General features: G+C 45.2%; 1 protein-coding gene, 1 long non-coding RNA gene and 1 pseudogene across 2 annotated transcripts; 1 reads left to right on the plus strand and 2 right to left on the minus strand.

Moving 5' to 3' along the window:
- Positions 1-12,064: 12,064 nt before the first annotated feature.
- LOC119238305 (uncharacterized) lies at positions 12,065-20,360 on the minus strand. Its single transcript, XR_005123533.2, has 4 exons — positions 20,275-20,360; positions 20,084-20,189; positions 19,497-19,568; positions 12,065-12,201 (listed from the first exon to the last, which is right to left on the minus strand). It is a non-coding gene; the product is annotated as an uncharacterized LOC119238305 (long non-coding RNA).
- A 10,883-nt stretch (positions 20,361-31,243) lies between these two features.
- Positions 31,244-115,139, minus strand: MAP3K9 (mitogen-activated protein kinase kinase kinase 9). Its single transcript, XM_037503610.2, is given in 12 exon segments — positions 31,244-39,040; positions 40,692-41,495; positions 42,653-42,765; positions 47,138-47,291; positions 48,695-48,817; positions 50,481-50,721; positions 54,825-55,000; positions 55,930-56,078; positions 65,330-65,510; positions 107,534-107,947; positions 114,739-115,013; positions 115,015-115,139. Coding segments are annotated over 12 exon segments (3,240 nt in total). The 3' UTR covers positions 31,244-38,555.
- On the plus strand, positions 90,294-90,412 carry LOC119239693 (U2 spliceosomal RNA; annotated as a pseudogene).
- Positions 115,140-144,179: the final 29,040 nt, after the last annotated feature.

Here is a 144,179-nt window from a genome sequence, read left to right on the forward strand (position 1 = left end):
CTCTTTTATAACTTACTTTTCAAAAGGCGTATTTATATTTTAGGATATGTAATAATGCACAGGTACAAAATTCAAAAACTCTGTAGTAAGAAGTAAATCTCCTTTGCCCTGTCTGTCAACATCTAGTTTCCCTCTAATTACTTGTATGTCTTTCCAGAGACATTTATGCATTTTCAAATATTTGTGTATGTATATTCTTTTGTCACACACAAATGGTAGCTTCTTGGACACACTTTTTTGCATCTTGCGCAACTTCACTTATTACATCATGAATGTAACACATTTTTTGCCTGTCTTAAGCTTTTTCAAGGGCTTTCTCATGACACAGAGAGACCTGCTTCTCCCTCATTTGGTAACTAATCGCCTAACAATGATTATTCCATTTGTCCCGAATCTTCACTGTAAATAATATTGCAACAGACATTCCTGTAGCTAAATTTTGCACACATCTAGAATTGTCTCCTTAGAATGAAATTCTAGAAGGAAATTGCCTGACTACCTTTAAGAATTTTGATATATGGCGCCAACTCTCCTCCACAAAGTTTGTACCAAACAGAGCACTCTCCTATGTGTAGCCTTGAAAGCGCCCTCTGCTCTGAATCCTCAGTAGTAATGGGTATAGTCACTTAACAAATATCCACTAATTTGATGGGGAAAATGATAGTATGGCAATGTTGTTTGGATTTGCACTTCTTTGATTACTAGTGAATAACATCTTCATGTGCTTATTGACCATTTATACATCTTTCTTTGTGAATTTTCTATTTATTTGAAACTGGTATGGTTACCTTTATTATCAATATGTAATTTATTAAGAATATTATTTTTGTCAAGAAACATTGCAGATATGCTTTCCAAGCGCTTTGCTTTCAAATTTTGTTACGGTGCTTTTTGACATACATAAATTCTTAATTCTGCAATTAATCTGTTCCTCTGTTGCCAGCTTCTTTTACCCATGATTCATCTTCTCATTTCTATCAGAGTGAGTCTTCTAAAACACAACCATTTTGACTCTCCATGGCTTAAACATCTTTAGTGGTTCTTCACTCGCTTAGATTAAAGGCCAAACCTCTAGCATAAAAACAGAATCTTTTATGTGATTTCTCTCCGTGACTTTCCAGGCTTGTCTCCTGTCCTATCCCTGAAGGTGTCCTGCTTTCCTTATGATCCTCCATAGTTCTGGGTCTCTGAGCCTTTCCAAGCTGTTCACTCAGGCTAGTTGGCCATGCCTCAGTCCTCCAACTCTGTGTTTATCTTGCCAACGCATAAAGGACTTGCTTGAAAGCATTCTTTGACTCATTGGTCTGCATTCCTAGGCACATGAACCTGCCTCTGCCTCGCATTTGCTACAATGAATTAGAATTTCCGCCACTACCTGAATATTTCTAAATGTGAGCATATTGGTCAAGTCATCTTTGTAGCCAGAATGTCTAGCACAATGTCCAGCACACAGTAAGTGCTCGAATAAATGTTGAGCGTTGAGTCTGGAATGAATGAATAATGGACTCAGTGGCTAATGTCATGGGAGGTAAATGCAGGGCTAGACTGGATCTGTGTTTCTGAAACCGTAGAAGCCTTAGGTCAAAAGAGAAGCCATGTGGGCCTCCCTGGTGGCGCAAGAGGTTAAGCATCAGCACTATGAAGCCTCTGCAGCACAAGTTTGATCCCTGGCCAGGGAGGCAACCCACATGGTGTAGCAGACCTCTCCTGACTCGCCCGCTGCTGCCCTCAGCAGTGTATTTCAGTCAGTCCATCTGTTCTGCTCCCCATTCTGTCTCTGGTGAATCCTCTCACGCCCCCCACCCTGCACCTCTGTCCTACACTCCAGTTCTAGTATGAATAAATAAATAAATCTTTACAATAAAAAAAGAGAGAAGCCCCGTGATCTAATGCTATGGTTTTCAAAACATCAGAATCACTGGAAGGGCTTTTTAAAAATAAATATTTTCAGGTTCTGGTTTGACCCGCTCTATCAGACTCATGGGGATAATGCTTACGATACTACAGGGTCGGGTGGGGAGGTTGTTTTTAATTTTTTAATGTCCTGACATGTTTCTGATAACCAACCGGGTTAAGGAGCTACTGCTGAGTGGACCAGCAGACATTTCAGAAGGCCAGTCTCACTATTTAAAATCTTGTTACCTTTTAGAGTGGATAAACAGAGCTTTGTTTGAACACCAGCTTGACCTTCTAGTAAATGTGTGATGTCGGGGGAGTTGCTGCATTTTCCAGAGGCTCAAATATCCATGAGGATAATGTTATGCTCCTTTGAAGCGTGTTGGGAGCAGTAAGAAAAACCTGACTCCTAGCTCTGTGCCTGGTACAGAGTAAGCAAGGCATTTCATTTCATCCCCCAGCCTCAATTTCCTCATTTATACTGTGGCTACTAATACTTTTGCTCATCTTCTATATCCCATACTGCACTCCCAGCAGACAGAGAAAGCCCCAACTCCTCAACGCGTCCTCACATATCAGAGACTCCACCACAATCATTTGGGAAAATGCTGGTGGTTTTCAGAATCAAGCATCTTCCAGTCACATCCAAAGGCCAACGCAGTCTGCTTCCTGTGTGTCTACCCAGAAGCCAGTGGCTTTGAGTTGCAAGGAGAAAAGTGGTGGTTGCCTGTATTCCCCTTCCAATGCCCTGATATCATTCCATGCCTCAGGATATGAAAGACAAGCCTGGCTGAGAGATCAAAATAGCTGGTCTGCAGCCCTTTTGAGATGCCCCTGCATCACCCTCCCAATGCCTACACACTCGCTTTCCACCTACTGGGGGCGGGCAGCACAGAGAAAATGCACTCAGTCCATCAGGCATGACAGAGTTCAAATTACCAAGTCAGCATGAAAAGTCCCACTCTAAATGGACTGAAATTGGATTCTATTAAAAACCACATTCAGGGAGGCTCTTGGCTATTAATATTTGTAAAGACATGGGGAAATGGGAGGAGGCAGAGGACCTTGCAAAAGATTGGGAATCTCAGCTGTTCCACAAAATTGCTTGTCTGGAAACAGGTCTACATTTGAAAGCTGGATTTGCCCCCTTTTCAACATCTCACAGATTATAAGGTGTGGTGACAAGTGACAGTAGACACTTGATGGAAATGGAGAGATTAAAAAGGCAGGCCACTATTCCATGTGGGACATAATTCAGTGTAAGTGGGGGACTGACACCTCATCTCCAATGGCTCAAAATGTAAAACCTTTGAGAATGAGGTAATTGGGGCTCATTGGTACCATCAGAGCTGTTACTGTACTTGCAGAAGGACCAAATTCTTTAGCTTCCTCCATTCCACCTCCACTTCTTGCAAACGCAGCTACCTTTTGAGCCACTAAGCCCCACTGTCCTAAGCTGGGTCTAATCTTATACCTGCCAGCTTTGCATGAGCAGCTAAAAGAAACCAAGGTCTTAGTTGAAGTATGTCTTGAGATCCAGAAAAACATAGGACAAGAAATAAGAGGGAAGAGATCCAAGAGTTGTTAAGTAATCTAGATCTTTCTTTGTCAACCACACAGGTCACTTTGCAGAGCAGAAACTGAGGCCCAGGGCAGTGATATGTTCAAGGAACCATAATGCACACAGCAAGAACACTGCTAACCTGGCCTCAGTCATTTGGGGATTTACTATTTTAAAAGTGCCCTTCAGAACTGTTGGAGGTTGGCTGAATTGATTTTCTGCATCCCCTGACAGGTGGCAATAGGGGAAATCTTGATAAGACTATTAATAGAAGGTATGCATTAAGGAATGTCTAGTGAATTCACTAATAGAGGAATTACATCTGATGATAAAAAAAAAATTCATACTGAATATCGCTGATGTTCAATTGTGCATATATGCCAAGGCCAAGAATGTTCAATATGACAAAGGCATACTGGTGATAAGTTTCCCTCTTGCTGTAAGTCTATATACAAAGACTATATTCAAAGATGAGCCCACTAAATTATAAAGTTAATTTAAATTTAGAATGTAATCTGGTTCCTATCCTGGTATAAAGTTTAAAAATCTCAGCAACTCACACATCTCACTTGTGCAGCCTGAGAGCTTGATGGGTGACTGTGGAGAGAAGGGTTTCTCACACTTTCGTGCACCAAAACGATGTCTTTCAATCATATTGGGTTGATAAAATTCACTTTATGGGTTGTTATTACTGTAACATCCATTTTGCTGATGAGAAATTCAAGACCCAGGAGTTAAATAAATCACCCAAACTTGGGGCCTCCCTGGTGGTGCAAGGGCTTTAGACACAGCGCTATGAAGCTATCCACAGCCACTGCAGCATGAGTTCGATCTCCGGCCAGGGTGGTGACCCACATGGCGCAGCAGACCTCTCCTGCCTCACCCACTGCTCCCCTCAGCAGTGTATTTCAGTAGATCTGCCTGTTCTGCTCCCCACTCTGTCCCTGGTGAATCCTCTCACCCCCTGCACCTCTGGCCTGTACCTCAGTTCTTACATGTATAAATAAATAAATATTTTTTAAAAATCACCCAAACTCATGCAATTAAAAAGTGGAAATACCAAGATGTAGACTCAGGCCACTGGACTCCAAAACCCAAGTTCCTGGCCATGGTGATGTGGGGAGCAACACATTCTTACTGGGATGTGGAGGCCTCCCACATCCTCTTCTCAGTCCAACTGCATCTGGCCCTAACCCACCTGGGCTACTTTCATCTCTCCTTAGTCTAGAATGAAACAGAATTAGACTCTGAATGTCCATTGGATTGTGAAAATCTGGCTTAACCTTTGAGCATCTTCAGGACATGAGAAGTTGGCCAGAGACCCTTAGCCTTCCTGAAGCTCCCTGCTACCCCTTCGAGACCACATTACAGCCCCCCTTCCACCTACTTCAGGAGCCTGTCTTCCCTGTCCTCTGTCCTCCCTTCCTTCCACATCAAAGGTGCCTTTCTTTTAGAGGAAGACCTGAAACACCGATTAGTGCCTCAACAGGCATGAGTTTTTGAGGAGTTTGCATGTTAAGTCTTATCACTTAATAAAGGGATCAAAGCCTCAGGGAGCTTAGGACTGAGGTTAACAAGTCCCTGGCTGGAAAGGGAAGAGGAAGAAGGAGGAGCAGTCCAGGTAGGAAGACCTATTCTTGCATATCACAATTACTCACCAAATGTTTGGTGATGAAACACTGTATTGGAAAGGGGTACATTTAGGTCCACTGGGCCCAGAGCAGTATCTCCCTGAAAGAATCTTGCCTTTTGCCCACTTTGTGCCCTTGCTGATAGGCAGGTAATAGTGTCCCTAGCCCGCTTATCTCTTGAGGGCAAAGAGCAAGGGCAAGAAAGAAAAATTGAATAGTTAGTTAGTTCTGCCATGCCTACTTCTGTAGAAAGCTTAAAGCAAGGGAAAACCTATGCCCTAAAATTGCCCTAAAGAAAACCCAGCTTTCCTAGGCCTCCACTGCTCTTAGTTTGCATTTCACCCATCTCTTGTTGCCTAAAGTCAACATTAATACTCAGAGCCTTATTTAAATGAGGTTGAGAGCCTGGAGAGCACAGCACAGCACATACGTATATCAGAAAACTACAAAACCCATAATACTGTGCATCTTCCCATGGTTACTTTTTCCTGCAGAACTGAGTTGCTGGTCTATCTGAACTCATGTAGATGAGAGACCACGGAGAAGGAGGAGGGGTACCTGGGGGCTTGTGACATGAATGTGTCCCACCCACCCATTTCTTCTGTTTTGTTTCCAAATAATCCTGTTTGTGGATTATAGCCAGTTGCCTTTTTGAGATCAACACTAACTTTGCAGTATTTGCACCCCAAAGCAAGAATCCCAAATGAGCTTTAATTTTGACCACAGTTTGGCCACTGAATCTCAGCTAAGAAAAACCAATTGGAGGATATGTGACTCCTCTGATAATCCCAACAGTACCATACAAAGTAACCAGCAAGCCAGTGTCACTCAGTCAGGAGTCATTTAGGAAATATACTCTTAAGGTGACCCATTCAGGAAGATTAGAGGGAGAATCTGAGCTTCTGCATCTTTGACTTAAAGGAGTAGTTCTGTACTGGTTTCAAGACAGCTGGCAGGATTATGCTGCCATAAAACAGAGATTCTCCCTTTCCAGAATTAGGTGAGCTCACGCCATTGTTCCGCAGCACTCTTAACAAGCTGATGGCCCCAACAGAGCTAGTGAGGAAAGGGTGACCTGGTGACACCCAAGACACAGATGGACCTCTTCACAACTTGTCTTTGCCACCCACATACCCAAGAGCCGAAAGAGAAGTTTCATTCACCTTCTGAGAAACAACTCACAAGAAACATGAGAATAAAGATAACAGGGAATGAAGAAACTGAACACTGCAGGAGGCACCTCCCTGCCCCCCCTTTTTGCTGACTCACACCTTCTTGCCTCAGAAAGGAGCATCTTCAGCTCGGGTTCCTGAGTGAGTCCTGTTGACAGGAGGTTGATGAACTTTCTGTCTCAGCCTAGCAGTCTAGCTCGAAGGCATTCCCTCTGTCATCATGCCATTTGGGAAAAATGTAATTTACCAATCTCTTTTGATTTGTAGGAGGCTAGACCTAAGAGAATGAGGACAATGAAGAAGCCAAAGCCAGAGAAGTAAATATCTCAAATTTAAGGGGACAGCTTAACCTTTGGAGCAGGAACTTGATCCAAGAGGCCTTCAGGCCCAACTCCCTCGTCAAGGGCACTGCATTCAGACTTGCCCCAAAGATGTTATCAGCCTAGGTGAAGCCCAAAGAGAAGTAGGCCAAAGGCTCCTCTTGGCAGATCCATTAGAGGTAGCTGCTCCCTTAGAACCACTTGAAGACTGCAACTCCTGCATCTCTGTTTATTGACTGTGTTTATTTCTCTCATTTATCAAGTACTGCCTGCAAGCTGGAGCTTGCTTCCTAAGTACTGGGCTTCTATCCTGCCTTGCAGGCTTCACCAATTTGATTAGCATATCTGCACTCCATCTTTGGAGTCATTAATGAAAACACTGATGAATATTGGGTCTAGGTCAAGGCGCTGGGAGGCCTCTCCATGGCTGCAGCATCTTCTTGCCTGGCTCACCACCTGGCAAAGATGACCCCTCTTCACACAGCCTTTCTCCATTGTTCAAGAGGTTGTGTCCCCTCTTTTCAAAATTTACCGATTCAGATTCAACCATTCATTCGTTAATTGTACTAGGAGTAGAGACTTACCACTGCAAATTTATGGAAAATGCTGAACAAATACAAGCTCTTACTACTATGGGGCACTGTGGGGGAACCAATATGCACAGGAGGCCCCAGACCTCAACAATAAGAGTGAAAGGTAGGTAACAGCTACCACTTACGAAATGCTTGCCTGTAATGGGCTAGGTACTACACAGATATTACGCAGTCTGTGCTGGACATTATCTACTCCAGGGAGGCAGTTGTTGATGATGACTAAGAGTAAGGATTCAGGGCCTCCCTGGTGGTGCAAGGGCTTAAGCAATCCGCAGTCTCTACAGCACAAGTTGGATCCCCGGTCGGCCAGGGAGCTACCCACATGGCGCAGCAGACCTCTCCTGTCTTGCCCGCTGCTCCTCTCGGCATTGTGTTTCAGTCTGTCTGCCTGTTCTATTCCCCACTCTGTCTCTGGTGTATCCTCTCACCCCCTGCATCTCTGGCCTGTACCCCAGTTCTTGTATGCATAAATAAATAAATCTTTAAAAAGAAAAAGAGTAAGGATTCAAAAGCCAAAGTTTTTGTGCTGGCTCTTCCACTTACTGGCTTAAACATTTTTTGCCTTAGATTCTCCCTCTGTAAACTCATCTCCTAGAGTTGTTATAAAGATTTAAATTAGGGCCTCCCCGGTGGCGCAGCTGTTGAGCGCTGGGTTGCGAAGCTGCCCGCGGCCTCTGCAGCGCCAGTTCGATCCCCGGCTGCTCCCCGGCCACCGGAGGAGGGTCCCACATGGCGCGCAGACCTCTCCTGCCGCCCGCTGCTCCCCTCAGCAGTGTACTTCAGTCCTTCTGCCTGCTCTGCTCCCCGCTCTGGCTCTGGTGAATTCTCTCACCCTCCTGTGCTTCTGACTGTACCCAGTGCATGTATAAACAAAACAAACAAACAAATTAAAAAAAAAAAAAGCCTCTATTAAAAAAAAAAAGATTTAAATTATTAAATAAGATAAGATAGAAGAGGTACTTGGAGCACTGCCTGGCACATAATAAGATCAGCATTCAATCAATGCTAGCTATTATTATTATTTCATGCAATACAACTACCCAATATGAAATACCCAGTATGAAGAAGCTGAGGATAGAGAGGCTGAGTAATTTGCCCAAAGTACTATAGCCAATAATGGAACTAGGATTTAGGCCCCTGGTCTGTTTTGATATCAAATTCCATTTTCTTTATTGTTATAACCTAGAAGGGAAGAAAACATGCACACCTAACCATTTTACTAGATCAAAAAAGCAGATGAGACTGCAGAGCACAGAATATATTCGTGACACATGATAAATTCTCAGTAAATATCATGAAACGGTGCTGCTGATGATAAAATTACCATTCTAAAATTTTATGGTGTCAGAGGAAAGAGAGATCATGTCCTAACACACTGGAGACTTTCTTTTTTTAAAAAAAGATTTATTTATTTATGCATACAAGAACCAGGGTACAGGCCAGAGGTGTGAGGTGGGGGTGTGTGTGAGAGGATTCACCAGACACAGAGTGGGGAACTGAACAGGCAGATCCACTGAAATACAGGGCTGATGGGAGCAGTGGGTGAGACAGGAGAGGTCTGCTGCGCCATGTGTGTAGCTCCCTGGCTAGCCAGGGATCAAACTAGTGCTGCAGAGGCTGAGGATAGCTTCACAGTGCTGTGCTTAACCTCTTGTGCCACCAGGGAGGCCCAGAGTTGGGGACTTTCTTGAAGAAGGTAGCATTCAACCAGGCCATAGCAGATGGGTGAGTTGAACACAATGAGAAAAGAGAAGGTAACCCTTGGAGCAGAAACTGTGTGAATAAATGCAGGAATGTTTGGGTGTGTTTGATAAAAGAAAAACAGCACAAAATTCCATTTAGATAGAATGTGGTGTTTGAAAGGAAATCGTTGGGATGAACTATAAAGGAAGGACATGTGCCAACATCAATAAAGGAGGCCATCACCACAACACTGGCTGACACAGAGAGTTCTCACACTCCAATAAGTCACTTCTGGAACTCACACTGGGGAAAGAACCATAGCAGAGATTCAGAATGAGGAATATTCAGGCAACTACTTCACAACAGGGCTTAAATTTGAGGTGGAGGCTGGGTGGGGCTGATACTCGAACAACACCTGTGTGTGTGTATATAGGTTGTTAAAATATTAGAGCGCTTTGAACCTAGAGGACATTATGGTAAGTGAAGTAAATCAACCTCAGAAGGACACATACTGTGTGATTCCACTCACAGGAAGTACTGACAGTGGTCAGAATCACAGAGACAGAAAGAAGAAAGCTCAAGGGCTGAAGGGGTGAGAGTGGAGAAAGGGTTCAGCGGGTACAGCGTTTCAGTTTGCAAGATGAGAAAGTTCTAGAGATCTTTTGTACAACCCTGTTAACATACTTAACGCTACTGAACTGGACTCTTAAATATGGTTAAGATGGTAAATCTAATGTTACACATGTTTTACAATAAAGCAAACAAAAGCAACTCTTCCTACTCCCTCCCCACCCACCCCAGTATATTAAAGTGCTTCTCCTGCCACTTTAGTAAATGGCACTGCCCTGAGCCACCAAAGGCCCCTCCTCCGGGCCTGAGAACCTCCCTGACATCATGTCATGAAAGGGTTAATGTCTGGTACTAGTTTGAACATCACCCCTGGGGCTAGGGCACTTGGTTTGAGATACTTTGCACAATGTTGTTTTGGGTTTTTTTTAAGATGGAAAACTACAACAATTATATCAATAAATGGAGGAGGCAGGTAGGGTGGTTGCTACAGAAGAGAGGAAAAGCAACAGAGGCAGCCACAACTCTCCCGCCTCAATGTGCCTCCTACAAAATCCTCATAAAAGAGAGTAGGCCTTGCTTGGAACTCTCCTTGCTGAGTCACCAGCTGCAGCCCTGGCAGCCACACCACTGTGCTACTGGGGAGTCTGAGAGGGTGACTTCTGTGCCCAGGGGACCACAGGGTGGTCCATGCCAGCACACTGGCCTCTGCTGATGACTGGGCACACACCTGACTGTGTGCCTCGTGGGCTCCTGGTTTGCCCAGTGCTCCCAGCATCAGATATGTCTCATCCCTCCATTACTGTGACAATGCTGTGGAAGATGCCAGAAAACAAACAAACAAACAAACAAACAAAAAACAACACTGGAGAGTTGCTTCTTGGCAGCATTGGCTCAGTCTTTTCTCTCCCCAATGAACCAAGTTGTGTTGATTGTGTTGGTGCTTAGCTGCTCCTTGGCCTGCTGGAGATCCATCATCTGCATAGCAGTGCAGCTGCCTCTCACTCAGGAGGTGAGCGGAGGAGAGATGGAAGTGGAACCTGGGCCTCCCTCCTCTCTGCTTCAACTATTCTTGTCCTGCCCCAGCCAATGGCCTCTCTCAGCCCTGCATTTCTGTCTGTTTACTCCTACTCCCCACACTCACATTCCCCCAAGTACCTGTTTTTCACAGAAGAGGGAAGAAGGAATTCTGAGGCAGAGTCCTGCACTGGAGGGGGTTGTGTATGTGAAGATATCCCCAGGGAAGCTCCAGAGGTCAGATTGAGTGGGGCTCTGGGATGAGCAGAGTCCCTGAATCCTAGTGCCCAGAGCAGCTCCTCATTCAAGAAGAGGACCCCATCCTTGAGCCAGGAAACAGCAGGAAGGGCCTCCTCCCTCTGCCCTCCTGCTAAGTGAAGAGATCTTTTCTTTAGAAAAGCCAGAGCCTTCCATCCCCCTGTATGGAGAGGAGGTGATTCCCTTGCCCTTAGGTGTGGCTGCTGTCGGAGCCCTTTGCAAGGCCTTTTCTTTAGGGGGGAAGGAGAGCCCATGAATTGCACTGAGGACCTGGGCAAGGGGGTGGAAAGGACACAGGAAATGGGGGGCAGACGCAGTGTCTCTGCTGGCCCATCAGTCCCCCCAATGCAGTGGGGCCTGCCTACCAGTCCCCAGCCCAGGGAGCACAGGTGTTTTCCATTTTGGACCCCCAAGTCCTCCAGCTGCGGCGCGTGTAATCTCTGTTCACCCGCCCGCTGCTGGCCTGATCCCCCCACCACCCTGGGTCCAGTGAACATGGGCCTGATGTCACCTCTGTCTGTGGGAGACCCTCTTTCAATTCTTGACCCCAGTTCCTAATCTCTTTACAGCAGCCACCAGTCTCAAATGGGCTGTACTGATGTCAGGGTGCAAGGGAAAGTCCCCCCACCATATCTGGATTCTTCTAAAGCTTGAGGGGTGAACAAATTAAAACATCAAACAGGTTAGTAGGAGAAAAGGCCCCACGTAACAGCCTGCATATGGAGAAAGTGCATGGTTGCACAGGATAATGGAACAGACAAGGGAACTCATCCTGTATTTAGGGGCTGGGGGCATCAAGGGTGGGGAACTTCCCATGACAGACAAAAGGTGGGTGCCCTCATCTTCACAATCTACATTAAGTGATGGTAATATACTCCCAAGGCTCAAGGCCTCCATGACCTCTAGTTCCACCCCAAGGTGACAAGAGCCCTATGTTTTGGGTGTACTGTGAAAAGCCTGTCTGACTCCTTTTGGGAGGCCAACTCACATTGATTGGGGGACTTGGTTCAGCCTTTTCTGGGCATTACCAGTGTTGATCTGGCTACTCCCACAGCCTGGTCACCCAGTGATGGCTCTTGATTCAGCCGGCAGAACTAGAAAAGGGCCCCTCTTATCCACCAAACTGTTCCCAAGCTGTGGTAGAGCACTTTATATTCCTATAGATAACAATGCCTGATTTTTCCTGAAATTTTTCAAGTGCCAGGCACTGCCCAAAATACTTACATGCATTACTTGCTTAATCCTCACAACCCCACGAGGAATATATTATTATCAGCTCCAGTTCCAGACTGAGGAAACTGGAGCCTAAAAGTGTAAAATATTGAAAGCTGCATGTAAGAGACAGAGCCAGGATTCCAGACCAAACTATTAATAACTCCGGAGTGCAGGCATGCTCTTAAACACCGTGCCAAGAGGTCACGAAGGGACACACAACTGACGCCAATCTTTCTTCAGAATGCGTGGTGGTGGGCTGGGTGGAGAAGCACATGAGGAGGCGGCTACCTGAAAGAGAGGGGAGGGGGAGACTGCAGAAAAAGGACTGAAGCCCAAGGCCAGAGAGGTCAGGCCTCGCTCCCCTGTGCTCCAAGACCTGGCTCCCGAAGCAGGTGGTGCGGGCGCCATGGGCGAGGAGAGAAGAGAGACAGAGAGTGAGCAGAGGGGGGCCTACCGGGAGGAATGCAGGCAGGCTGAATTGAGAAAAATGGTGAGAGGATGCAGCATGTCAGGGAGCAGGAGGGTTGGGGGAGCTGGGGAAGCCACTTAACCCCAGAAGTGATTCATGGTGGACCCAGGCAGTCAGCAGCAGACAGCAGCTGCCGCCTGAAAGCAGTCAGCTCCTCCTTGCAACCTTCTTGCTTGGACCAAGTTTATCCAAAGACAAGATCCCAGAGCCCCTCTCAATAGGGCTACCAGGTCCTGGGGAAATGAGGGGCAGGGAAGCAGAAGGTGAGCAAATAGTAATGCTTCCGGAGGCTGGGCTCAGGGCCCGCCTGGCAACGCTGGTTCCTTGGCCTTGAAGCCAAGACAGGCACAGGCCAGGGCAGGAAGGAAGGGAGGCCACCCCCAAGCCGGGGGGATACCCTGCCCACAGGCTAGTGTCCTTTGCGAAACACTCCAGAGAAAATAGCAAAAGTGAGACAAAGGATTTCCTTCCTCCTCTGACTTGTCAGAAATCCCCTCAGGGTTCTTCCAGGAGCCCTGGTTCTATCTTTATAACAATCCTAGACACTGATCAAAGTTTTAATCCACCCTTCAAACAGGAAATGGAAAGGAAGCAAGATTGAAAAGATGCGTCAGAGGCTGTCGCTGTGCTGGCGGAGCTTGCTGGTTCTTGCCACGGGGATAAAGCTAAGGACACAGATTTCTCCTGCATTGCATTTGATGGGGGTGGGGGTGCAGAGCCACAGCCTATAACTGGGGGCCAGGGGAAAACAGTGCAGGTGGGGGAGGCTGCAGGGGAAAGGGAGGCTTGGGAGAGGAAGAAGAGGTGAGGGGGTGGGAGGTGAAAGGGAAAGGTGAGGACTGGAAGGGGCAGGGCGTGAAGGGGAAGCAAGAGAAGTCATCACTAACAGGTCTGTCTTTGCTCCTCCTGCCTTTCCAGTCCTCTGTAGGCTCTTGATCAGGAAGTTCTCGCCACTGCCCTTACATTCTTTTCATTTTGACTCACCCACCTACCCCTCCAGGAGCTTCCTGTGACTTGCCTGGACCACATCAGGTCTTCTTAGCCTCAGTTCCTCCCAAATCCAACTCATCTTTTCACCATTCTAGCATGACTTCTAATATAGCTTCTGCATGACATTCTCCTGCGTCATCATTTCATGTGCCCCTTCTTCAACGCCCACCTTTCCATTTGGTGTCATAGAAAGAGCACAGGCTTTTGTAGAATAGACCTCAGAGGTTCTCAGCCTGGACTCTACTGGTGTTTGGGGCCAGACAGTCCTCTACAGTGAGGGGGAGGAGGGTCGTGGAAAGGTTAACTCAGCTCTCCATTCTAGTACCACCAAGGAAAACAGACAGAGTCCCTCAGTCAGCCTCTGCGCCCAAGACCCAGTCTTCCCTCCTTTTCCCTTCCAATTCCAACCCTGTACATCCTTCAAGGCTGAGTTTGATCCCACCTCCTCCTTGAGACCTTCCCAGATTGCATCAGCTCAGTGTAAGTGCTTGCTTCTCTAATGCTGAACAGTGTTTAATAACCTAATCACATGAGCCTGAGTACTATACTGGTTAGACTTAATGATCAGTTGTTTAATTTATGTGTTGCTGCTATTTTTAGAAAAGTTCTACCTACCTGGAGGGTCCCAAGTCCTACGTCAAGCTTTGCAGGCACGCTTGCAGCTAGGGCTGCCATAAGGCAGTGCCACAGACTAGGTGGCTTAAACAAAAGAAATCTATTTTATTACAATTCTGGAGCTGAGCAAAAGGTGTCAGCAGAGTGGTTTCTTCTGGAAGGCTCTCTCCTTGGCTTGTAGATGACTGTCTCCTCACTGTGTCTTCACATGGACTCCCCTCAGTGCCTCTTTGAGTCTCAGTCCCCTTTTCTCAAGAGACAACTAGTCAATTGGATTGACTAGTTAATTATTTTTTGACAACTTAATTATATTTTTAAAGGCTCTATTTCCAAATATAGTCATGATCTGAAGAACTAGGGGTGAGGACGCTGACATATCTTTTGGAGGAACACATTCAGCCTATAGCAATCTTATTGTAGATGCTTGGGATATAGCTCCATTTCTCCCTCAAATGTTATGAATTTGTCAGTCATTTACATGTCTATATAAATTGGGGTACATTTTCAGACCCCTTATATCGCTCAACCTCCACCAAATCTCTCTTGCCGGTTGTCTAACCCCTTTCTTCCCTGGCCCCCTCCTCCGTTCCCTCATTCCCTTGAGTAACCAATATATTTTTTCAGAGAGTCTATGAATTATTTTTTGCTGTGCTTTGCCAGTTTGTGTTCTTTGGTTATTTATATTCCACAAATAGGTGAAACCATCTGGTATCTGTCTTTCACTTTCTGACTTAATCTCACTTAGCATAATCACCTCAAGATCCATCCATTTTGTTCATATTTTATAATAGCTGAGCAGTATTCCATTAAGCATATACCCATAATTTCTCTATCCGGTCATATGTCAATGGGCATTTAGGTTGATTCCATGACTTGGCTATTGTGAATAATGCTGCTGTGAACATAGGAGTGCATAAATCTTTCTGTATTAGAGTTTTTATGTTCCTCAGATAAATACTTACTAGCGGATCATATGGTATGTCTGTGTTTATTGTTTTAAGGTTCTCAATGTCATTCAAGAAATATTTCTTATCTATCTGATTAAAAGAGATAGAAAGACAACAAGCATGTTATTAATTAGCTCCTGTGCATAGGCACGCTTAGTAATATTTGACATGATTACTTCTCTTATCATTCCCTCTTAGAACTCAATATTCTGGTTGACTTCTACGAGCCCACTTTCTTAGCTATCCTCCTTCTTCTCAAGCTACTCCTTCTCTTTTGTGAGTTCCTCTACTTCTACCATCCTTTAAAGTGTCAGTGCTCACTTTGTATAAAGGGCATGAAGTTAACCTGGCTAATGGTCACTATGTGTCAATTTTTCCTTTCTTAACCCTCCACTCCTATATCATTTATAATCAGGCCTTAAGTAAAATTTTGCTTAACCTCAACTGTGTGAAGAACTCTCAAGGACCACAATTTTGTAATAACAAGTTACTTATTTAATTGGTCAGGATGAAGAGGAGGCATATACTTAACTATTACAGATACATTGTACTGTAAAAAAGTGAAAATAGAATTTCAGAAATGGTGAGGAAAAGTAAATAAAATAACCACACACACACACACACACACACACACACACACACACACACGAGTCAGCATTCTTTCTTCCTAACTCTAAGTTCTTTTCATGGTTATCTCATGTACTCCATGGTTGCTATCATCATTTGTATTAAGATGGTTCTCCCATCTGTGGCTTCCACCAAGACCTCTTCTAAACAATTCATGCAAAGCACCAACAGCTCTACTTGGACACCTCATTGGTGTCATCATTTCATATGCTTCAACTGGATTATCTACCAATCTCCCCCCTTACACAGACACACACACACAAACACACACAAACACACACACATTTTCTTCTCCAAAGATCTTTTTCTCAGTGAACTGTATCACCATCTCCTAAGAAAAAACTTTCCTATATCCAGGATCCAAATCCTACCAGTTTTTATCCTCTTAACATCTCTTCCCATCCCCTCTTTAGCGAGTTGGCTTGGGATATTGTCTTCTCCCACTTAGATTACAAATAATCTTCTTTGCAATATCCCTGCCTATAATTCACTCTCTTCTCTTCAGCCAAAAGGGCTTTCTAAAACAAATACATTGATATCACTGCTGTGATTAAAATCTTCTAAAGCTTAACCACCTACCTTAGAGCAACAAATTTCTTAGTCTGATCAAAGAATTCTTCTTGCACTGGGCCCTCTCTCTCCAGCTTCAGCTCTTAGCCATCTCCCTGTACACTTAAACCTACATACTCTTTATTCTATCAAATTACTTACAGTTTCCCAAGATTTGTATATTCTCTTTTTGTTCCTAACTTTCACATGTTTTTCACTCTGTCTGAAATCCTTTTGTTCCTCTTCTCCTAGTTGATTCTTTTTCTTCTTTCAGGTCTTAGTTCAGACACTTCTTTCTCCAGGAAGCCTGTTCATCATTTGAGGAACAACTTTTCATTCCCTTCCCAGAAACCAACATCCTCTCCCAATCTTCACACACATTAACACCTTAAATAGCACCTGAGCCTCTCTTGTACTTCGTTCATTTATTTATTAAAGCATTTATCACACTGTAATTTATTTTTGCACCCGTCTCCCCCGAAAGTATGCAAACCCCCTGAAGCAGAGGTTGTATCTGATTCTGTCTAGAAATCTGTTTGTTCTTCCATATCCTTAGTCTGCTGTGATCCCCAAGAGGCTGACCCAGACTAATTACATCAAAGGAGTTCAGCCAGTGAAAAGAAGAGAGGAAGGCCAAGGTTTTCTCTCCCCCTGCTACATGAGTCCCTTCAGCCAAGCTCCCTCTACACATGGCTCTTTCATTCTGGATTCTGCAAAATTTCTCTCTCCTATATTTCTTTCTAAAGATTTATTTATTTATGCATACAAGAACTGGGGTACAGGCCAGAGGTGCCGGGGGTGAGAAGATTCACCAGAGACAGAGTGGGGAGCGGAGAAGGCGGATCTACTGAAATACACCGCTGAGGGGAGCAGCGGACAAGACAGGAGAGGTCTGCGGTGCCATGTGGGTAGCTCCCTGGCCGGCCAGGGAATTGAACTCATGCCTCAGAGGCTGTGGATAGCTTCACAGTGCTGTGCTTAACCCCTTCTGCCACCATACTTTCCTCCTGTACTTTCAATGTAATGTTGATAATAACTTTCTGATATTCCTAGTTCCTACACTATACCTTGTATCTCTATACTCTCCTCTCACCTTTAAGAATAGTTTCATATTAAACCCTCCCAAAGTTACCAATTACTCAGTTTAAGTTTGTCAGGACCTCATTTCCTCTTTGAGTTCCAGGCAGAGTCTATCATATATTCATTTAATGCTTGTTAAATGAATGAGTGAATGAGGAAAATAACTCAAGCAATTTGCTAGCTTGACTTATTCAATCTCCTCTTCACTTCCATTTCACAAAGAGGGAAAAATGTACAGTTTAGAACTTAGAACTGAAGTGTTAGCAAATGATGGACTCCTTGGGCAGAAGGTGTGGCTGGGGGCTTGGAAAGGCACTGTCAGGCAGAGGTCTCTCACACAAGCAGCCCCCAGCCCTCCACAGAGCCTCCAGAGCACTGACTGAATTTCCCCCATGACTCCCCAAGAAAGTCTATTCCCTGGTGTGACTATCCCAGGCTCGGTGGGAAGGGCTGTCCTTTTCTTTCTTCCTCTTGCCTAGAGACCAACTTAGAAAATAACTGGAAATGTTGCCTCTTCCATCTTCCCACTCAAGTCCAGCATATGAAATTCAAGTGCAAGAGGTACAGCTGAGTAGAGTCTAGTCGAGGCCACAGCCTGGGGTAGGATCCTGCAAGATGATTGACCCACCACATAGCCCCGAGGTGTCCTCTCCCCATTCTGAGCACTCTTGGAGCTGGGAGAAACCTCGGTGCTCATCACACCAGTAGAGAGTGGAGCCCAGGGAGGCCAAGGGATTGCTCAAGATCACACAATAAGTTAGTGGTAAAGAAGGTGCCAGAAACTAGGTCTCTCAGCAGACAATGTTACCTCCCACTGCTATATATACCACGCTGCCTCTTGAGGAAAAAGGGTGCTTCCATATGTCCAGATGTCAGGGTTCAGTGGAAGGACACATTCACAAAAGAGGAGGGACCAACAGATCGCAAGTCTTACACTGTGGAGAAGGAAACTAGTAGTGGTTAAGCTCTGACTATGTACCAGGTCTGAGCACTCGCTCTGGGTGAAGATAAACATGGACCTGACCTTTGTGTGACCCTGAATAGGTGACTCAAATTCCCTAATCCTCAGGTTCCTCTTCTGTGACATGAAGATAAAATGAGTATCTCAGAGGATTTGGGAAAGTATTAAATACAATAATCCATGTAAAGCACTTAGCACATTTGTAAACTGGCACTGAATAAGCACTTGATATGTGTAGGCTATTATTTTTATCTATAGCAGTTTTCTTATTTAATTCTCACACCCTCTTTTTAAAAGAGGAAGGATATAGGTTTAGAGAGAGAAGTCACTCGCTCAAATTTGTATGTTCAATCACATTTGTTGAGCTCCTGCCAAGAGTCAGATGCTGTTCTAGATGAGGATACAACACAGAACAAAACCAGCAAAAATCCCTGCCCTTGTGGATCTCATGTTGAGGTGGAGGAAGATAGATAAGAAACAAAAAGTAAGTGAATTGTATGATATGCTAAAGGCTGGTAAGTGCTATGGGTAAACACGGCAAGAAAGGAGGAGACTTGGAGGCTTGCAATTTAGAGAAAGGGGCTGTGGAAGGCCTCCATTGGATGCCACTGGGCAAAGGCTTGAAAATGTGATGCAGACAAATGGATCTCTGGGGGAGGAGTATTCCAGAGACAGGGAAGCACCGTGCAAAGGCCTTGAGGCAGGCACAAGTATTGGAGGGACAACCTGGAGGCTCGTGCTCTGAAACAGTGCACAGAAATGCCCTGGGAGATGAAGTTAAGAAAATTGGTGCTGAGAAATAAGCCAGAAAGAAAAAGAAAAATACCGGATGGTCTCACTCATAGCAGGAATCTAGAAAACTTAAATAAGGGACCAGGAAAAAGAATAACTATAAGAAAGTGAAAATCAAAATCAACAAACAACTGTGAATCAGAAACACTCTATGGGGGGTGGGGAGGGATTGGGGTCAAAATAAGGGGACTGCAATTGTATGGGGAATATAAAAATAAAATTTATTTAAAAAAAAAAACTTGGTGTTGAAAGCAGGGTTTTGGGTTTTGTTTTGTAGGTGTACCATTACTTTCATTTCACAGATGAAAAATGGAGACGCAGAGAGGTTAGGGAAAGTGCCTGTTGTGCAACCACCCCAGGCTGGGCAGGTTCATGGTTGATTCAGGCAAATGGAAAAGGAATCTCGGAGACTTCAGTATATCTAACATGCCTTGAATGCTGCATCAGGGGACTGGACACACAGGCAGGGATGCAGGCAGGCAGCCACTGAGCCTCTCCGCCTCTGAGAAACTCCCCTCTATCCCTCCCTTCTTGCCTGGCTGTCTATACTTACAGGTACACATGTCCCACACTCACGGTCCTAAGTTCTTTCTTACAATAACATGTCAGGTGTGGATGACGAAACCTAGGAGAAAAGCAAAGCTGCAGGTGGTGGCTGCAGAGACCAGCAGTGGGAGGTGGAAAAAGAGCCTGAGTAACTCCATGTTCCTAACAGTGCCCCAAATCACACAGCAGAGAATGATGGAAAATGCACCCAAACTCAATTGGTCCCCAGGGACACTCTGTGCCCACCAAGTGGAAGCTGAGATTCGAATTCAGATCTGACTCCCAACTCTCACACTCCCATCCCCTTTCTCAGTCCATCACAGGCTTCCTAGACAGTTGTATGCTGTGATTGATTGGGTCAGCTCTACTCTTAGCAGAGAGGGTTTTCTGTGGTTCAAAGTCAGATACCAGGCAGGGGTGAAAAATTCCATTGCCAAATAAGTGTAACCTCTTGTTCTCAGAACCAAAAATTAGAATATAAGTTTTAGTGGGTACATGAACTCATAAAGAGAGTAGGACAGAGTATTTGAAATATTTGGTCACCTTAAACAAACACCCATGTTATTTCATCTCAAAGATCCTCAGGTATTTTACCTTTATCCACCTCCAATAAAGAGCACCTGAGAAACTCCTTCACCATCTGGGAAAGGGAAAGCTGGGGACTCTTTCAAATCCTTTACTGCTGCAGTAGCGGCAATGCCTAAATGGGCAGAGTGCAGGAGAGGTAACGAGGGAACTGGAGACCCGGTCCTGACTGCTGGGCACTCCCAGGGCCCTCTGTGTACCTTCCTTTCCCTCCCGCAGAAAGAGAACCTCTGTCCTCCTCTCGCCCCCATCCCTGCCCCACCTCTGAGGACACTGCTAGGAAGGATCAAAGAAAACTTCTTGAAAGGGCTGGCTCCCACTCCAGATAATTGCCAGGTAAACACAGTGTCTTTATGATGTAATGGGCCTGTACTGGCAGAGCCAAAAGCAGGAAATTGCTCACTTTGAGGAGGGGCAGGAACTCTCCCAGGCCATTACGGTCTACTAAGTAAGTTTCCTTTCTTTTCCAAAGTGAAATGGTTCCCTCGTGACTCAAAAAATGAACTATCTTCTACCATTTCACGGAGCATTTCGGCTACCTGGGCAGTGACATTCTTCTCTCTTTGTGAAACCTCTGCGGCAGGATCAAGTGCATCTAGTGAATGAGAAGTGGGAATTCAGGTTGTGGGGCGGGGGCGGGCTAAGGGGCTGCCCTAGAGCTGCATGAAGGAGCCCTCAGGGTTATACCAGAAAAGACTCTGTGCCTGGGTTCATCCCGGTCATTTCCTAACACCTATCCACTGTGTGACCTTGAGCAAGTCAATTCACAACTCTGGACCTCAGATTTCTCACATGCAAGATGAGAAGATAATTGCTAACCTTGCATTCAGATCTCAATTCTGTGCTTTTAAGCAGAAGAGCCTGCATGGGGCATGAAATGACTGGAATGCTTCATGATAGGTTGAGATGATGGATCTTTGTTTCAGGTCCAGAAACCCCTTCAGCTGAATGTCATTGCCACAGGCTGGACCAGGACTAAGACAGGGATTTTCACACAGGCAGCAAAAGCCACACTTATGGGAGGTACCTGGTTATTTTTACTTGGAGCTGGGGGGGTCCAGAGAAAAACATACCAATAAGACTAGGGACACACACATATTCAAACCCTGAATTTTAATATCAGATGATGACTATCGTAAGTTGCATCAACAATTTGGTATCCCAGTTGGTGCTAACTAAGCCCTCATGCTTAATTACATGCCCAGAGCACTACAATTTAAAATTCCTGGCAACCAGCTCTATGCAATTAAAAACAAAGCAACAAACAGGTCTTCCTTGCATCCCTAATATTTTGTTAGAATTTGCCCCTACTGGTCTACTTCGTTGATAAAACTTAATGTTTTTCACCAAACAGCCCCCCTCCTCAACTTGAAAATTACTCCCAACTGTGCTTCTCAGTAATGGGGCCTCCATTCTCCCCAACTGAACAAGACTCCTGGATTGAGTTGGGGGTGCTGACTCGATGCTAAATATGAGTTTTAAAATACATACTTCATGAGAGTTAGTTGTAGGGGCAGGACTGGACACAGAGCAGGTTTTCTGATCCCATGCAGACCGGGTAAAGGAGCAGTCAGAGTCCTCAGTGGTTTTTTGCAGGTCTTTTATTGGGGTTCACCAGGCATATGGCAGGCAGGGGTGCTGGGAGGCTGGCAGGCCTCCCAGACCCCAGCAAGTCTTCACTCTATGTGGGCTCTCCAGCCTTCTCCGCTTCTCTCCCAGCTTCTGTTCATTCTCGGCTTCTTGGCTTCTACTGGCGTCCCCATGACACCGCCCTTATAAACACAGTCTTAGCGCAGGTGTGCCCACTCTAGGTGCCCGCCATCAGGCATGCATTCTGGATCACAGGGTTCCCTCATCTATCCTGATGGCGAGAGGGCAGAAAAGCCTGACATTTTTCCTTACCCTATAGTAGTAGTACCTTCCTATGCAGTCAGGCTTGAAGTTTAACCCCTTGAGCAGATGTTCCCACTTCACCAGGGGTCAAAGGAGGCCCCATGAATAGAACAGAGTCTATTTGTCTCATTTTAAAAACTGGGACCATTTCTCTCTAGTCACCACCAGCGCTCCCCCCTCCCTGGTCCAGGCTGCCATCATCTTCTGGGTGTCTCCAGACACTTGTAACAGCCTCCTTTGATAGCCATGGCTCTCTCTGTTTCTCCTGCCACTTCTCCACTCCACAGCCTGAATGAGCGCTTCACAAGTTCCAAGTAGATTATGTCACCATGGTTGAAAACACTGATTTCTTTCTACTCAGAACAAAATCCAAATTCTTTACTATGGCCTGAAAGACCTACAGCTCCAGTCTCTCTTGGTAGGCGCCTCACTTTTGGGGTCTCAACCTAAATCAGTGTTTCTCAATGGGAAGCAATTTTGACCCCCAAGGGATATTTGGCAATGTCTGGAGAACTTACAGGTGCTGGCGGAGTGTGATGTGCCGCTGTCACCCAACGGCAGGCAGAGACTGGGGCGGTGCTAGAGTCTGCAATGCACAGGCCCACCCTCCAGCAGTGATGTCTGCTCCGGGATGTCAGGAGGGCTGGGGCTGAGAAAGCCTGGCTTCTATTCACCTCTTCAGAGAGACGTCCCTGACCGCCTCTGCCTACAGTTGGTCCCTCCCTGCCCCCTTGTCCTTTACATCACTAACTACAAGCTGTGACTGTTTTGTTGTTAATTACATATATGTATGTGCCACCAGGCCAGAGACTAAGTATGTCTTGTTCAGCTTCTTTGCCTTAGTATCTATGACATAGTAGGTTCTCAATAAATTTCAGTGGCAGGAAGGCAGGGAAGAAGGATGGTTGGTCAGAGTGGCATCCCCTACCTACCGTTCTTTCTGAGCATCTTGCCCATCTTTATTACCATGTGGAAAATTGAGCATTCAGTCTGGCCAATTGTATTGATAGTTTTACTAGAAAATAAACTGAGTGGATGTTGAAATTTAAAAAAAAAAAAAAAAAAATCTGTGGGGACAGGGGCCTCCCTGGTGGTGCAAGGGGTTAGTTGTCAGCACTATGAAGCAATCAGTAGCCACTGCAGCACAAGTTTGATCCTGGCCAGGGAGCGACCCACATGGCGTAGCAGACCTCTCCTGACTCGCCGGCTGCTCCCCTCAGCAGTGTATTTCAGTAGATCTGCTTGTTCTGTTCCCCACTCTGTCTCTGGCGAATATTCTTATCCCCCCCCACCCCCGCACCTCTGGCCTGTACCCCAGCTCTTGTATGCATAAACAAAGAAATCTTTAAAAAAAATCTATGGGGTCGAGGTGGCATAGCGATGTCTATATTTCTTCAGTATTGACTTTGATTTTTTCAAACAAGCTCACCTGAGGGTGGGAACCATGTCCACTCAGTCTCCACTGCAGGCACCCTGTGTTGGGCCTAGTGCTTAAGTAGCAGCTTCCCAGCGTCTGTGAATGAGTGAGTGAATGAGTTGATATCAGAGAAAAACACATGTAACCCCCAGCCTGGGGTGGGGGGAGGGTTGATCCCACATTACACCCACTTCTCTTGCAGCTCAGACCCGTTCTGAGAGCCAGCCCCCAGCTTAGGCTTTTCTTCCTTTCATTGGCGGCCATGGGAAGAGCATTGCCAATAAAAACTTCACCTCTGGGAAACTTCTACCACTTGTCAGCTATTTAAGACTGCCCTCAAGGAAAAAGAAATTTGACTTCAAGTTTTCCTAACACCCGTTTATAGATCCTCACACAAAGCACCAGACATCTACAGTGTCTTGTCATCCAGAGGCTTAGGTAGCTCTCTCAGGGGTAACCTCTCACCCCCACCCCAACAACTCCCACCCCATTTACCTCCTCCTCTACTCAGGGCTTCCAAGGACCTATGGGAACAAGCTCCAGGCTGTGAGGTTTCTATAATGCATTCCTTCCTGGAATGAGTCTGCCTAAATTTCACTTACACCCCAGAGATTAATGTTACCTTATTAGCAACACAAAATGGAAAAGACTAGGCCCTTTCAGTTTAATCTGCTTAGTTTCCGAGGCTGCAGGGAGCTTCTCCAAGGAATGTGCTTGGCTTTTTGTTAGAGGAAGTAAAGAAAAAAAAGTCTAACACATTATTGGCATAAATCTGCCTATCTAATTTAAATTGTGAAAACCTACTGATTAAGTCCTGGCTCTTATTTTTTTTCTATAGAGACTACAGATATCATTGTTATTAGGAAGTGGCATTACTGCAAATCCTGCTCTCTACCACCAGCCCCCGCCACCCCCAATCTGCTCTTTGTTCTCATTAGTGCCATCTGCTGGTGACTCACATCCTCCGGTACTGCAGTGCTTAAAAGTGTTGAACACCCTTAAGAATGGTTATATGCATTATATATATTATATTTATCTTTTTAAAAAAATAAAACCAAGAAGTTTAAAAAATTATTGATTCGTTTTAAAATAAAAATAATAGATCATTTACATGTTTAACATAAACAACATTTAATGAAAAAGTCATATTTTTAAGTCAGAAAACTATAAAAAGTAGTATTATTTTACATTTTGATACATCTCTTTCATACCTGGCTTAATGAAAGACAGCCAAATTCTCATCTGCTTCAACATTCAGTCTGTTTCAATGCCGTGGTTTCATTGAAACATATGAAGAAAATCTGGTCTAACACAGATATGTATTTGGAAAAGGGAGAAGTATCTTAATGATCTTTTCCGATAATTGTGGGTATTCTTTGATGCTATACCAAAGCTCAACAAGTTATAGTTTCCTGAAGGTTGGTTGAAATGTGGAATCCGAAACCATATCCATGAACTTTTTGTACCACGTTATAGTAAAATTCATTGGCCTGTCTTGGAGTTTGAGTAGCAGATTTTTGAAAACATGATTTTGTGACTCCATTTCCTGTCATGTGGAAAACACTGGCTCACTGAGTTATTTAGAACTTCCAACATTGAGACATTTCACTAAATGACATCAAAAATAGTTTTTGTTAATATCATTACCAATCTCATCAGAAAAGTCTTTTAAGTATTGGGAAGCTGACAAACTCATAACAGACATGAGTTTTCCCAAATTCAAGTTTTTACTTGAAAACTGGAATAGCTATCACTGGCAACAAAAACTGTCAGTTGTTTTCCATGAAGTAACAGCCTTACTTCATTCATTCTCAAGAAGATATCTGCCATACTACTCAAGCCTGAACAACCAGCTTGCTTGACAATCATCCTTTCAGTTAAAAATTTTCCCTGAAAAAAACCCAAAAAGCAAAAACAGCTAGTTCAGCTAGCAACTCAGTCACGGGCGTGCTTTTCCTGGAGACAACCGGTGGTCGTCCCCTGCTGCAGGAGCCTTCGTGCGAGCCTCACATTTCATCCCACAGAATGTTCAAAAGATGTGCTCCAGTCAAGATGTCACGAAATGAGTGATATTCCTGGTGTCTCAGGCATGTCCTGACGTGCTGACAGCCGTTGCTGTGAATGCCTGGTGAAGGACACTGCACACACTGTTCAAATTTGTGTCCTGCCATGACGCGGCTGGAAGTGCCAGGTGTTTTGCACAGTTACTTTTGAGTCCCCGGTGCAAGCAGCAACACAAGGTAAAAGCAAACAGCAGTTCCATACCATTGGAACATAGTTTTGAATTTCCAGACACCAGGGGTCTTGGAACACACATTGAAAACCATGGCTCTCGCCCTGGGACCAACCACCCAGTTTGGGTCACAGAAGCGGGGGCTGGGAGGGGCGGTTATATTCTGACATTAATATCATTTGCTCAGAGAGGGGATCTAGAATAAGATACCTAATGCTTGGAATTCATCTCTTAAGCCGCTCACCCTGTAAGTTATTTTCCACTGCCTTCATCCTTTTCTGATTCCCCATAGAGAGTCTCCTTAGAAAGAAATGTGTTTCTCACCCCAGGGCAGACTAACAAGATGGAATCCAGCTGGAAGCCCCAGGGCACCTCCCACATTTGCTAAAATCCTTTCCTTTTTCTCTCCTAGGTAGCACTTAATTCTAACTCATACCATAAGACTTCAGGAACAAGGTGGGGGATGCAAGAAAAGCAATCTGGCAGAGGCTAAAAATTCCCTTTACCTGGGTGGGTTACTTGCAATATTGGGAATACCCAGGACCATTACACCCCGGATGCCATGTATAAGTCTTACTTGTCCTTCAGGTCTCGACGAAAACCTCTCTCTCTCTCTCTTTTATGAATATTTTTTCACTGTATTTATTTATTTATGTATGTATTTATTATATTCTCTGTCTGTCTGTCTGTCTCTCTCAGAATGTAAGGTAGCAGACAATAAATAAAACACTATGGTGTCTTCACCTTTGTCTTACCTAATTTCCCGCACTAGATGGTAAACTCCAAAAAGGTGAGGGTGATCTGGCTGCGACATCTGTCACCCCCTTGATCGCCAGGGTTGATTCGGCTGATCTGGCTGGCTAGGCACCTCCCTCACAGCTAAATGTACTGTCCTCCCGAAGCTGGCGCCCCTGCTAGAACCTCCAAACAAGCTCTCAAAAAGGCAGCAATCCTTTTCACCATCACTCTCAGGGTTTTTAAGAGGGCAGGTGTTTATGCATTTTTTTTTTTTTTATGTGCATGCCTTTAGGCGGGACATGCCTCTCCATTCACCACAAGCCCCACTGATTCTATTGTCATAAGAAAACACACCCACTGACCTCCAGGACTCCATCAGAATTGGGTTTTGCCAACTGCATGCTGCCTAGAGCAGGCCCTCATTCAATCTTCATCAGAGGGATTGTCACCAGGTTGGGTAAAGCACAGAACAAAAGGGACACTGTGTTTCCTTAGATGGCCTCAGGCCTGCCTTTACCAGGAGCAGGAGCTTCCTGGTGCTTGGTGAGTTCTTTCAATGCACCCAGCATATTTGGTCTCACCTGGGAGACTGTGACCTCTGGAGGGCAGCATCCAGTCTCTCTGCCTGTCTTCTCTCTCCCACTTTTTTTTTTTTTTTAAAAAGATTTATTTATTTATGCATGCAATAACTGGGATGTAAGCCCGAGATGCAGTGGGTGAGAGGTTTCAACAGAGAGTGTTATAGGGCAGCCCCGATATGGAGCGGGTTGCTTGGCTGTGGGTCCTCACCCACGCGCTTAAAAAGGACTTATTAATACTCCACTACAAGCACACACAAAAGGTTAATAAAAGGTTTATTTACAAGGGAAAAGGAAATAAGGAAAATGTACAACTCAGGGAGAAAATAGGGAAATAAAGTCTTTAATGCGTCCTACCCGATCCGACGACCTGGAAACCCAAAGGCACTCTCAGCGCTGGCCAGACGCTGCGAGCTGGTGGAGAGTCAAAATGGGGGACCCCTCCAAAGCCCACGTGTCTGGCTTTATACCAACCTGGCTGCTTAACCCCACCCTCAGGTCCCAGCCACCTTCCCTTTGGTGGATGGGATTTCGAGTTCCCAGTGTCTTTGGCTTTGGCCTGGGGTGGGGGTGGAGTCCACAAAGCTTGTATGGAATTAGCTTTAGGACATCCTTTTCCTCCTAACAAGAGTAGGGAACAGAACAGGCAGATCTGAAATATGAGGGGAGCAGTGGGTGAGGCAGGAGGGGTCTGCTGCACCATGTGTGTTGCTCCTGGCCAGTGGGGATGGATTTTGTGCTGCATTGGCTGCAGATAGCTTGATAGCTCTGTCTTTAACCCCTGCGTTACCAGGGAGGCCTCCTTTCCCGCTTTCTAATCTCCAACTCTCCCTTGGAACTCCCCATTCCCACCCAACCCAACAGCTCATCAAATTCAACCACTTAATTAGGTTTTAGTCAGCCAGTCAGCTTAGAAACCTGGGTAGAAAGTCTCATAAAGAAGACAATGCTCTCTCAAGGAAGAGGCCTCTGTTCCTGGAAAACCAAGTCTCACAGGAAACAGGAAGTGTACTGTGTTAGGAGTGGGAAGGGCTGGGGGCAGGAACATTGTGGTAGGGGTTTGGGGAAGTAATCTTAGACCAGAAGATAGGTCCTGACACCATGGTAAAGAATTTCCTACAGAACCTCCCTGGTGTTGCAGGGGTTAAAGTCTCAGCGCTATCAAGCTGTAGACAGCCACTGCGGCATGAGTTCAATCCCTGGCCAGGGAGCTAACTCACATGGCGCAGCAGACCTCTCCTGTCCTGCCCACTGTTCCCCTCAGTAGTGTATTTCAGTCAATCTGCCTGTTCTGTTCCTCACTCTGTCTCTAGTGAGACCTCCCCCACCCCCACCTTTGATCCACACCCCAGTTCTTGTATGCATAAATAAATAAAAATAAATCTTTTTTAAAAAGAATGTCCTCCAGACATAGGGGTATAACATGATCACACCTATATCATATGAGCAGATTTCCTGGGGCTGCTCTGTCTCCAAACTCTTCCCCTCACTCCTCCACCCCTGCCCCTACCCTCCTCCCTCTGGACCCATTGCTCCTGTCATAAAGAAGTTCCCAGTACCTGCCCTTGAGATTGCACATGGCACCTTCCTTATTGGGTGACTGCAGTGTGACCAAAGGATCTGAGAGGCGGGGCAGGGCCGAGCAGCAGACACCCACCATTTACCACCATCCCATCTGCTTGTGCCCAAACAACACGTTCTCCAACCTGAGCTGGTTGGACTAGCTTGGGTGGGACTGGAGGGCTCAGAGGATTAGCACATCAGTCCCAGCCTTGAATGAAGCACATTCCATAGTCAAGTCAGTAGGGTGTGGTGCACCCCGGCCTCTTCCGACTCCTTTCACAGAGGAGTGTGTGCGTGTGTTACAAAGGGAAAAGCACGCTGCGTGCCCAACCAGGACCTGTCACTCCTAACCAGCTAAGCCCTACGTTAGACCTCCATGGTGCCTCCTTCATAGAACTTTCTGTACTCATACTTCCTCACTAGGTTCTGTTTACCTTCTGCACACGACACCCGTTCCGGCACCATCTCATAATGGGGAAGACAAGATGAGGAAGGGGAAAAGGGGAAATCCCATTAGGACTGGGAAGCTGGTGCTGGCGCCAACTCTGCTTTCTAAGGGCAGGACATCTGGAGTCACCCTGATGTATTGCTCAGAGCCGCAAAGCAAGTGGCCTGGGCCTCCGAAACATTTACAGAGGAAAGTGCCCCAAGCTAACATAATCACCACTGCTAAGCTGAATGTAAAATATATAGTCATTGTAAAAATGTTTTAAAATTCCAAAGCAAACAACAGTCTCAGATCACGCATTATACCTCTCCATAAAGGTAATAAAAACTGACTTTCCATTTTTTTCTTATGCCTACCAAGGTTTTAATTTTTTTAAAGATTTATTTATTTATGCATACAAGAACTGGGGTATAGCCAGAGGTACGGGGTGGGCATGAGAGGATTCATCAGAGACAGAGTGGGGAACAGACCAGGCAGACTGACTGAAATGCACTGTTGAGGGGAGCAGCGGGCGAGATAGAAGAGGTCTGCTGCACCATGTGGGTTAGCTCCCTGGCTGGGGATCAAACTCATGCTACAGGGGCTGCAGAGTGCTTAATGGTGCTGCAACATAACCCCTTGCTCCCCTAGCACTGTCACAGTACTTTCTAGTAAGTGTGTTTATTTCTATTTCAAGCTCTCTCACCTGGTAATAAGGTCTTTGAGAACTAGGTTCTGTTTAATTGAGCTGTGTCTCCAGTGTCCACTTTCATCTGGCACATAGAAGATACTCAATAAACGCCTTGCAGAGAAGCAAAGTTTAATCAACTCTTATTGTCAGGCATTTAGGTTGATCCTAATTGATGCAAAGAGCCATGTTCTCATACTCTATGTTGACTGAGTGAGTCAACAAAAGTCTTGTTAGGGTCATCTGTTGGGATGACCTATAAATAAATCTTTGTCTGAATCCAACTCTTTCTTATGATACAAGTACAGATGCTAGAGTCAGCTGTGTGGCCTTGGGCATGTTACTTGACCCTCTGATCCTCATTTTCTTTGACAGAAAATGAAGATGACAATGGGACCTACTCTTAAGGATGTTGAGATGTTGTAAATGACATCAGGAAAGTCAAGTCATATAGCACAATGCTTGGCACATTGTGATTAGTTTCTGATTACTGACTCGAATTTCTGGACCCATGTTATAGAATTAATGCCACATGGCCAAACTGCTTTTCCAATAATATATGCATACAGCACATGGCATCTTTTCCAGTAAGGCGTTTGGTCAATTTTTCATCATTGCCCAGTCTGCTTTACAAACTTTAAGTGGACCCTGGCCAAACCTACCTTGAAGTTCAACACAAAGTCGTCTTTGTCTTCAAGGTCTAAACATCCAGCACAGAACACACCTCACAGTCACCCTTCCCCAGATTGCAGAGGAAGGGGTTAGGAGGTAGGGACTGATCAGAAAGATCATGACATTAAAGTATGAAGGTGCCAGAAGTCATTTTTCCACATGCAGCTGAATGATGAAATGGGGGACTAACATGGCATGGAAGTACCCCAGACAAGACTCTTCCTGTCCTCATCCTCAACCAACATATAATCTTGAAAAGTGAGAGCACAAAGACTGCTTTGTAATCATCTTTTTCCAAAAGAGGCCCAGAAAGGTTAAGTGGCTTGCCCAAGGTCACAGCTGACAATTGCCATTGAGAGTATCAGGACCACAAGGAATCTATGACTCACAGAGAGAAAATCCTGTCCACAACTCCATCTGTGCTTGTCCTCTTGGCCCCACTCATAACTTCATTATGAATGTCAGGGTAAATGACAGGGAGCAGGAAACAGCACACACTCATTTAGGGCTCTGGGGGCCAAAATCTGCGACCTTTGCAACAGCAGCTTTGAGAAGAGACGGAATCTTGGGGAAGGGCCATTCTGCACCATGCTTCGGAAAGGTCCCTGGGTCCAGCTGGGGTTCTGGGAACTTCAGAGGCTCGTCACACACCTCCTCTTTCCTGCTGCAAATCCATCTCAGTCTCCAGTTATTTTTTTCCCTACATATGGAAATTTCCCTAGAAAGACCAGTTTACTTGAACATCTTGTTTAATTAAAAGGAAAAGAAGGAAAAACACACGTTTATAAAGCACCAAAGCAAACCAGAAGTCATTGTTATTACAGTTTTATTCAAGTCTGTGTGCTCTGGTGGTGAGACCAGGCTGAGATCAGCATTACACTGTAATACGATAAGAGGTTTAGCCATTGAACCAAGCCTGCTTGGCATCCCTAGTTAACAACTTACAGTACCTTGAAAAAAAAAAAAAAAAAAAAAGCCAAAGAAAAGAGCCTGATAAATTTCCTCCAGGACTTTTCTATTTTTAAATATTGTTGACAAATTATAATAACTTAATCCCAAAGCAAAATGGGAATTCAAGGACTAGGGTCAGGACACATGGACAAGACAATGGAGCAAGGAAGGTGAAAATTAGCGGCTTGTTACAGAGGAACAAAGAACACAAATGTGAACTTCCACTTCACGGAGACTCAAAAGTTCTAACAGGGAAGAAAATTCCAAAGAAAGCTCTTCTGCAAACTAAGTAAAACCCTTCTCCAACTCCTCTCCTTAATCCTTTAGAAGACAGATGCAATCTTAGACTCAGTCTCTCTCTTTGTGTGAGCATATGTGTAAGCATGTAGGTGAGCATGTGAGTGTGTGCAAGTATGCAGGATGGGCAGTGAGGAAAAAGTTAACAAGTTCATCATCTCCCTTCTTTGCTACCCTGGGTACCAAGGGTACGTGGCTTGATGTGTGAAAAAGGCAAAAGCCTGATCTCGAGTTCCCAAAGAGGATCTACAATAAGGCTTCCAAGCTCGAGAGGCCAGGTATGTTGAAGCTGTGACAAAGGGTAATTATGGGGAAGGAGAAACTGTGGGTTGGAATCAGGAGAGAGACCCACAGGCTTCCATGGTACTGAGAGAAAAGCTACAGAATCGACACATTCCCTGAAAACTCATGGAGGGGAAATGGTGGAGGAAAAAGCAGCCAGGAGCAGAGAGAAATAAGCTGAGCTTGTGGGATGCTGCAAGTCCTGCTGGGGGTTTCCAGTCACAAGATGGCTTAGACGCAGGATGACTCCTTCTTGGACAAAGAGCCATCTCAAAGCCTAGATGCATCTAAGCTACACCGATTTTATCCCGGGGATTCTAAAGAGAGACCTAAAATGTGCTCTGAGAAAAGTAAGGGGCAACTATGGAGCCAAGCAGACTGCAAATGTTGCTTCCTAGCTGCGTGACCTTGGGCATGTTAAATAAACATCTGCACCTCATTTCCCACATCTGTAAACAGTGGTAATACCCTCCTCCCAAAATTATTATGAGTAAAAAAAAAAAAAAAAGTAGGAATATAAATGTTGACAGCACCTCCCACATGGAAGAAATATAATGGCTTCGGGTCATTTAGTGTTAGTCTCCATACCTAGGTCAAGATAAACCCATATCTCACTCTGGCAGTGATGAAGAAAAGAGCCACAGTCAGCATGGCTTCTTGAAGTGGAGGCAGAAATAAATGATGCATGTGAAATAAAGACAGTAGAGAATATGGTCTTGGAAATGACACTGGTGAGAGCGACGCGATGGCCAAAGTGAAGGCTCTCTGTGGGCCAGGCACAGAGCTAGGATTGCACTCTTGGCAAGCAAGGGAGGGAAAACACCTCCACCCACTGCAGTCCTTTCTGGAAACTGGGAGAGAGAATGGGCAACACTTCCTCACATCTCAGAAATTCAAAGGTGTCCCAAAGATCCTAATCTGAAAGATCTTTTTTTTACTGTAATCACTTCCCTTTTTCCTAAAACACACACAGACACACAGACATACCTCTAAGTGTCTCAGCGTTCACAGAGGCTGAGGAACTAAGAGTATCAACAAAAACCACCCTCAGTTATAGGTCCCAAGTTGAAAACTACCCAAGCTGTCTCACTGCTGAAGCCAACACAGTCCTATTAAAAAGCAGACACACCCAGAGAGTAGCACCCCACTCTTCTGAGGGGGTGCCAGAAAAATCCTGGAACCAACTCACAATTCTGCCCAAATGTTCACAGATGTAGGTGAAGATCGGGCAAGGCTGAGACTGAAGTGAGGTGAGTGAGGCCCTCACCTTGGATGCAAACTTTTAGAGTGCGTGGATGAAACTCAGTAAAATAAAGATAAATCATGTATCAATGCGAATTAAAAAACCAAATGAATGAAAACAACTCATGATGAATACAATATGAAAATTTTAAATAAAGTGAGGTTCTATGAGGGCAAGTGTCTAGATGGGAAGGATTTCCGGAGTGTGGAGGCCTTGTCCTTCTGAAACCTGGTCTTGGACATCAGTAAGTGCAGAGCAAGTGACACTAACACACAGTACCTGTGCTCAGAAGGCCCCTCTGGAGTCATCACTGGGACCACAGGTCCCAGTAGGAAAGGCTGTCTCTGAGCTTCTGGAACTGGATTCTGGCATCACATCCTGAGGCACCTATCTCACGGCAGGTTCAGTCTGTCAATCAGTTTAGCAAAACTAGGTTGTGGGTGTGTTCTGAGAGAAAGGGTCAGGCCATTTGGGGGTGAGATAGGTCCAGGGAAAGGTAGATTCATTTCCAAGAGAAACAAAGAGAGGTGTGAACAGTTCCTGGCTCTGGTAGCCAACTGGGCCCCAAGTTGGCTGCAGCCTGAGGCAAGGAACCAAAACAAGGCTCTAGGCAGGGGAGTTAGGGAAACACAGGCAGTGAAAATCAGGAAGGACCAGTCCTACTGGCTCCAGACTGAGTCCAAATTCTGAAGAACGAGTGCCAGGGCTCCCTCAGCAGCCCAGGGAGGTCAGGGTGCTCCCAGGACCCAAATGGACAAAGGGGGGTGGGACCTGGCAATCTCTCCTCAGGATGGATGGAAAATGCTGTCAATATTCAGAGAGGAAGTCGATGAGAGGAGCCTTTGGTGGGCACAGCCAACCAGAAGTCCAGGTCTGGGTCAGGCTCATTTGGCACCTCAACCCTTTAATTAGCCTTCATCAGCCACGGCTCTAGTTCCTGCCTCTGGCCTTGTAACTCTAGTGCCTGGTTGCAAGGCCAGGAAAAGGCCAGGGACTGAGGTACTCAGAAGCAGTGGTGCGTTTTCTTTTCTGAGGTGGATATTTATTCACTTGAATTCCTGATCTAGGGGACCACTCATTTGTCTGAGAGAGAGGCATTTGGGGATGTGTCCCTAACAACAACCACGGTGTGATAAAAAGCCATTCTCAGGCTTGAAGTGAGAGAGAGGAAACTGGTCTGGGGGGTTGAACCATATGAAACTGCTGATATTTGACTGTTTTGGCCTACAACCTCTGTCCCCTAACACTCTCTCTCTCTCTCTCTCTCTCTCTCTCTCTCAGTCTCTATCTCTTTTCTTTACAAAGGGAAACAACCTAGCAAGTGAGACTTACCAGAGCTGGACCTAGGATTCTAAGTCCACACATTTTAAACTTAGAAGGGCTTCAAGCTTGGGGGTGGGGAGCCAGGCAGCAGCATCCTCCCTCACGGGTGGGTTCTGAGATCCAGAGAGGGTTAGAGGCATTTGCAACTGCACACAAATAGTAAGGGAGCAGTTCAGACAACCAGATTCGGCTGCTCCTGCCACCACACTCAATGTGTTGCGGGCTGGTCTCAACTCTGACCCGGGTCTATGATCCCTGGCAGAGCCTCAGGCAAAGCAGGGCACTCCAGAAACAGCAGCACCTGCTTCTCCCCTTCCAGTCCTATACAGGCGATGAGTGTTTCTGACTACCTGGCTGGGCCCTCACACACCTGAGTCAAAGGTGCATTAAACACAAGAGGAAAAAGTCCAGGTTCCACATTCACAGACATGGTGGCTCCTGGATGGACATTTCAACCATTCCTGGCAATCTAGCCCCCCCTCCCCACTGCTCTGTGCTTGTCAACAGTGAGCCTGAAGAATCAGGAGTCCTCAGGAGGTGTCTCCCTCCTCACAGCAAAGAGAGGTGTTCAACATGGGGACTGTGCAGCAAGAATGTCAACAAGGCAGGCCTTGTGTCCCTGAGCACCCTTGGTCTGAGGGAAATGGGCCTTGTGAGGAATCCTGTGTCCTAAGGGCCATCAGGCCCTTTCCCAAAGATTCTCCCCCACATTGGCCTTAGTCTAGTCTCTGAACAAATCAGACCCTGGAATGGGCCCAAGAAGTCAGCGATGCCAGGGTGTGATTCTGCAACTCCCTCCAGCCTCCTCATCCCTACTCTGTAAGACACTGATGGTGGGGGTGGTGGGTCTGGCGAGTGGGAGAATGAAGAAGGATGTACATACACAGCAGGTGCTACATCATAAGTGCAGTGAAACCACGTGTGCCTGGCCATGGCCTCCATTAGTCACACTAAGCCAGTTCAAAATCACTCTTCCAGAAGCTATAGGAAGAAAGGAAGGCGAGTTCTCTGGAGGAAGCTGGTAAGAACCAGCTTCAGCAAGTGGCCAGAGTCGCCAGAAAGGAGGCACCTGCCTCACTGACCCGCCTACTCCCACTACCTCTCTGAGGGAAGCAGGTGAGGTTCGCTTTTACAGGAAGCAAACGTGAGGGGTTAAGAGACCAGCCAAAGGTCAGAAAGCAAAAGCAGATGGAAATAGAGCCAACTTGTTCAGGTCTGAGCCACGTGCCAGATTCAGCCACTGTTTTTTTAAATATTTCTACACCTGAAGCTTCACCTTTAAGTATTTCCTCTTTTCTACCAGGAAGTATATAGCAAATGGGGCAGGGCAAGGATGTAATTTTGCAAAGGTCAGGAGGAAAGAAGCAATGTTCTAAGTTGTCCAAATATATTGAGATGGTATAATCCATCATCGTCATCATCATCACACCATCATCATCACTATTATTACCAGACCTTTGGGATACTAAAGTATGAGGTTAAGCGCATCCATGAAAGCCTTTTGAAAATAGCATATAAAGATATCTGGGACATCTAATCAGCCCTGGGAGTGGCCAGGACTCCAACGGGGTAAACGGAGGATGATCTTGTTTACAACCAGTGGAGGAAACTGAAGGATGCAAGAAGGGGCCGAGTGTGGTATCTGTCTCCTATCACTATTTCCCATGATGATACACTTGCCAAGAGCAGAAGGAAATTGTCTCTGAGGAAAAAGATGGCAAGGGAAGAGGTGACCAGCTGTGACCACTGAAGAGGCTTGGCCCTCGGCTTCCAGGGAGCTCTTGACCATGGCCATAGGGCTATAAGAGAGCCAGAGAAAGCCACTCCCACCCATTACTATAGAGACCCTATTCCATCCCAGTCCTTCCCCACAGAGAGTGGCAGTTGGGGCTCATCAGAGACCAAGTGTGGAGGAGCTGAGAGATGGCAACACCTCCATTTTTTGGATGCTTATACACAGAAGTATCTTCAGAATAACTCCATTTCTGCTTCTCCTGGATACAATCCTTCCCTTGTAGACACCCAGCTTTCCCTTGTTTTTGCCCTGGATGGATGAGTAAGAATTGGGTTCAACTTCAATGGCCAGAGGCTGTTGTTTGGTTTATACTCCATCGGTTGCACCACCACTTTTGAGAAAGATCGTTGCAACCCAGAAAAATGACAAAGAGTAGAAAATGAACAAAGGAAAAATCCCTGCCTCACACCAGACAGCATGTCCAGGCCGGAATGGCTTGGGTCACACTAAGCTGCACCTTACCAGAGGTCCACTGAGTGGAACCAAGGGTCTACAGAGGTGCTATCTGATTCTGCCATCAAGAATGAAAGGGGGTCACAAGGCTGACTAGAACACTAATGGGATTCACATATACCCCCTCGCAGTCAAGAAGTAAGGGCTCAGGGGCAAAAATAATCCCTTATGTATTGTCTTCTCTGAACAAAGAGGAGACAGATGAGATGCAAAAAGCAAAACCCTGGCAACAAAACCAACAGTGCCTTGACCCAAAGTTCCAGCGGGCTTATAAAGAGGAAAAATTTGAAAACCAAGGTCACCCCTTTTGTCATCCCCAGGGCACAGACACAGCAGTGACCAAATTCACCACCTGTGTCAGCTTCACCACTCTCCTGGTCCTCGCACCCAGGCAGAAAATGCGAGGAACCTGCAGATTGGCCTCCAACAGAGAATATTCCATGACGGAAGACAGTGGGGTCTTCAGAGAATTCTGAGGGAAGAGGACTCTGCTCACAATCAAGTTGTCATCTCAAAGACCACAGTCCACGCTTGACACAGGAGGCCTCAAGTGGGACCATGAAGATACACAAAAAAGCTCCAGAAGAAGCTCAACAGTCAAGTTAAGGAAATAAATTTCAGGAAAGTTGGACTTGACCTCTGTTGTTGAGAGCCCTGCATGGGGCCATCTGTATTCCTATGCAAGAGGCCTCGCTCAGTCTCCAGGGCTTGGGATTTGAAGGTTATTGTACCAGTGGCTCACTAAGCACCTTACAAACGACATCACCTGAACACACCCATTTACGGAAGGTACTACTAATGGCTCCATTTTACGTTAATGGCATCACAGAGCGATGGCCTGGCTGAGAAGGAGCCCCCACGGTTCCAATTCCCAGGGTCCAGGACACACCTCCTTATGCTAGCCTGGTGCAATACAGAGTTATCTACTAACCGAACACATAACCCCAAGTCTCTCATCCCAGGGATTGGAGAAGAGATCAAGGGAGGGAAACAACATAAAGATCAGACAAGGGACAAACACAGAAACTTTGTCTGACTTCAGAACTGGCACCAGTGAGTGAGTCTCCCAAGAAACTATTCCTGAGATGAGCACATGTTGTATTAGAACCTGGTCTGTGCCTACCCAGATCCCAGCTAGGAGAGGGGTGCCTTCAACAGGGGCTGGTTTCTGCCCTGTTTTGTGGTTCCAAAAACAAGGACAGACTCTTACTCTTTTTACTGCGACTAGGCTGTATTTTTCCTAACTCTACCCCCCTCCCCAGCTCACAGAGGCAGGTCCCCTTACCACTGCTTGGCTAAGTAATGGGGCACTTGGGAGAGGAGGCAGGTCATGCCAGGTCCAGCAATTCTTACGCGCCTTCCCCTCCCAGGCACCTGGTCTTCAGCACTCCAGCTGGCATGAAAGGGCTTAAGATACAGAAAAGCTCATTCATATCTTACACCAAACGAGATTCTGATTTATGGGTGTTGGGGAAGAATGTGAAAGAGGAGCAAAATCAATCACAGAATATCCAATACTGGTAATTGGGAAGGCTGACCCCCGGGCTGACACAGGAAGCCCAGGACAGACTCAGGGCATACCCAGGGCAGAGGAGAGGAAGCAGCAGACATATTTGGCTGAGTGACGCCGCAGGGTCACCCTAAAGGCGAGGAAGACTGTGGAGGGTAGGGGACATGCACGCACCCCTCCCTCCCCTACACAGCCAGAGCTGATGGCCACAGTCCCTTCAGTGGACATGGGTAGAAAGGCCTTGCAGAACAGGAGACCCTCTGAAGTGGCCCTGTTTCCATCCCTTCCATCTTCAAAGTGCATTATCAGTGCAAGAAGTAGGGCTGGATCTTGGGGGTCCAACTCTAAGAAAGGGCTGTGCCAGCCAGCTCCCCCATCTCTTCCTGCTTCCCCCTGCCCACCCCCAACCCTTTTCGTGCTAAGACCAGAACTCTTGCTGGATCTCATAAGGGGCAGGCCTGTGGGTGTTCAGTTCAGCTCTGCACAGCGGCACTGTGCTGTCCTGACTCTGGCCCTCTGCGTCCAGGTCCAGAAGCGTCCGCTCGGCGGGGGGCAGTGACCCCGCCTGGAACGGGAGCAGGGCTGGCAGTCCAGGCCGTTCCTCCACAGTGCTGCTGCTGCTGGCAAAGCAGGAGTCCAGGTTGCTGGGCGTCTCGGTGCTGGAGCTGTTGGCCGGGGAGGCGCTACGGGCATGGCTGGGGGACACAAACCACCAGGGGTCCAACCGCTGCCGGTTGGCGGAAGGACGTGGCCGAGGCAGAAACTCCAGGGTCTTGGGTCTCTCCAAGGTAGAGTCCTGCTGTGTGTTCCAGCGCCTTGGGGTTGGGGGAAAGACCACATTGGGGTCGGGGAGACGAGGGAATTCACCTGGATCTCGGCTGGGGCTGGGGGTTTTCAACATTCCTGGTCAAAGAGACAGAGGGAGAGGCAGCAGGTCATGGTACTGTATTTCTGAGCAGGTACACAATGCTCCCTCCCCACCTTGCCATAGCCCTCATTTGTCTGGGATACCATGAATAACAGATACTTAATAAGCACCTGCTGTATGCCATGCAGTGTGTTGGGAGGCACTGGGGATACAACTGTGAACGAGAAGGCCACATCCCTTTATCTGATGATAATAATGGGACACTTTGGGGTGACAGCTATAATGAAATAACTTAAGGAATTATTCACTTATACTTCATCCATCTAATAAACATGTGAGAGGAACAAAGCTAGGGATCAGCAATCTAATGATGAGTCTACTCCCAAGCACCACACTCAGATCGTATACCCAGGTGTAACAAAACTGGAAAGCAAGGAGGGACAAGCCGAAAAGTAAAATTCAATTGTCACTGACATTCAAATCTCACTGAAAGGGTATTGCCATCCCCTCTTCTGTTGGATGAGGTGAGATCTAGGTCTTTCAGGGAGCAACGAATAGTGGCAGGGAAGTCCTAGGCTGGCGTGTACCTGCCTAGGTAGCTCGTGTCAGACAGAAGGTGTAGGCGCCGGCACAGCCATTTATCTGGACAGCACTAGAGTACGGACTCAGGCATGAGTCCGGGGTGAGCGTGAGGGTGTGATGACGGGAGGAAGGCCGCCGCATCAGTGTGTCAGTGCAAATGCTGTGATGACAGGCCAGCGCCCAGCCACGCGATGCAGGCGCTGGGTCGGATTCCTTCCAGTAACTTCAAGCTCCTCTTCAAGGAACCAGAGCTAGACTCCTGGCCCTCCTGGACCCTGAAAGTGTAGCCTGATCTTTACCACCACCACCTGTGGCTTAAACTTTTTATTAGAAAAGTTAAACTAGGTAGAATTAAATACTTTGGAATGAAATACACCCTGTGTTTTTCTCTTCTCCCCCTCTCCCATGGCATTAGTTCTCTAACCGCATTCCCAGGAACCTTGAGAACTGACTTACATCTCTAACAAAATTCTCTGTGCCACCTCGAGGGGGATGACAACATTAAGGGCAAGCACCTGCTGGCTGTGAGTGGGCTGTTAACCCCAAAGGTACAGCTCTGCAGAAGACAAACATATGATTTATGACACCTTCACTGCTGGGCACCTCCGGGGATCTCAGCCAGGTCCCTCACTCCCGTCACACTAACTCACCTTCCTTTGCCAGTGTATAATCACAGCACCCCGCCATCTGGGGAGCTGATGTTTAGGGACTTAGTCCTGCCAGCTCCCTTGGTGGCCACCTGGAAAAACCCCTCTGAAAAGACATTCTCCTGGGTCAGCCTGGCTTTCTGGGTGGTGAGCGAGAGACCTGTCTGGTCGTTTTCAAAGTGCACCCTGAAAGTACTACACACTCTCAGATCCAGGGCATGTGCCCCACAGAAGCCCCCAGTCTCTTGCTCCCAGATGCTGCCTGTCTCCTTTCACTCTTCAAGGGAGACCCCCTGAGGCACGGGGCAGAGGTGAGCCGGCCTGACCACCTTCCCCACCCGCATCAGCACATCTCCACGGACCGAGTCAGAGGCGGAACGGCCTTCACTCCAAGACCTCCACTCCTGGGAGAGGCACAAAGGTGGGAAAGACAACACAGCAGGAGGCCAGGTCTCACCTGCTCCAGGGCTGGGGCTCAACCCATTGCTGGAGGGGCTCCTGCTGGCTAGGACGGCCCCTGGCTTCAGGGCCCCATCGGAAGGAGTCCGCCGGTGACCGCTTGGCTGTGTGGGGGCCGTGAGGGTGACATGGGTGGGAGTCAAGGATTGGTTAGGGTCTCGCTTGAAGCGTTCCACTCGGATGTTGACCAGGGGGTTGTGGGTGCAGGGGGCCAGGGGCGGGGCCTCGACCGGGCTGACAGGCATCTCATACACCACGATCTCATCACTGTCGGAACGCAGCAAGGAGCGGGTGGAGTTGCACTCAGAGATGGAGGAGAGAGAGAGCAGCGTCAGCGAGGCAGAGGGGTCTCCTAGCAACAGCATGGGCTCTTCCTTCTTGAAGAGCTTTCGGGATGGGGGGCTGGTGCTCCGACGAGGACGGCTGGCCCTCTGAAAAAGACCCTCACGTCTCTTCTTCTCCTCCCGGGCTGGTGGCTCAGGATCCTCTGGGGGAAGCAGCTGGCACTTTCCAGCTTCCAAGAGGTCAAACCCTAGGCCCGTGGCTGCAAGAACAGCCCCACAGCCAAGCAGGGCCACCTCACAGCGGCGGTGGTGGGCGCCGCCCCGCTTGAGGCTGTTGGTTGGCGTCAGCTGAGGGGTACTGGTGGCTGAGTTGACTGGGGTGGGTTCCTCATGGATTCCATCGCTGGCGGGGCCATCCCCATCCTCTCCCCGAGGGAATGGGATACAGAGGTAGGACTGGTTGGGTGAATGCTGTAGACGACTCTCCCCGCTCCTTGGACCCTCACTGTCCTCATCCTCTGTGAAGACGAGAGCAGAGGAGGGGAAGTTGGAGTGAAGAAGCAAGAATAAAAATCAGCCCTTCTTCCCCAATCCAGGTCTCCTTAGTGTCAGGGATGCAGAGGTCAGAGTCCGATGGGCAGGACACCCACTGGGCATTAAAACAATAGAGTTTTATTCTGCTGGGAGCAACACAGGGGAATCACTCTCCAGTCCAGACACTGTTCTACACACAAGCAGTGCTCCTAGAACACTGGCTAGAGCAGAACTATCCCTTGATTCTTTCAACCTTAAGTTTGGGAGAAATCCAGAATTTTTAGAAGGATGGCCTAGAGATGTGTCTTCAGTCTGATCTCCTGCAAAGGATTAGAATTCCCTACATCGGTAAAGGCCAAGCTACTCTACAGGCTGACCTGCTGTGACCCTGGAAATCTAAAAAGATAGGAGCATTGTCTGAGAGAGAGCCTGGAAAAGACCTTGTCTACTCAGTAATCACAGGATAACAATGAAAAGCTTCTTTGGAGAAAGACTTCAGTATCTTCTTCTTTTTTTTTTTTAAAGATTTATTTTTTATTTATACAATAGGTAGGATACAGGCCAGAGACACGGGAGGGGGAGGGGATTCACCAGAGACAGAGTGGGGAACAGAACAGGCAGACTGACTGAAATACACTGCTGAGGGGAGCAGCGGGCGAGACAGGAGAGGTCTGCCACGCCATGTGGGAATCTCCCTGGCCGGCAGGAATCGAACCCGTGCTTCAGAGGCTGTGGACAGCTGCACAATACGGCGCTCAACCAGCTGCGCCACCAGGGAGGCCCAACTTCAGTGTCTTCTACCACCATTTCCCATTTTGCAGACTCCTCATATTACAATATGAAGAAACAGAAGAGATATGCCTGATTCAGGGCCTCACCCTTTTGCACTGCTCTGAGGAGCTGGTAACTGGTCCCTGGGACTGGACGGCCAAGGACAGGCTCCATGGCAGCAACAATGCTTTAGGAAGACTCCGTGAAATGGCAGTAGGGCAAACTAAGAGGGGGTAGGGTGGGGGCCAGAAGTTGAATAAGAAGGAACAGTCCCCATGAAGTAATACTAGGGGCCCTCGAATACTCCTAGAAGGTTGGCCAAGAATTCCCTGAGGATAAAGACGACAGTTCTAAGAAAGGCAAGGCTTACCCATCTCCATGAGGCTGGTGAAGCCTGGCAGAGCTGGGCTGTTCCTCGGGCCTTTCCCCAGGTTGGGGGCACTGGACGACCACTGTTTATATCCGTCTACCAGGGACTTGAGGCTGAACGAGAGAACATAAAGAAGCTGTTATAACTGTCACTTCCCTTACTCTACCCTCTGCTTCATGGGCTGATGCAAATCTCTCTCCTTCACTTCATAATTACACCAAAGTCCAAGAGCCTTGGGATATAGGCAACAAACCTCACCGAGCCCGCCTATTTCATTATAAAAATGCACATGCTCTAGAGAAAGAAAAGCACTGCATTGGCCATCCCCTTCACATGCTGCTAGGGAGCGGTGGCAAGAGCTGGTGGGTAGGCTGGCAAGAGAACACAAAGAATAAGGACTGCCTAGTGCCAGCCTGGTCTTACCTGAGGCGATCTTTAGGGAGAGGCTGATAATCCACAGACACAGAGTATAACACATTGGTGACATCAGAAATACTACAATGCAACAACTTTGAATGCAAGGCAAGCATTGGATGGATGAGTTAGCAGAGATGGACCAGACTCTTCCACTCACAACGTTTCTCCCTTCCAAGCTTATAGCATGCTTAGGCAACAATCAAAGCCAACCACTTTCAAAAACAAAAATCAACCAACAAAGCTGCACCAACCCAGTGCACTTTGGGATAGACCTATGTGGTAGTACATAATGCTGTATTCAAGCCATTACTTTTCTGGGAATAAAGAAGAAAAGGACAGGAGCTCACTTTTAAATTTCTATAATCAGTTCACAGTGGCAAGCTGGGAACTCAGAGGCCACAGACTGGGTGGCCCACCAACCTCTTACAGGATGGGAGAGCCAGAGGCCCAGCAGCACTGGCCTTTTCTCCACAGGACAGTAAGAGAGAGCTTAGACTAAGGATCTGAAGGCTATGGCTACCCTGGAGCTACCAGGATTATAACTAGCAGTGCTCTCATTTTGGGGCTAGAAAGAGCCCTTCGATTAAAGTCCACTCTTCCCAGAATCCTAGCGCAGCTGAGAGAGAGGACTGACTTTTTCCCTGACCTCAGATCTGTGTTTCAAGCAGTATCAGAAATATCAGTGAAATAAAATACATTCCAGTCATAACTGGTTTCAGCCAAAATACAGAGGCAGAGATAACCGTGCTGCTAATCCCCTAGACTGGAGCTTCTAACTAGTAATCAATCTTATGACATTCCCTTCAGCTCCTGGATCCAAGGAAATCCAGACTAGCAAGTGCTAAAGACTAAAGGATAGTTATGTCTTGTCTCCCTAAAACTGTGGGAGACTTGGTGGGAGTACCCCAACAACAGGAGTGTTCAGGGAGGTGGGGAAAGGGAAAGTCAGACCAACACAGGAATTTTCCCAAGGTGCACGATGGTATTGCTTGGAAAATGGAGTCAGCACAGTCCTGGCAATAATGAGGTTGATTCTATGGGGGTACACTGTGAGAACGAGGAAATGGGAGGGGGATTATCACCTATACATTTGATGACAGGGTGAAGATTAGACTCACCCCAAGTGGAAATGTGGAGATTCTGATGGGACACTTAGACCATTAGCTTTCTCGCGTCTCTGAGGGGATCTTCAATGAATAAAGAGAATCAGTAGCAAGCACAGCAGTCCATTCAGCTCAGTCTCTCCCACTAAAGAGCTCTAGGGCTGGGCTCCAGTTACATCACAGCCACCTTCCTCTCCCTCCCCCAGTGCTGTCAGCCATGCCCACACCATGGAAGAATCCTAGTCAGGGGACCCTGTGTAAGCTGCTACAGGTCCAGGACCCATAGGATAAAGTCCCTGGGCAGCCACAGTACAAGTGCAGGGGCCTGTGAACCCACAGATGTTGGGGCTGTCTCTAGTCAAATGCACACATCTCCTAGAGATATGTGCTCGTCTTTAAAAGGATGAAGATGCAAATTCACTTAACATTACAGGATTCACTTTTGTCATTACATGTTTTCTTTAGTCACCAGGAACTAAAATTGTAAATGTTGTATAGAGGCTTTTTAAAATTTCTGATGTCAAAGAGGACCTCACTGGAGATTGGATGGTGTATACTTTTATTTCTTCAACAGGAATGGAGAATCATGGAAAATTAACTCACATATTTTGAACTGCTTCAAAAGTTTTTGAGTATACCCTATGTTTATTGCAGCACTATTTATAATAAGTAAAATATGGAAACAACCCAAATGTCCCAAAATAGGTGACTGGATCAAGAAGATGTGGTCTATACACACAATGGAATACTATTCAGCAATCAAAAAAAATAAACTCATGCCATTTGTAACAACTTGGATGGAGCTGGAAGGGATTATGCTCAGAGAATTGTCAGAAGGAAAAAGAAAAATATTGGATGGTTTCACTTACAGGAGGAATATAGGGGAACAAAATAAGGGATGAGTAAAAACAACAATAAATAAAAACCCAAAACTATAAATCAGAGACATTCTGCAGGGGAGGGGGAGGAAGAAGGACCAAAACAGGCAGGGAAGAGCACAAGGGACTGTGGTGATGGTGCATGGGTCAATTGGTGGTGGGAATTTTATGGGGACTACAGCTGAGAGGAGAAAGCAAATATTGTACAAAAATGAACAATGATGTAAAATATATATAAATAAATAAAAAGCTTGAGTACAAATTTATGAGGAGAATAATCCCAAAGTTAATATTTTATAATGTGAAATAAAGTTAATTTTCTCACCAAATAAAAATATATCTTTGAAGGAAGAAGCATCATAAAAACTATGGCGACCCACAGTGACCCTGGTAAATCCTATCTAGAATCACACCGATATCAGAAATACCAGGGAAGTCAGGGTAACTGGGTTTCTCAGACGCAGCTCAATCCTACTCCAGACCAGGGTTCAGAGAACAAAGTAAGCAGCACTTCCTGCTCCTGCAGAACTTAGTACATGGAACGAGTTCCCATCCCTCCCTAGGGGATTCATTTACTGAATTCCCGCACAGCTTAGGGGTCTGCCCTACATATCTACATGTTTCAAAGCCTGACCTAAAGAGTCCATCCTTTATAAATCAAACTGTTATTTTCACCTTTTTAACTTATTTTTTGTATAGAAGAATGGGTTTATAGGCCAGAGATACAGGGGGTGAGAGGATTCATCAGAGACAGAGTGGGGAGCAGAATAGGCAGATTTACTGAAATACACTGCTGAGGGGAGCAGCTGGCAAAACAGAAGAGGTCTGCTGCACCATGTGGGTTAGCTCCCTGGCCAGGGATTGAACTCAGGCCTTTAGCAGTGAGATAGATTTTAGATATGGACACTTGGCATTCAAAGAATACCAAGGCCAACTACAGATTCAGGGCACCTCAACACATATTCAACCACAGCAGCTCTTTGGAAAGTCACTAAAAAGGGTGAAGGAGGTTGCTGCTTATGCTTTGAAAAGTCAAGAAGCACAACCATAGACTCTACTACTAAGAATAGAAAATATAAACCATGATGTTCATTCTTCAGGTATGAAACAGCACTTGCATGAGAAGCATGGAAGAATCATCATAGCAATATTTACACAGGCTTACTATGAGCCAACTGATCTCCTACACACTTCACAAACACGAACTTATTTAATGCTCACATCACCCTGAGAAGGGTACTGATATAATTCCCATTTTAGAGGTGAGGAGACATGTCATGGGGCTAGGTGCAGTGGAGTCAGGGTTCACACCAGGCAGTCTGGAGTCAGCGTCCAAGCTCCTACCACTTCAAGAGAAGTGACTGGCGTATAAAGAACATGACCCTGGAGCACCTGGCTCCCAGGTCTGTGGTGAGAGCACAGGCACATCCAAGGCACCCACATGTGCCTCACACATCTCAGCGTGGCCACAGGGTGGGACCTAAAAGAAGCGCTGCTGGCCATGGGGTTGTGGCTGACTACATTTCTAGGGCTGGATTATTCTGCCCACCCCTGCTTCAGGACAAACCCTTTAATCCCCTAAATCCCTGGAATTTTTTTTTATTTTTTTCTGAACAGATGTGTTAAGGGAAAAAGGAGAACTCTACGTGCGTGGGCTACTTGCTACTTGCTAATCTGAGCAGGGCATTGTCAAGGGTCAGCAAGCTGTAGCTGGTGGGCCAGAGCTTGCCCACCACCTGTTGTCACTAAGATTTACTGGAACACAGCCATGCTCATTGGCCTCCAGATGGTCCCAGGTCTGTGGCGGCTTCTGCGCTCCAACAGCAGAGCTGAGGAGACACAATGGAAGCCACATAGCCTACAAAGCCTAAAAAAATAGTTATCTCTGGCCCTTTAAGCAAAGTATACCAGCACCTTGCCTAGGAGGTTCCAGGGAACAGATTATAAAATTCTATGATAAAGATAAAAAAATTTGTAATTTCTTAGAAAGCAGTAAAACACAACAGAGAAAAGACATTTCATATCATATATTGCAAAGTGTGTACCCACCCACCTTTATGTGAGAACGTGCCACCCCAGGCTCTTACCCTTCGTCTCCTGAGGCAAGCTCCTTCTGACCGAGTGTACTTGGCCCCCATGTCCGCCCCTTCTTCTTGGGGGCTCTCTTTTCTTCCTCCTCCCCTTCTTCCTTTGGGATGATGGAGCTCCGGCCCCAAGTTTTGCTGCTTTCTCCAGGTGTCACTGTGAATAACAAAGGTTGGGTGGGACCTGGGAAGCAGAGGACCCCCCAAACTAGCCTCGACCCCATCCAACACACTCACACATGTGCACCCACATGCAGGCACACACACAAGTGGAGCTGTGGGGAAGAAGTCAGACCTCTTCAAAAACTATCTGAGTGCAACTTCTGGGGAAGCAATGGGGTTCTCAGTCACCAGTCATTTAGCACTCCCCAAGTAGCAAGTGTGGAGAGACTTCCCAGATTCTTGGAAGTGCAATGTAAATTAGGAACTCAGGCCAGCCAGGCATCAGAGTTCCAAACAGATCTGTCCTAATGGACTTGTTCTGTTGGCGCGAACTGGACTGGGTTAACAGGTAGAGAAGGTGGGAAAGAGAAAAGAGTAAGGGTAAGGAAGAAGTGGTGTAGACATTTTGGTAAGAAAGTTCAAGAAAGAAAAAGAATGAGGAATTCAAGACTGTGGAGAAGGAAGTCGGGAGTGGAGGGGGCAAAGGAACAGGCCTAGAGAAATACAGTAGGTAATAGAGGAAGAATATTCATTTGACACTGACACCATAGAGCAAGGATTAAAAACCAAATGCTTCAGAGGCTGGTCCTACATCATCCATGAATGAAGTGAGCCAGTGACCAAAAAATAGGAAATTGCAGGGCTAAGGCAAAATACAGAGCACATGGACATTGTCCTTAGTCTGGTCAACCACAGCCATATAAAAAGGGGAATCCACTGATTTTATGATTTTTCAAGGAAAGTTATGAATCCACATTGAGTTTTCTTAAAAAAAAAATCTATCTTTAAATAAGGGAAACTCATTCATATCACAAATATGTGTGTATATACACACACATATACACACAGGTATATATATATATGTATATTGTATATGTGTGTGTGCTGGTATATGCATAAAATCTTTTTAATAAACATTACAGTAAAAATGACATTGGTCCAGATTCAGCCTACTATAAAATATTTGGCAGGTTTCCTTAGGACTGACGCTAGGAAATGGCCCTTCCCTGAGAGGCAGGGACAAAAGTATGAACAATGATGCCCCAAATATAGCAGAGAGAACACAGGGGCCCGAGACCAGAGTGTCAACCTGTATCTACATCCCACACCAGTTTCCAAACTGCTTTGTAACTCATTAAAGACCCTGTCAATACCCATAAACCCCTTTGCTGCTACATGACTAAGGGTAAAAGGCAGAGGCAAGAGTAGTAAAGTTAATGGAGAGAGACGGGGGAGGGCTAAGGGTCTGCGTACATATGTGCATATATAGACACACTGTCGAGGAGAAGTGGCAGAGTTATGGATGAAGCAAGCCTGGGCCAGTCGGTAGCTGGACAGAGCAGGGGACAGGTGCCCCTGGTGTGTTCTGGCCCCAGCTAATTTGGGAAACAGTCTCACACTGGATGGCTCGTAGGCGAGGAATGATGGTAGGGCTTGCAGGAGGACTGGAGCGGCTGTTGATGAGACTCTTCCTTTTATCCATGGTGGGGGAGGCCTGCACCGTGAACTTGTGCTGGAAATCTGCTTGGGAAAGACAGAGGGGGGTATTTGCATTAGAATTTTTCTGTAACAAAATTCATGAGAAAACTGAGATTCCCTGGCAGTTTTGAGGGACAGGCCCTAGGATCCCAAGAAGTTTCTCTTTTAGAATCTTCTTTTACTCAAAGAGACATGGTGAGATGAGCGGATGACAAGAAGGCAAATTCATTATCTGAGTGGATGTCATTAAGACAGTTTTCATAGAGCTGTCTATATAATATGCATAGGTGTAGTAAAGATATAGTCACAAAAGTTAAAAAAGGTCATGTTAAGAACAAGATCATGAAACCTCTTGATTACTATAGGAAACTTAACATTAAACTTAAAATTCTGCTTCATGTAATCTATTAGTGCATACCATGCCCTTTCTCAGAGGCCAATATATTGAGACTGACGTTTCAGGGCAGGCAGATCAGGGTAATAAGAACTAAGCCTTGGTGGGAACCAAGGAAGTGAGGGAGATGGGCTAATGGTCCAGGAACTGATGTATTCAGAGACAGGTGTGCACCAGGAATGTGAAACGTACAGGTCTGAATTTCTGCATTTCAGTCTCCTCATCTGTCAGAGTGCAATAAATTGCTGCTTAGCATATAGCTCTCCCCACCAGACTATCATCCCCCTGATAGTCCCTTTTCTATTTGCCTGCCCAGCAGGCAGCAATATGCTGGCACAGGCTAGATACTCAAAAGACGTTGGATGACTCCATGTTGCCTGAAATGAAAATATGCAACAAGGAAAGTGGTAAACATGTCCCACGAACTCACTCAGTGACTTTCTCTAAATGAGTTCCCATGTCTGTACTTAAGTCAGCATCCCAATGCTAAGCATCATCCATGACTCCTCTTATACTTCTGATGAGCTTACTTCTGGGTGCAATGAACCCTTTAATCTACATAAACACACACCAGAGCACTCACCACCCTCCATGGGCACGTTACACACCACAAAGAGTCTAGTTCATAGTTATATACTTCTTTGCATTTTCCCAAGGCTGGTAACTTTATTCAGTTGATGAGCTTCTGAAATGTATATACATTAATCCTAATCTTTACGCTCAGAGAACCAATGATCAAAAGAAACCCTGAAATACTTTGCAGAGCTCAGTTCTTTCATCTCATGTATACACTTTAGAATCCCCCCTAATATAGCAGAGAGCACACAAGGTCCCCAGACCAGAGTGCCAACCTTTATCTACATCACACACCAGTTTTCAAACTGCTTTGTAATTCACTAAAGATCCTGTCAATACCCATATTGCAGTATCATTTGCTATTATGTGACTAAGAGTGAAACAGCAGTGAAGTAAATGGAGATTAACACAATCACATTTTTCTCCAGGTTGGCTTTCAGCGAGATGTGCCTATATGAGTGACCAGGCTTCTAGCAGCAGGGACCTGGTCCATCAAAGTCACTGACATGACTTCACCTCATCTTCTGTGTTTGTCACTCTGAAAACTCCCCTTGGGGTGGGTCGGCTTCTCAGCAGGTCCATCTTATCACTGAAGAGAACAGCCCATTTCTAACTAGCTCCATGTTGAGAGCCACAGTCTCAAGTTTGCAAGCTCAGTCCCTGGCTCCCCTGGGTCCTCTGCCATACCAGCCCCTTTGCTTGCTCCCACTTCCCAGGAGGTCCCTGGCCACTGACCAGAAGGAAGGCTGATGCGGTTTCCATCCTTGAGCTTCAGCCGGCTCTTTCTGAACTTGCCCTTACGTTTCTTCACCCGGGGCTTCTCCTGGCATAGCTGGTGGATGATGATGTTGAGTTCACGCTCCAGGATGTCAATTTCCCGCTCCGCCAGCTCCTGCTCCCGGCGCCGCAGCAGCTCCTCCTGGTTTTTCTGCTGAAGTGCAGCCCGCGTGAGCTCCTCTTCCCAGGTGCGGAGCTCCTGCAGGAGTCACCAGAGGAGAGGGGTGCTCAGTGCATGGGGTGAAGCCTGAGAGTGCTGCAGGGCTAGCATTCACAGACGGCATTGATAGACAGCTCCCCTTAATGTCCCAAGGTTCAAGTTCCCAGTGGAGATGGGGTACTCAATGGCTAGCTTGGTTAAGGGACACCTGAAGACCCTGAGTAATGAAAAGAAGGTTCAGGACAGCCATTGGACTTTGACTAGAGCTGCTAAAGCCATAGGCCAAGCCTTGGAGACAGGAGCTGGGAGTTCCCAGGAGCTTGTTGATTACTGATTAAAATTGCCCATGATTGGGGGAAAAATTGGGGATATCGGAATAAAATATAATCATGTATTTGAACTTTACAGACTTGGTTCTATCTTAGTTTTAATTTTTCCATTATATAGAGGTTTTTTTTTCTTCAACCAGAACCAATTTTATATGATCTCTTGAAGTGTGCCTGCAGTAAATGAATCACCCTGCAGGCATTATCTCACACTCAAACAAAAATAAATAAATGTCCAGGGCGGCTATTCGAAAGGTATGTGAGGCATGTCCTCTAAATCTCTATTTGCTTGGTAAGTGAGTCCACTGAGAGCTGTGGTTTGAACTGTCATTCCATCTGAAAGGACAATTGTTTGCTCCGGAAGGATCATGGCAACATGGCAAAGAGAAAAGAGAATGTTTCCTCAAGTCTTTGCCAGGACTTTGTTTGCTCCAGAACCGACCTTGCCTGCTGCTCCATTACACACTCTTGAAGCCATTCAATGAACGTAGGAGAAGTTGTCCCAAAGCAGGGCAAGGCTCTGGAGGCACAGCAGTCACTCTGCCAAGCAGACAGCCCAAGCCAGAAGGCTGGTGGTGGAACTAGGACAATTTCCCAACTAGAATCCAGTTTTGAGAGCCCAGAATAGGCCCTCTGTCTTGCCCTGAGGATGGAGGTGGGAGCCACAATAGGTGGTCAGATCTCACCCCTGCGTCCCTTTTTCTTTCTTGCATGAATGTATAAGTGAACCCCACACATAGTTCTTGGGACGAGGTGTGTGTATGTGGTGGGGAACATGGACTCAGAAAATAGGAGAGAAAACAGGAAAAAGAACAAAGCACATGTAATAAAATTTTCAAATCTGGAATCTAAATTATTAACACTGGTTACCCCAGGTCTAGGATTGAAGTGGGGTGGGGGTGGGGTGGGGTAGAGACTGAAATATAAGTAGCTTTTTGACTAGCCTGAGAGGATCATGTCTAAGAAGTGGGAAGATTCTTTAATAAAGCAGCCAGAGCTACACTTTTGTGATCAAAACTAAAAATTTCCCCATGAAATGAGAAGATGTCATTCTGGACTAAAACAAAATAGAAGGGGAACCAACATCTAAAAAAAAAAGTATGTGTTCACATATTGGGAAATTTGAGCTGCAGGAAGAGAGCAGAAGAGAGCAGAGAGACAAATGGGCATAATATATATATATATATATTTTAATTTTCTGGTCTTTTTTTTTTTTTAGATTTATTTATTTATTCATACATGCACTGGGTACAGTCAGAAGCGCGGGAGGGTGAGAGAATTCACCAGAGCCAGAGCGGGGAGCAGAGCGGGCAGAAGGACTGAAGTACACTGCTGAGGGGAGCAGCGAGCGGCAGGAGAGGTCTGCGCGCCATGTGGGACCCTCGCCCAGCAGTCAGGGATCGAACCAGCTGCAGAGGCTGCGGGCAGCTTCGCAACCCAGCGCTCAACTGCTGCGCCACTGGGGAGGCCCGGGCATAAAATATTTGACGCTGGGAATTTTTCATTCAACTGATGTCCTCCATTCCTGAGAGAATGTCAAAATAGCCATAAACATGACAGAAGAAATGAGAAGAGGGAGGACTAACACCTTGAAAATTGTTTGGTACAGGTAAGTGTTTAGTAGTTGTTGAAGAACTGTTGAGTCCAAGAATGAATGAATGATAGATAAGAAGGAGGTAGATGAGAACTTTATGAATGAACCAGATGTATCGTAAGTGCCTGAGAGATTAGCCTGAACTCTTGCATTTTACCTTCTTTGGTGACATAGGCCCCAAACAGATTAAATTGTTGTGTATCCCCCAAATCCCGGCTCCCTGTCCCACTACTTTGTTTTCTCCAAGAAGAGGAAAATATAAACATGAAAGAGTAAGAAAAATGACTCCAGATTGGATAGCTCTGCTGGGAAATGAAAAGTTTGAAAGTTCAAGCTAACTTCAGCTTTCCTAAATCCTTCTCTGCCACAGGCTCTTGTCTATGGTTTTCCTTTGAGTTCCCTCATATTTCCCTCATAGGGAACTCAAACTCCAGTCCTGAAACCAACCCATCCTCATAATGCCTAAAAGCAGTAGGTGGAACCAATACAAAGAATGAGCTGAATTAGATGGAAACCAGAACATCTGTGGAATACTTGCTTATGATGCCATATACATGGAAGCCCCTCAAACATGTAAATACTCTTCTTGAGAAACGCCTATTTGGGGATCAACTTCACATCTTCCACATGCAAAGATTTAAGAGGACTATCTCCAGAGAAAGCTCATTATCCATCTTATCCCCACTTGCCCCATGACAAGCCTTACAATGGCGAGGCATCAGACCCTAGTGAGATAAAACAAGGACTTGGGAACAAACTACTCATGCTTTGGTCTTGGGCAAGTTTATATGGGCATCAGACGTAATATGGAGTGAAGAGCACTGACCTCACAGAGTTATATGCCCTAAGACAATTATTTTATTATGAAACATTGCATAAAAATGCCCATAAGTTACTTATAACAACATGGCACATTGTACATGCTCAACAAACATTAGCCATTATTGAGAATGGCTTAACTTTCCCACTAGCTGCAGGATCCAACTTTTTTCCTTATCCTTGTAAGGTACTGAGAAAAAAGTGAACCAAGAGTCAATGCTTAAGCAAAATTAAGGCCAGCAACTCTGAAGTTTCTTCTAGTAGTAATAGCATTAGTAATAGGAACAGTCTCTGGTAATCATTCTGTTCAGCAGTCAGTACAGATTCACCCCCACCCCAGTACCCTCAGGTCCCTAAAGATTTGTGGTAAGCTCACTCCATCTTCTGCAGAGTGCTCACTGACTTGCCACACAGAACCGTGTTTAGGATTGAGATGCTGCATTTTAAAAGTTTAAATTCTTTAAATCAGCTCCAGAATGATTTTATGTCATTTATTCAGGGGAATAACAATGATACGACAAAGAGGATTTTGGAATCAAAAGACCTGGGTGCAAGGTTCTGCTTCCCGACACCGGCCTTACATGCTGCTGGTGGGGTCGTTTAAGACTCCAGGATGAAAGGTCTCATCAGACCTTTCAAGTGAAAGAACTGGGAAATCAAAAAGATGAAACAAATTTTTTGTTACTCTTATCATCATGATGCTCCCCAAATTCCCACAGAGGGGAATGAGAGGGAGGAAAAGGAACTGACCCTGTTGATGGAGGCCGGATTAGCTCACCAGTGTGGACTGGCTGCTAGCTAGCACCAGGGGTGTGGAGAGGGGCTGGCTCGTAATGGGCCACCAGAACACAAAGGCAGACTTCCAGTAGGATTAGAGTGTCTGAACTGCTGAGTTGGTTTGGGATTAGAGCCCTTTCACAAAAACATGAAAAATGCCAAACAACCTCAGACCCTTGGTATTTCTAACCCAGATACTGTCTCTGATTCTGATACTAAAAGACATTGGCAGGATGTTCTGATAACTGATCTCAAAGTTGAAGTATCCCTCTATCAAGTGAACCTCCCTTGAGAAAAATCCACTGCAGAACCAAGAAACCTTTCTAGAATCTTCCCATCCTTTCAGGGGGCAGGGTGAGGCCCCTGGTGGTATCTGCTCAGTGGTGTTCGTCCTGATTTGCACAACAAAGCTGACACTCAGTAAGGAGAACTCCAGACTCATTACTACTTACTCCTACCACATCCCAAAAACACTCACCCCAGGCCTGGAGAGCCCCTCCATGTACAGCAGGCGGGCAGGATCTGCCGTTACCACAAACTAAGCAGGAGGGGGTCATGTTGGCATCAGTCCAGAGGCCTTGGTGGGTTGTCCACTGACACATGCCTCCCTTTCTCTCGTTTCTTACCTTTTCTTTGGCTCTGAGTTGGTCAAACATCTCCTGAATCTCATGTTTCCAGTCGTCCTGCAGGCAGTGGAAGGAATCCTTGGGCATTTCAAAGAAACCGGATTCCTCTATGGTGGTGAGCTGGTCCAGGATACTCGTGAAGGATGGTCGTGAATGTGGGTCGGGGTTCCAACAGTCTGTGTGGAACACATGAGTAGACAGAAAGCGTAAGTGGACGTAGGCTCACGTAAGACTTAGGATGCCATGTGACCCCATCTACCACCAACCTATCACTTCTCATTCTCCTTCCAGAATCAGAGACTGGGATCAGGTAGCTTCTCACAGGGCTGAGGAGATCAAGCAAGCTACCCAACATCACAGCGATGAAGTGACACTGGAAATGAAGAGCGGCATTTCTGAAACCGCCCAGTTCTGACTACTGACCTAACATGAAACTCTTGGCAAGTCCCAAGCGTTCTCGTGTGTAAAGTACAATTACTACAATTTACTGTATTCCTTCATCAACGTGATTCCAGTCTTGCCAGTGGGTAACTCTAGCTGGGGGCTTCAATTCCCTATAAATAAAGAGCTACTTTTTACCACCTCAGTGGGTGAATGAGCAGGCAAGGGTAAAAAGCCTTAGCGAGAGTCAGGAAAAGTGAACTCTCTCCTTCTCAGCTCAGCCTCTAGGAGTGTGGCCACCTGTCTATCCATGTCACCTCTGTTGCGCTTGGATTTCTCACAAAATCACAGATAGAGTTCCTTTCTTCTCATATGTTCTTCACTTCTACATGTAAGACACTGAGAGGCCCTAAATAAAAGCACTACACATTATTTTATATTAATAATAGGTGGAAGTTCCGGGTAGCAGGTTTTCGCTCGTTAGTTTGGTTCTACAGCCACTGGAGACAGACAGCGGGTCCCCGGTGACATCAGAGTAGCAGGGTGCTGACATCTTCTTGAAGTAGCTCTGCCAAGTGCCCACCCAGCATCTATTTCCGAGTGACTGGTACTTCCTCTCCTCTTTTTATTGTCGTAACTGACTCTGTGGAGTTGGCCAAAACCTACCAAGTGTGGGTGGGAAGATAAACGGTCTCCGGTTCTGTTCAGGGTGGGGGTAACTTACCTTCCATGAGTTTCGCAAAAGGCTCTGGGCATGTAGAGGGAATGGGAAGGGCGAGTTTGTTCATGGCTACACCATAAGCTACCGCTAAGCCGTCGATTCCTCGGAAGGGCACCTCACCGGTCAGTAGCTCCCAAAGCAGCACCCCATAGCTAAGGAGACACAGAAGACAGAGGCCACTTGATAAAGCACAGCTGCAACTTCAATGAAACAGGTCATGCAGCTCTGCGAGTGGTCTGTGGTCCCCCCTACATGTAAGGACACTAATAGAACAGACGTGCTCCCGGGACGTAAAAGGGTGGATGTCAGGCTTACTAGCTAAAAGCAAAACCTCCAGACTCAAACCTCCAGGCACACTTGGATTCAAAGTCTTGTTCCTCAAATTCCTCATCCATAAAGGGCAAATAACACTACCAGTCTGATGAGGCTGCCATGAAATTAAATCAGCATTAAATCAGGGCTCAGCAGCCACGGCTATTCTGTTGTAATAAATTAGGAGCAAAGGTAGATAGCTTCATGAGAATGTGGGGGATTTTTCCATCTTACGAAAAACTTCAGCTTTAGTTATTTATTTTTTTTAGCTTTTAAAAAAGCAGAGAGTTGACCGCACCAGACAACAGCGTCAGTGAGGCCTGACAGAGACCTCTCACTCAAAGAGGTGGCCCAGGCCTGGGGGAGCAGAGCAGCATGTCAGTGCCTGTGTTTCACGGTCCCTGCCCTGCCTTTCCACTGTGCCCGAAGAAATTCATTTCACACACCAGGTGAGTCAGAAGATTGGGAGTACAAAGCTTAGCAGGATAACTATTCCATGACTTCACAAACAGAGCCCAACAAAATCAAGTAGCATTCCATCCTTTTAGGAAGAAGTCAGGGCAAGAAACCACAGGCTATGAAGAGGTGGAAGGTCCTGCTATTTTCAACACAAACCTCCAATTTTTTGTGATACTCATCAGTAGTTTGCAGACAACAAAAGTTCATAAAAAAGGAAAACATCCTTATAAACCCAGCATCTATTTTACCATGGTACCTTGTATGTACAGGTAAATGTAAATGCTTAGTATGTAAATGCTAAGGCATTTACAAACATCATCTTGTATCCTTATAAGAAACATGCAAGATAAGAATTAACATCATTTTGCAAGTAAGGAAAGCAGGTTTTAGAAAAGCGTATTGGCATTTATTTAGGGTACACATGGAGCAAGCCTGAGTGGGACCCTGGACCAACTCTTAATTCGTTATCACTAGAATGCCCTTCTGCCATTTCTTGGTTTGTTTTTCAGGATCTGATTCAAGTGCACTACCAATTATTCATTCATTTTAAACACCTACTTAGTATTTACTAAACACCAAGCTCAGAGCCTGGCACTGGGATACAGGAAAAAAGGTAGATTTTAGCCACAAAGAGATTAATGAGAGGAAAAGAAAAGATGCCAACTAGAATACAGAGGAATGAGTCACAACAGAAAGACCATGAGGGCACAGGGGGGTCAACTAACCAGACCAGGATGGGGGCAGGAAACAGATAAACCTTGATTGCTAAGTCAGTGTTCCAGAGACAGAAATCAGCTCGGACAAAGGCATGGCCTTGACCTCAAAGAAGCATAAGTGGCCTGAAATGGCACCAAAGAAAAGCAGCATGCCAACTAATAAGCCAGGGCATCCCAGGGGACCCCTAAAGATGAACCTCAGAGAGGCTGGGTCAGTCCCGTTGGGTAGAAAAACCTCTTCTGTATTTTGACAGGAAAAAGAAAGCCTAGTAGACAGTGGCAGGCCCGGTCTTGACAAGGTGTTGGATTTTGGCCTGAAGCTGATGAGAACAATTGGACACAGGTGTTACTCAGCTCCCATCTGAGCAGCTTCATATTGTGGTTGTTTGTTTACCAGCCTCAGGGCCCAGAAAGAGCAAGGATGGGAGTTTGTGCTCTGATTCTCATTGCCCAGACTCATATGAAGAGAAGAGATTGTCCTTATGTACACACAAAATAGTTCCTTACACAGCGAGTTGGTGTGTGGGTGGGTGTGGGAACTGGGAATGAGGGCAAGGTCAGAGGGTCCTGCAGGCTGCACTGGGTGCTTGAGAGCAAGTCCCCAATTCCACTAAGAATTGCACTCATGCTTCCTGCCAACCCTTTAATATGACTTAACCCAGATGGTCACCGGGCAGGGTGTCACAGCTTTTACCATGTGACCTCTAAGAACTGAGCACTGCTGACTAGGTTCTCAGCTTAGAGCAGCTCTCATCTTGGATTGCCTGCTCTTGGCATTAACATCCACCTTCACCCTGAGGAACAAACACTTAGGGTCCCAAAGAGCCCCCTTCCTTCATCTGGGCAGAAAAGATTGGGGCCCAAACCTAACTACCTGGAAAGCCAGCAGAGCACGTCACAGACCCAAGGGCATCCTGCACGGCCTGCACGGCCTGCACACCAAGGCCACTGAGAGGCAGGAGCCAGAGAATCTGCCCCTGCAGCTGCAATTAGGGCTGCTCTGCTCTGACCTGGCTGCTTCTGTGTTCACCTGCATTCCATTCCCGGTGGAGGGCTCGCCAACGAAGAGAAGTGGGAGAACTGCTAGAGTGAAACGCCTGCATCTCACTTACAGCGGTGTGACCTTGGGAACAGACTCTCTGAATCTCAGTTTTCTCACCTTTGCCACAAAGCTAGCAATACCCACACCTTGCAAAGTGGCAAGGGATAAATAACAATAACTACTCCTCATCTAGAAGTTACCCCCAGAGGCTAGTAAACTCATGTGTCTCCCCTTGGAAAGGGCCTGAAAGGAGAAAGTGTGTGTGTGGGGGGTGGGGGTGTGGGGAGGGTGTTTAGGAAGAGGCCACAGAGCTGGTGAGTGCTGCTGAGGGACACCAACACTCAGGAAAGAAGCGGAAGATGGCTTGCTGGGGGTGACTATAGCCAAACTGTCCACTGTTCCCACCAAGAAATGAATCTTGTTGTGCCCTTGGCAGGAGTTGATTCTAAGAAGGGAATGCAGGGTACACATGCCGGTCGGGGCTGAGCCCCAGGATACGTGAGCAGTCAGCTTGATTTACCTTGTACTGACCCTACTCCGTTGCCCACCCAGGATTGAGAGACGGTCAGGAGGCCCATTCAAGACAGCCTAGAAGGACCAGCTCAGCTAGAACACTGCCTCAGAGTGCCTCCACCATCAGAGAACCGGCTCCTACTGATTTCCCAAGAGCTCTCACTGCCTAACCCAAACCCAGGGAATTCCCCTTGTGTCGATAATTAACCACATCCAGAGGTGCGACATCCTCTCAACAGTCTGGCAGGGTTGGGGGGGCAGGTACTTTATATGTTCCAAGTGAGGAAAAGCCTCAGAGGGGATAGTAAAAACCCTTCCCCACTGCAATTCCACACCTGAGCTGGGCCAGACTCTTTCCCCTTCACCTCAGTCATCTCCAAATGCACCTTCTGAAAGACGTGTTCACAAGAACGGGCTCCTGTACTTGGTCACTGGCTGTGGCCCCACATTCCAGGAACTACACTGACTTGTTTAATAATCTTTGGCAATGTAGTTGAACTACCGTGTATGAAAACACTTTGCGAGTTGTAAGGAAATATACAATCTTTCTTCCTGTTGTTGGTAACCAGACCCTCATTTAAAATGATGTTGCATTTATTGACATATATGTAACATATACATTAATGTATGCATTTACATAATAAACATTTACTAGTCTGGAATTATGTTCATGCTATACTATATCAAAAAAGCAGCTCACAAAACAGAACGATGCCATTTGAAGGGCTGGGTAAATGAGCCTGTGAACAGGAATAAATGCCCCAAAATACCAATATAGCTTATCTTTAGAAGTAAGTTTTGGATGATTTTATTTTTCCTTTTTCTTTTCTTTTTCCTTTTTCTGTTTATCCATCAGGTGTAACCTTTTTCTATGGTGCACATATTAACTACTGTCAATTCAAAAACTTAAACTGATTAACAAAATGCCTCCACTTCACCCCACACACATCAAGCAGTCACAACACGATGGCGGTGTCTCCTGCACCCACTGCTGTCCCTGCACAGCACAGCAAGAGGGGCGAGTTCATCAATGACTCTTCCCGAGGCAGTAGGAAATCAAGCAGAGCGGGAGACTCATGCGGTTGGTTCTTGCTTTATAATCTTACCCCCCATCCAGCATGTGGAGGAGCCCCAGAGAACAATAATCCAAGAGCAGTGAGGCCCAGTGAGCTGGGCCTCAGCCCCTGGCAACAGCAGTCCCAGCCCCAGCCCCCAGCAGAGTTCCAGGAAGGGTGGGGTGAGACTCAGGCTTAGAGTCCTGCACAGAGTAAGCATTCAACAAACATTTCTTGAAAAAGTCAGTCCAGGAACCAGCTTCTTCCTGAATTCCTAGACATGTTTTTGCTCTTTCTGGGACATCCTCCTGGGCTCGTGGCAGGGCAGGCCAAGTACTCAGAAAAGGCTGCCCTAAGTGCGGGAACAGGAGTACAGAGATGGTGAGATGGCTGCAAACACAGGGTTTCAAGAGAGACACTCCTAATTCTAGTACCATCTTTACCTCTGCCACCTGTGTGAATGCAGGTACCTAAGCCTCAAGTACTTCACCTGTAAGATGGAAATAATACTATCTACATTTGGATTCTTGTGAGGAATAAATGAGATAAAAGATGCATGGTGTTCAGCACAGATCCCAGCCCTTAAGCATCTGTGGGTGGTGAATACTGTTACCAGCGTATGTGTGTGTGTGTAGCAATGAGAGAAGTGGGCACATTATTCTTCTCTGGTAAAGGTGTTAGATCATGTGGAGCCACTAAGATGAGTGGGAAGGAGGGATTAAAGGCTCATTTAATGGATTTAATAAGTTGTGTCCAAAAAGAAAATACTGCAGCCAGGAAGCTAAGAGAGCAGAGTGAATTATGTTTTCAAACCACATTCATTAACCAAGCTGAATCAGAGCAGACCATGAAACAATTTCCAAGACACCTCATCCAAAGTGCTGCTGATTTGGAGTTTACCTCCAAGCTACTCCCTTCAGAGGGGAGAACAACATCGTCAGAGGCCTCTCTCATCAGAGGCTCCCACGCCTGCTTTCAGGACCTGTGGCTGAAGAGAAAGACTGGATGTCATTCTGGGAATAAGGACGCTTTGGGTAAAAGTTGAAGAGTCCGGCCTTATTCCTTCCATGATGGATAAATCCCTATGATGTCCTTCCCTTTCCTTGCCTGTCATGTCTTTTTTCTTTTTTTTTTTTCAAAAAGATTTATTTATGCATATAGGAAGTGGGGTATAGGCCAGAGGTGTGGAGGGTGAGAGGATTCACCAGGGACAGAACGGGGAACAGAACAGGCAGACTGACTGAAACACAATGCTGAGGGGAGCAGCAGGAGAGAAAGGAGAGGTCTGCTGCACCATGTGGGTAGCTCCCTGGGCAGAGCTTGAATTCGTGCTGCAGTGGCTGGCGATAGCTTCATAGGTTGCATCTTAACCCCTTGACAGGTCCCCTTGCCGGTCATTTCTGTGATGAGAAGATACTTAATTAGGCATTTGGGCTTTCCCTCCCCACTAAATGTGTCAGAATACCAGAGGCAACTCTAAATCACTGTAGCAGCAGAAACCTTTGGGATGGAGGACAATAAAACCAGATTCAATTCAGGGCCCAGAGGGAAGAAAAAACTAGCAGAAATATAGGAAATAGAAAATAATCATGTTGCAAAAAGGCACAGCCTCCCATGAATAAAGGTAAGATAAAATTGAGTGTAGCCAATGGCTGATTTCCTCCCATTCTCCCCTTCTTCCATAGTAAGAGTTTCAGCTGTGTGTGCACAGCTAGGGCCTACATATTTCTGACTTCTTGCAACCAGGTACTCATATAACCTAGAGCAGGCAATGGCTCTACACAGAGGAGATGCACACAACTTCCTCATCTCAAACATCAAGTTGCTTGCCCTCTCCCCCCCACTTTTTTTTTTTTTTTCAGAATATAATGCCGAAATCACAGTCACTTGGGCCTAACCATTCAGCCAAGAACAATGCACTGAGGAAACCTGAAGAAACCTGGGTTCCTAATGATTTCACATTAGGAAAATGTGAAAAAGAAGCAGGTTTCTACCTTATTTAAGCTATCCTATCTGCTGATCTCTTTGTAAGCTTAGTGTAAGTAATATATTAACTACCTCAGTAGACTGTAGTTAAGCAATGAAAGTGCTTAGAAGAAGGTTGAAGCATATGAGACTACTGTTTTGTAGATCAAAAATAGTTGAATATCAACATACAATTCAACCTAAGAAGGTCTTGTCAGATATTTTAAGGAAAGCTCTTTTTCACAATAGTTGCCTCACCCTATAATTAACATGCGGTGAAGTAAGATTCAATACACAGAAGCTGCAAAATGTCACGGAAAAAAATTAAAGGAGGCCTGAATAAAAGGAAAGATACCCTATGTTTGTGACTTTTAATATATTAAGGTGCCAATACTCGCCATGGTGATCTATAGCTTTAATACAATCCTTATAAAAATTCCAGTTGCCTGTTTTTCAGAAATAATCCTAAAATTCATATGGAAATGTAAGGGACCCAGATATCCAAAAAATCTCAAAAAAAAAAAAAAAAAAAGAACAGAGTTGGAAGATCACAGTACCTAATTTCAAATTTTACCATAAAGGTAGAGGTTGGTACAGCATAAGGGAAGATATCTAGGTGAATGGAATAGAAATGAGAGTCCAGAAATAAACATTGATATTGTGGTAATTTGTTTTTGACAAGGGTAACAATTCATTGAGGAAATAATAGCCTTTTCAAGCCTTTCAACTAGATAGCCATGGGCAAAAGAATGAAGTGGGACTCCCTACCTCACACGACAAAACTTAGATTAAAAACTTAGAAATAAATGGAATAAATCATTATGGCCTCAGATTAGGCAATGGTCTCAAATATGATATTAAAGCACAAGTAATCAAGGAAAAAAGATAGTAAATTGGATTCATCAAAACTAAAAATGTTTGTGGTTCAAAGGATATCATCAATAAGTTTTTTTCAAAAATCCAGAAAATAGAAGAAAACATTTTCAAATTGTATATCTGATTAGGGACTTGTATCCAGAATATATAAAGAACTCTTTCAACGTAAAGTTAAAAGTACATTTACTCTAATAACCGTGAAATTGGTGAAGGATTTGGACATTTATTCAGAGAAGATATACAAATGGTCAATAAGCACATGGAAAGATGTTCAGCATCATTAGTCACTATAAAAATACAAATAAAAACCACAATGAAATACCACTTCATATCTACTAGGATGGTTATAATAAAAAGGCAATGACAAGTTTTAACAGAATATGAAAAAACTGGAATCATCGTAAGTTACTAATGGGATAGTGAAATAGTATGACCATAGTAAAAGAAATTTAGCAGTTCCTCAAAAAGTTAAACATAGAATTACTGCATGAATCAGCAATCCCACTCCTAAATACGTACCCAAGAGAATTAAAAATATATGTTCACAGAAAATCTTAAACAAAAATGTCCATTATTGTTCATAATAAAAAGAAGCATTATTCATCATACCCAAAAAGTAGAAAAAAAGTAGAAAAAAGGGGCCTCCCCTGGTGGCGCAGCAGTTGACTGCTGGGCTGCGAAGCTGCCCGCAGCCTCGGCAGTGCTGATCCCCAGCCACCAGCGAGGGTCCCACATGGCGTGACAGACCTCTCCTGCCGCGCCCGCTGCTCCCCTCAGCAGTGTATTTCGTCAGTCTACCTGTTCTGTTCCCCGCTCTGGCTCTGGTGAATTCTCTCACCCTCCTGTGCTTCTGACTGTACCCAGTGCTTGTATAAATAAATAAAATAAATCTTTAAAAAAAAAGTAGAAAAAAAGTAGGAAAATACCAAATGTCCATCAAATGATGACTGGATCAACAAATAGTGGTCTATCTATATAATGGAATATTATTCAGCCACAAAAAATGAAGTTCTAATACAAGCTATAACATGAATGAATCTTGAAAATGTTACGCTATTGAAAGAATCCAGTGACAAAAGACCATCTACTGTAAAATATCTGGCATAAAATATCCAGAATAGGCAAATCTATAGATACAGAAAGTAAATTAATAGAGAGATTAAGCAATAACTGCTGATAGATTTCTTCCTTGTGTTTTTTTTTTGGGGGGGTGGAGAGGGTTCTGGCTTTCTTTTTTTGGTTGATAAAAAATATTCCATAAATAGATAGTGGTTATAGTGGCAGAATGGTGGCCCTAAAAAGATAAGTCCACATCCTTATATAATCCTTATATAAAACAGAATATCCCCTAGAGTCTCTGGAGTGTGGTCCCACTGACACCAATTTCAGACTTTTGGCCCCCAGATAATGAATTTCTATTGTTTTAATCCATCAGGTTTGCTATAATTTGTTATAGCAGGTCTAGTCCTAGGAAACTAATACTACTAGTGACTGGTGCAAACACTTTGTAAATGCACTAAAAACCATTAACATACATTTTAAAGTGTGAACTTTTTGGTGTGTGACTGATTCCAATAATGCTGTTATGTTTTGTAGTGTATGTGTTTTATACATACAACATATGTTACATATAGGAATGTATATGTATACACACATAAACACACAACTATATATATACAGAAGCTCACTGAAAAAACACATCAGGAAGCAACAATGTGACAGACTGAAGTACCATGATAACCTACTCTCCTTTTGTATCAAAGAGATGCTACTTCCTGTGAAAACGTATACTCTGGAGATGGTCATCCTTCCACTTGTAGGGACAAAAATTGTTTGGATCCCTGTCCTTGTGACCTCTCAGGCTGACATTCACTAGGGTCAAATTGGTCTAATTTTTGACTGTAGATCTGGGTACATGCTTGGGATCATTTTTTCCTATTTCTCTTTCAATGTTCAACAAGTACATCCTTGACTAAAAGGCTAAATGAATAACTGGGAAAGAATCTCCAGCCCACCAAGAAAAATGAGATAGCATAAAGAACACTTGTCAGTTCAGGAGCTTACAGAGTGGACAAGTCCAGCAGTAACAGCCACTGCAACTAAGCAGGTCAGGTTGACCCTGAGGAATGTCTCTGAAGTGCTGAGGCTCTCACTATGCCACAGGTCAGACAGGAATACATATGGTACCTGGAATCTACCTGGAATCTTCCTTTTCTAGGAAGTCACCAGCACAAAGTGGCCTGCATAGAGGTGGTATTTGCCACAACACTGGAGGGATTTTTGGTAGATGACAGCATTGGAAACAGTCCCTTGGCAATGTGGAATTGGTGTAGATTGCTCTGATGGAGTCACTTAGACCTACTTGGGTGCTGGGATATTATGCAACCTCAAATCTCCAAATCCTGAAGCATGCGTGAGGCCAAAATTGACCTGGGGACCATGGACCCTGTACCTCTGAACCTTACCTCCACACATCACTGCCTTTGGAAAACATGGAGGCACGAATGACTTCGGGTGCCATCCAGGCATAGGTCCCTGCTGCGCTCATCTTGGTGGTTCGGTGCCATTCCCGAGCCAGGCCAAAATCAGTGATCTTCAGAATCTTGTTGCTCAGGTCTCCATTCTCCACTTTCTGGAGGATCAAAACTGGGCGAGGAAAGGAATACAGAAGAAACCAGAGAGTGGCATTAGTCATAGGGAAATCAGGAAACATGGAGCCCTCCTGCCATTCCCTTGTTCTCTCCTGCAGGATCCACCATACAGCTACCATGGGTTGATGGCAGGAGCCATCATTTCTAAAACAGCTTTCATTCATCCATTTGGTGTCTAGTATTTTATATGCATTATCTTGAACCCTCACAACCACCTTATGTGGTCAGTATTACTGCCACCTGCATTTTACAGATAAGAAAATTGAGATGCAGCACCAATAAATAAATTTCCTAAGGCCATCCAGCTCATCGGCCAGGACTGAAATACAGGAGCCTGACTCAAAAGCCTTCTTTGCTAACCTTAGTACCATTTGGCTCATTCATACCTGAGGTCATGGCTAACCAATCCGAGGAACAGCTACCTCAGCTTCCTGTCTGCCAGGGAATCCTGAGCTATCACCACTCTCAGGCCACAAGATATAGACAGGTGGACACTGGATTTTCAGAGTTTCAATGTCTGGACAGTTTCCATGAACTGCTCCAAGTTAATTTAGTTAAGTTCTTAAGAAAGCATATCTTCTGGGCACAGCTTTTACCTCTTAACCCAGGGACTAACACTGAAAAGTTTGGGAGGTCAGAGAGCACACACATGTTCACACTCATGATGTTCTCTGTGAACATGGCCCAGGAAGGAGGAACTAGTACACTGAACTACTTATACTCTAGACTCTGTTTCCCAAGTTCTAATACCAAGCAATGCAGTGCGGGAGCCATCTTGGCTTTCCTCAGACAAAGGCTCACCCACATGATTGTTCCAGGGATGAGCACGCCTTTGTGGAAACGAAGCTACCTAGAAAGAACAAAAATGCTAAGCCAAGGATCTGTCCTAGTGGGGAGCTAACAAGCTCTAGGGCACGTGAAAGCCAACCTTTTTACAAGTAGAGTGGTTTCCAATGTCCTGTGCAAGCACAACCTCTTGAGGATCAGATGCAGAGCCACCTAGAATCTGTCCACAGGATTTTAAAGATTCTCTCTCTCTCCATCCCTGCCATTCAAGTCCAAATGGAGAATGTGGGGAAAGAACTTGACTGAAGGGCCTCCCTGGTGGCGCAGCGTTTGAGTGCTGGGTTGCGAAGCTGCCCGCAGCCTCTGCAACGCTGGTTCGATCCCCAGCTGCTCCCCAGCCACCAGAGGAGGGTCCCACATGGCGCGCAGACCTCTCCTGCCGCCCACTGCTCCCCTCAGCAGTGCACTTCAGTCCTTCGGCCTGCTCTGCTCCCTGCTCTGGCTCTGGTGAATTCTCTCACCCTCCCGTGCTTCTGACTGTACCCAGTGCTTGTATAAATAAATAAATAAATCTTTAAAAAAAAAAAAAAAAAAAAGAACTTGACTGAAGACAAAATTACAACTAGAAAAATATTGACTCCCTTCCATCCAGCCTACTCTGTCAAGTAAACAGTGAAAAAACACAAACTCGTTCTGAGCCTTATGCATGCTGGGTTATACTCCCTTAGTTGGTTCTCCAACTACCTCCACTAAGGGGAACTCTTAATGGAGACTTACTTTACCTCTCTTAGAGGTATTTGTATTTTAAGCTTCTGAGTTCAAAATCTTTCAATATCTAAAGAAAAGATCTGTGATGTTGGTACTTTGGGGGGGGGGGAGTCACTTTAGGAAAAGGCCTTAGGCAAGTCCCTCAAGTGTACTTTGCCCTTCTTGTCCTCCCATCCCCAAATGTCCATAGAATTATTGCATACTGAAAGGACCTGGGTCAAAAACATCATGTCCCACACGCTTCTCAGACCAGCAATAAAGAGGGATTACAAGCAGGCATAGAGCTGAGAGGCACAAAAGAAAACAATGTCAGCCACACCCTCAATCTAATGGGCTAGACTCCTTCCTCCACACCCTTTCCCCAACTCCCCAGATACCTCGCTTCCCACTCCAAGCTTCCAGCATCCTTAATGGGTCCAGGCCTCAGAATGCTTGAGCAGAGTTTTGAAAATAAACAAGAAGACTTACCTTTCCCTAGCTCATCTAATAGCAAAAATCTTTCCAGATTCTTCTGAAACCTCTTTCCCCTCTCCTTAGGCAAAGATAACAGACAAAAATACACTCAGATTGCTGGGCAAGTGGCACTAAACCCACTGTGCCTTCTGTAGAGGTGGCCTCCAGCTGCTGATCACTTCTATTGCCCTCATCCTTAAAACAAATTCAAAGTGAGCCCTTCTCCTTGCCTATACAGTGGGGTTCAGTCCCTGGGGCAGGGTACATGGGAAGGAGGGCAACAGTTTCATAACACTATATATGAAGCCAGCTGAGCGTCCTCAGATTCCATCTAACCTCAAACATGCACCCCAATAGGCAGGCTCCTGAAGGCATCTGAATTAGAAATCTTTGGCCTGAGGTCCTGCCCTTTGCAAAGAGAGGCTATAATATAAAGTAGCCAGTAGCAATCCTGGCAGGTGGTTACAGCCAATGATTCTTAACATGGTGTCCTGAAATATTAGTATATTCCAAGCCTCTATTACAATTGATAATTATGCTAATAAAACTTGCAAAAGTTTTAAATTTTTGGTAGTTTTTTTTATTGAGATGAAATTCACACAACAACAACAAAAAAAGAAATTCACACAACATAAAATTAACCATTTTAAAGTCAACAATTCAATGGCATTTAGTGCAACCACCATCTCTATCTAGTTCTACAACATTTTTGTCACCTCAAAGGAAACATCATTAATCCATTATTCCCCAGTCCTCTCTCCCCCCCAGCCCCAGACACCCACCAAACTGCCTTTTATCTCTGTGGACTTACTATTCTGATACATTTACACAGATCATATGACAGTGACACATCTAGCTGTTTCACTTGGCATAATATTTTCTAGGTGCACCCTCCTTATAGTCATGCGTCACAATGACAGGGATGTGTTGGAGAAATGTGTTGCTAGGCAATTGTGCTGTTGTGTGCCCATCATAGAGTGTAATTACACGGACGTAGATGGCGTAGGTCACTACACACCTAAGCTGTGTGGTAGAGGCTGAGACCATCCTTGTACAGGTCATCACTGACCGCACATCCAAGGAACACATGACTGTCAAACTTGCATCATCACCTCATTCCTTTTACTGGCTGAATTGTATTCCCATATATGATTATTACACCACAAGGTGTTTGTCCATTAAGAGACATGGAGGGGGGGCCTCCCCTGGTGGTGTAGCGGTTGAGCACTGGGCTGCGAAGCTGCCCGCAGCCTCTGCAGCACCGGTTCAATCCCTGGCCACCGGCGAGGGTCCCACATGGCGCAGCAGACCTCTCCTGCTGCGCCCACTGCTCCCCTCAGCAGTGTATTTCATCAGTCTGTCTGTTCTGTTCCCCGCTCTGGTTCTGGTGAATTCTCTCACCCTCCCGCCCGTCTGACTGTACCACCCAGTGCTTGTATAAATAAATAAATAAATCTTTAAAAAAAATAGAGAGACATGGAGGGGGGGCCTCCCCGGGTGGCGCAGGCAGTTGAGCGCCACACTGTGAGGCTGTCCGCAGTCTCTGCAGCGCTGGTTTGATCCCACATGGCGCGGCAGACCTCTCCTGTGTCGTCCGCTGCTCCCCTCAGCAGTGTATTTCAGTCAGTCTGCCTGTTCTGTTCCCCACTCTGTTTCTGGTGAATCCTCTCACCCTCCTGCATGTCTGGCCTGTACCCCGGTTGTTGTATGCATGAATAAATAAATATTAAAAAAAAAGACACATCAGGGTTGTTGCCAAGCATTGGCTATTGTGAATAGTGCAGCTCTGAACATGTGTGTACATACGTTTGAGTACTTGTTTTCAATTCTTTTGGGTACATACTGAGGAGTGGAATTATTATTTATATGGTAATTCTATGCATAACATCTGCATAGCCACTGAACCATTTTACATTCCCATCAGAATGTATAAGGGTTTCAGTTTCTCCACATCCACTTGTTATTTTCCTTTTCCAGTTTTTTATTTATAGCCACTCTAGTGGATATTAAGTGGCAGCTCATTATGGTTTTGATTAGCATATCCCTAATGACAAATAATAGCAGGCATCTTTTCATGAGCTGTTTGGTCATTTGTATTTTGTCTTTGGAGAAATGGTTTGCTTTTTACTATTGAGTTATAAGAGTTCTTTTTTTTTTTTTTTCAAGTTTTGGATATTTATTAATCAGTGTAAGACCCAAAACAACACACCAATGATTTTGTGCATATAAGGGGGGAAATATTTCCTGGTTAAGCAAGTATCATGCAGGTTTCTAAAAGACCTTCATTTTAAACAGTTTAATAATAAAATGTTTCACTTAAAAGTCTGGACCTTCCTTCAGTTTGCTGTAATTTACATTCACTGAGTGGAACTTGTATTGGTCATTGGACCCAGTTTATTCCAGGGTTCTGGGTTATTCTTTCTGTCCCAACCGACATCTGGATTGAACAGAGCCAGACGCATGACATACAGGCTGCTCAGGTATCTCTGGCTCCAATAAATACAAAGGGGGGGGGGGGACAAAGCCAGGATGCTGCTTGGCCTGTCCGAGGATCTGGTGGAGCATGGTTGGGGGAGAGGCACTGGGCTGGGAAGGAGAGGAGAAAAAATCTGCAAGGGCTGGGGCTAAGTGCTATAGGGGTTCTCTGTGTCTTTTGGCTATTAGATGCTTATCAAATATGGATTAGCAAATACATCTTCCCATACTGTAGGCTATCTCTATACTTGATAATGTCCTTTGATGCACAAAAGTCTTTAATTTAGTTAAAGTCCACTTTATCTTTTCTTGCTCATGCTTTTGGTGTAATAGCAAAGAATTCATCACCAAATCCAATTTCATGCATATTTATTTTCTTCTAAGAGTTTCATGGCTACAGTTCTTATATTTAGGCCTTTGATCCATTGTAAGTTTCTAAATATCATATGAAATAGGTGCCTGACTTTATTCTTTTACATATGGAAGTCCAATTTTCCCTAACACCATTAGATTCATGTGGAAAAATTTATTTTTAAAAGCAGAGTGGAACACAGTTCTCTCCCAACATACTTTCCCAAGTGAGAAACAAAAGTTATAATCACAGCAGCTTACTTATCTGCACTACAGTGGCAAGTCCATTCTAAGCCTCTACCACTGACAAATGACTGTGTTCTACTTCTTGGAAAAGTTTAAGAATGTTTTAACAAAATGTGGTGAATTTCAAGAAAGTACAGTATGTGATGTGTGGGGCAGTGGACTACATGCTAAGAAGAACCAAAATACACTTGAAGAAATGCATTTGAGCTGAAAATCTAGTGATTAACCAGATTAGGAGCCTGGTGGAGAATGGTGAGGTCTCCAGAAGGGTGGCCGACAGGTCCAATGGTCATGCCCTATTGAAAAGTTGAGACAAAACTCATTTGAAGAGGCAAAGTTCAGTGTGGGGACTAATGGGTTTGGGTTGATAGTAACAAGAGTAAGCATGGAATAGGGGGAGAAAAGCAGATAATTATAATTCCAGGCTTGACACGCTATGTGATCCTAGCTAAGTTTGATAAACTCAGCTCCTCTGTCCCTGTTTCTATAAAAAGGGGATAAAAATTAAAGGTGATATAATAATGAAGCACCTGGCAGAGTACCTGACACATTAAAGACATTCATGACACTACAGCTATTATTAATACTATTATATTAAGTAACTTTGACATAAATGGAAATTATAGATATATGAGACATAGCATTCAAGCTATTGATGTGGGAAACCTGGCAGTTCCTGACATATAATAACCATGCCATAAATTTTTGCTATATAAATAAGAGGAATGGTTGGTTAATTTATAATGATAGCTACCCATTATTGATAATTTACTATGTAGAGGCATGATGTTCATTATATGATATATGCATAGAGGTTTACATATATCACCTTTAGTTGAACCTTAAATCAACCCTATGAAGTAGTGTATTTATTTTGCTCATTTTCCCCATGCTGAAACAGACAGAAAGGTTAAATTGTCTCCCACAGTTAGAAAGGGGTGGAGGTGGGATGTGAAGCCAGATCTCTCTTATGTAGTGCAACCAGAGGACAGAGGGAATCCCTATGTGTCTCTACGGCTTATGTGAATTTCTGCCTGACCTCTCACTGCAACTCGTCCTTACCACTCTCCTTAAATTAATCACAGCCTGAAAACCAATCATACAGCATAACATGCTTCTTTTCCTCATTTCCACTGCTGCACATATGTGTCTCATCATCTCCTCTAGAATGTGCTGACTGTAACTCTGAGCGGGCAAACACCCCGTTCTCTCTCTTCTAGAACCTACGCCATCTTCCCTCCAGGAACCAAGCGCAGGATCCAGGCTCTCTGCAAGAACAAACCCCTCCCTGGTTACTTATTTTACTGAAGGAGTATGTGCATCTTCTCAGACTTCCCTATCCATCCACATCCCATCCTACTGTTGCCAGATGCTGGGGGGCATCCCCCCAATGGTACACAACCCTAAGGTACTAAGGGAAACCAAGTGCGTATCAGGAAGGACAAGACTAGGAGAAGAGCAGACTTCAGCCAGGGCTCATGAGAGATTAACACAAGCCTGGTGCTAGGTGAGGTGGTAGGACACAGGGGAAGCTGGCGATTCCACCCTCAAGGGCCTTCCACTTGCTGTAGGAAAGACGCACATACAGCTGACTGTCAGCTCAGACAAAGTGTGCACTGATAGGGGACAAGGTCCTGCTGTAGCCAATAAGATAATCATGATTGTTCCAAACCTTAGTAATCCACGGGCATTATTCCTGATTATTTCCACATTAGGACATCACTTATATAGCATTTACTTAGTATTTTTCTTTAAATTGACTTTTTCTAAGTTATTTTTTTAAAGATTTATTTATGCATACAAGAACTAGGGTACAGGCCAGAGATGTGGGGGGGTGAGAGATCCATCAGAGACAGAGTGGGGAACAGGATACACAGACTGACCGAAACACACTGCTAAGGTGAGCAGCGGGCATGACAGGAGAGGTCTGCCTCACCATGTGGGTTTCTCCCTGGCCGGCCAGGGATCAAACTCGTGCTGCAGAGGCTGTGGATTGCTTCATAGTGCGGTGCTTAAACCATTGTGCCACCAGGGAGGCCCTTTATAAGTTATTTTAAAAGAAAGTTTGTATCATGATGATAAATGGAAAACAACAGATATTCTCCCAATACTTGGTAACCTACATGAAGAAATAAAATGAAAACAAAAGTAAATGTTGTTAAGTTTCAATAAATCCTACTATTGGGCATAGTTCTGAGCCTAAGGCCTGCTTTCTCTGTTAGAAAGAAAGGAAAAAAAAAAAAACAAAAAAACCTAGAAGCGTTAGGAAGGAATAAAAGCAAACAAACACCAGAATGAAATTAGATCCTCCATGAATATAGAGATTGAATGACTTTTTATGGAATTCGGTGGTACTTACTACAGCCCACTGAAAAGGACCTCAGGTCATCCTCTGCCAGGAAGTTGGAGAGAAGAATAAGTGGGAGGCTCAGGGGTAGCCACAAAAGGGCTTCATGAGTCTGACCTAATATTATTTAGTTGGAAGCCAGGTTCTCAAAACTTGGCATAACGAAGGAGACGCTCCCATTATGTCCTAATGGTAAATTGAGCTTTGGTTGATGATTTATCCTTTTGAAATTTCTTATTCATTATTCATCACCATAGCACAAGGGGCTCCGATTTGCTAAACGCTCACCTTGGTTGGCACCAAGGTTCTCATCCCCAGGCTTTTATTCAGTTCAAATGATTCAGCAGCATCTCTCCCAGGTGCCCCACTGCTTTCACTCTATTTTGAGGATTTTCTTTTGCTTGATTTAGCAATTTTTTTAAATTTTATTGTCAACTGTATATTTACTTGGAAGAACATGTAAAACATGTATGCAAGGTTTAATGAAAACCCTTATGACCCTATCCAGCACCTTGGAAGCATCTCCAATCACATTCCTTTCTCGCTCCCCAGTCTCATAATATTGACTGTTACTCATTCCTTTACTTCTCTATAATTTCACCACCTGTGTATACATGCCTAGGTCAGATACTGATTAGTTCTGAGAGTGACATGCACAAATGTGGCTTTGTGTACTAGCTCCCTAGGGTTGCCATAACAAATAAACACACATTTGGAGGCTTAAAACAACAGAAATGTACTCTCTCTTAGCTCTGGAGGCTAGAAGTCCAAAATCAAGGTGTTGCCAGGGCCCTGCTCCAGAGGCTCTAAGAAAGAATCCTTCCTTGTCTCTTCTGGGTTCTGGAGGCTCCTAGCATTTCTGGGCATTCCTTGGCTCAGGGCAGCATAACTTCAATCTCCTCATCCAGCTGTCTGCCCTCTGCTTTCTGTCTCTGTCTTCCCATGGCATTCTCTCTAGGTTTTTGTCCGAGTTTTCATCTTCTATAAAGACCAGCCAATGGCTCAGAGTCCATGTTCATCCCACATGACGTCCTCTTACCTTGATTACATCTACAAAAACCCTATTTCCAAACAAGGTCACATTCACAGGTGAGGATACATAACTCTACCCACAATACCATATAACTGTAAACATGTGTCTTTGCTAGATGAAGGCCCCCAGCAGGGAATAAGAAAGACATAGTGCCTGGTCATGGTGCCAGACAATCAACAAGAGCCCTTCCTGGAAGGTCAGTAGGCAAGGTCATAAATGAGTCCTAGAAAAATTAGGCAGATGACACAGTTGGGACATGTGGCCACAGGAGAGCCAGGAAGTGCAGGCACTGGACATCCATCAGGACAATGGTTGGGAGAGTGACCTCCACCATATTTTCTATTTCTAAATTCATTTTGGCCTACCACTGGTTCTCAGGGTTGGGCACAGAAAACATTTCTGTCCATCTGGTCAGCAGGGCAAAGAGGGGTAAGCAGAAGCTTCATCAGCACAGGAGTGAGACAACCAACTGCAGGTAAGAATCAAGACCAGGCCTATCCAGGTAGTCGGTCCACGGGTTAAGTAGCTGGCACACCAGCAGCAGGGGAGTTGGCAATGACAGCTCTGTCAATGCCTGATCTAACCCTGTCCTGTGTGTATACACACAGCCATTCTCCTGGGATCCCCCTCATGGTACTTGGGTTTCCCTTCTTTTCTCTTCTCTGTGAACTCCTAAGTTCTGTACCCCCCTTTCTCTTGTCTTTGAGGGTTTTTCACACCATTTTAGTGGTGTGCATTCTCTAACAGCTCCTTTGAACGAATGCATGGTAGGTACATTTTTTTATAAGAAATGCCTACATTGCAACCCCATTTTGCAAAATGGCTGGAAATTTTCCTCCGTAATTTTGCAGGCATCGTGCTTTATTTTCTTGCCTCTTACATTGCTGTTAAGAAGCCCTGAGGTCTTCGGCGTCCTGATAAAGTAGTGAATCTTTATTTGAATCCATGCAACCCAAATGTTTAGTTTCTTCTGAGTCCCCAATGTTTAAAATCTCAGCAAGATATACCTGGGGCAGGAACTCTGTGAGTCCTTTCAAATTTGAACACTCACGTCCTTCAGTTGCAGGGAATTTCCCTGGTATTTTACTGGTGGTTTCCTACCCTGTATCTCTTTCTATTTTCTCTCTCACTTAAACCTTATTAGCAGATATTGGGCTTTCAAGACTGGTCCCTCCTATTTTTTTTTTCTTTTTCCCCCTCTCACTTTTTCTCTTCTTTTTCTTTTTGTTTTTCTGAGATGTCATTATTTACCATTAAACCCTTTTATTGGCTTTATCACTCCTATCATGGTTTTAAATAAAAGAGCTTTTAGTTCTCTGAATTTTTTGAACATGAGTAGCAAACACAAATGTAACCAGGTAACAGCAATTTCTGTGAGACAGGTACAGTGTCTTTTACCCGAGGCCATTATCAATGGTTCTTTTAATTTGTTTTCTCCCAGCACAGTTTCAGCTGCTTTCTATGTGTTTTGGTCTCTAATGCAACTTTTGCTCAGAGCGACAGTAATTCTTGCCTGTCTGTTTATGAGTAAGAATCAAATTGTATTAATGTCTTGAAAAGGAAATCCTTATGTTTTAAAGGTGCATACTCAAATATTTACCCCAAGATGATACGATGTCACAGATTGCTTTCAGAACAATCAAGGATGGGGAATGACTGGGGTGACAGGAGAACCAAGGTTATCCATGAGCTGGTCACTGTTGAAACTGGCTGAGTTCATGAGCCAGTTATGCACCTCCCTTACTTGTGTGTGACGTGTTTTCCATTGTAGTAAGTTGGGGGGTAGGGAAGGGTCAAAAGTTGATCATGACCTCTAAGCACACAGGAAGAATCTGTCAATGCGGAGCTTTGCAGTAGGGAGGCCTGGGTAAGCCTGGACAGAGTATCTGAGGTCACTGTTCTTGGGCTGGTCAGCTCCCAGACAGCTGTCTTCTTCCAAACCACTGGGAAAATAAGGGTCTGACTGCCAGTGTGGTGGGAATCAAGTCCTGAGGAGGCATGGTTGCAGAAAGCAGGCCTCGGCATATAAACAGTACTTCCTCGCTTCACTTTCTCCATGGGCACCCACACCTTCCATGTGCTTAGTGCCTTCCAGTCCAGAAACTGTTTCATCTTCCAAAATGAAAGGCAGTCAGGAGGCTAAATGGAGTGGGGAGGAAGAGATCCAAGGGGCCAAATGCATTTCATAAATTGCTACCCAATATTTTTCATTTTAGAACCCCAGTCACCCTAGTTCCAGCGGCTCTTGATGCTCCCAGTTCAAACTGTTTAGGATTTTGTGATACAGACTGGTCCTTTGCTTTCCCCACTCTCAACTTAGAATGTTCTTTCTCAAATGTCCTGAGTCAGTTACCAGTCCTGCATCTGTCTTTCAGTTCCGAAATGTTGTTACTGTTGTCACCTCTCCTGCTAGTCTTGTGAGTGCCTGTTGTTTTAGGTGGGTTTCAAGACAGAACAAAGGTATATGTGGTATTTGTTATGCGTTCAATCTGTCATCCTAGCCGGGAGCCTGCCTTCAGTTTTGTCTGTTTTCTTGGGGAGGGGAGAAGGAAACCAGCATAGACTGTAACCAAGGGTGCTACACTTGCAAGGGCTTCGGATTTCCTTGGGTTAGTTCTTCCATCTCTCCCAATAGGTCGGAGCTGTTCCTGCTAAAGCTTAGAGTTTGACAACCAGATCTGTGTCACAGAGTCCTCCACACCTTAACAGAACAATCTCTGTGCTGCAGGCAAGGCCAAAAGAAAAGAGCAACCAAGACCCAGAATGCCTGGGTTTTGTTCCACCACTGACTCTTCCCCAGGCTCCGTTCCCCCACCTCTCACATTCTCTGAGTCTGCCATTCTCTGAAAGCAGTGTCACTCTTTCCTGGAGCCAGCCAAGCCCGCCACTCATCAGAGCTGCAGACAGCTATACCCACGGCAAAGAGGAGCTGGGCAAGATGATTGTACCCCAGAAATGGGCTCCAATCACTTGACACAGTCAGGTCCTAGGGTGCCTGAGTCAGCACTGAAGACATTTGCTTCCTGAAGCCCGTTGTCTCTAGTGGAGGAAGGAAGATCTCAGGCGCCAGCCCCACCTAGCAGCTCAGAGTGCCAACAGCCCAGGGGCTGACACACAGCAGCCTCCTGTGCTGACTCAGCAAGAGCCACATGGGAGCGCCTGACTCATGGACCACTACCAGGCAGTGAGGGCATACCAGCCCACATCCCCAGGCTCTCCTGGCCCCTGGCCCTCAGCCCTCTCTGTCCCTCCAGGCAGGCCAAGAGAGGCCAGACTTGCTTACTGAGGCAAATGATTCACCACCTAGACTCCCAGACTCTGTGCTGCAACAGAGGCGTGGTGCCGCCTGGAGATGGCAGGGAGGTGCCAGCGGCAGCTAAGGCCCTAGTGGGTTGGGCATCGTCAGCAGAGCTATACCAAGTTCTACTGGCATAACCAGGAAGAAAGCTCTATGTCCCAACAAACATTCGGGCACAGGTAGCCAGAAGACCCCAGTAAGAACTGCTGAAAGGTGGAGAGAAGAGAGCCCTTGTATTTAGAGTCCACCCCTTCTGGTACAGAAAAGGAACTTGGGTGAATGAATGTGCACAACCTGTTCCTGGCAAAGCCAGAAAGCACAGTGAAATGACCAGTTCCTCAGGCCCCAAACTAGAGCAAGCTGAGCTACAAGGGCTTCCCCCTCTCTACCTGTAACCTGGAGGGCACAGTAGCTGCTCAACAAATATTTGTCATGAATGAATGAACAGGAATCATCCGGAAATATTTCTGATTAAATCAGATCAAACAGTGCTCCCCCCCAAATATCCTTTAAGTGCTGGCTATATCAGAAACGCTGCAGCAGTCATAGCAATGATTCCCACTGTTTGAAACTATGTACTTTTAGCTTAAAAATGCTCTTATGATGGTAGCTGTACTTTTAGTGTGCATTGACTAAAAAGAAAACAAAGACTGGTGCTGACATTGACAGGGGTGCTAGTGTGTCTGTGCACTGGGCTATGTGATTCACATCTGTCATCTCACTGAATTCTCTCACTGGTTCTGGAAGGTACTTTCAGATGGACAAAGTGAAATTGTGAAAGGCTGGCCCACAGGTGGTTAGAGGCAGTCAGGACATTACCCAGTTCTGAACAAAATCAGTTGGGCCCCGGTCTACCACATCACATTGAACAGCCACGAAGAATTTGTATTTCATCAATATCAACACAATCACACTCACGCACGTTCGAAAACGGCAATATCTACACTTTCTACAAATACATAGATTAAAAGATGCCTTAGAGATGCCCCCGTCCCAGGGCTCTGCAGCCCACCTCTGGGACCACTTAGATCAGTACTGCTCTCAGAAGCGAAGCCCATTATGCAGAAGCAGCAACTTATTTATTGCCCCTTAGGAAGGACCAGTCTGCCATCATCTCACACCCAAGCAGTTGTCTGAAAGCCTCGGACTACAGAGGAAAGGATGGGAGAGAAACCTCCAACAAGGGTTAAAACAGAAGCTCAGAGTCAGCAGCATTGATGAGAAGGCGAAACCAAGTTGGAAACACAGCAGAAACAGATCGCTACCTAAGCCCCCGTGGCACCATCCTATGGAAGGCCTAACAAGGCATTTAGCAACAGGAAAGAGCCTGCAAGCCAGACCGAGACTGCAAGTCGCTCTTCAATGGTCTACTCCCCTCCTTCCATTGCAACAGAACCCTCACTTGCAAGATGGGCTCCTGGCCACTAAAGATATTAACTATATCTCCCAGTCTCCTGTTTCAAGGCACAGGCAGGTGACAAGGAGTATCATGTGGCTGCTCTCAGTGATTTATCTTAAAAGACACCAGCTCAGGAACTTTGCTTTCTTCATCACTTCCCACTGTGTGCTACCTAGAACATGGATGTGCTGGTTGGAGGTTTAGCTTCTGTCATAGACCATAAGAAGAAGATAAAGCGCAAAGGTTGGCAGAGCTGTGAATGGGAAGGAGTCTGGGGCTCACAGGACAGAGGTCCCCAGCCCATCATGGACTGTCTCTGCCAGATTTTATGTACAAGAGCAGCAGGCTTATTTCAGCCACTGATACTTTGGGTGTCTGTCTCTTGTAATTAACCTAATTTGAACTGACTGAAGTAATACAAAGTTTAATTCCATTATCCCAAAATCTCTTCTAAACCAAAAGTCACAGCCCAGTCAATAAAATGTCCATATAATAAAACCCAAGATTTGGAGGGCCTCTCTGAGCTGCTATGTGATGAATCAACTTGAAACATGTTTCTGCTGCATATTTCTAAGTAGTATGGCATGTTCTATAATAAGTGTTGATTTAAATCTTGCACTACAAAAAAAAAAAAAAAAGCCCACATGGACTGTGCCGAGTATAGGATGCTAAATAGGCCCAAATGCAATGTGCTAAGTACAGAGTGTTCAGATATAAATTAAACCAGTCGCCACCACCCCCACCAACCCAAGAATCTCACTATCCAGAAGGAAGATTTAGGAAATAAAAAAGGACGGAGCAAAGAACTTTGTCTCTTTTTATAAATTTTGTGATCTAATTTGACTTTTTATACTAAATACTACACATACTATTTTTAAAAGTATGTATCAGGATATGGTAGGCAATTTAATAAAATGTGATTATGTTATAAAGTATTAATGTACAAAAATAATAGTTGACCATGTTCTGTTAAGAATATGCTATTTGTCTGTCTATCATACAGAAAAACACCTGAAGGATATACCTAAATGCTACACTGGTTATCTCTGGGCACTGGAATTTGCAGTGCAAGTTTTTCTTTATACTCATTAGATTGTTGAAATCATCTATTATTTGTTAATATAAAAAAGTCATATAATAATAATAATAGAATCATAATGTGTAACAGCAGCAGCTACCATTTTTTGCATACCCGCCATGTCTCCAGCACAATACTAGAAACTTCATATATGTTAGTTACTCAGTCCTCATGGCAACCCTGCAAGGTAGGTAGCAGCTTTGCTTTATAAATGAGAAAGGTGGGGCTCAGAAATTAAGTTGGTTTTCTACATCAAGGCAGAGAAGGAGGCAGGACTGCACCCCACTCTGGCTTCAATAATCCATGCTCCTTCCACAATACATGCTACCCCCTCTACTCAGTGCAACTATTTAGTAATTGCATTTCTACAATGCCTTGTACATTTCTACAATGCTGGCCTCTCCTATGGTGCCATGTATGACTCACATCTTCATTTTATTTGTCTTGGAGTGGATTCATGTCATTAGTTAATTAAGCAGGAACCTCACCTACTCATGTGTCCTGTAGTGACAGAGCCCCCACTATAAGAGGGGTTTACTCGTAGCACTGTCAAACTGATGGCTTCTTGCTGGCAAAGGCAGGGAGTGATAACTGTTTCGAACAGAAAGGAACTGGCAGGAAAGCCACCAAAGCCAGAAGTCAAACCTAATTCTACCTCTCAGTCCACTGCCCTGTCTGCTAGAATCCAGAGGGTCGCTGACTAAAACCAAACCACCTGAGTATTGTTCCATATCCTTCTAGGGGAGGGAACCAGTCTTTCATATATAAATGAGTGTTTGCAAAGTGAAGACTGTATATATCTGGGACGATCTAAGACGCTCACACTGACAGCTTTGGCAAAGTGTAAAACAACTTGCTGGGCAGCAGCATTCACCAAGCATAATTTAGGGCAAACGTGCTAAAAGAACCATGGCTGAGGCAGAACTTAGCTTGGGGGCTGGGCGAAGTTTATTTATGGACAAGGCAAGTCATCCTCTTACACCAGGTCTGAAACCATGTTACGAACTGAGTTTTCAGTCACATAGGCTGGACTCTGCAAATTCACTACCACTGATCAGTTTCAAGTCACACCCCCTAGATGGCATATCTAGGCAAACCATCAGGAGGGTCAGTGGGATGACTGAGAAGAAGAAAACTGAATGTTCAAAAGTGAGAGTAAGAATGAATACAGCAGAGGAATCTTAGGATCTTCAAGTCCCACTGTGTCCACTGGACCTTTATCCTCAAGACAGGAATGTATCTGGTGCTAAGTGGTAGCAGGTTGGCCCCATACAGCTGTTCATTGGAGTCCAAAACAGAATGTTCTCAGGCCAGAATCTCCACTTCAACTTATGTAACCCTCTCCCATCGGCTCTTTTTTTTAATAGAGGCATGTTTTTATTTATTTGTTTGTTTGTTTGTTTTGTTTATACATGCACTGGGTACAGTCAGAAGCACAGGAGGGTGAGAGAATTCACCAGAGCCAGAGTGGGGAGCAGAGCAGGCAGAAGGACCGAAGTACACTGCTGAGGGGAGCAGCGGGCGGCAGGAGAGGTCTGCGCGCCATGTGGGACCCTCCTCTGGTGGCCGGGGAGCAGCCAGGGATTGAACCGGCGCCGCAGAGGCCTCGGGCAGCTTCGCAACTCAGCGCTCAACTGCTGCGCCACTGGGGAGGCCCTCCCGACAGCTCTTGACTAACCAATAATCTACTGATTCCTATTGACTGACACATAGCTAAGCCCTGCTGCTTGGCCCTGTGCCTATCTCACTAGTCCTTTCCCAGGGGAAACCTTCAGTTCCTGTCCCCACCCATATTAAATCACCATCTGTGCTTCTTTGACCCACTCATCCCTGTACCAGCCAACAGGGTAATAGGGGCTGCAGAGAGTGGGAAAGACAGACCAAAGCTCGTATATTAAAAAGGCAAAGTGGGCCTCCCTGGTGACGCAAGGAGTTAAGACGTAGCACTATGAAGCTAACCACAGCCACTGCAACACGAGTTCAATCCCCAGCCAGGGAGCTGACCCACATGGCACAGCAGACCTTTCCTGACTCGCCCGCTGCTCCCCTCAGCAGTGGATTTCAGTCAATCTGCCTGTTCTGTTCCCCACTCTGTCTCTGGTGAATCCTCTTACCCCCCACACCTCTGACCTGTACCCCAGTTCTTATATACATTAATAAATAACTCAAAAAAAAAAAAAGAAATCAACTGCTTCGCTTATTGGAAGAGGCCAGCAGTCAAAAGAGAGAGGAAGAGAGAGAGCCCTGAGAAGGAAAATGGGCTGAGACGTCCCTCATTTTCCACTCCCTCTCAACTCCACTCTCATTCACTCTGGCCGTAAATCTGCACATACAACCACTATCACAATGTTGCTAGCATTTACTGGGTTCTTACTACACACCAGCATTAAGCATTTACATGCATTATCTCATTTAAAAACCTCAGGAGATGGATACTGCTTTAACTGCTACTTAAGGAAGAAGGCACTGTGGCTGTAGCTGAGTGAAGTAGGATCTCAGTTCCAGAGTCAGTAAGTGACAAAGCCTTGGTGATGGGTTTCAGCCCCCATGCTCTATTTTTTGTTAAGATTTATATATTTATTTATGCATACAAGAACTGGGGTACAGGCCAGAGATGCAGGGGGTGAGAGGACTCACCAGAGACAGAGTGGGGAACAGAACAGGCAGACAGACCGAAGACACTGCCGAGGGGAGCAGCGGGTGAGACAGGAGAGGTCTGCTGTGCCATGTGGGTTGCTCCCTGCCGGCTGGGGATCAAACTCGTGCTGCAGAGACTGCGGATTGCTTCATATGCAGTGCCCAAACCCTTGCGCCACCAGGGAGGCCCAGCTCCCAAGCTCTATAATGACAACTTCATTTTACCGCATCTGCCTTCTTGTCTGAGCATCTACTGGGGAACTGTCGAGTAACAGCAGACGTAGAGGAAAGGATCCACAGAATATAGAACTGCTCTCTGGACTAGAAAGGAAGTCTGGGGTGGGGTTCAGGGGAGAGAATCAGGAGGACACCTTCAGTAGGTAGAGCAGTGTGATTTCCAGGGAAAGAAGGACAAAAACCCTGACACATGTAGGAAACAGTCCCTGGCAGCGGGAGCAGAATGGCCATGAAGGAAAAGTAAGAAGATGGGGTTGGAGCAAAGGGTCGAGGCAGGAGTGGAGAGGCACAGAGCTTGGGATCTACCTTGGAGTCACAGGCAATTGTTAAATGGGGAAGTGGTGTGATCAGATCAGATCAGTGGTGTGTTTAAGCCAAACAACCATGGTTAAAGTGAGACAAACTGAGCTGAAAAAGCAAGAGACGCCATCAAGAAGACAGTAAGTGACTTATTACAATCACCCAGGGGACGGAGGTGAACTGGGGATGTGGCACCGGGACAGTCAGAGTAACAATCCCACACACAGGCTGAGGAGTGGCCAACGAGTCCCGGGAAATCTCTCTGGCTTCTCATCGCTCATTTGCTCTGGCCGGGCACCTGTACACCGTCCACTCTATGGGAAGGATGAGCATTCAGTGAGCGCAGCGGCTATTCATGGCTGCATTCTCCCTGTCTCTGTGCCAATATCCTCCCGCCTTCCCTTTCAACAGGGACTGAAGCTTCCCCCATCCCTCTAGTCGCTCCTCCATCTAGGAACATGGTCATTTCCAGTTGTGGCCATCAACTCACGCATTGCTGACTGCCACCGTCTAGACCACATGCAGCCTCAGTCCTCACACACTGGGTCCACACGGTGTGGCAAAGCGGCTCCAACCTGCATTCATGTAGGACAGCAGGCAAGCCCCAAACACTGCACTGCCTGTCACCATGTCAGCCGCAGGCCTGCAGTGGGCAGAGAGGAGACAGGTGAGCTTGCTGTGGTCGGCTGAGGTGTGGCTCTGTAGCGCCAGTCCTCAGACATGATCCCAGCCTGCAGCAGAGTGTTCTGAGGGCAAATCAGTTACAGGACTGTGGTACTGAGGCCTTGGTTCCAACCTCGGGACTGTCCAGGTTTCCTGGCCACTCCGCATTCTGTTTGGCCACCTGGTGAGTACATGCCTTCATCTGTGTTTGCCACATGCTCTCACTGCATGCCAGGTGGGTTTCCCGGCAGAAGGGGACATGGTGGGGAGTTAATACACAAACAGTCAATGGCTGGTCGAGGTGGATGTAGCACAACTCATCAGCCTTCTTCAAGCTATTTTTCAATGACCCCTCAAACCTGCCCCAGCTTTCCAGGGGAACTTCACTTTCATCTCTTCTTTGGATTCTGTACCCCATTCCCACCTCTCTCATGCTGCTGAGTAAAAGTTTTCCTAAAGCCAACCAAGCCTCTTGTGATTAAAACAGGAAAATCAGTGCCATCTCCTTGGCCAAAGCTCTAGTGTGTTTTTGCAGGACACCTTACTTTCCCCAGCTTCCTAAAATATGACGACTTCAAAAGATGTCACTGTGGACACCCACAGCCATTGCTGTATTGTGCAAATTAAGCCCGGATAATACACCTGGGACTCTACCCTGAGCTCATGCAGACACAGATGTCACCAGCAGGAAACAGAAAGGCAGAAGAAGAGCTTTTGTGCAGTTGCTTTCCTTATTAAAGAACATTTCTCAAACAGCCACTTGCCCTGAATTTTTCCCATCATCTCAGTTCAACTTGACTGAGAAGGGCCCCAGACCTCTGTCATAGCTCAGAAACTGCCAGCAACAAACCAGATAAAAATAATCAAGAATGAGGCAGCACATCAGACCTTGAAGATTGCATAAACAGAAGCATTTCTTCCTGGCACACGGCATAGGGAGCTGCTGCACAAGCTTCCAGGCAGCGATACCCTCAGCTCTGCCTTCGGTGGGCATGGCAGGTTGCGCCCCCATCTTAACTGCTTCTCTCCAATGTGACCTTGACATTCCCCCCAGTGAAAGGAGTGTCTCTGTCCCCTCCACTTGATTCTGGGTGGGTCTGAGACTCACTTTAACTACTAGAATGCGGTGGACGTGACTCTGCATGACTTCTAAGCAAGATTAGAGAAGATGGTGCAGCTTCTGCCTGTTTACTTTGAAGCCCTGAGTCACCATGTAAGAAGGGCCCCGAGATAGCCACACGCATGCAAGAGTTCACGTGGGGACCACCATAGGCAAGCAGTCCTAAGCTTCAAGTCCTCCCAGCCCAGGTACCAGAGAGATATGAAGCAGCCTTTCAGATGATTCCTGCTTCCATCTTCAAGTGTTTCCAGCAGTGGCCCAGATACTGAGAAGCAGGAACAAGGCATTCCCACTGAGTCCTTTCCAAATGACAAGCCAAAAGTCCCCATGAGCCCAATGAAATGATTCTCGTTTGGGATGGTTTGTCCGGAAGCAATAGTAATGGAAACAGTTGGTGACACACTTGTGAACCTATTCTCATATCCACTGCTACCACATAAGCAGCCACTCTTAAAAACAGAATTTTTTTCAAAAAAGGAAAAGCTCCCCTTTTTTGAGCATTTACAATTTTCCAGGCTTATGCTAAGGTCTCACATGCAATGCCTAATGTCATGTGATGCTCATTAACCATGCTGTGAGTAAACACTAGGATTATCCCCATTTTACAGAAGAGGAAATAGGCTCAGAGGCTGAGCACCTTGCCCAGAGCCACATCTGCCTGACTCAGAGCTCATGATACTCTTCCACCCTGTGCTCTCCGGCACTTAGAAGCAGGAGATGTTTCTATATAGGTGACTCAACTACTTGGGAGCCTGGGTCTCATGTCCCATAATCCAGGTCTGGGGATTTCTGAAAGAGCGTGGGTGACAGGAGAGCGCACCAACAAACATCTGGCCTTGTCTGAGCTGAAGCAGGCCCCCTTCCCTGGAAAATCATTGTTGTGACCCACCATCCACCCTCCCAGATTCCCCCTCAGTCCCATATCTCCTTTATGGCCTAATTCCTCCCTCAAGGTCTTCCCAAGAATTTTGCTTTCTCCAGACAACATCTCATGCGCCCTTGGCCACCCATTCATCCATGCGGTTTCGTGCTGTTCTAATTGGATTGTTTACATAGTGGCTCCTGAGGTTGGAAAGAATGCTGTAGAAATGACATCTATATTACCTGCCTGATAAAGTGACCCTTTATCGTATGTCCTAGGGCATCTAAACAGTAACAGGCATGTCAGTTTCTCGTGAAGACCTGCTGGGTTGAGAATCATAACCCACTCACAGGCAAACTCTCCAGGCTGTGTGACCTGCACTTCACCTGGAGAATTGCAGACCAGAATTTGAGGGGGCTACATAGCCGAGTGCCCATCTGGTGATGGCTCACCATCACTCTCCAGGTAAGGAAGTCACAACCACAAAGGCTCAAAATGATGGCTGCCACTTTGAACCAAAGTTCTTAAAACTCCTGGAAAGCTAAGAAACACAGATTAAAGTTTTCTATGAATCATTCCTCAACCTCTCTAAGTACAGGGAGGGACCAACCTCAAGTACTTCCTCAGGCTAAGACTGCCTTTGTCCTGACTCACTGTCTTTCAGTCTATGCTATGAATGCCTCTGTAAGAACCTTCCTTTGAACTCCATGCCCACCAAAATGAGTAAGACAAGGCTCTACCTGGATCTTCCCAGCCTGTCTCCAAAAATTACTCTAAAAACTCTATTCCCCTTGTGATGGAATTGAGGATCTCACTATGGTTTGGCAACTCAAAATCACGTGTATTCTCAAAGTGATACGCCTCCGTGTCCGGGATGGGGGGCTAGGGGGACATCTATCTGTTCCTCTCCTACTACATGGGAAGGAATGTAGGCATAAGGGCACAGTCAGACACAGCTAGGAAAACTCAAATGCTGAATTTCCTATCCTCAGGGAACCTCCATGTGAGGAAAGATCTTAGAATATCAACTTTTTTTTCTGAGCAGGGACATTCTTATTCTTCCAGGAAGGTCATTATCAATGAGCTTCCCGTTCGAAGCTTGTCTTCTAATACACTGTGTATGAAGTCAAGCACCAACAAGCTTATGAGGAGTCTAAATTTGGCCAGATTCATGAACCTTGCAACCTACAGTCTTGCACTTAAAGTCAGGAACATGTTAGAATCACAGGACAGAGATGTGTTTAATGGGAAAGGGCTGGGGAAGCATCCTAAAATAAATCAAAATTATGTGGATTCTATTTTCCCTCAGGCACTCAGGCATCCAGAGGGTTCACATGGGCCACAGGACAATTTTTCAAATCTCCTATTTTCTTCCATTTGTCACCCTTACACAAAGAAGCACTTTTAAAAAATGTTTCTGACGCAGAGTTGCTACTGCCAGGCCAATCAGTCAGTTGCAAGGCATCCAGGAGCAGCTGCAGGCTGAGGAGCAGGCCACAGAAAGCTCACAAGCAAAATAACCCTAGACCAAGGCAGCAGCTCAGGCTGAAATTGACCAGTTCTACCTGCAGAGGGAGGAGTTCAAGATCATGGAAGCTGTGGCTCTGGGATCCCAGGGCAGGTTGGCACTGAAGTGGAGGAGACCCAGCGGACGATGACCATGCTCTGGACCTACTTCTGGGAGAACAGGGCTGAAGGTCTACATACATGACCTCTTGGTCTCTGTCTGCAACATCCAGCAAGAAATCCATGAAAACTATCACAGAAATGTATAGGGGAAGAAGAGAGATGACCCTGTACCACGGACTGGGCATTTTAGATGCCTCCCCAGAATATGATGCTTTAGCAAAGCTCGAGTCCTACTCTTGTGACAAGGCATTAAGTAATTGCTTATATTATATAGTAGGTTCCTTCACTTTTTGAGGAAGAGCAAGTCTAGCTTTTTAGTACAGACGTAAAGCTGATGCAAGGATTTCATCTTTTTACCCCACATTTTTTAGAAATTTAATGGATATAAATTGTCTGCTTTCCCATGCCTTTGAGTTCAAGCAACTATATATCTTAATACTTTCTTTCTTGGATGTAGTAAAATGAAATAAAGACAAGATTTTTTTTAAGAAAGAAAGGGATAAAATATTATTTTCCCTGTAGCTTTCTTGAAGGTCTAGGGCTTTATCAATGAAAAAGTAGCAAATAATCAGAACCTGTGTGTAGCAGTAGCAAGTCTTAAAAATCATCCTTTCAGACTAAGGTTTAGACTAATGAATACTAGTAAAACTGTTTGGCTGCTTTTAGTTCCTCTTAATCAAAATTACTAGAGGACAGAATTCAAGAACTTACTACACATTATTAGTATACTCACAATCACTTAGAAGTAAAGACTCTGCCGTGCCCCTCCTATATATATATATATATATATATATATATATATACATATATATATATATATGTATATATATATATATATATATAGAGAGAGAGAGAAAGCTCACAAGCAAAATAACCCTAGACCAAGGCAGCAGCTCAGGCTGAAATTGACCAGTCCTACCTGCAGAGGGAGGAGTTCAAGATCATGGAAGCTGTGGCTCTGGGATCCCAGGGCAGGTTGGCACTGAAGTGGAGGAGACCCACTATTTATATATATATATATATATATATATATATATATATATGTTTCTACCAGGCCATATATACATATATATGGTCAAATCTGCAGGATTCTAGTTCTTTTCTTTCCTCACATCGCAAAAGCTCAAAAGTACTAGCAACAACTAAGTTGAGATTCTCTTCTAGAGCAGGAGAAGGCAACAGCTGGGAAGCTATTCCACTAGCAATCAATCCAAATCAGAACATTAAGGAAAGAAAGATGAAAATGTCTTTCTTGACATTCACCTCAAAAGCTAAGCAGACCCCACAAAGCATGCCTGGCTCTCCTCCACAGGGAATGGTCTGTGGCCCACCTGACTACAAACTCAGCTGCAAGGGTGCCATCCTAGGAGAGTCTGCGCCCTCCAATATGACAGAGCATAGAAACCATAACATCAGAACAGCTGCACCAGGCCCTGCCACTGACAAATGTGCCCAAGCCTTTTTTATTGCTTACGTTACATTACTGGTTAAAAATGTTTTCATTCCGGAAATGAGCATCTATGAATATATCTGAAATCTATATATATGCTTCCCTTTCTTGAAGAAAAACAAAACCACAACACAAATATAAGGAAAACAAGAGTGTGATACAATGGGAACTTCTCTGATGGTTCAACCTTTGCACAGCTCTACGGAAGTGCGCTTTTGGGTCAGGGCCAACATTAACAAGAAGCAAACTGAGGGTAACAGGATGACGGCAGAAGACCCCAGTGCACCTTCAGAAGGGCTCTTAGGAAAGGGGACAAGAGAAACCAGCTGTCAGCACCTGTGTATTTTAGGATCACCAGGTCCGTAGATGTCAGTTTTAATGTGGGGGCTTCCCTCTACACCCACACTCTGGTGAGGAGTCACAGGGTCTGCTGCCAGGTATTGAAATCACTTGCCAAAGGACACAGCAGAGAGACCACCACACAAGGGCTACAGAGTCCGAGATTCAACTCCAGGACCCACTATTCTCTAGTCTCGTCTTCTGGGCCTGGTATTAAACCTCGCTGAGCCTCAGTTTCCCCTACTGTAAAATGGGGATACCACACCCCTGCCCAGAGTACCTTAGCTACTGACTCCAATAAAATTCTAAATCTCCAAATACAAAATGTGATTATTCGTCATGTCATCTCAAAGAGTATGCGGGTGGGGGAAATCAAGGGCCATTTATTGTTATTACCATGAATAACAATGGTAATTGTTATTGTTAATTGTTAATAACAATTGTTAATAACAATTAACAATGGTAATTGTTATTCCCCCTCAGGGGGACATATCAGATAAGGTCATGTTAAACTAGTTATTTTAAATCATCTGAGAGAAGCTTCATGGGAAAATTTTAAGTTGGTTCTCCATTGCTATCCATGGGAACTGACAAGGCATGTTTTCTTGTGTCCAGCTGCCATGCACTTGGGAAAGATAAGCTAATTTTATTGTTAGTTAAATCCAATTAATTAGGAAGGCTAGTCCAGTCTCCATTGGTGGGGGAGAGCGGAGAGCTGCCAATGGCATAATGTTATTGATCCAGCCCAGGATTTTATCCCAAAGCACAGATAGCCAGGCATCGACTGCTCAAGAAATAAAAATGCTTTTCAATCCAATTAAAAAATTGGCAAAGGATCTGAAAAGACATTTTCCCAGAAAAGACAAACATGTGGCCAACAGGTACACAGAAAGATGCTTACCATCATTAAATAGCAGGGAAATTCAAATCAAAACCACAATGAGATATCACCTTACACCTGTTAGGATGGCTATTATAAAAAAGACAAGAGATAACTAGCTTGGCAAGGATGTAGAGAAAAGGGAGCCTTTGTACACCGTTGGTGGGAATGTGAATTAGCACAGTCACTATGGACCACAGTATGCAGTTTCCCTAAAAAATTAAAAGTAGAACTATCATATGACGAGCAATGCCACTTCTGGGTATAAATCCAAATAAAATGAAAGCAGAATATTGAAGAGATAATTACACTCTTGTTTTCATTGTAGCATTATTCACAATGGGCAAGATAAAGAAAAAAAAACCTAAGTGTGTGTCTGTGGATAAAGAAAATGTTTATATATACACATATAAAAACACATATTTCCATCGCTTCTCGGCCTTTTGGCTAAGATCAAGTGTAAAAACACATATTTCCATACATATACATGTATTATGTGTATGTATGTATATAATATGTATTTCCATACATACATATACATTTCCATAATTATACATGCACACACAATGGAATATTATTTAGCCATCAGAAAGAAGGAAATCCTGCCATTTACAACATGGGTGAAACTTGAGGGCATTATTCTAAGCAAAAGGAGTCGAAGACAAAGACTACATGATATTACTACATGTGGCGTCTAAAAAAGCTGGAAATATAAAAATACAGAATAGAATGTGGGTGTCACAGGCTGGGAGGTAGGAGATTAAGTTCTGGGGATCTCACATACTGTATAATTAGCAATACTGTACTGTGTACTTGGAAGTTGCTAAGTAAGTAGATCTTAAATGTTCTCAGCACCAAAAGATAAAGGTAATTATGTGAAATGAATGTATTAACTAACATTATAGTGGTAACCATTTCCCAGTACATGGGTATCAAATCAACATCTTATGCACCTTAAACTTACATAATGTTATATGTTATTACATCTCAATAAAGCCAGAAGAAAAAGAAATAAATATATTATGTTTTTTCTTACTGAAACTAAGTCACCGAGGAGAACAGTGAATATTGTTGTCCTACTATACAGCACAGTGAAGAAAATGATCGAGCTCATGTTGTTAAGCAGGCCAGATGCAGGCTTCACTTCCCAGCTTTGACCTCTGGGCTTTATAAACACCTCATACCGACTCCCTGGACGGTGGTATCCATATTTCCCACAACACTCTGGATCAAGCTTGAAAGCCCAGCAGCACTGGTTCTGTTGTCAGGGGCTGGGGTTGAAAGAAATAACACTGCCCTACAGTCAGCATCTCACAGCATAACCTGAGGAGTCATTTGACCTCTCCAGGTTCCCTTTTTTTTTTTTTTTTTTTTTGTGGATCAAATTAATTTTTTAGTATTTATGTAATTCTGAAAGATGAAGCCAGGTCCCTGCACCCTCATGGACCAATTTCCTTTTCAAAAAAATGTGTTAACCTTTCAGTTGGAAGTGCCATCGCCAAGTTGCCAAAATGACCAACACAAAGGGAGAGCTTGAAAGGCACCCGCTATATACTTTCTCAAGGCCTTTTAGAAAATGTGGAGTCATTCCCTTAGCCGCATACATGGGAATCTATAGGAAAGGTGACACTGTAGACATCAAGGGGATGGGCAGAGCTCAGCAAGGAGTGCCCCACCAGTGTTACCATGACAACGCTGGAAGACTCTGCTGTAAACAAACAAAGGGCAAGATTCTTGCTAAGAGAACCAATGATCGTATTGAGCACATTAAGCACTCTAAAAGCTGAGAGAGCTTCCTGAAATGCATGAGAGAAAATGATAAAGAAAAAAGGAAGCCAGAGAGAAAGGCACTTGGGTGCAGCTGAAACACCAGCCTGCTCCAGCCAGAGAAGCTCACTTAGCAAACCCATGGGAAGGAGCTGCTGGGATGATTTCCGGTGGATTCGTGGTGTATAGGTTGGGGTGATGGGGGGCCTCTGGAATATAAAAAGTAAATTTTTTAGGTGACTTGGAGGAGGCATGTGGAGCAGAGACATGTAAATAAGGAGGCCCAGTTGCTTCTTGCCTTTGGACTTGCACCAGGGACTTGGGGTACATAGGAGGAGACACATGTAGTAGAGACATTACATGAAAGAGAGGTGGGTGAGAACCCATGGGAGGCTGACAATGGCAGCCTTTATCTCGACTTGTATTTTGATTTTGTTCCTTTTGTCCCAGACTTGCCTGGCCCCTTCTGCCCCTTTCCTATGGGTCCCCACCAGAAACTGCCTTAGTCTTGTGGCAAGCTTGTGGGCCTCAGTGGCCCCACTTTGGGTCAACCCTGTTTGGCTGGGCATTTACACACCAAGGGAGGGGTAACTTTGGCTGTTTCATTGGGAAACTATTATCCTTCTCTCTTTCTGCATACTAATCCTATTTAAGTTCTTTTCTACTGAATTTCTTTCACACTAAAAACAATTAAAATTTAAAAAATAATTTGTTATTGATGTAGCCCTGCATTATAACATGATGTAAGTTTCAGGTGTATGTTACTTGGCATCAGTAAGTGTGTATACAACATTAAGTTCACCAGGCAATGTCAATTCTATCCTTTACGACACCATGGTTCCCTTTGTCCCAATTATTCCCCTCCCTTTCCTTCGGGTGCCCACTGATTGAAATACAGTCTAAAAGTTATTTTTTTAAAGATTTATTTATTTATGCATACAAGACCTGGGGTACAGGCCAGAGGTATGTGTCGGGGGTGAGGGGAGATGACTGGATTCACCAGAGACAGAGTGGGGAACAGAACTGGCAGATTGGCTGAAATACACTGCTGAGGGGAGCAGCGGGTGAGTCAGGAGAGGTCTGCTGTACCATGTGGGTAGCTCCCTGACCGGGGATCAAATTTGTGCTGCAGTGGCTGCGGATAGCTTCATAGGTTGTGTCTTAACCCCTTGCGCCACCAAGGAGTCCCCTAAAAGTTATTTTTTTTTTATTTAGTTCATCTGTTTGTTTTTTCTATATGCCACATATGAGTGAAGCATATGGTGTTTGTCTTTCTCCCTGTTTTATTAAGCTTAATATCCTCTAGGTCCATCCATGTTTCAAATGTTTTATTATTTTTATTTTTTTTAAATTTTATATATTTTTTACATGATTTTCATTTTTGCACAATGTATGCATTTTCATCTTGGTTATAGGCCCCACACAATTCCCACCCGCCTTGTCCCGATCCCACTCTCTTCTCTCCCCCTGCAGCGCATCTCTGGTTTATAGTTGCTTGTTGATTTTGAGTTTTACTTTATTATAATTAGTCTTTTTCCTGGTCCCTCATTTAGGTTTTCTAAATTCCTGCTATGAGTGAGACCATCTGGTATTTTTCTTTTTCCTTCTGGCTTATTTTGCCAAAGGACATAGAAGCATTAACTCAAAAGGGCACCTGCACCCTTACATTTATAGCAGCACTATTTACAATAGCTAAGCTTTGGAAACAACCCAAATGCCCCAAAACAAATGACTGGATCAAAAAGATGCAGTACATATATACAGTGGAATATTACTCAGCAATCAAAAAGATTTTACTTTTTTTTAAAGCTAACTAGTATTCCATTGTATATACCATATTCCATATATATATACCACATCTTCTAAGGATGCTTTGAGCGCCAGTCTTCTCAATAAACACAAAGTCCTTTCCCATCTTGTGAGATGATGGGTGAGAAAGCAGCTACTAAAGAGAAGAAATCTGAAGTCCAGAAAGCTGATGCTGGTGGTGAAGTTAAGAAGGCCAAGGCCAAAACCCCTAAGAGGCAGAAGCCCCATAGCAGCTGAAACCCTGTCCTAGTGTGAGGAATGGGCTCACATTCTAGAAAGGTCATGTATAACAGCAAGTATTCAGCAGCTATGGCCAGGACTGAAAAGAAAAGAAGGAGAAGGTTCTGGCTATAGTCAAAAAACCAACTGGTACTGACAAGAATGGCAGAACCCAAGGGGTTAAACGTCACAAAGTGTCCCAGTATTATCCTACTGAAGGTGTACCTCAAAAGCTGTTGAGCCACAGCAAAAATCCTTTGGTCAGCATGTCAGAAAACCACGAGAGGCATCACTCCTGACCATCCTAACAGGGTGTCACAGAGGCAGGAGGATAGTTTTCTGGAAGCAGCTGGGCAGGGCTTGCTACTTGTGACTGGACCTCTGTCCCTCTACCGAACGCCCCTGCATAGGACACACCAGTACTTGGTCAGCGCTACCTCTACCAACATTGTCATCAATGGTGGGAAGATCCCAAAACATCTCCGAGGCTGGTTTCACGAAGAAGCAGCCACGTCAGCCCCGACACCAGAGAGGTGAGATCTTCCACAAAGAGGAGAAGCAGGAGGTGACAGAGCAGCCCAGGCAGAAGAGACTGTGTGGACTTGCAGGTTCTGCCAAATCCAAGCTGCTCCTCAGCTCCAGGGCCACCTCCGCTGTGTCTGCTCTCACCCATGGAATTTGCCCTCACAAACTGGTGTTCTAAGCCTCCTATAGAGAATCTAAGTAAATAATGATAATTTTTAAAAAATAAATAAAGATAAACACAAAAGAAAGTTAAAGACTGGAAATAAAAAAACTATCGCTAATTCCCCCATTCACAGTCTTGTTCGTTTTCCTCTTGGATTCTGAAGGTTGACAGAATGCAGAACCAAGAAATATATAGTAAGTGTCCAGATGGCATGTACACCATGACTAAAATGGCAGGAGAAGATGAGGTACATAGACAAGAATAGGCGATTCACACGTAACGATAAAAACAGTTGCATTTGCACAGTGAAATCTGGAATAACTTTTTTTTTTCAATGAGACTTTTTCCTGGCACATCAGGTGGCAAACAGTGACAAGGATTTGCATAAAGAGGTCTCAGTTACAAGGTCAAGCACTATCAAGGTCTTGTAACCCCATGGGTGTGGTGAGAGGGCCTACCCCCACTCCATCCCCCAGTCTATTTCTCCCAGGAGGGGGTAGACAGTGAATCACCAAAGCTGGGCGAGTCCACAGACAAACACTGGACTTCTGACTTCCTGAGCTACTCCAACAACACCTTCCTCAAGCGTCCCTAGTTCCTGAGAAGTTTATGAAATGGACATACAAAAGCAAGGGCTTGATGAGAGCAAATGCAATTTACTGAACAAAGGTTTTGAATCTATCCAGAAAGGAACTGGGACAGAAAAGGCAAGATTTCATAGCCACAGTGGAACTGCTGCCGAACATCCGGGCTGCTGTTTGCAAAGCCTGGTGTGTGCATGATTTAAAGGCAGGGGAGGTGGGGAGCAGGGCAAGATGGAAAAAGGAAAAGCAATGCCATCTCTGCCATCAAGAATCCATTTTTTTCCATAGGAAAAACAAAATGTCAAAGGAGACCCACCCCAAAAAACTTAATTTCATTCACTTTTTTTTCCCCCGTCCCCACCACCCCCCTCATTCACTGCTAAGCAGTAAACTTAAAGTTTAGGATAGGAAGACGACTGGCTTTTCTCTGTATTTCAATTTTGTACTGTTTTTATCTTGTGTGTACATGACATTTTAAATTTAAAAATCCATAGTGCAATTGGAGAGAACATGACTAACACATTGAAAAGGCAAGTACAAGACAAATTATACTCAAAAGTACATGCTCATAAATTATGGGTTCAAATACTCAGAGAATAAAGTCAGTGGCTGTAAATTACAATAACAATGATCAATGTATGAAACACCGGCTTGTGCTAAGCACTGTTAAAAGTTTCACCTAGATTATTTTATTCAATTCTTACTTCTTCCCTGTGCAATGAGATGAGTGGGATTATAACTACTCCGAGTTTACGTTTTAAAAAACTAAGACATAGTATGTCATTTGCTCAAGGTTCCAGCTAGCAGGCAACAGGACCAGGATGCAAACCCAGAACTCGCATGGGCTCATCTCCATTGGGAATGGGGCTCACATCCTGTGTGGGGGCTCCAAAGCAGAATTTGGGCATTGTTTGGAGAAAGGGAGGTGGCAGGGATTAATGCATAGGAAAAGCACAATGCTGGCACAACCAGATTTGGAATAGCTGCAGGTAACCAACTGCTATCCAGAGCTGAGAGGGCGACCACACTCCACTCTCCTAACAGTATTCAGAATACAATCTCTTCAGTCCACCTGCATGTGCAGAGTGTTAAGAGAGCCTGTGAAGGGCCTCCCCGGTGGCGCAGTGATTGAGTGCTGGGTTGTGAAGCTGCCCGCGGCCTCTGCAGCACCGGTTTGATCCCCGGTTGCTCCCTGGCCACCGGAGGAGGGTCCCACGTGGCGCGCAGACCTCTCCTGCCGCCCGCTGCTCCCCTCAGCAGTGTACTTCGCTCCTTCTGCCTGCTCTGCTCCCTGCTCTGGCTCTGGTGAATTCTCTCACCCTCCCGCGCTTCTGACTGTACCCAGTGCTTGTATAAATAAATAAAAAACAAATAAATAAATAAATCTTTAAAAAAAAAAAAAAAAAAGAGAGCCTGTGAAATAAGAATGCTCAGTTGATGTGGGGAAGCCAGGAGGGGATGTGAAAAAGGTGTTCCCTCTGACCCTGGCAGTAGACTGGCACAGCCAAGAAGGGAGGAGAAAAAATATATTACTTTTATCCTGAGGCGAAAGCATTTTAATTATCAGCTGAGAGGCCAGCAAAGCCATATACCCAGCCAGCTGTCCCATCCAATCAGGCTAAAGGCCATGACAAGACGAGGCCGCATTTCTCAGGGGCTCTCTTGCTGAAGCACTGTGTGCTCAGGCTGGGTCTGGAGGCAGGAGGGGAACAGGCCTTTCCCACTGAGGCCCAAGATCAGCTAGAAGGGGCTGCTGGGCAGAGTAAGCCCCTTCTACTGTTTCAATGAAAATAAATCTGCTCGTTTCAGTAGGAGTGGTAAAACTAGCCAGGCTGTCCTGGGAGAAGGCAGGTCAGGACTGCCTAAAGTTCTCATTTTGGATTTTAAAAAGGGAAACCCAACTATATCCTGTGTACACCTAAGGAACAAGGAACAGAAAGAAGTTTCTCCTACTCCTTGGAAAGAAAAAAATAATCTAGCCCCGTTACTGAGTGTGGTTCCTGTGTGTTACGTGACACAGGTCATTTCACACTACCTTAAACAACACTGCTCGGTCCTGTGTCATCCACATTTTACAGAGCAGAATCCTGGAGCTCCAAGACACTATCCACATACCCAAGCCAGCGGTGCAGAAAGGTGGCAGGTGCTCAAATAACATTGCTTCATTAAAACACTGATGGGGAAAAAATAATCACGGCCGACAGTGAACGAATTGACGTTATTTGAGCCCCTGTTTTTGTTCTACATGGTTCACGTAAAGTCTCAGTTTCCAAGAACCAATTAATGATACTGAGGACTTACTAAGGACTTCAATCTAAGTCTTTCTGATTCCCAAACCAGTGTTCGTTCCATTAGACCACCAAAACCAAGCCTGAAGGAGAAAAGCCTTCTTCACAATCAAGACCCCGAAGATTCCTACAGAGTAAATACCCCAGGAAGATTGACAGAGAAAGAGGTGTGCAGTCCACAGCGCTGTGATTGCCTCATTTCTGTCTCACTGGTCTAGTTAATTGCACCGGCCTGAAAGAGTCTTATGCAATTCAGAACAGCAGATGGAAAGTCAATCCTGCAAAGCTCTGAGACACCAGGATGCCCTTGGTCAGCTCCAAGGACAGAATGGCACTTAACTGCGTCCTACTTCTAGGCTGACGGCTGCCCTTGGTTTATCATGAGTCCCTGCCATGATTCCTGAGATCGGAGCCTCTTTCCCAGCAACGCCATCTGTCATGCCCCCGGCAGCAAAGAGGGAAGGGAGCACCTGTGAGCTCCCATCAACTGTTTTCCCACTAAATTGTTTGGGAAGATTCCCCACCAAGAGCTTTGGGCCCTGCAACCAGAAGGCAGAAATAGGGGGCCTGGGCACACTGGTGCCTGACACAGATTCTGACATACAGTAGAGTCACCTCCTACTCATCAAACACACATTCACACATAATGTCAGAGGCCATCTCATCCCAACCTCTCATTTTACAAACAGGACTCTAAGGCCCAGAGAGGTCACAAGGTATGCCCAAGGTCTCCCAGTCAGGCAGTCCAAGGGCAGCACCTGGACCGGCATTTCTCTCACTGCTGCATTCTACCACTTACCCAGATGTCCAATTTAAGATGTTTCTGTAACAGTGTTGATAATGCTGCTGGTAACCTTCTCTGAGTCTTGGATTAGTAAAAGTTACTCATCCCCCAAAATGAATGTACACACAATTTGCCTAAATTCCAAGGGTTCCAAATGACCTAGGTTGTCAATGCTTATTAATAAAAGGAACAAGTGTGGTTGTACAAGATAGTGATGGGGATCCTGAAGGGGACCCTGAGGTAACGAGAAGGGCGATCCAGAGAAGAAGCTACATTCTCATCTTGATTCAGCCAGACCACTGACATCATCACCCCATGTCTCGGCTTCCTGGTCCGTAAGTGACCCTGAGCTACCTCAAGGAAATGAGGTGAAGGACCAAGTCAAGGAATGGAAGATTCTCCAAGAGACATGGAGGAAAGACGGGCAGGCTCTTGCTTGTCTCCTTCAAGATCCTGAGCATACATCCTGACCCTGAGAGATGACAGTACCATAGGCCATCTGTGAAAGATGGAGGCTGCCTAGGTGTTGAGGAGGAATATGGGCGGGGGTGGGGGAGGAGACATAATTATTTATTTGACTTTCAAAGCAATAGTGGTTCAAATCAGAAGAGAGGTAAAGGGGAAACATTTAGGGAACCATCTAGAAATTGGAACCATCTGGAACTCAGGGCCCACACACATTTTGATGAGCACTTGCCCTGAAGCTGACCCTTCACCGAGGCTGTGTCCCCAGAGTAAAGAGCCATCATAGTACAGAAATATGTATCAAGATTCCCACACAACACATTCTTCTGCTCCATGCCATACAGGTCTATAGGAGCCCAAATGCTGCCCCAGTCCCCAAGCTACTTCCTGCTCCATTGAGCAAGATGCAGAAGCCTCCAGAGCCACCAAAGAGGAAGGATTCCAGAGCAGGCAGAATTCCAGAGTGACCTTGCAGAAAGTAAGGGCAGATGTTCCACAAAGAAACAGATTCCCACATGAATCCTCTTTAGGGGCCCCTCAGCCCCTCCCATCACAAAGCACAGAGCTAAGAGAACCCACAGGGAATGTCAAGGACCCCATACTGTCCCGGGGCCATGCCCTCACTGGGCAACTGTGACTGCTGGTCTGTCTGCCTGGAACATCCTCAGTTCACCTCATCATGTTGTCTTGTTCATGCCTCTCCAATCCTTCAGACTGCCTCCTCAGGAAATCCTTGGGCAGGCCCCAGTGTGTCTTCAGGCACCTGAATCTTCTCTCCACAGTACTCACCACAGCCACGTGATGAGTGTGACGGTCTTGATGAAGGTCCTCTCTGATCTCTGTGCCTTGGAGGGCAGGGCCCAAGAATAAACACTCAACTCACATACACGAGAACCCTCTCCTTGTGGAAGAAAGCCTCAAAAGTCCAAGAGGACAGGGAAAAGCAAGGTTCCCAGGCAAAATTAAAGAACGGAGAGACATCCAGGTCAACACCCCAGGCCTCCCCAGGATCATCTGCTGAGTCATATTCACCTAGCTGGCTGTTTGCTTCACTTCAGCTTTCTTCTCTTATATATTTACTTTGATTTGCAGAACATATGTCTGTATTCATGTGAAATGTGACCCATCGACTGAACACAATACTCTAGGGTCTGCCTGGCAGCTGCTACCCTCCTACAACAAGAGCAAAAATGCAGTTCTTTGAGCTCTTGTGTGATTCTATCACGAAAACTCCTCAAAACACATCCTCCAAATCCCTATGAGGGGGAATTTGTAACAAAGAACCACAAAGACTAGAGAACCACAAATGCAGAGAACAACAGGGAATGCCAATGCCAGGTAGTGTTGAAGACTCTTACTTGGGACGCATTTGTGAGGCACAGGAAGCCCTTCACACACCTCTTGGGAAAGAATGGGGATTGGGGGCACCAGCTGATACTTGTTGCCTCCTGGATTCACCCTGGGGATGTTTTGGTTTATTTTATTCTGCAATAGGAAAAACCGTTTTCATGCCTATTGCTCACACTTTTCTAGGCCAGTCATTTTTGCCTCCTTGCTCCTGGCCAGGATGCCTGTGCCTCAGCAGCTTCATCCCTAAGCTTACCAATGTGCAGGAGCTGGGACACTAGAGAGAGCAGAAACCACTGGGTCACAGGGCCCCACAGCCTTGCGGCCAGGAAGCTCTCCACCTTGAGAGATCCTCCACAGATAATCAGGGCAGGACTGCAGCATGGATTTGATCCTCAGACAGCCAGGGAGCTATCCATATGGCTCAGCACTGTCTCGCCCACTGCTCGCCTCAGCAGTGTATTTCAGTCAGTCTGCCTGTTCTGTTCCCCACTCTGTCTCTGGTGAATCCTCTCACCCCCTGCACCTCTGGCCTATACCACAGTTCTTGTGTGCATAAATAAATAAATCTTTAAAAAAAAAAAAAAAAGAAAGAAAATTGGGACAGAGGCTGTGGTGGGTGTTCAAGCCAGTGCACTCTAGGCTCCGGATCTTCACAGGCAGTCCAGGCCAAGGGCAAGATGGAAGCTCTGTCCTCCTACTGCAGGAAGACAAGCTTTCTGCTTCCTTACCTGATGAACTCCCAGAGAAAGTTAGAGACAGGCCCAGGCATGTGTGAGCACATCACTGGGAGGAGCTTGGGGGAGGCACTTGGGCCTCCAGTCACAAGAAGGCTGTCTTTGAACAACTCAACAAAACTGGGATGGCTACTGTGGTAAAGCATGATGGGGAATTCACAGTTGGGGACAACAGGAGCATAGAGGCTGGATGGAACAGACTGGCTGCAGGTCCAGGTGGCACAGGGTGGTGACCTACTCCAGCAGCACCTGGTAGCCAGGAACCAGCTGCAGCAGAAACACAGGCCAGAGGGAGTGATTGAGGCCAGCTTCTGGGAAGGACACAGGAAGAAGCGGCAAAAGCGTCAAGGTTGCCCACACTCGGACATCTGAAACAGGCTGATGAGCTCAGGCAACTAAGAAGGCTCAAAGGACTGTAGATGACAATGAGGATGACAACTCTGGTGTGAGGGAGGCATGAGGGACACCTTCTCGCAGGAGAAGGAGATTGTTACATTTTGAGATCCTACAAGTAAAACCAGTTCAGGTGATTCATTTACTCATTTGCCTGGAACTACATTGGGAGCTAAAGACACAAACTCTATTTAGAGAGATACGCCGGAAATCACTGCCAACAAAAAAGAAAAGGTCAGTGGATACAATTTAGTGGCCTGCCTGTGGGCAGCATGGAGTTCTGCTTTTCAATGGCCTGTGAATACCCATCTGGAGTCTTTACTCACTTCACCATCAATCCATCCACGCCTGCGGGTCTACGCCAGGTGCTGGCTGGATGGCATCTGAGCCTGCAACCACTGGACTGGCAGCTCTGGTTCCCTGTCACTAGCACCATCTTCTCCACCTTCTCCACATTATCAGGGGGTATGTGTTTGCACCATATGCCTATGCAGAACCAGCTCTGGTGATGGGCTCTCAGGAAGGAAAAGTGGCCGGTTTTTTGAGATGAGTGCACAAAGCTGGGTAGGGTGGATGGGCGGAGAGATGAGGATGGGCAGCCCGGCAAGCATGATTCCTCCCCTGGAGAGGGCTAGAGTGATGAGGTCTAGTGGTTGGGAAGTACAGGCTATGCTCTCAGGAAGGAGGGAACCAGCTTGGCAGAAGGGGAAAGGGACTTCAGCAGGAGAGGGAGAAATGGCAGCAAGGGACTCGTGAGCCCTGAAAAGAGGAAGGTTCCAGACCAAATAGGTTGATGAAATGGGGACGCAATGGCTCTGTGAGAAGAGCAGTAGATAAAACCAATTAGATAAAACTAAACCACAACAGAGCCCACAAAATAATGCAGAGAAGCACCTCCCACTGCCCAGCAGCAGTACCCTAGCAACCAGGTAGTGATCAGGGACACAAGCAGAGGAGTCAGACCTGGGCTCGAAGTCTGGTTTACGTCTGGCAGTGTGACCCTCAAGAAATGGCTAACCCCTCTGTGCCTCAGAAACCTCACTTATAAAATACATGTCTACTTGGCAGGGCTGCTGTGACTATTACATGAGAGTGTACTTTAAATGCTCCGGTAGTGACTGAGCTAAAGAGCGTACTCAGTAAGCATGAGTTATTACTATGATCATAATCATTATATTATTATTATCACTTAGGGGCTTAGTTTAGTTAATATATTTTAAAAATGGAATTCTGTGCAGTCTTTGAATACCTAGCAGTAGAAGAATATTCATCAACATAGGAAAGTGGCCACCACATGATGGCAAGGTGGGGGCTGAGGGAAGCTAGATATAAGCAATATGTGCAGTGGGATTTCCTGGGGAAAAGCAAATATGCATAAAGGCATAAAAAGTTCAGAAAAAACATGGTTTTTTTAAATCTCTTTTTCTATGTTTCCAAAAGGAAGAAAAACTCATTTAATGATAAAACAAAAATGATAACACTACCTTTACTTTAGGTAAGGCTTTTCATTTTCCAAAGATTTTTTTATGATCACAATTTTATACTAATTTACCTTTTAATGGCTGCTATTAAACTGCTATTCTGCCAAATACCTTCACTCAAGCTACGTATTACATGAGATTTAGAAATCTATCTACCTGTCCACAAAAGGGCAAGCTTTCCACTAAAAGACCATCTTTCACTAACACCTGTGCTAGTAACCAAGTAGCTGCAATGTGATGAAGTAAACACAGGGTTTTTTACAAGTAGTTTTAAGAGGTGAGGTTTTAGCTAAAGATGCAGTGTGGTCAAGTCATAGAACTATTAAATCAGTGTTCTGAGCCACCCCTCCCAGGGCCTGGCTAACTTTGTTTGGATGGACAACATTATATCTGAGCATTAACACATCTCCCCCATTAAGATTCCACAGCTGGGCCTCCCTGGTGGCGCAGTGGGTTGAGTGCAGGGCGGTGAAGCTGTCCGCAGTCTTTGCAGTATGGGTTCGATTCCCGGGAGGCCAGGGAGAGTCCCACGTGTCAGACCTCTCCTGTCACGTCCGCTGCTCCCCTCAGCAGTGTATTTCGGTCGCCTACTGTTCTGCAACCTGCTCTGTCTCTGGTGAATTCTCTTACCCTCCTGCACCTCCGGCCTGTACCCCAGCTCTTGTATAAAAATAAATAAATCTTTAAAAAAACAAAAACGAAATAAAAAAAATAGATTCCACAGTAATGTTATAGGGTGTCACCACGAAAGGATGAGTGTTGCTGTGGTTGTGGGAAAGGGAGTCATTTTTTCCACCCCCACATCTAGCTGCCAATATCTCAGCACCCTTGGACGACAACTCCCATGAACCAGACTTCCAGAATGGGGGGCAGCTGGAAAGGAGGAAGGAGGGAGGGAGATATGTATTTTATTTATTTATTTTTTATTTTTTTTTTTATAGAGGCATATTTTTATTTATTTATTTGTTTGTTTGTTTGTTTTGTTCATACATGCACTGGGTACAGTCAGAAGCGTGGGAGGGTGAGAGAATTCACCAGAGCCAGAGCGGGGAGCAGAGCAGGCAGAAGGACCCAAGTACACTGCTGAGGGGAGCAGCGGGCGGCAGGAGAGGTCTGCGCACCATGTGGGACCCTCCTCCTGTGGCCGGGGAGCAGCCGGGGATCGAACCGGCGTCGTAGAGGCTGCGGGCAGCTTCGCAACCCAGCGCTCAACCGCTGCGCCACCGGGGAGGCCCGGGAGATATGTATTTTAGTGGAAAAGAAAGACAGGTGTGGCGGCTGCTCTGGTCTTTGCTCTTGGCTGCTGTAGCACTTATGGGCAGGAGGGCCCTTCAGAGACCATGGCATGGGACATGGTAAATTTCAGGTCTCTCCTACTCTCTGAGTCTACCAGGCCCTGCCCGCCCCATTGCTTGTTTTTCCCTACCAAGAGGTGTCTTGGACTCCTGGCAAGCTTTGGGGCCTCAGTTGCCCCTCCCTGGGTACAGTCTCTTTGGCTGGGCATATGCCCGTGAGGAGACAGGTGATTTCAGAGTCTGAGAGGGAGTGTGTTATTTGAAATTCTTCTCTTTCCTACTCCTCTTCTATGTCCTTTGAACCTCACTCTGATTAAAAATCTCTGAGCACACTGTGACTCTGCTCTCTTTACTTTCATGCATAGGGGTGGCAGAACCCTTAAAATGGGCCCCTTAACAGTTTGGGGTCCCTGGGCACCCCTCTGTTTCACCTGACATTAGTAAGACTGCTAGCTGCTTCCCCTACCAGCCAGGTTCTCCCTATTGCCTAATTAGTCATAAACTTTGATTATTAACTGAATTGACTGCCAACCACAATAAAATTCTCCAGGTCCCAACCTCCCCTGTGGCTAGCCATGGCCCCGTCACTTCATTCTAGTCAATTAATGCAAACAGGTGTGTGGTGCTGGACTTCTGGAGGTTATTGGGTGTCAACTCAGCCATGTGAGCACCTATAACGGTGTTTCTGCTTTTAGTCCTCCTTCAGGCCTTTGACTTGGACAAATAATTGGCACTGAGCAGTCATCTCGGATTACAAGGCAACCGTGAAGATGCAAATACATAGTAGGATGACGCAGTGAAATGCAGGACACTGGGTCCCTTATGACACTATGGGGATGCCCGAAAACCCTCCAGACTATATTTCAAAAACAAGTGACTATATACCTTGTTTTGGTTACCATTGTTTTATTTTATTTTTCAATTATGTGCAGTCAAACCTAAGCTGATTACGGATTATATGTCAACATGAGAAGCTATCTGCTATATGCATCTCACTAGCAATAAGCAGGAAGAGATTTTTAAAGTAGGTGAACAGGATAATAAAACATTTTAATAAGTCACTCTTTTTACTGAACTTTTTATGATGACTAAATTTTTCCACAAAAATCAGCCCTCCCTCTATACATACTCTTTTCTCTAGAGATCCAAAGTCAACTTCACACAAATCATTCATGAATTCTGCCCTCATATGACAGTGACCAAAATTCAACTCTTTGGAGTCAAAGAAGCGGCCCAACACATCTAAAATGATTTTCAAGTCACTCACACTGGACAATGAATGTGGGGTCATCAAGGCTTGTGCTGGAATGATAGGATCCCAGGCAAATGTTCCCCCAAAGACAAATGTTAAGGAGCTACCCAAACTCATGCACTAGTTTTACAACAGGTAACACTGTCAGCACCATACACGCAGTCCTTTAAAATACTGCCCAATGTGTAAGAGCAACTCCTGCCCCAGTGCACAGCACCCGAAGGCTTCTGAAGACCTGACACCCACTTAAGGAAAAAGAAAGGACCAGGGCTTTATCTTCTGGGTTACAGAATGACATTCAGGTGTGGAGCCATCGCCTGCAAAGAGCAGGACCTTGGCACAGGTGAGCTTCTCTTTCACAAGAGCCTGGCCTTTCAAACATAAATCTCATAAAAGGTAAAACCTTGTATTTACAGCACGAAATTACCCAAATTTAAAACCTTATAGAGGAAACTATTAACTTTTATAATTCCATTATCCCAGTCTAGCTTTTAAAATGAGCTCAATTATGAAAGGTCAGAGCACTTGCCTAGTTCTCCCAGTATAAGGATATAAGAAAAAAGTAAGTTCAGTTCCTATATGACATTTTTGCCAACACATCTGTTTATTTTTTTTTTAATTAATTCCTCCACACTGTGTTGGTTAATTTCATTTTATTTTCTTTAAATTTATTTATTTAGTCAAGCACTGGGTACAGTCAGAAGCGTGGGAGGGTGAGAGAGGATTCACCAGAGCCAGAGCAGGGAACAAAACAGGCAGACTGACGAAATACACTGCTGAAAGGAGCAGCGGGAGCGGCAGGAGAGGTCTGTGTGTCATGTGGGACCCTCACTGGCGGCTGGGGATGGAACCAGTGCTGCAGAGGCTGCGGGCAGCTTCACAGCCCAGTGCTCAACTGCTGTACCATGAGGGGAGGCCCCACATCTGATTACTCTTACCCCATCATCCAAAGCAACCTCTAGGTAGAATTTACTTTGAAAAGGAGTCACCAGTAGTTTTAATTTATTTAATACATTTAAAGAACAGAATTTTGGAGAAGGGACAGAATAAGTACATGCTGAGAAGGGAAAGAGATTATTTTACCTAACTTAAATCCCTCATGTGCATTAGAATCACTTGATGACATTTTGGTCAATGAAAGACCACATATACCATGGTGGTCCCAAAAGCCTCCACCCTAAGCCCAGGGGTGCAGTAGCCAGGGGTGCAGTAGAGCATAATTTCACTCTGTGATGTTCCCATGACTACGAAATCACCTGGGGACGCATTTCTCAGAACATGTCCCCACCGTTAAATATCTTATGCCCCACAATCTTACAAGGATGAATTTTTCTACTACTAAGGGGAAAGAGGGTGCAGGAAGAAGAGATGAGGGTAATAGAGGCTATTTTAAATAAATTGTAAAATTACATAGATAAATATCATATATACTTTAAAAATGTCTGGATGGACATGCCAAGTATAATATCTAAACTCTCTGAAGGAAACAGTATGAGTTATCTTTCTCTGCTTTCTGTTTATCTACACTTACTAATTTTATAGACAAAAATATTACTTATATAATCATTAAGCTTATTTTGTAAAGTAAGCAGATTCATAATAGCATTGACAAAAAAATACACTAGATCTGGAACAGCTCAGAACCAAAGTCTGAAGGATTTCTGGGCTCAACACTGAAGGACGCAGAGAGGGAATTTCTCGGAGACCACACGCCCTCCAAGCCCTCACGCCCCCTCCCTGGAGAGGACACTCAAAGGGATTTTAAGCATATGCCAGTTAGCAATTCGTATCCTACCACTTAGTTTAGGCAAAACAGGGCACAAATTACCACACAAAAGCTACATATTCTCAGCTCCTGCTGATTTAGCCAACGAAAGAGACTCAAGTTGCCACCAACTCACCATTTAATTATGACTAACACTTGCTTTACAATCCAGTTTATGGACACGGGATGTTTAAAAAACAGTTACTTCTCAGTTCCCTGCTCTTAAACACTAGGTAGTTAAAGCAATTAACTGATTAATACTACCACTAGGTGATGAGGAAGGCCGCAACACCGCCCGCCGGGTCGGGTCGTGCTCTCCAAGTTGACACTGTCACCTGAACTGACTTCACAGCTTAAATGTGCCCCTTCTTAAAACCTTCACTGGTGGGTACCTCAAGTAGGAGTGTTTAGGTAAAAATTCAAACAGGTAATATAGGTTTGTTTTACCTCTTGTTCCTCTTTACCAAAGAGGAAAACCCTTTTTTGACATTACACACTTTCCCCAGCTGGAAAACTAAAGTTATGTATTTTTTTGCACAATATATCAGAATTATACGATGTGAGCCTTGCTGGTGAATGTGAGCTCAGTGTTATCCCCCAGTCCTTAGGAGCCTCATTTCTCTCTTCTTAATTCAACTTTTTCTGGCACTCACTCCACCCCTACATCTCAACTCAAAAATGGAATGGTTTCAAGCCAGGAGCTTCCTGTCCACTAGGAATTCACTTTCACCCAAGTTCCAGACTGAGTTTGAAAGTACTCTTAACCCCTCCAGCTCCACCTCTTCATACTCACTGTTGCTGGACTTAAGGTCACGGTGGATGATGGGGACAATTGCCTCATCATGTAAGTAGTTCATCCCTCTGGCAATCTGCACGGCCCAGTTCACCAGGATGTCCGGGGGGATCCTTTTCCCAGATAACACTCTATTCAAAGGCCCTCCACGAGCAAACTCCATGACCAAGCAGAGGTTGGGTTCCTTTAGACACACTCCCCTTAGGGCAATGATGTTCGGGTGCTTCAGCATAGCAAAGAGCTTGGCCTCCTGACGAACATTCTCTATGGTCTGGCTGATGTCCTCATCAGGGTCATGGCGAGCTGCTTTCACGGCAACTTCATCCCCTATCCAGAAAGCGCGATAGACCTTTCCAAAGCCCCCAATGCCAATGATCTCTTCCAGTGTTAGTTCTGCAAAATCAATCTCTAACACTGAGAAAGAAAAGAGAACAAAAAAGCAAGTTAAAAGCATTCTGAAAATACCATTTCATCACCCATAAACCTGGATGGGTAAATCTGAGAGTTGTCTATTCACTTGCCTTTTCTGTCTCCCCCATTACAAGGTGCATCCTAAAGGGCAGGAAATGTGATGAACTTATTTTCTGTTGCGATATCCTTAGTGACTATAGTATGCACTCAATAAATATTCATGAAATAATTTCTACTTGGAACATCATGCAGAGTTTGTATCAAGACCAACCATTCTAACTAAAGAGAACACTGGGAAGATAATTTTTATGAGATTTACTCAGGTTTCACTGTGTGCTAAGTGCTGAGAAGCCAACCCAGTGCCAAACAGACACACAACAACCAACCAGAGTGTGAAAAGAGCCTTTGTAGCAGTATGAAAGAGGATTTGGAAAATCACTAACTCCCACCATGAGATGTAGGGATTAGGAGGGTGAATGGGGAGAGAATTCTCTGGGAAGGTGACATTTGAAATGGGCCTTAAAGAACGAGTAGGAGGGAGCTCATCAGGCAGTGAGGATCTGGATGGAGATGAACAATCCAGGCAGAGAGAAGAACATGGGGCATGAGAGCTTTATGGGTATAGTAGGGATTTCAGGGACTAATGCAGCTGGGTTACAAGTGTTTGGACAGGAGATGAGGCTCAAAGCCTTGTAGGGGGCAGTCAGGTCATGAAGCTAAGGCATTCTGAGGACTTGAACTTCCTACTGTGACAGGAGTCATGTATCTTTAAGAAGGGAGCATTGTTAGATCCGTAACTCTCTGGCATACAACCTGGAGGACAGGTTCCTGCAGCAAAAGGAAGCTCTAAGACCACTACAGTGGCCAAACATGTGAACAGGAGGGTCTGAACCTTAGCAGCAGTGAAGACAAGGAGTACAGAATGAACTGGGAGAGTTTCAAAACTTGGTTTTGAAATAGTGTCCTTGTGACTAAGACATGCAGAAAAGGTCTTACTCCAAGAGGCATCTGGGCCACAGCTACATCCCCAATGTGCCTGTATCACGCCCAACCACTCATTCTCTTTCCAAAATCCATTGCTGGAACCTAAGGTACTTGACTATATCCTTAGCTCAGTTTAGGATAACTTCCATGGATAGATATAACAGCTACCAGTGACTGTAAATGTTGGACTAGATGTGGTACTCCTATGTGAGCAAAGTGCTATTTTATGCTTCTCTTATGAAAGCCCTGTTCTCTATGCAATTTGTCTTTACTTGACTGATTCATGCTCATCCCTCAGGTCTTGGCGTAAACATCAACTTCCTAGAGAAACTTTTCCTAACCCCTGAATAAATGAGGTCAGACCCCATCAAATACTTCCAGAGCAGTCTCTATTTGGCAAGACTCATCAAGATCCTGAGTCCTATCCGATTGCAAGATCCACAAGGGTGGATTCTGCCTGCCTTATTCAGCACAGTGCTCATTATGTCCAGCAAAAAGACAACTGAAATATAATGGGGTGGAGTGGGATGGTGTGGAGGGTAATCTACCTCAGGAAGAAACAAACCAAACTCAGCTCTGAACTTCTGGCAATACCAAAAGAGGAACTGCACACTGGTGGGTGTTCTCTTCCTTACTCAGCCAGTTGGATGCGCCCATTTTCCAGATGTGGGTGGTGCTCAAAATTCTGCTCTTGCTTCATAATAGTGCTTGAATTTCATCTGGAGTTAATACTCATTTCTGTTTTGTAATGCAACTCAGTTTGCATACAGGAAACTCTATAGCCCAACCTGATGCCAAAAGTTCCAACTGTTCAAGCTTATCACTTTGTCTATCACTCTTCCTGAAGAGTAAAAGGTGTGGCAGATCCTACAGACTAGTTATAAGAATCCACTCTAAGATCCTTTTAGCACGTCTTTCAGTACTATAGAGGCCAAGCAACTAAAAACTGCATTTCTCAAGACACCCTGACAGCTAGAGTTCTGGGTGCAGATTAGATTCTGACAGTAAGAAGCACAAAACACAGAAGGCAGAAGTGAAATGGAGACATCTTCTAGTTGTTTCTTCTGGCAAGCATGGCTATGGAGAATTGGGCTTTTTTACAATAGCACGTTGGTGTCCAGTTATCAGTTCTGTGCATGTGGAGAGGAATGTTTCATGGCAAAGTGGCTACCTAATCTCTGAACTGCAGCTACAGAGATTGAAATCAACAACTTCAAAAGGAATCCCTGATTCTGTACCTTACCAATTAGAGGCAGCCAGTGCCTGGCGGGCCAGGTCTGCAAAGTTCTGGGAGTTGTTCCCATAGGCCCAGCTAAGAGCCCGTTCTCCCTGCCCTTCCAGCAATTCTGTAAGCACCAGACATCCTGTGCTAAATCACCTTCTGCTTAAAATAGCTTGAGTGTTTCTAGGTCCTAAAATGAACAGATTGATTACCAATTCTTGCCTTTTCTCATCTGTATGAATTTTGAAAAATAAGCCTATGTTAAAGAGAGATTAGTGCTCCTCCTGGGAAAACATACATTAAGAGTCTTCTTGATGATGGAGGGAAGGACATTCATTTTTTTCTACCAGTTTTAAGACTGATGTAAAGATATGTGCCTTCTTAACAAATTTGTATTTACACGTCTTATTTCCTCAACTAAATATATAAATTCCTTTTAAGAGAATTAACTGTTGTATTTTCTCTTATTTCCTTTTTCCCCTGGTTGAGAGCAAAACTTTAAACACACAATAAGTGTTAAATACTTATTTAAATATATGAGGATTTAAAAAGATGTAATTCTGGATGGGGTGCTGAAAGGACAGCTCCTTTGACAGCATTTCACAAAAGACAGAAAACCTCAGCAGAGAAGGTAAAGCAACAACTTCTCTCTGGGTACAACATAAATCTCAGATTCTTGCTATTCAGTTACAAAAATATTCATGACTAGCCTTCAAGAAAAGTACAGAATACAGTTTTCAAAAAATAGAAGACAGGGGGCGGGTGAGGAGGGTGCTTTCTTTTTCCTTCCCTGCTAAGTCCCGCTGGGTAGGATCTAGACCTTCAGTTACAGCGGAGAAGATGTGGGGCTCTCCCTCCCTCCCTCCTCCAGTCAGGACCTCATTTTAAGTAAGAATCAGGTCAAGTCGTATTCACACATTTTTCATTTTTCTGTGGAAGAATATTTCCAGGAATATCAGGAACAAACCTTATTCTTTTGCTTTTTGAAGATGGTATTGCCTCTCAGTTGTGTCTTGGCACATTCTGGTGGGTTTTGAGCAAATGAATGGTACATATCTCACTCATTTAACAATCTTAAGAAAAATCTGAAAATCTATTATTTCCAGGGGACAAAACAAAAAAATGTAAATTAGTAATAACCTTCATTCATACCCTGCTTGAAAACAATTTTCCTATAAGAGAAACCTTCTGTAATACCTAGGATTATGTCTCTCCCTAGATGATAAATTGAAACTGCACATTTTCCAACTTTTACTGAAATAAAGGTGAGCAAATTCCTGTGTTACTTATATTTGTCAGCTTTATGGAGAGCTAAACTCTAATACCTACATTAGAGGGAGATAAAAGCACTCTATGAATGTTGGATGGGTAACAATATCACTATTATACTTTTCCTTGGTTATAAGATTTAGCAATTTCCTCCTCCTCTGTTTTGAACAAAGTTTGAAACAAAATTTTCACCTTGAGGCAATATCTATAACTAAAAGCAAGTATTACTACTTGACTAAGTGTCTTCTATTCAAGATCTAATATCACAATGCATGCCCCAAAGGGGAAGTTCAAAGGGTAATGGGGAAAAGTTATCAGTGGCTCAATTTCACTCTAAGTATTTAGGGCCAAGATTATCAATCAGGGCCTCCCCGGTGGCGCAGCGGTTGAGCGCTGGGTTGCGAAGCTGCCCGCAGCCTCTGCAGCGCCGGTTCGATCCCCGGCTGCTCCCCGGCCACCACAGGAGGGTCCCACATGGCGCGCAGACCTCTCCTGCCGCCCGCTGCTCCCCTCAGCAGTGTACTTCGGTCCTTCTGCCTGCTCTGCTCCCCGCTCTGGCTCTGGTGAATTCTCTCACCCTCCCGCGCTTCTGACTGTACCCAGTGCATGTATAAACAAAACAAACAAACAAATAAATAAATAAATAAAGCATGCCTCTATTAAAAAAAAATTAAAAAAAAAAGATTATCAATTATCTTTATTTTCTAACAGAGTGACATAGTGACAAAACTGAGTTGACTGGCAAAACATATACATCAGAGGAACACCTGTTAGTAACTTCCTGTGTACATCTCTACCAAAGCACTATATTGAAATTACATATTTACATCATCAGGCATCCACATGTGTAAATTATAAGCACCTCCTTGTCCTTTTTTTTTAATCTCCTGGTATTTAACCCTGTAGCTCTCTTTCACAAGACCCTCTGACTTTTGAATGGAAATAAACTTTTCTGAATCATCAAGAATTCCAATTAAGATTGAAACTCCTGGGCCTCCCCTGGTGGCGCAGCAGTTGAGTGCTGGGCTGCGAAACTGCCTGCAGCCTCTGCAGTGCCGGTTTGATCCCGGGCCACCGGCGAGGGTGCCACATGGCACGATAGACCTCTCCTGTCTCGCCTGCTGCTCCCCTCAGCAGTGTACTTCATCAGTGTGCCTGTTCTGTTCCCCGCTCTGGCTCTGGTGAATTCTCTTACCCTCCTGTTCTTCTGACTGTACCCAGTGCTTATATAAAAAAAAAATTGAACCTCCTGGTGAGGTTTAAAAACAAACAAAACAACCTACCGGGACCAGGATCTTTCAGTTTTCTTCAAGTCAATTATTTACGTAAGCACAAGGTACTTCCTAATTTTCTCACTGAATTGTAGCAATCTACAGTTGGGTAGCAATCTAGCTGTAGCAATCTACAGTTGGGTAACTTTTGTTAAGATATAGTTAAATTCTGGGTACCTAGCAGAAGGAGCTTCTAATGTAGCACACTGTTGATGCCTCACTTCCTGTGGATTGGTTCTTCAGAGTCTAAGTCATATTCATCCCCATAGCTCTCACAGCCAGGGACACACTATGTTAAAGAGACTGAGTTCCCATTCATGAGTCTCACAAGGCTCTTCCACTTTGACATTAGCTGTTCCTGAAAACAATTCACAAAACTTCTCCCACAGAGAACCTTGAATTCTGACTTAAGCTTGTAACTGCACTGTGCTTTCTAACATGCCAGATCATTCTTCCAATATTTCTTGCAATTGGTGATGAAGTTCATCTACAACTATTTCAGATACTATGCTAGAAACCTCAGCCACCTTCTTTCCGATACTAGTGCCAAAAAAAGTAATATCTAGAAACAGCTCAAAATAATTGGCCGCCTCCAGGCATTATGAAGGTCAAAATGTAGAAACAGGAAGTTTAAAACTGATGAGAGAAAGAGAAACAAAGAGAACTGAAACTCTGAACATTCACTTGACAGTCAAAACACCAATAAAAAATAAAGAAGGGCAGAAAAATAGAAGTTAGATTTGACATTGATAGTATTTAAAAGAACATCTTAAGCTAAAGTAACACAATCGTTAAAGTGTTACAAATGAAATTTTAAAATCAAAATTTTTAAAAATCAACTAAGATGTAAAGTCTACCAAACATGGAATAAACAATAATATGTATAATGACATTTTTTTAACCAGAAAGAAACATGGGGACCCCCAAATACAAATAGTGTAAATTGTAGAGAGATATTTACATCTTTCTTCTAAAACCACCTAGAATAACTGATTAGGGATTCTAATAGCAATTTAACTCCTTTGAAAAAAATAAAGGAAATTGCATTATGGGTGTGGAACAGGGGGCTCCTGGGAAAACAGTGAAAACTAGGACACTGGTAGAAATGCCCTGGGAGGGGACCCCTGGGCATGGTCCCCCTGAGATTTGGCAAATACCAAACCTAAGCAAGGCTCTAGGGTGAGAAGAAGGGAGAAAATATATTTTTTAGCAGCCTGGATGTCAAGGGGCTGGAACTTAGCCATGTACTTTGTGGCCCTGATCTCTCATAGGGGCATGACATACTTTTCCTTCTCTGATCATTTCTCCATCCATGGCCTGTCCCCTTCCTGCCCCTCTCCTCTACACACACACACACACACACACACACACACACACACACACACACACCCTTCTTATCCACTCTTCGGTGAGGCTCCAAAAGGTACAACTTCTGAAATACAAAACTGGGATCCAAGAAATCGACACTGACATTTCAAAGACACGTCAGCCCTAGTTCACACAGGCTCCAGGCACCGTGAGCCAACCCCGTCCTGCGGGAGACATCCCCATCTCCTTCAAAGCAAATGCCTTTGAGGGGTGGGGACAGGCAAGAGAAGAGGCCGGCAAGGTGCCTGATTTGGGGACTAAGGTTAAGACAGACACGGCCAGCTTGCTAGATAGCTTTCCAGGGTGGAGGCTGGGGGCTTGGGGAGGCGCGTAGGGCAATGGCGAGAATCTCATCTGGGGCTTCAGGATGTGCAAGCCAGGAGCAGTGTCTGAGGTGGTCAGATGAAGGTTAAGAAGCCCAAGCGCCCGAGGTTCCAGGCAAGGCCTGGGGTGTCTGCTCTCCATCGCGCCACGCAAAGCCCAGCCCGCGCGAGCGCGCGCGCACACCCACCCCCAGATCAATCACACCCACCCCAGGTCAGTCACACCCACGCCCACCTTAACCCTGGAGAAGGGCTCGCTCCCTCTGCGCCCCCCGCCCCAGGCCTCCACCAGCGCCCCCCCCACTCCCCGCCCCCCGGCCCGCCGCGGCCAGGCTGGGGGCCCCGCCTTCGCCTTACACTGAATGGGCGGGTAGCAACTGGGGTCCTCGCTGCCGGGCGGGCAGCGGCTGGAGAAGGCGCTGCGCGGGGTCACGTAGTTGCTGGGGAAGATGCCCACCCGCTGGTTCAGCTGCCCGGTCCACCAGCCCTCGTCGCCGGACACCTGCGAGTCCTTGGACAGCACCTCCACCACGTCGCCCAGCCGCAGGGTCAGCTCGTCCTCGCCCGCCGCCTCGTACTCGAACACGGCCGTCCAGTAGGGCAGCGGCGCGCCGGGGCCCCGCTCCCCGGGGAGCCCCCGGCCCCTCCTCCTCCTCTTCTTCCTCCTCCTCGGCCCCGGCCCCCGCTCCGTCCTCCCCCGGCGGGGTGGCAGCGGCGGCGCTCGCCAGGCAGCCGAGAAGCGCTCTGGAGGGCTCCATGGAGCGGCCGATCCATAGGGTGCGGGGCTGCCGCCGCCCGCAGGAGCCGCCGCCGCCTATTGTTCATGCGGCTCTGCAGAGCTGGGGGGACCCCCTCCCCCGACGGCGGCCGCAGGTAGGGCCCGGGCTGGCGGGGCGGAGAGAGCCGGCTGCCGGGGCTGGGGCTGGGGCTGGGGCTGGCGCGGCCACAAGTGCGCGCGGCGCGAGCGCTCACCGCAGCCTGGGGGCGCGCGGGCCGGAGCCCCCGCCTTCGCGCTCGCCCCCCCGGGGGCGGCCTGGCCACCTCCGCCGCCGGTACCTGCCCGCTCTGGGGGTGCCCGCCGCCGCCCGCGGGCCGCCGCTTCCCTCTCCGCGCCGCGCCCCGCCCCCAGCACCGCCCGCACGCCCGGGGCCACCTGACGCGCGGGGCTGGCTCCGCCCCAGCCCTGCGGACCCGGGGCGGCGCCTCCCGCTCCCGGCCCGCCCCCGCGCCCGCCCCCGCGCCCGCCCGCCTTCCCATTGGCCCCGCCGGCCCGCTCGCGGGGGCCTCCCGGCGCGCTCGGGGCTGCGGGGTCACACACCGGGCCCACCCCCACGCTCCCGCCCCCCCTTTGCAGGCTGGCTCATTCTCAAACCCCAGGTCGACCCTTTTCTTCTCTCCCATTGGCCAAACGCAGCTCCAGCCATTGGCTCGAGGTACCTGTCCGTTTCCTGGGAGAGTTCAACACCTCCCGGCAGGAGCAGGCTGCGGCCTCATTGGGTGATAAGGAGGGATGGGTGGATTCTAAAAGGTAAAGCTGAGCAATCATGCCCACTGGAAAGGCTGGTGGAGACAGCTCCCTTTGTTTGGATAGTCGGGGCTCCGTTGGACGGTGCCTGTGTACTTGATCCTGAAGTGAGCTTTGCAGAGCAGAGGGGCGAGCTGAGTTGCGCCCCTCGCCCCCGCCCGTCCCAAGAGAGGTCTCTTTCTGCTCCTGATGCTTCGTGAACTGGATTCTCTCTTGCTTCTGCTTCTGCTGCGCTCCAACTTAGTGGATCCGCTTCCGCTCCCAACCACTAACTTGCAAGCTCCTACCACCACCTCTGTCACCTTGCCTCTATTTTATAAGGCCTGTAAGCCCATTGGATCGTTCTTTAGGAGAACTTTAAAATTGCCATTCTCGCCTTTATGAAGACCAAAATTGGCTCGCCCTTTCATGGGCTCCTGGAAGAAGAGAGCCCAGCCAATACCGTGGTATTTTAGAATTCAGAGAGATTAGAGACCGCCTTGCTGGGGCTTCCAGTTGAAGCTGTTTGAAAAGCTGCGGGTGAAAGGGGCTTGGTGTTGCAGGAAAGAGTCTGTTTTTCTACAATCCTGGGTTTCCTGGCCTGAAGGAATTGCAACTCGGATCTGATGAGCGCTATAGAAATGGGATTAAGAACCAAAGCAGAATGTACATACAAGATGGTGTGCAGTTGTGAGCCAGGGCTGACCTTTTACTGCAAGCTTGTGTTAGCCTTCATTTTTCAACATGAAGAATGAATGAGAGAAGGGGCCCCTAATATTTCTTCTGTGATTTAAGCCCATCAAAGCAATCCTTGACTTCCAAGGAGAAGCCTCTGACATTTCTAAAGGTCTTTCTGCCCCCATCAGCTGCATGGTCTTGGGCAAGATGAGAGCCCTGGTCATCTTTCCAAATTGCCCCCACTGTCTTCAGTTTGTCTAACAATTAACCCCAAACTAAAATTACTGTCAACTGCTTATCCTTCAAATGAGGGGGGTGAACTGGGACATCTCCTAGGTTCTTGGAGGCCCAATATTCAGTACTGGAATCTCTCCTTTGCATCTGAACATGGTCACACTGAATATCTAGATAGCCGGCACATTTAGAGTCTCCAAGAAAGTTGAACATGTTTTGGAGTGTCCAAAGTAGGTCCTGAGAAAGGATTTCTGAGTAAATGCCCATTGTACGTAGAAATGGAAACAGTGTGGATGAGTCTGAGTAAATTCCCTGGGTTTTGTTTAAGACAAATCTATTTCACCCTCAAACAGAAGAGAGCAGGACAGTAGAGGTAGAGGTACTCAGTGTTCTAATAAAAGACCTTAAGAAAGAAGATTTTTTAAAAAAGATTTATTTTATTTATACAAGAACTGGGGTACGGGCCAGACGTGCGGGAGGGTGAGAGGGTTCACCAGAGACAGAGCAGGGAACAGAACAGGCAGACTGATGAAATACACTGCTAAGGGGAGCAGCGGGCACGACAGGAGAGGTCTGCTTGCCATGTGGGTTGCTCCAAGGCCGGCGGGGATCTAATCAGCACTGCAGAGGCTGCGGACAGCTTTACAGCGCTGCACTCAACCTCCTGCACCACCAGCAAGACCCAAAAAGATTTTTTTGATAAAATGTTAATGGGAGGATGGGGGAGAGGAAGAATTTTACAAGTGGTGTTAACATACAGAAAAATAAAAACACTAGAAAGACATAGAGAAAAATGTCAGTGATGGATTGGGAATAATTAGGGAAATTTACTCTTATCTTGTCGATAAAATTTGTGTGTTCTAAAATACAGGTTGGTGGAAGGGGAAAAACCAGAGGAAGGTTTGGTACTTCTCAGCAGGAAAAGTCTCACTCCCCAAGTAATTTAGATCTTTAATCCTATAGCTTAGTGTTTAGGAGATCATGAGGAGTCATCCTGCAAACATTTCAAGAAGTCATTCAGTAATTATTTGTTGAATAGATAAGTGCTAGGAATTCAAAGGAGGGACGCTCCTTCAGGCTAAGGTTGTGTATCAGGGTTTCCAGAAGGAAGCAGAACCAGAGTTGGTTGTGGCAGGGGACAGGGTGGAGCAGGGGAGCACCTGTGTTCTGGAAAGAAGGGGGGTGTGGGTGTGGCCACAGAGATGGAGAACTGAGTATTTTCAGCTGAATGGAATAAGACAATGAGAAAGAAGTGGGGGTGGAGTAGGAGGGAGAGGTTAAGACTAGACTGTGGAGAGCCCTGTAATTCCTGGATTCACAGTCATCATTATTTAATTGATTATTTGTTATTACTTCATGTCCCCTTTGCGTACCATCAGGGCAGAGACCTGTCTGTCTGGTTCACAATTCTGCTGGCACCTAGAGTGTACATGGCACAGCACTGGCTCAAGGGAGATATTTGGGCCTGAATGGCTAACCTGCATACCAGAATAAAACATCAGGGTTTTGTTGAACAGATAAAAGGTTATCCCTGAATTAGGCCTCCCTGGTGGCTAAGGGGCTAAGTCTAACCACTACCACCTGAGTTCGATCCCCGCCCAGGGAGCTAACCCAGGAAATCTCTCCTGTCTTGCCCGCTGCTCTCCTCAGCAGTGTATTTCAGTAAATCCACCTGTTCTGCTCCCCATTCAGGCTCTGGTGAATCCTCTCACCCTCCGCATCTCTGGCCTACACCCCAGTTCTTCTGCACACACACAAAAAATAATTACTACAGAAGGCTTGTGAGCAGTACAGTGAGATGATATATGTTCCCTCCCTGAGGACTAGCATATGTAGGGGCAGAGGGAAAATCTCCCTCTAGTCCCTTGGATCCTTCTCAGAATGGTGGAGCAATCGAGTGAACATCAGACAGATTAGTATAAGAATAATAGAGTAATTTCAGGTTTTCAGGCCTAGTCTCCCAGCCAGGAATGGATCCCAGGCTGCAGTGGCAGCACTGAGTCCCGGCCACTAGACCACCACAGGTTGGTGTCTTCACAGCAGAAACTTTGCAGACACTCAGGCAAGCAAGAAGAAGAGGCAGAGTTGTTTAATGAAAGAAAAAGTTTATCAAGGAGTGAGGGAACAGAAATAAAGTGGGACTCCTAGGCCGGTGGACCCCTCAGTGAATACGCACTTTCCTTCCCCAATTATTCTAAAACTCCACCAGTCTCTTTGTGATTGGTTAGTTCTTGGTGGTCTCACTCACTGTCTTAATGCTCAGAACTAATTCTCTGTGTCCAGCCCTTATCTTAGCAGATTTGTCTTTATTGCCCTAGTCAAGGAACATCCACTGTCCCTGGTCTTAGGGTGTTTGATTAACCCCCTTTGGAAGTTGTTGTCCTCTTCTCTGGAGCTTCCCTTACTCCTTTAGTTTCCCTGATCTAAGAAGCCTCTTTAACTCTTCCCGAGTCCCTGCCTGCACTGTCCCTGATTGCCTAAGTCAGGCAGTCTTGAACCTAACTTGCCCTAGGGCTCAAGAATCTACAAGGATGTAAGTTCCAAAGTAAATGGGGTATAATGGGTGTTTTTACCCTGGGCTCAGGAATGTGACAGGGGCCTAAGGAGACAGGAGGGGGAGACAGGAGGGGGACTCACATGGCAAGAGGACTGCATGCTCCCTAATGACTGTTTGCCCTGCTCTACGCAGAGTTTTCTCTGAAAGAAAGATCATTCCTGGAGATAACTCTAAATTTGATGAATGTCCTCAATTTTCATTATATAGGTACTTAAGGAAATGGTGAAAAGTTTCTCTTGAGCTTGCAGAACCTGGATTGACCTAAATTTGAAATAATCCACATGCCTAGGTGACACATCTAGGGAAGGCCTGTTCTAGACATCTTGGGGAGACTTGTCTGAACTCCCTGGGGCATCCTTCCTTCACATAGATGAGGGATGCATGAAGAGATGATGAGGGGGGACACTGGGGTGTGTATACCCTTTGATTAGTGGAGAGTAGAAATTGTGGAAATAAATTTGAATGTAACGGGCAGCAGTAACCAATCCCAGACTGAGAAGAGGAGAGGGTACAAACAGGGAGTGATGGGAAATAAATTCGACTAAGTGAAAGAAGGGCAGATTGCAAAAGGCATTAAAAACCAGGTGGAATGACCAATATCTCACCACTGTATGTTCTTGAGCAAGGCTGACAAATGTCACCCAAAAAGGAACATTTTCTCTACCACACTGAAGAGGGCAGCATAAGGTGCAAGGAGAAACAGTAGCCAGCAGTGAGGCAGCTTGGCCCTAGACTTAAGTCAGAAAATTGTGGTTTCTCCAGACTCTGTCCTTAAAAAAAAACATGTGACTTTGGGCAAGGTACCTGGTTAACCTCAGTTTCCTCATTTCTAAATAAACGTAATATTAGAACCTGCTGTTTATAGAGGTTTACAGGATTAAATGAGACAAGTCATTCAAAAGCTCTTAGTATGCTACTTAGCACCCATTAAATACTCAACATACTTACTTCCTTCTTTCCTCTGCCTGTCACCCTCAAAAACATCCTTTAATTGCACCCTAGAAATCTGCACAGGCTTCTTGGCTTATTTAAGGTTTTTCACCTTAAATAACGACAGGAGAAAAGGGAGAGAAAAGAGAATAAAGGAGGGAAGGGAAGAGAGAAGAGAGGTGAGAGAAAAGACACAGGCTGGTGGTTACCGCGTGGATCTTGGATTCTAACTGAATTTGAATCCATACTTACTGTTTTCAGTTAGGCAAGTTAATCCCCTTGTGCCCCAGATCCTTCACCTGGAAAGAATAATACCTATCTCCCTCGACTCCTGGAGAGATTATGTGCTTAGCACAGAGCCTAGCGGGTAGTTGTTGTTATCATTTTAGCCTCAAATATGACCTAATATGTGAAAGTCACACTCTCTACTTCTGGGGAAGTATTTTAAATCAGCATCTTGGTGCTAAAGTCCCTCAGAAAACTGTTGAGTTTTTCTAAGAGTCAGCCCCTCCCTCGCCTCTCAGTCTAACATTTCAATTTCAAGAGAGGAGCCCTAGTTTCTGATTCACAAACTCCATTTGCATTAAATATGATGCTCCGTAAATGTTTTGGGGAGGTGAGTGGTGAGGCTAATAGAACAGATGTTTAGCAACCAAACACTTGGTTTCCAATCCCGATCAACTAGGCACTTTGTATGAAGTACTTAATTTCTCTGAGATCCCATTTCATTCTTTGTACCGTGAGCTTGTTATGAGGATGAGCTGAAGCAAGGAGCAGTCCTCGCAGTCTCTAATACATAATAGCACTTGATAAATCATCCATGTTCTTGGCAAGCAAGAGTACTTAATTCCTGTCTTCTGAGAGCTCCCCAGGCTTGATAAGATAATAAGAAATCTACCCTCCTTTCTGGTCCCTCCTACCTTCTATGAAAATCTCAGTGAGAAAACAATTAAGCCACAGCTGCTGTTTAGAATATCACACCTCTGGAGAGAGCACTGTCGTTCAACACTGATCAGAGCCTTAAATCAAGGAATGAAGGTCAAACAGCACTTGTGTTTCAGTGAGCCTGGTTACAAATCTAAGTTCTCTATGAATCACAATTCTTACCACCTTGCTGGGTCCAAAGGGAGTTCATATAAGCCTTTTGGTCAAAGACCCCAAATAAGTCCAAGCAGAATAACAGAGATTTCATTAAAGAGAAAATTATCTGTACAATTGGGGTTTTTGAAAAACATGTCATAACTGCAAAATTGATCTCAGAGAAATAAAGAACACTATCTGTTGTAATCTTTAAATAATTGTAAAACAAACTTGAAAATCAAGAAAAAGAAAAGGGGCCTCCTTGGTGGCCTAGGGTTAGATCCCTGCCAGGGAGCTAACCTACATGGTGCAGCAGACCTCTCCTGTCTTGCCCGCTGCTCCCCTCAGCAGTGTATTTCAATACATCTGCCAGTTCTGTTTCCCACTCTGTCTCTGGTGAATGCACTCACGCCTGCACTTCTGGTCTATATCCCACTTCGATGGATAAATAAAATCCTTTTATTTAAAAGAGAAAGAGAAAGAACAGTCTGGTTTATTCCTAATTTAATGGAAAATATATTAGGATTAATATTATTGAAAGAAATATGTTAAAATGTGAGAAATTACCTTCAGTCTAGATGATGGGATTAGGGGTGATTTTTTCCCCTCTTGTCCTGTATTATTCAATCTTTTCTAGCATTAAAATGTACCAATTTTCTAATCAGAAAAGTATGTTTTTGTTAATGACGCTCATGAAAATTTTTAATGATGTGGAAAAGTGAATGATAGTGAAAAATCCTTTTCTACAGTATGATCACCGTGTGTATCAAAATATTATTTCTGAGCTGAATAGCAGAGTGTGGAAAATTTGCATTGCCCTCCCTTTTTTTTGGTGTAGAAGAAGTGGGATGCAGGCCAGAGGAATGGTGTGTGTGTGTGTGTGTGTGTGTGTGTGTGTATTCACCAGACACAGAGTGGAGAGCAGAACAGGTGGATTTACTGAAACACACTGCCAAGAGCTACCTCCCTGGTGGGGGATCGAACTCACGTACACTGATAGCAATGAGACTTAACCCCTAGGCCACCAGGGAGTTTCCATTCCTTTTCTTTATATTCCCGATAGCTAAAATAACCAGGCAATACCTTTGTAAGAAGAGTAAAGAGGGGCTTCCTCGGTGGCGCAGCGGTTGAGCGCTGGGTTGCGAAGCTACCCGCAGTCTGTGCGGCGCCGGTTCGATCCCCGGCTGCTCCCCGGCCACCTCCCCGGCCACCGGAGGAGGGTCCCACATGGTGCGCAGACCTCTCCTGCCGCCCGCTGCTCCCCCCAGCAGTGTACTTCGGTCCTTCTGCCTGCTCTGCTTCCCGCTCTGGCTCTGGTGAATTCTCTCACCCTCCCGCGCTTCTGACTGTACCCAGTGCATGTATAAGCAAACAAACAAATAAATAAATAAAACATGCCTCTATAAAAAAAAAAAAAGAAGAGTAAAGAACCACAGATTCATTAATAATTTTTGTCATAATGATATAAATGTCAGGCTGAAAGCATTATTAGCTAGAGAGGTGGTTAAGGGAAGAAAAAACTAGAACCTAAGGAGGAGATGATAAAAACAATAATAATAACGGCTGCTATGAATGAGGGCTTACTCTGTGCCACGTGTTGCTCACAACCTTTTTATTTTATCAGCTTCTCGAATGGCTCTTCCAAACAAACAAAAATTTACTGGAATATAAACATTCCTTTCCTTCTCCATCTTTCTTACCTCCTGAAGGGAACAGTTTTGTTTTGTACAAATAGGTAGGTGGGTAGTTACTTAGTCTTAGCACTAACTTAGCATAGCTGTGGTTCACTCACCTAACACTAGCACAGACCTCTTTTATTTAGTTTGCAAAGCTTGGTCCTTAAATCATGTTGGTGACAAAGACTTAGCAGAAACTTAAACTTGCTGTTTTGTTTTTTGAGATTTACACCTTCTTCTTTCGAAAAAATGTCAATTTAAAGATTTTGGTTATCTGTTATGTAAACAAACCTGTAAGACCTGATGAACAAGCAATTCTCGCAGTTGTTACTGAAAAATATGTTTTACATAGCCAGAGCTGTTTAGGGCCTGCCTAGGTAATAACCTCTTAGAGACAACGGTGGACAACCCTGCCACCATGTGGTTCTGAGGAGTATAGTGACTTCTTTTTCTTTTTCCTCTTCCCCAGTATTATACAAAGTTCTGAAAGAAACCCATGAGGCCACAGGGAGGAGCTCTTCCATTTTGTTGTGGAAACCGAGATCCAGACAAGTGATATCATTAGAGTTCTTCAGACACTCATCAGCTGCTTTCTTGCCACACAACTGCTTCTAATTCTTCCAGTTAACTCGAGGATGTGTGTGTCAGCTGCAGGAGACTTAGAGCTATCTAGGGCAAAAACATCCAAAGAAACTGAAGCCTGGAGAGGATACATACCTGGCTAAAGGTCCACAGCTAATGATTAAATCCCTTGTTTTTTATTCCATTCATTTTTTTAAAAACTAATTATTTGTGCATGTGTCTGCCACAAGCCAGGCACTGTTGAAGGCACTGGAGATAAAATAGTGAACAAAATACAAAATTCTCTTCATAAATCTCATCTTCCAATTGAGGAGACAAGTAAGATAAACAAGTAAAACATACAATACAGTGTTAGAAAGGGATAGCTGCTGGAAAAAAGGGGGAGATGAGTTGTAAGATGGGATTACATTTCAGAAGGGCCAGAGATGGTCCTCATGAACAAGGGAACTCGAAATAGAGACGTGAAGGAATGGAGGAAACCAGACATTCAGAGATGAGGGGAAAGCATTTGGGCAAATAAAAGAATAGTGCAGGGGCCCTGAGGCAGAAACTTACCTATATGCTCAAGAAAAGAGCAAGGAGGCCAAGTTATTGGGAATGAGAGTTCAAGGATAAGAGGTAGAGGAGGGACTGGGGTGGCCAGATCCATGAGACTTTCAGGCTTTTACTTTAAATGAGATGGGAGTCACTTAGGAGCCTTCCGCTGAGGAGTGCTGCGGTCTGACTGGTTATATAACAGGCTCACTCTAGAACATGAGGTTCACGCTGGACTGCAGAAGACAAGGGCAGGGACGTGGGACAAGGAGGCACTTCAGTCCTCCTGCAAGTAATAAACAGCAGGCTAGACAAGGGAGGCTGCCGCAGATATGGTGGTCAGGTTTTTAAAAAATATTTTTGAGGGTTGAGCAACTAGCTTTGCTGATGGATCAGGGGGGATATGAAAGAAAGATTTTTGAGGGTGACACCTTGGTTTTTGGCCTGAGCAACTGGAAGCTTAGCATTGCCATTAATGGAGAAGGGACTGGGGGTGCACCACAGCAGCTTAATATTGGACATGCTAAGTGAGGTCACTATTTCACACCCAAATGGAGAGGTCAGGTGGGTGGTTGATTATGTAGCTCTGGCATTCAGTGAACAGCTAAGTAGTGACAGCGAGTCAGGGAAAATTTTTTTTAAAGATTTATTTATTTATACATACAAGAACTAGAGTACAGGCCAGAGGTGCAGGGGGTGAGAGGATTCACCAGAGACAGAGTGGGGAACAGAACAGGCAGATTGACCCAAGTACACTGCTGAGGGGAGCAGCAGGCGAGTCAGGAGAGGTCTGCTGTGCCATGTGGGTCAGCCCCCTGGCAGGGAGTGGAACTATTGCTGCAGTGGCTGTGGATAGCTTCATAGTGCTATGTCTTAACCCCTTGTGCCACCAGGGAGGCCCAAGTCAGGGAAAATCTTAACTGCTAGAAGTGACTTAGGGCACAATGATTATTAGAAAACATTCAGACGGAAAGGGTAAAAACATGGCCTGTTTCAGCATTGGCATTCCAGGTTTCTACCCAAAGAGGACTTTTGAAATGGCTCTGCTTCACATCTGTGAAGGCTGCTAACCTTTTGCTCACGGGCATGAGATATGAGTCTCTTGACACAGGTAAGACTTTAAGGGCCACGGCTGCCTGTTCACTGGGCTCCCAGATGGTGATGATACCTGAGGTCAGTGGGAGCCCCAGAAGGGAGTGGGAGACCAGTGGACCATCAGGGACAGCCGGCTGTGTTTTATGTTTTACTAAAAGTGGAGGCAATCCCAACTTGAGGCCTTCCCCCTGTGCTTCCCTGGACTGCTGGCTGTTGTGGATCTGTTGTAGAGCAACCCCGATACAAAACGGGGTGCCTGACTGTGGGTCCTCACCCGCGCGCTTAAAAGGACTTATCCATGCTTTACTGCAGGCACACGTGAAAGGTTCATAAAAGGTTTATTTACAAAGGGAAGGGGAAATGAGGAAATGTACAGCTCTGGGAGAAAAGTGGGAGACAGTTTTAAATGAGTCCTACCCGATCCGCCGATCAGGAATCCCAAAATGGCGCTCTCAGAGTTGGCCGCCAGCCAGGAGCCGTGAAGCCAGGAGGCGAGCGATCGCGAGCCAGAGAGAGCCCAAGGCCCACGTGTTTGGTTTTTTATATCCAACCTGGCTGCCCAACTCCACCCTCAGGTCCCAGCCACCCTCCCTTGGTGGTGATGGGATTTGTCTTTCCCAGAGTCTTGATGGCTTTAGTCTGGAGTGGGGGTGGAGTCCACAAAGCCTGTATGGGATTAATTTAGGACATTACTTTCCCCTAACAGATCTGTATTATTTTATCATCTGCCCTTACACACACACCTCTCCCCCACGGCCCTGTGCCTGGTGGAACGGTCCTTGTTTCTCTTACACCCTTACACCGTGCCCCCTCTTGGGGACAAAGGCAAGGGATGGCAGAGTGCGTGAGAGCTTATGTGTTCCAGGCAGTAGCTTAGGAGCTGATCCCATGCCCTCATGTAGCACTCACTGATGAGATGCCTCCCACCTGGCAGCTGGGTCGCTGAATGTAATAACAACCCACATTCAAACAGTTTTACAGTGCCCAAAACACACTATCATATAGGTGTGTCAATTAAGAGGATAGACTCGGGAACCAGCCTGCCTGGGTTTGAATCTGAGTTCTGCTATGACTTGCTATGTAGCCTGAGACAGTTTACCTAACCTCTCTGTTAAGCCTCAGTTTCTTCAATTGCACAATAGAGAGTGAAAAAAAAAATCCTTCCTCCCTCCTAAAGTGCCTGTTCTTGCAGCCTTATTGAGGCACAACTGACATCGGAAGAGCCCCACAGTCAACGGACACACCCAAGACAAGCGTGGCCTTAAGGACCAGGTGAGGTAAGACCCCTGCAGTGCAAAAGCAGCTCCTGGAACAAAGAGCCCTTAGGAAGGGCAGATGTAATTTTTTTTTTTGGCCTCTTTGGACCCTGAAAAACTGCTCTAAGATATTTTTTATTTTTTTAAAGATTTATTTATTTATGCATACAAGAACAGGGATGTAGGCCAGAGGTGTGGGGGTGAGAGGATTCACCAGAGACAGAGTGGGAAGCAGAACAGGCAAATGTATTACTGAAATACACTGCTGAGGGGAGCAGTGGGCGCCACAGGAGAGGCCTGCTGTGCCATGTGGGTCACTTCCCCAGCTGGGGATTGAACTCATTTGCAGTGGCTGGCGATAGCTTCGACGTGCTGTGTCTTTAACCCCTGTGCCACCAGGGAGGCCCAAAGGTAGGTGTTTTTTAAATCAACTTTACCAAAAAGGAAACAGGCTCAGATTACTCAACAAGGTGATACAGCCATACCCTAAGCCAGGCTTAGGGGCCCTGCCTTCCGTTCCCAAGCAAGTCCCTTGGGATTAGAGATGCGTCTCTTGGGATCCATTTCCTCCTGGAGGAAACAAACCAAACTGTCAGGAGGGCTCCTATGTCCTTGTGGAGACTTTGTGGAAGACACAAGGGGACTGTAGGCAATAATAGTGATAGTAACTACTCCTTCTTGGGCGTGATATGGCCTCAGGGTCAGGCACCACCTCATGCCCTTCCCACTTCCCTGTGTCCCACTAGGTTTCTCCAAAGCCCAGGTGCTGTGCACTTTTCAATAATCCCTTTGTATAAAAACAGGGGCCCAGAGCCATTAAGTTACCAGAGAGTAAGTGTTGGAGCAGAATCTAAGACACACCCCATTCACGCCCAGGATCACCTTCATCTGGAGCCGTTTGTCTCTATGGAAAATTGACCACAGTGTAAAGAAGCCTCTTTGCAGAACTCATTACCAATTGCTTTGCACCCTTTTGTGATAACCCTTTTATGATATGGGGTTATCACTGAACATGCCCCCTGGGGCAGACCTGCGCCTCTTTCTTTCACCTAAACCCAGATGCTGGAGACTGCTCTCCAGTCCTCAGGCCAGGCTGAACCCCTCAGCCCAGTTCACACACAGCGCAGCATAGCCTCCAGCTCAGGGAGTCCCTAGTCCTGAGGGTCTCTCCAGCGTGGAGGACAGACTGAGGACACCTGTTTGGGTCTGAGGAGAGTAAAGAAGTCAGTGGATGCCTACACTCCTGTCACGATTCCCTCCTGTGTCAGGGTTGGAAGTCTGCATTTATTCCTTGACTCTTGGTGTTCAGATTCTCATGCTCTGCCTCATAAGTAGGATTTCTCTCCCTGGTTAAATGGAATAATTTCTCCATTCAGATATGAGGCTGGATGAGGGAGAACAGAAAACCCCAGAGGGATTTTATGTTATGTCTCTCTGTTGCGCCAAACTTCCTTCCTCCCTTCCCTCTTTTTAAAGAAATGGTGCTGCCCTTTGCTCTGCAGCACATGCCCCAGGGGCAGAATTACAAACTTCAGCTGGAAAGTGAGCACCAGAAGAATCCAGGCTCCAGCCCGAGGCAGTCTTCTTACTAAACTGGGCCAGCTCGTTCAGAACTGCACACTTCAGGCGAAGGTGGTGTGGAGTATGCATTTGGCTAGGTGTCACTATTCTCACCCGAATTTGGCACTGGTTGTTAATGTGTGCCCTGGTGCCTATTAATAACCCACAGTCAGCACACTTGTCTCCTTCCCTCCAATTATTGCATCGGTGACCCTCTCCTCCCCCATAGCTCCACTTGCACAGGTTGGGCCATCTGAGCACCTTGTGAGCTACAGCTGAGTCCGTGGGTGCCCTCGTGTACCTCTCTTCCTCTCCACCCCACATCTCCCTGCCCAGCCCCTTGCCCACCCCTATGTCTGCTGTGACTCCCTTCTGGGACTGGGTCACTAGTTACTGATAAGGTTAGAAGGAATGAAAAGAGGAAAATACATTAAAGCAATTTATTCTGTTAAACCCTCAAACCCGTAACATAATACACCTGGGTTCCTGGCATCATTAGCTATATAAACAGTGGTCTTGATACTTGAATTCTCGAGGTCTGTGCTTTGGATAAGTAGCCTTTCCCCTGGGCCCACGTTCTGAATCCACAGTCGAGGAAGTTTTCCCCCATTCTGCTCGCTTCCTCCCTGTCTCAGCTTCTCTTCTTTTTATAGTCTGTTGCCAAGAAAGGACTTGAAACTTGAAGTGTGACTACAGAATACCTCAAGTCCTACCTGAAATGGGAATTTAAAACTTCAAAGGGCCCAAGAAAATAAGACATCTTGATAGAGGAGAACAGGAACTTAGGGAGAAATTATTGCTGGGTTTTATGTCCCTGATCACCAGGTGAAGCGTCTGTCACCCCCAAAGCCCTGTCTGTAGAATGAGATGCCACCCCATGCCCACCTTGGTGCAGAGGGCTGCATAGATCCTTTTTCAAGACTTTGAGTGTTACTGAACGCCGGCCTCAGTTTCCCTCAGTCGATAAAAGGAAACCAAGTTTGAGGAGTGCCAGCTCATTTTTCTTCTTAAGGGAAGAGGGAGGCTGCAACAAATGGGGAAAGACAAATTATTAATCTTGCTAATGCTAAATAAGGGGAAATTGCAAGAAATCTGGAAAAGACAAACTTGTTAACTGTATCCCTAGCACCTGTTAAAGAGACAGAACATTGAACAGGTACCATTTGCCCCACCCCACTCACATGCAACCACCTTGGATTACAAGTCCCAGTGTGCCATACTGTTACAGGGCAGGGAGAGGGGCACTCCAGACCCCGCAAACCTTCCTGCTCTAAATAGGTTCTGCCATCTGCTACATCAACACAAAACAAATGAGACTTTAGTGGGAAGGAACTTTAATACAATTAGGAAACAATACAGGAAAGGCCAAGAATCTAGTTTCTAAATCAAGCACCCAAAGTTACCCGTCCCCTCGTGGGTAAAAGTCCACCCAAGCAGGATTGGCCCAGAGCAAGGCCTGAAAGCCTGCCACAAGTCTAACTCATCTTCCAGCGGGGAGCCACAGAAAAGGATCAGAAACAACCAGACAAGTCGGGGAGGAAAGAGCAAAATCAAAATCAAGACAAAACCCACCATTGTCACCTCCCCATGGGTCTCTCACCCACATCTGTGTCACCCAGTCCACGACCAAAAGGCAAGCACAGTTTCTTCACGTGTCTCTCTGCTCCACATCCTCCTCCAGGTCTCCTCCTGGCTCCATCCTGCTACTTTCCTCAGTCTCTTCTGCAGCTTCTTCTTCTCCCTGCTCAGCTCCACCCTCCCTTGGGTGGGGCAGGGAACCTGGAAACTTCCCCTCTCCTAGGGACCACCCTGTTACAATATGAGAATTCCTCACCAGAGAGCTACTGGGAACTAGGGACAGAGGTGAGCAGGCTATATGACACAGAGAGCATGTGGGCTCACTCTCTTGCTTCTGCAGCCCAGCTTGCACCCTGGTACTACTGGAAAGGAGACTTGGGGAAGGCACATGAAGAAGAGACATGCAGAATACTTGGAAGAGACACATAGGTGAGAGACACGTGGGGAGGCTGCTCCTAGTCCCTGGCAGAGACAACAGGAACCATTGTCCTGCCTTCATGCTGGACTATTTGCTACAATTTGAATTCTGAATCTCTACTTCAGTTCCAGCTGAGACCTAACTGCTTTCTTGTGGTTCGCCACTGGAGGGTGCCTTGAATTTGTGGCAAGTTTTCAGGCCTCATAGGCCCTGCTTCAGGCCAAGACTATTTAATTGGGCATTTGCCCATGAGAGTATGGGTAATTTTGGGAGTTTTATTATCAACATCATTTCTTTTCTCTCTATGCATATTAATGCTTTCTAAAATCTTTCACACTGAGTCTGCCACTTGGCCTTTGTACACATGGACATCCAAATTTCTTTCAGGTTGTGCACCCCTTAATAGTTTGGGGAGTCCTAGGTGCCTCTTCGTTGTATGTTTACACACCCCAGAAACAGCTGAACAGAGTATTGGATGCTACTGGCCAGCCAGAGGGAAGACATTTTTTTTTAAGATTAATTTATTTATGCATACAAAGCTGGCCAGAGGGTACAGGCCAGAGGTGTGGGGGTGAGAGGATTCACCAGAGACAGAGTGGGGAACAGAACAGGCAGGATAACTGAAATACACTGCTGAGGGGAGCAGCGTGTGAGTCGCGAGAGGTCTACTCCACCAGGTGGGTTGCTCCTTGGCTGGCCGGGGGATCAAATTCAACTGCAGTGGCTGCGGATAGCTTCATAGATTGCGTCTTAATCCCTTGCACCACCAGGGAGGCATAGAGGGAAGGAATTTTAATAGTCTGATTTCAAAGAGACTTCTTGGTTGGTACCCCAAAATCAGACTGCCAAGTGGGGCTGATCAAACATAATACGAAAGGGATTAAGCATCAGCACTATGAAGCAATCCATAGCTACTGCAGCACAAGTTCAATCCCCAGCCAGGGAGGTGACCACATGGTGCAGCAGACCTCTCCTCTTTCTCTCTTCTTTGCCAAGAATTGCTTCTTTAGCCACATTCACATAACAGAGGTGTCCTCCTCCCCAAGCACCATTTTGGCCATTTTGGTTAATTGAGCCAGGGCAGAACCTGGCCTGTTCTGGGCTTGGGGTGGGATTGAATGTGTTTCAGTCTCAGCCATGCTGGCCTCTCCAGCAGAGCAGATGCAAGTCTAGAGGTGTACACAGCTGTGTCTCACCGGTGAACTGAAAATTAAAGAATGCCAAGCTGCTGCTTTTGAATGGAAGAATGAAGCAGAGGTTTGGAGAGGAGATGAAACAAGAGGCATAGGTCCCCTGGCTTTCAGATCTTGAGTCAAGCTTTGGTTCTTGGCCTTCTAGCAAAGGTCATCTTTTGCTAAAAATAGTTCTGATGGACTTCATTCCATTGCAACTCAAAGACGCAAACTTAAACAGTTCCAAAGTAATTCAGGTCAGGCTAATACAGAACAGAAGTCCTCCCTTAGCTCATGAAAGAACTGTATCATTCATTCATTCAGTCAGTCAATTAATATTATCTAATGCCAACTAACTTATAGTTAGTTATAAGTAGAAGGAAAATGTTGACTGCAGCCCCTGTGATGTAAACCAGCCACTGGGTATCATCCTCAGGTCAGCCAGCCCTCCAGACTCCTGAAATTATCCAGTTGTGCCATGGGAGCATTTTGGTGACACCTGATTTGTTGTCACCTGCACTTTTCCCTGAGAAGTTCTGAAGCCTTGGATACTATGACATTTGTCTGCCCATCTGTCCTCCCCCTTCTGGTATCATCCTCTAGATCCCACTTTTACCCCCCCCCAAACACAGTGACATATACTTCTGGGGGATTGCCCTGCCCCTTTCCATTCTGGTGAGGCTTTTTGTCACTGGACCCTTCCTGTACACAGGGGTCCACCTGTGTACAATAGGACTTAAGCCAGACACTCAGAATCTCTTTCTGGGGACTCTGAATTTTCAGTCAAGACCCAAATACAGATGGCCATCTCACAGCAGGACCACATAGACAATATCCTCAGGTACCCCAGAGCAGGGCAACCCACTCCCAGGACTCAGCTGTTCACTTAGTTGCTGTAGGCACTCCAATATCCATCACTCAAAAAATAAATACCTTTCGAAAGATTGGCCAGGCAGTTATTTGTAGCTGAAGAGTCCTGGTACATCTCCTCTCAGCTTTTCATATAAACAGCTCAAGGATGAATGGAAAAAAGAAAAGGAAATGGTAAGAGAAAATGGCATGGTGTTCCCTCCCCAAGGAACTAAGCCTAGATCCTATTTTTAAGACCCTAAAATAATCTATATTTACCATAAGGTTCTTTATTTATGGAAATCTACACAAGTCATTTGACTGAAGACTGAAACTTATTTCGGGAAAGTCAGTCTGCCATTTCTCCAAAGGCCCTCTGAGCTCCTTCCACACCTGTTCCCTATTCTGCCAAGCCACCTACTGCTCATTTCCAAAGAAAAAGAATTAGGATGCAGATTTCAAAGCTGGAGGCAAGTAGAACTTAAAGAAACAGGCCTGTGGTTTTTGTCATACATTTTCTTGATGGACATTATCGTTCTTTCTAATCAACACAGATCCCTCCTGAAAATACATTCCTTATCTTATAAAGGTTGCTTCCCAAAATAACTCTCTTAGAATCTCAAATGATGATACCCCCTCATTTTACAAACAAGGAAACTAAGGTGCAGAGAAAGTAAATGTCACACTGAATAACTCAATAACACTCAATAGCCAACAGCAGATCTAGAGCCAAATCATAGGTCTACTAGATCAGAGTTCTAGCCACTGTTTCATGCCTTCATTCATATTACAATTTGCTTTAAATATAACAATTCCCTTAACTTCTACATAAAAAATGTGTCATTGGGCCATAAAGATTGACAAAGACTCTGGATCCAGAAACCCTAAAGTATTTGCTTCCACTACTATTTAAGAACTATAAATAATAGAGATGATATCAGTAAGAGTACAGAATTGAAATAACAATTTATTTTTTTTTAATTTTTTTTTTAATAGAGGCATGCTTTTATTTATTTATTTGTTTGTTTGTTTTGTTTATACATGCACTGGGTACAGTCAGAAGCACGGGAGGGTGGGAGAATTCACCAGAGCCAGAGCGGGGAGCAGAGCAGGCAGAAGGACCGAAGTACACTGCTGAGGGGAGCAGCGGGCGGCAGGAGAGGTCTGCGCGCCATGTGGGACCCTCCTGTGGTGGCCGGGGAGCAGCCGGGGATCGAACCGGCGCTGCAGAGGCTGCGGGCAGCTTCGCAACCCAGCGCTCAACCGCTGCGCCACCGGGGAGGCCCTGAAATAACAATTTAATGCACATCCAACTCTTAACCAAGTATATAAACTAAGTCTCCTAGTGTTCAGTTTTTTTAAACACCTCAAGTGAGAGTGACTCAGTTGTATAATAGAATTAGAAACAAAGAGAGAAAATGCCCAGGAATTTCATTTGATTGAGACCTTTTAGGAGATGGCCAAGAGGTGATTCATTTTCCATGGTAAGAGGTCAAGCAGAGGTTGGACAGACAAACATTTGGCAGGGAAACTGTGGGGCATTGGTTCTTTCACAGTTTCATAAGCACCAGGATCACCTGGGAACTTCTTAAATCAGAGAAGCTGTTGCTGGGCCTCACCTGGACTTTCTGACTCAGGAGGTCTAGGACTGGGCTTGAAATCTTGCATCTCTAGCCAGTGCCTGGATAATGCTGCTGCTGCTGGTCCAGGCCCACATCTGGGAACCACATCTGGAAATCAGCTTGGGAGGAGGGATGCAAAGGGGACTGGGATGAGTCAGTTCTCTCCAGCTAAGGTGCACAAAGCAAGGTCATATTACTCTTTAATGCCCCATCAGATGGGAGTCAGTTTTGCCATGAGACACATCTTCTGTACTATATGGGCGTAGGGTAAGGTAAAAAGTATCAGGCTTTTCTGCCCTCCCGCCATTAGGATAGATAACGTAACCCTGAGGTCCTGAATGCATGCCTGATGGCGGGCACCTAGAGTAGGGTGTGGGCATAGGTAGATGGGATTCACCTGGGCTAAGACTGGGCTTATAGGGGCTGCGTCATGGGGACACCAGCAGAAGCTGAGAGAAAGAGAACCACAAGAAGAACAGAGAGCAGAGAAGCAGAGAGAACGCAAAAGAAGGTCGGAGAGACCAGCTAGAGTGAAGGCTTGCTGGGGGCTGGGAGGCCTACCAGCCTCCCGGCCCCCCAGCACCCCAACCTGCCATGTACCTGGTAAATCCCAACAAAAGCTCATAAAAGCCACCAAGGGCTCCAGGACTCTCTCCTCCTTTACCCGGTCCGGTCTGCTGGGATTCTAGGAAACCTGCACAGGGCCATCCTGCCCTTACACTGGAGCTACCTTGGGCAATAGTCCTGAATCCTACCTGGCTTCTCTGTGCCCACCTTGAAGCCAGGACAAAGAGAGCCACCAGAGACTGGAGGACACTATAAATTGCAGAGTTGCTGGTACTTCAGGATAGGCGGCCAGAGACGTAGTGTCAAAGCTGATACTTGGACACAACATCCCTCTGACAATCCTACCACAGTCAGTGGATCATGCCAGGTGTCATGATAAAGCCCCCCTCATCACTCACTCCATGTGCCTGTGTGTGTATGGAGGGGTATGGAAGTCAGAGAATCAGCCATGACTGCCAGTGGGATTACAGTTGAGAAGATGATATTCGGCTCACCCCATGCCATCCTACTTAAGCCCTGTGAGGGCACATAGCCGACATTTATGGACCTTTCAGTCCTTTTCAGGTATTGTTCTAAACAAATGATATATATTTCACATTTAATCCTTGGAACAACCCTATAAAGTAGTTGGTAGCGGTGGGGAGCTGGGGGATACTGGAGGGAATAGCAGTGAGCTGTGGGCTAAGACTCTGCTGGTAAAACCAGGAACAGGCTGACATTCCATCCATTTCAGGACAGCTTCAACAGAGAAACCTTATTAGCCAGTTATCAAAATAGACCACTTTCCAAATATGTGGCTAAACTTTTCACTCCCTCATAGCTATGTATAGAACTACCCTGCAAGGATAATTTTTCTCAACTCACCTTCTGAAATATATGACGGTGTCCCTGTTTGAGGGGCAAACTCAGTGAGGGGCAAATGGTAAGTGATTTGCCCACTACTATGATACAAAGCAGTGAAAATACTAGAAACTAGTTCTGAAGAGCCTAAGATTTCAGGGTGGCTGGCTCTCAGGTCAGCACAACAGTTATCCATCACTGAGTGTCAAGCCACCCCCAAAGTGAACCACTTAGAACAGCCACCACCTGTTTGCTTGTGATTCAGCAGTTGGGACTGGGCTTACCTGATCAGTCCAGCCAGGCTTACCCAGGGTGGCTCATGAGGTTGTCATGGTCTGGTGGGTTGACTGAAGGAGGGTGATCTAAGATGACCTCACTTCCGGGACTAGGACATGGAAGCTGGGTGTCAGCAGCTCCTCTCCTCTCCCCCTCCAGCTGATGCATTTAGTAGTCTAGTGCAGGTGTACATGGCTGCAGTGCCGTGCCAAGAGGGTGAGTTGAAGATCTCTCAGGACTAGGTTCTGGAGCTTGCACAGTCACTTTTATCCCATCCTATTTATCAAAGCAAGTCACATACCGTGTTCAAGGAGTGGAGAAATAGACCCCACCTCCTGAAGGCAGGAAGTACAAGTATTGTCTATGTGATTTCCAGTTGCTTCCCATCCCTGCCAGAGTGGTATGGTCAATCTTTTTAAATTAAAAAAAAATCTAACTTTTAAAAAGTTATTATTTTATTATATTTTATTTCATATATATTTTTTACATTGGTCTTCCGTTTGTACAATGCATGCTTTCTCCTTTCCAGTGTAGTCCCTGCAAAATCCCCATCACCTATTCACCATGCACCATCACCATAGTCCCTTGTGTAAGAACACATTCCCTCCCGTTTTGATTCTTCTTCCTCCCCCTCCCCTGCAAAGTGTCTCTGATTCATATTTGAGTGTTAATTTTGTTTTTTAATTTATTATAATTATTTTCTTTTCCTGGTTCCTTATTTGATCCCCCTACATTCCTCCTATAAGTGAAACCAGTGAGAATGGCATATATTAAAGAAACAGGAAACAAATGTTGGCAAGGATGTGGAGAAAAAGGAACTCTCCTACACTGCTGGTGGGAGTGCAAACAGGTCCAACCACTATGGAAAGCTGTGTGGAGGTTCCTCAAATTACTGAAAATAAAGCTTCCATATAACCCAGCAATCCCACTCCTAGGAATCTACCCAAACACACAAAAACATTAATTCAAAAGGAGACCTGCACTCCTATGTTTATTGCAGCACTATTTACAAGAGGTGGGATATGGAAACAACCCAAATACCCAAAAATAATGACTGGATCAAGAAGATGTGATATATATGTACACAATGGAATATTACTCAGCAATCAAAAAAGATAAACTCATGCCATTCACAGCAACATGGATGGAGCTGGAAGGGATTATGCTCAGTGAAATAAGCCAGAAGGTATCTCATTGTGGTTTTTATTTGAATTTCTCTGACCCAAATGATGTTGAACATTTTTTCATATACCTGTTGGCCATTTGCATTTCCTTTTTAGAGAAGTGTCATTTTAGCTCTTCTGCCCATTTTTTGACTGGATTGCTTACTTTGATTTTGTTGAGTCACGTGAGCTCTTTATAAATCTTTGTGATCAACCCCTTATCAGTAGCATTGTGTGCAAAAATTTTAAAAAAATACTATTTTTTAATAAAAAATTTAATGGCAATTTAAGTCACCGTTTGGATGAATGTGAGGTGGTATCTCATTGCTGGTTTACCACGCATCTCCCCAGTGGTTAATGATGTTAACTATCTTTTTGTGTACTTATTTTTCCATCCCTATATCTTTGTTAGTGAAGTGTTTGTTCAAATCTTTTGCTCCTTTATTATTGGTTGAAAGCTAATAAGTGTAAATTTTAATGACCATAAGCTTAGATAATTAAATCCAGAGTTTTACTGGCTGTCCAGCTTGGGCAGGACTGGGAAGGGAGATGTCTCAAAATGTCCAGGAAGAGAATGGGAATATTGGAAATTTGGAAAGTAGTTCTGAGGGTTGAAAAGAGAGTGGTGGATCTGAAGAGAAATTCTGCCACCTTCACAATTTTGTTTAAGTTCAGCCTTGAGAGCTCCCTAACAATTTTGTCACCATTAGCACACTGATCCTCTGGAAACCCAGATGTCATGATACTTTCTGTGGGACTTTCTTGTTTAGGGAATGCATATGTCCCTCTTGCTTGAATACATTTGGCAAGCTTGTAGGCAAAGGCAGAGACACCCAGGAGAAATATCTAGATAAGATTTGTCCCAGGGGTCTTATCTGGGGGTAGAGTTGGGAACAAGTCTTGTGTCTAAAATGCATTCCACCAAAGCAAGGACCTTGGAAAGGAGAAAAAAGAGGACGGACTCAGGGAAGATAAGAGCAAATAACAGTTGGTGCATTGATCAAGGACATTATGTTCAGTCATGGATAACACCATGCCAGAGAGAGATAAGTGGAAGAGAGTCCAGGAAAGAGCAGAATCAATGATTAGGGAATGGTGAATCTGATTTATGAGGCCATCTTAATAGAGCTTACTGAAGCTAGTTCATTTAACAAAATGTAACGGATACTTATTTTCCACCAGAGTGTGAAAGGTGATGAAATGCACATATAAAAGATTAGGAAAATAAATGTTAAGAGTCAGCTCATCTAGCAAATGAATTAAGTAAAATGGAAATTTACTTCTGTATTATGCAGACCAGTTCTTGCTTCAAATTTATCCTCTCTGTGTCCTGACTAGTCACTCCTTGACGTTCTCTTAGTCTTTTCCATTCTTTCCCTCATTTGTTCCCTCTCTGTCTGGTGAGTGTCATAATTGTACACAAAACCCAACTCTGGGAGATTTTATTTCTCAACCTCTTAAAGGAATCTACTTGGCTGGCTCCTGTCCATGGGCCCACCCATCTGTGGTTGTATCTGTATTCCATTGGCTCCACCCAGTCATCCCAGGATGAAGTTGATTCTTTCCTGATAATCCAACTCCTCTTTAAATTAGGTCTTCCCTCAAGCCAGGAACTCAGGAAAAAATAATAAATGATTCTTAATTTCATTACCCTAACACAGTCACTCATTATTTTGGAACACTGCTAATAATTTTTGTTCTGTATTGGAACTACTCAGGTGAAATCACAGTATCTCAGTGTATAGTATTAATTTGAAGGTAATAATTTCTACATCGTTAAATATCACTAGTGATGTAGCTAACGTTAAAAAAATTCTAACAATGTGTGGGAATGTAAACTTGGTGCAGCTATTTTGGAAAGCAATCAGGATTTACCTTAAAAACCTAAAAATGGAAATGCCATATGACTCAGCAATCCCACTCTTGAGCATCTATCTGAAGAACATGGAGCCATCCACTCAAAGTATTATATGCTATACAATGTCCATTGCAACATTAAATTTACTATAGTTAGGACATGGAATCAACCCACTGATAGAAGATTAGATAAAGAAGATCCAAGATTCCACACAATGGAATACTATTCAACCAGCAAAAGGAGAGAAGTTTAAAGGAATTAGGTATAGTAAAGCAAGTCAGGATGACAAAGACAAATAGTGGATATTTATATAGTGGACTATTTAACAAAGCAAAATATTTATAAAAACTAGCAGACACTAATAAAGTCAGGTTTCTGAGGTTAAGAATGGGGGGGCCTCCCTGGTGGCACAAGGGGTTAAGTCTCAGCACTGTGAAGCTATCTGCAGCCACTGCAGCACAAGTTCGATCCCCGGCCAGGGGATGAGAGGATTCACCAGAGACAAAGTGGGGAGCAGAACAGGCAGACTGATTGAAATACACTGCTGAGGGGAGTAGTGGGTGAGACAGGAGAGGTCTGCTGGGCCATGTGGGTCAGCTCCCTGGCCGACCAGGGTTTGAACTTGTCCTGCAGTGGCTGCAGATAGCTTCATAATGCTGCGACTTAAAACCCCTTGAGCCACCAGGGAGGCCCAAGACAACAATTTTTGAGGAATCTTCAGTGGGACAAAAGGCCACTGGTAAGAAAAAACATTTTAAATTTCTTTGAATCCTGTGAATGAAAACTTTAAAGATTATAATGTATCTTATTGGCAGCATAACCACTGATAAAATAATTGACCTTTTTCCACTTAACCATATCTCTCCCACAATTAAAAGGTTTGCTAGCAGTTCTCTTGCAGAGATCTAACAAGCTTGGTAAAAGAGATTTTTATAAGACAATCAAGTAACCCCATCCTCATCAAAATGTTTTATTAAGTATCCTCATATCAATACTGTACAGTGTTATACAAAGACCTCTTAATAGTTTATAATATACACTACCATATATTAATAAGTAGTAATTATCATTTATTGAGTGCCAATTATGTACCACTATATTTAAACCATTGACAGCAAATCTGTTAATGGTATATAATCAAGAATTTGACAGGTCTTTGTCCCTGGTTCCTGGGAGGAAGATTCTAAATCTTCTAAATCATGAGTCATCAAAGTGTCTTTTTAAATTTATGTACCTGTAGATTTATGTTAATGAGGTGATTTGTACTCCCTATTGAGTTTAAGCATGTTTCTGTAATTTAATCAGACATGTCTATGTACTGAAACATCTATAAAACCCCAAAAATGATGGGATTCAGAGAGCTGCAGGTTGGTGAACACATGGCAATTCCAGGGGAATGGAATGCTCATAGAGGGCATGTTAGTGCCAAGAACCTTCCCACATTCCTTGCCCTACACATCTCTTCCATCTGGCTGCTCCTGAGTTGCATTCCTTTATAATTAGCCAGTGATCTAGTAAGTAAGTTTCTCTGAGTTCTTTAAGCCACTGAAGCAATTATCAATCCCAAAGAGGGAGTCAAGGGAACCTCCAATTTATAGCCACTTGGTCAGAAGTGCAGATAACAACCTGGACGTGTGGCTTGCATCTGAAGTGGGGCAGTCTTGTGGGACTGAGCTCTTAACCTGTGGGATTGGACACTCTCTAGTAGATAATGTTGGACTTGAATTGAATTGTTGGACAGCCAGCTGGCATTGCAGAATAGCTTGGTGGTATATTGAATTGGTATCAGAATCACACATTGCACTTGGTATCAGATTCATAGGAACAAAATGCTTATATACTCAAAAATACGGATGAATCACAAATGCATTATGGCAAGTGAAAAAAAGAGCGTCAAAAGGCTACATACAGTAAGCTTCCATTGATATTATATTCTTGCAAAGGCAAAAAGTATAGGGACAGAAAACAATCAACAGTAGCCTGAGGCTAGGGTGGAGAGGAGACTGGCTACAAAGGGATACTGGAGAATTTTAAATAAATTGTAAATCATAAAGATAATGGGAGGAAAATATTGACTTTTGAATCTCTATACCATTTGTCTTCTGCAGCAATGAATGCTTGGCATCAGAGAGGGCACAGGGCATACAGACTCACAAGAGGAAAAGGCCTTGTTTAATGTCTCAAAATAGCCGAGGCTGTACCACAATCATCGTTGTCCATTCTGATTGTCACCTCCAGTGTTACCCAGGCCCCACTTATTCATGTGTCTTGACCTCAGAACTACCCTAAGTAGCCTTCTGGACGCTGGAGTCCTTCTCCTGGTGTGACCGGAACCCTATGGATCTTCTCGAAGTCTATTACTATAAGGATATCGAAGTCACCTAATTTTCATGCAGATGGCAGAAGAAGGATCTCCCTCCTAGCTCTAGGCCACATTTGTTACCAGAGTGCTAAAGTCTGAACCAGTTTCTCTTAGGCACAGTACAAACCACAATGCATTTTAGGGGCCCATCAGATAGCTTTAAGTTCTTTCAAAATCCAAAGAAACAACTAAGCTTTAGGGTCAAAGAAAATGTCTTAATATGTAATATTAATATATTCACCTTTATTTAATATAGTGATAAAATAAAAATTTTGATATTCTTTTGGAGAAAGGGGCCCAAGAAGGCAGGAGTAACTAAGACCCTTGAAATGATGCAACCCTTGCTAAAGAGGATCTCTATGTTGACACAATCTCATCAAGTTTATCTCAGATATTTGTGTCAGCTTTTTACCTGTGTCCTCTTAAATGTAAGGATTTCAACTGGATTCAATAATGATCTTTTCTTCTTTCTGGCTCCTCCTTTATCAAAATTTCTCTCCATGTCTCAAGTTACAAAACCAAAATGTTCATGCAGATGTATGCCAAGAAATCCCTGTCTTCTCTAAGAAGTTGGTTTTCTTTCTTTTTTTTTTTTTCTTTCAGTTATTCCACGGTAGTCCATGTCCTTTTGGCCTAACGTGTTTACTTATGTAGAACATTTTTTTAATGTGTGGTGTTTCCCCTCGATTCACCAAAGTCAGATGTCATGAGTGGTGATACCTTCCCGTCCTAATTCAATTCAAGTACTAATCACCTCTCTTGCATGGCGTAGCCACTTGGGAGTGGTATGCAGAGAAGTCTGGGAAGATTGTGAGACATAGACACTGTTGGCATCGAGAAAGAGAGAAGACATAAAGATTGACAGATGGGAACTTGAAGACTGGTCACTGAGTGCTCCAAGTAAAGACCAAAAGAGAGTCAGTTGTGGAGAGATTAGTGGACCCTCCCCTCGCCCTCCACCTAGAAAGCATTAGGCAGGATGTTGGGGACCAGGAGAAGCAGAAGGAAGACGAGGCAGACAGGCTGAGTTCCTTCCTATTCTGAGGATGGAAACCACTCATTTTTTAAATTTGAAAAAAGTTTATATTATTAGCTTATTATTTTTTCTCTGAATAATATGCTATTATTTTATTTTTTTCTGATATTTTCTCAGTTTGTTATTTTAAAATTGTCCAAATTTTTAAAAATAATGAGGTAAAACTGATGCCTTTTACAATTAGTTTCAAAAATACATGTTATATGATGATCACATATGCAGGACACAAATTAATTTGAAATTTTGATTATTGATTTAACATTAGTAGGTACTTAGTGTTTGTTTTATTCTATTGAGGTAGCATTGGCTTACAACACTGTTTGTGGTTCAGAAGTAGAAGATCATACCCTTCAGATGCACGTCACCACATCACACCTACTGCCCAGGCACCCGTAGTCCTCAATTGCCCATTGGACTCCCTCCACACTTTGCTCTCCACTGTCCCCCTCTGGTGATCTTAATTCTACAGAAACATTCCTAAGGGTTGTTATTAGTTTGGTTTTGATTGACCCTTTGTCTTGTTTCTCTATAGTCCATATGTAAGTGAAACCATACGATATTTGTCTTTCTCCTTCTGACTTATTTCTCTTAGCATAATCCCATCCATGCTGTGGTAAATGACAAGAGTTCAATATTTTTAGAGAGTAGTATTCCATTTTGTATCCACTCCTCTATCCTTAGACATTTAGGTTATTTGCAAATTATTGTAAATAAGGAGTAACATAGACAGGAGTGCATGTGTCCCTTTAGTGCTTTTGCATTCTTCATCTAGAAATGGAATTGCTGGATTGCATGGTAGATCTATTTTTAGTATTTTGAGCACCCTCCCCACTGTTTGCCATAAGGATTATACCATCTTGCACTCCCACCAACAGTATACAAGAATCTATTAGCTTTTGTAGCTGTGAGCACAGGGCATCAGAGAGGTTTCGGTTCCCCTGTGACCTGAGAGAGGACTGGCAGTCTACAAGTGAGACATATACTTGGTATTTCTCACCAGTCACAGCTTTGCTGGGCTCAGTGAACTCCAGCAGCTCCACCTGAACTTTAGATTCTTGTACGAAAAGCCACCATTTATAGGCAAAATTCTCCTTGACCTTGTCAAGAAGTGCCCTCTTTTCATATATAAGGCATTATTTGGATATATAAGTAACAATCACTTCAAGCTTCTTGAACTTTTTAAAGGAGGGGTCAGTGAAATCCATTCACACTGACAAGAGATAAACATTCCTGCTATATGATCATAATGTCCTGTTTAAAGTCTCCAAAGTCTAGTGGCATGTTTGCTAGAAGATAGAGATGGCATTTGAGTCCATGGTAGAAGCCTGTTGTGATTTTCCCAAATCAGATTAAATTTAGTAGTAGATAGAGGGATTATCTGGGAAATTAGAGCTCTTTCCCTGTGATTGCCTAAGACATTTTACTCTTTAAGCTTCAATTGCTTCACTGAAGAAGTGAAAAAATTTATATTGGAAGATTTCATCAAACCTAATTGTATTTGTTTCCTGGGGCTACCATATCAAAGTACCACAAAATGGGTAGTTTAAATAACAGAACTGTATTGTCTTAAAGTTCCAGGGGGTAGAAGTCTGAAACTCAAGGAGTTGGCAGGTTTTGGACTTTAGGGGGATTCTCTTCCTCGTCTCTCTCTTGCTTCTTATGGAAGCTTCAGGCATTTCTTGGCTGGTAGATGACTGTCTTCTCCCTGTGTCTTCACATAGTCTTTCCTCTCTTCATGTCTGTCTGTGTCCTAATTTTCCCTTTTCATAAGGATACACATCATATTAGATTAGAGCTTGCCTGAAGACTTCATCTTAACTTGATAATCTGCAAATATCTTATTTCCAAATAAAATCACATCCATAGGTACAGGGGCTTAGGACTTCAAATCTCTTTTGGAGAGAAGACAATTCAATCCATAGTACTAACTTGGTTTAAACAAAAACTCAATTAAGGGGAATCTATGCAAAACCAAAAGTACACTACCAGGAGAAACTGGAATGACTATTGGGCAAGTGATCACAATTGCCCACCTAGCTTGACCTTTGTCTAATTGCAGAATGACTTTCAGGCTCCATCCATGGAGATTATAGGATCTATGCCCAGCATAGCATAGCATAGCATAGCATAGCATAGCATAGCATGCCCATGGTGGAAAACACATAACTCCAGAGACTTCCTCAAGTGGTACCAGTAAGACATGCATATGAATGCCAAGATTTATTTGTTCTGTATCTTCAGTGCCATCAGTACTCAAACACAAAAATCTAGCCTTTCATGCCTCATAAGAAGCCAAATGTGAATCCTACATAAATATCTTTTAAAAAATCTTTTGCTGGACTCTTTTCATTCACCTTTTCATCAACTGGAT

The sequence above is a fragment of the Talpa occidentalis genome, unplaced genomic scaffold (assembly GCF_014898055.3).
Source record: "Talpa occidentalis isolate TD23 unplaced genomic scaffold, MPIMG_talOcc4v2.1 talOcc4.11, whole genome shotgun sequence".
NCBI lineage: Eukaryota > Metazoa > Chordata > Mammalia > Eulipotyphla > Talpidae > Talpa > Talpa occidentalis.